This window comes from Crinia signifera, chromosome 2 (assembly GCF_055691185.1).
Source record: "Crinia signifera chromosome 2, ASM5569118v1, whole genome shotgun sequence".
NCBI classification, from domain to species: Eukaryota; Metazoa; Chordata; class Amphibia; order Anura; family Myobatrachidae; genus Crinia; species Crinia signifera.
Genome location: NC_139218.1, coordinates 356,976,152 through 357,112,626, shown reverse-complemented (window position 1 = coordinate 357,112,626; position 136,475 = coordinate 356,976,152). Strand labels below are relative to the sequence as shown.

The 136,475-nt window shown below is 45.9% G+C and overlaps 2 protein-coding genes across 5 annotated transcripts; one reads left to right on the top strand and one right to left on the bottom strand.

Moving 5' to 3' along the window:
- The first annotated feature begins 18,474 nt into the window (after positions 1-18,474).
- On the top strand, positions 18,475-109,632 carry LOC146057955 (cilia- and flagella-associated protein 337-like). Of its 4 annotated transcripts, none has more exons than XM_083169837.1 (24): positions 18,475-18,641; positions 25,211-25,293; positions 26,482-26,574; positions 29,460-29,505; positions 30,856-30,902; positions 31,529-31,649; positions 33,012-33,081; positions 36,385-36,601; positions 37,399-37,504; positions 61,913-62,064; positions 63,486-63,977; positions 66,301-66,403; positions 68,592-68,698; positions 79,256-79,338; positions 80,093-80,144; positions 81,330-81,375; positions 81,943-82,002; positions 82,934-83,096; positions 85,606-85,698; positions 85,780-85,838; positions 86,541-86,682; positions 86,877-86,916; positions 98,651-98,739; positions 108,927-109,632. In XM_083169837.1, exons 1-24 carry the CDS (start codon positions 18,513-18,515, stop codon positions 109,007-109,009), a joined length of 2,676 nt encoding a protein of 891 aa, XP_083025963.1. In that variant the 5' UTR covers positions 18,475-18,512; the 3' UTR covers positions 109,010-109,632. The 4 variants fall into 4 exon arrangements, with proteins under 4 accessions (XP_083025963.1, XP_083025962.1, XP_083025961.1 ...); XM_083169836.1 differs by having other exon boundaries at positions 36,364-36,601; positions 63,501-63,977; XM_083169835.1 differs by having other exon boundaries at positions 36,364-36,601.
- A 3,311-nt stretch (positions 109,633-112,943) lies between these two features.
- Positions 112,944-131,228, bottom strand: HSPH1 (heat shock protein family H (Hsp110) member 1). Its single transcript, XM_083169839.1, has 18 exons — positions 130,938-131,228; positions 127,161-127,218; positions 126,525-126,665; positions 126,304-126,426; positions 126,091-126,190; positions 125,183-125,316; positions 124,848-125,092; positions 124,536-124,764; positions 123,397-123,503; positions 121,130-121,263; positions 119,054-119,262; positions 118,705-118,827; positions 117,542-117,679; positions 116,230-116,355; positions 116,021-116,128; positions 114,719-114,838; positions 114,085-114,246; positions 112,944-113,804 (listed from the first exon to the last, which is right to left on the bottom strand). Exons 1-18 carry the CDS (start codon positions 131,042-131,044, stop codon positions 113,622-113,624), a joined length of 2,547 nt encoding a protein of 848 aa, XP_083025965.1. The 5' UTR covers positions 131,045-131,228; the 3' UTR covers positions 112,944-113,621.
- Between the last annotated feature and the right edge of the window lie 5,247 nt (positions 131,229-136,475).

The window sequence follows — 136,475 nt, the reverse complement described above, 5'->3', positions numbered from 1 at the left end:
CAGATGAGCAGCTTTCCCAGCGATGATGCGGGAGAGTGCAGCAGCACTCACCGCTCATCACTGGGCTGTACACACAGGGTGGCTTTCCGCTCAAAGTCGCCCAGTGTGTATGGGCCTTTAGTATGATGCTTGCTTGTTAATTTATCTCATGCTTGATTACTTTTTAAGTCTCCTCTCCGGGAGAACCCCGGAGAGGAGTCCGTCAGCAGAAATTCTAGGGATGGGGCTTTATCTCTCTCCACTTCATTTCCCTCAAAGGCTTAGTAAATAGACCGCTTTATGACTAGTTAGTTACCAGTGGCAGCTTATACCTTTTGGCAGGAGGGGGGCTGCCGCTGGCCGCAATGCAGGCACACACACCCCCCGCGCTGCAGCCGCTGTCGCCGCTCCTCCTGGTCCGCACCTCAGGAGCTGCGTTCCCAGCACCTGTACTATGATGACAGACGCAAGGACAGGCTCATGTGCAGTACCGACCTCTGTACTGCGCATGCAGCCAGCTTCTATGGGCTGCTTCGGCAACAGCCCATAGAAGGGGAATCACGGTCCTGGCGCCTGTATAATACAGATGACAGGCATGTGGACTGGCGCATTCGCAGTAATGACGTAGGTACTGCGCCTGCACAATCCCCAGGTTTTAGGGGCTTATGCATGGCAGCCCGTAGAGAGGTGTCATGGAGGGAGGGAACATCTCCCAATGGGACTGCCTTGGTGACTGGCAGGTCGGACTTCCAATAGGAAGTCACTGCCAGTCACAGTGAAGCCAGTGCAGTCTCACTGACTGCATCTGGCTTCACTACAGTGGCGGATTTTGCTTGAGGGGGCTGCAGCCCATAGGTAAAAACCGCCACTGCTAGTTACTGTAACTTTATAAGTCTTATTTAAAGTATTCCTACTCAACCCCTGGGTGGATTTGCTCATACTGCAAGACTTCCTGTAACTGCACCCAGTGTCTGGCAGCTGCTGCTGTTTGAGCCAGAAAACATTAATTTCATGTTATTTCTAAACACTCCCTAGAACAGCTACAATTGGTTTTATTCTCTGTTTCATCTAAGATTGAGTAATATACTGGCATGTATACAAAATGTAGAAACTGCCCAGCTCTGGAATACTGGTAGTCTATATGTTCTTGGAAAAATACGTCTCTTGTCATATTAGTGTGAATGGGAGAGTCATAATTCTTCATTTTTTATTAACATATTCCGTTAATACAGATTGCCTCTGCTGTAGGCATGTTGGCACTTGTAGTCCCACAACACACAAAGAATGGAGAACCACAGATTTCCCAAGCCTTAAATGCCTGGGACTGCAACAATTAATCTGAAAGACTTAATCATTTTTAATGTTAGTATTATAATTAGAGATGAGCGTTTTGGATTCCTGAGAATCTGATGCTGTCTGAACATGGGGATTCCTGCCACAATCGGATCCCCTTGCACACGGACCACTGTCTGCTGGCCATATATAACACCACTGTGCATACTGTGACTGCATGTGTGTATGGTACTGTGTCTGCCTTCTGTACAGCCACTGTGTATACAGTAGAGATGAGAGGTTCGGATTCCACGGAAAGCTCAGAACATAGCCGGCCCGAGCGCCCGCGAGTGGCGCTCGCGAGTTTCCGGCTTTGTTCGGAATCCTGATCGTGGCCGAACGTGGGAAGCTGGCGTCAGATTCTCGTGAGACGAGTCTATAAAAGCTTGGCATCCCGAGAATTCGGTGTCATTTCACAGTCACGCTTCCTGGTGCACACAGCTCTGCTGTTCACGGCGGTGGCGGCCTTCTGGGGCTGTACACTGGGGTGTTTGAAAGTTTAAACTATGGGTGTTGTGCAGACTGCAGAGGGGTGCTGTCTGTGCAGTGCAGAGTCAGACAGAGGGGTGTTGTGTGCCACAGTGCATGCAGAGTCAGGCTGCAGAGGGGTTTGGCACTGGGGTGTGTAACATAACTTGAACTTGTACTTGTCATCATCAATCACTCAGAGTCATTAGTGTGCAGAGGGGTGCTGTGCAATGCAGACAGAGGGGTGTTGTGCAGTGCAGAGTAGACAGAGGGGTGTGGTGTGCAGTGCATGCAGACTGCAGAGGGGTTTGGCACTGGGGTGTTCAACTTAAACTTGAACTTGTACTTGTTGTCATCATCAATCACTCAGTCATCATTACAATTACATTAGTGTGCAGAGGGGTTTGATTGTTCTGCATCCACGGTCCACGCAGTGCTATCCAAGGGCCGTCTATAAAAATGAAGTACAATACAAAAATAAATGGTACTTGTTTCCTAGAACGGCGCCCACTAAGCAATTTGCTTAGTGGGCTATTCTGCGTAGGGAAATCGCATCGCATGGGACATTTTAGGGCCATGCGATGTGCGATGCGATACGATTTTCCTATGTAATTTATTCACTGCTCTCTCAGCCCCGGGCCATTGCATCGCATTGCATCGCATCTGCCGCAAAATCTCATGCAATCGCATGCGATTTTATAGGGTGCCATGACATTAGGTATACAATAATATGATTGTATGTCCCAAAAATAGATTTAACGCACCCCCCACTATCCACACCACCCCGAAGCGCGGCGAGCGCAGCGATCCCCGTGAGGGGCGGCGGAACGCGTCCTCCGACTTTTTCATTACCCCACTATCCACGTCGGTGTGGAGTTGATTTTATATAGTGTGGCGAGCGCAGCGAGCCATTGAGCCTGAAGCGTGGCGAGCGCAGCGAGCCCCGCGAGGGGACGTGGAATACATGTAAAGTAATCCGCGTGCGCTCGCCACGCTTCGGGCTCGGATGCGATATAGTGGGGTACAATGAGAGAAAAGGAATTACATGAAAAAAATCGCATCGCATGCCGCTATAATGGCGCATGCGACGCGAATTCCCTACGGTGCCGTAGTACCAAATACATTTTGCTGTTCTTTATTTGTTTGCTGTATACCGTAACTGCACCTCAATAGTATTATACACCACAAGTTGAGTGTATGATTTTTTTCTGCCTCTATGGTCCACACAGTGTTATCCAAGGGCCGTCCATAGAAAAGAACCAGTCATTTCAGCCACGGGACAATTCCATCTTGCATCACCATTCATTTATCCCACTGCAGGGAAGCAGATATGTAACAAACTACCATCTGTTTGTGCCGAGGCTCTGTCGCCTAATATATAATATTAATAATCAGCCAGCTTGCTGCAGACCTTGGCCTAAATTGAATGAAAACAACATTGTGAGTGGTCAAAATTGTCTGGAAAGGGCTGGAAATTAATGTTATTGAGGTTAATATTACTCGGGACAAAAAAAACGCAAAAATTACGTGATTTAAAAGTTTTTTGACCAATTTTTAGAAAAATCCAAATCTTTTTACCGCCGTTCGACAAAGCCAAATCCAAATCCAAATCTCGGCGACGAATCCAAATCTAAATCTTCGGACCTGATGCTCATCCCTAGTATACAGTGCTGTGACTGCCTTCTGGACCCCTCTGTGTATACAGTGCTGTGACTCACTTCTGGACCCCTCGAGGTATATAGTGCTGTGACTCCCTTCTGGACCCCTCTATGTATATAGTGCTTTAACTGCTTTCTGTACCGCTCTGTGTGTACAGTGCTATGACTGCCTTCTGGACCCCACTGTGTATACAGTGCTGTGACTGCCTTTTGGACCCCTCTGTGTATACAGTGTTGCCTTCTGGACCCCTCTGTGTATACAGTGCTGTGACTGCCTTCTGGACCCCTGTGTATACAGTGCTGTGACTGCCTTCTGGACCCCTCTGTGTATACAGTGCTGTGACTGCCTTCTGGACCCCCCTGTGTATACAGTGCTATGACTGCCTTCTGGACCCCTCTGTGTATACAGTGCTGTGACTGCCTTCTGGACCCCTCTGTGTATACAGTGCTGTGACTGCCTTCTGGACCCATCTGTGTATACAGTGCATGCGCAATGGTGACTAGTGACAGAAAATGCATATGCAAATGCATATGTTATCTCACAGTTTAACTGACAGGAAGTGGAAACCCACCATTTTCTGGGAGTGTCATCCAGCACACAGCACACTCCTTTTGTTGGATTTTGTTTGAGGCTACTAGCCTTAAAAAGTAAATATGGCTTTGGTTTATAATTCCTTATTTCCACAGCTTGAACGACAGCTGACCTTGGACCAATTGGTCAAGTTGAAGAAAGCATTTAAGGTATGTGTTTCTTTATTCTGTTACAATGGTGACATTAGTCTGTGCAAGTTAAGTCAGGTAATGCTGTTTTGAATTTAGGGGAGTATTTAATCTGTGGCGATATCTCTCCCAGTAGGAAATATCGCCACTTTTCGCCAATTCTCAGCTGGATTTTACATTCGACCTATTCCATCTAAGTGCTGATTTTTTAACTCTTGGAAAAATGAGCTCTGTCGGAAAACCCATGGAAAGGCGAAGAAGTCACCAATCCACCTGTTTTAGTCAAAACTTGGCCATTTTTGACTATTTTCCGCAGAAAAGCCGGCTGAAAATGACTGCATTTAATGGGCTCGTCTGTGCTGGTTTATTTATAAGCATAATCTAGTGTAGGCCAAAGGATTTCCCTCATCCTGTAATGTATTGCATACCTCCCAACAAAATGCTCTGTTCCTGGACTTCAGTTGGAGATGTGTGGCTTAAGGTGCCCATACACGGTGTGATAGCACTGTGTGATGCGTTGTGCGCTCCCGCGGGCATCGCATCGCACAGTACAAAACGTATATGTGCTGCACATACTTTTTGTACTGCCTTCTGATCGCATCTTACGCAAATCGCAAAACTTATGCAATGCGATGCGATCCAGCCCATAACGGGTGCGATAATCGCACCGCGTATGGGCACCTTTAGTACAGTCCAAAATTCACATAGGTGAGCTACACCAACTGCCAGTTAATCCCAGCCTGTGGTGTTGGGCAGAGTATGGGGTGGCAGTTGGTGAGGCTCCCCTATGTGAATTATGGACTGTGCTACAGCACCGCAGAGCATTTTGTATGGTATTGTTTGACACTACACATCCCAGCATGCCTTGCTACAGTTTTAGCAACAACATCCCATACTAATAACATACCTGTGGCAGAGCATGATGGGATGAGTAGTTCAACAGCAACTGGAGAGCTATATGTTGCTTTCCCCAGTACTAGTACATTCTTCAAATGTCATTAAAGTGCACCAAAGCTATATAGAAATAATAATACGCTATATATATATATATATATATATATATATATATATATACCAATGGTAGCTTGTTTAAAGGATGAGAATGGCACCATGTCAGGTTCTGCCTCACACATAACACTGCCTGTAAGTAGCTTAGGGCGTGAGGCCTGCTATAGGATAGCTGCCGCCCACGCAGACTGAAATCCCGCCCTGTGCAAGCTACAGATAACTCGGGAATGGATCACTCATCTGCAAATCCATTCGCAACTCTCTCACCACTGAATGATTTTTCCAGTCTGGGTAAGTGTGTGTAACTCTGACCCTTCCACAACTCTGCCACAGAGACAGGCTGACCGAGGCCGGAGCTGACATCGCACCCTCCCTAAAAACACCTGGGCACGCCTGCATTATTCCTGACACTCTCAGAAAATGGCTGGTTACAAATCTAAAAAAACTTCAGCTTCCTTTCCATCCGACAGCGCGGTGATGGCAAATAGTTTCATCGCGGTATTTTGTTGCCGTTTGCCATCGCGTGTGTTTGCAAACCAACTTCTCAGGTCTAAAAATTGGGGGATTGGGAAAGTTTATGGCAGAAGCCAAAAGAGTTTCTTAATCCAATACCTGGCACTTTAAATGTTTTATCAAAATTAATAATTTCTTGGGGTGGTAACAAATAGCTGCAGCAATGTGATCACGAGTTGCCGTTACTCACGAAAAAAGGACAAACCAAAGAATTTTTAGAAACACATTGCGCTGCGGGCATAAAAATGAACCCAAGAGGGATAGTTGCTGTGCATAAGGATACCGGACACACTGATCAAAAAAAAACAAAAAACGTTTTTATATATATTCAAATTCAATAAAATATAAACATCACATTTATATCAATAACAATGCAAAAAGGTACATTTAAAAAGTCACATCCAATTCAAAGAATCAATATGAAGATATTTTCAGCTATTTAAATGCATATACTCCCACTTAATGCCTTTAGTAAGTTAGGCCGCCTGGATAAATTGGGATAAAAAAGAGCTGAAGTCCCTTTCCTGCTGAATTAGCATGTCGGCAAACATGCAATGCACACTTCAAGCAGCAGTTGAGAAGGGGTTAATAAGCGAGAAAAGCAGTTAGTAAGCTTGGTAAAGTGTTCTCTCTCCCAATGGTTGTTATATTGTATCTCATTTCCTGAGACAAAATAAGAGCTGTAGAGGCTGTGTCCCAAATTATATGGCAGCGTATTTGAAAGTGGCTGTTTGTAGTGCAATAGCGCCAGGCACTCTTCTGAGTTAGGGGTGCCGGAGAATCATCTCCTCAGCAACCGGATCAGATGATTGGCTGATGGGCGTATAGTGGCAATCATTGTGGAAGCCACTCGCTGGAAGAAGTTCAGCCGCTTTGTAAGGAGACGGTCTTCCGGGAAGCCAGTAAGCTGGTGCTCACTTGTAATCAGAGTCGTTGCGGCAGACAAGGCTATTTGGCGGGTGGGGAGTTACTGCATAGTAGCCGGAGATTCCGGATGTGACGTCAGAACGGAAGTCGTCAACGCGTTTCATAACCACGGAAACTGGAAACTTTCTCAAGACATCCTGTGACTTGCTCTGGAGGCTCTATTTAAAGGCCCAATCCATCTGATAATTGTTTAATTAATTGGTTTAAAGAGCCGGTGTATTATTTCAATAATATGAACAATCACATGCAAGTTAAGGTGCGTACACACGGGGGAGATATATTGCTCAGACTCTCCTTTTCATCAGCGACCAGAGATAGTCGCTGATGAAAAGAAACCTCGGCCGGGCGGAGCCGCAGAGGTAGCAAGCTCCTGCGACCAGCGATTATTATGGGGCTGGAAACGGGAGCGTGCACCCCCATCACTGGCAACCAGCGACCATATTCCCAGCGATTTCAGCCCCTATCGCAGCCGTGTGTACATGGCTTAATAGTTAAAAACATACAAATATAGATCAGTGAGTACGGTGCAACTATGGATACATTTAATATGAGCATCTCTATTATTGATTTTATTTATATTTTGAAATTAGATGATTTTTAAATTTTAGACTAAATATTGGGAATTGGTAATGACTCATTTCATAACATAAAGGGTGACATTCTATGGAATGAGAGTTGTGTTTTTTGGCGAATTTTACTCCAAAAAATGGCTAATTCGCATTTTTCCGTGAAATCGCATATTTAATCTGATGCGAAAACGTCCCTAAATCGCATATTTTTTGCGATAAGTCATGCGTACTGAAAGTGCGGTAAAAAATTGCACTTTTATCGCATCCAGATGTTTTCCAATAGAAAAGTATACAATTCGCTTATTTAATGGAATGGGATTTCGCAAATCGCACTTTTAAGGTGTCTAATAATCGCCATTTTTTCAGACCAGGTTCTGATATGCGAGTTGGCCAGAACCCTGCACAGATCATTGAGATCTGTGCATGGTTCTGCGGTAAAAAATGTGTTTTTTTTTAGAAAAAAATTGCGTGGGGTCCCCCCTCCTGAGCATAACCAGCCCCGGGCTCATTGAGCCAGACCTGGTTCAAAAAATACGGGGGACAAAAAGTGTAGGGGTTCCCCGTATTTTGAAACCAGCACCGGGCTCCAACAGCCCGCAGTGTCATGCCACAGCCGGGGGACACTTTTTACATAAGGTCCCCCGGCCGTACCATGAGCACCGTGGCTGGTCAGCCTTGGACGGGGTACCTGGAGGAGTGGGGATCCCCCCAATAAAGGGGTCCCCCCCCAAGGCTTCACCCATCCAGGGCTGAAGCCCGGGGCTGTCACCAGCGTCCCTGGCCAGTGGACGCCGGCCTGATGGTGTAAAATCTTTCAATCCTAACATTGCTTTATACAGGAGAACTACAGGTCCCAGCAGACCTCCCCCGCAGGCTGGGACTTGGAGAACCACAAGTCCCAGCATGCGGGGCATTAATGGGCCCGCTGGGACTTGTAGTCCACCTGTAAAAAGAATGTTAAAAGAAAACACACACACAGAAAAGTAAAACTTTATTACATACAAACACACCTCACTTTTACAACCACATACTCACCGATCCAGGATCCAGCGCTGGTCTCCCTTCTGCTGCAGAGCCGGCTACCCCCGCACTGACAGCGGGGACAACCGGCTGTCTCCGATGCAGCTAACAGCTTCTGTCGCGTTGTCCCAGCGCGACACAGGCTGGATCCATGGAGCCCATCAAGCCCAGCAAGCGGCTCCAATAGATCCCTATTACAGTATATAACCATAGATTGAGTATACATCCATAGAAAATATCTCAAATTATTTCACAATGGTGAAATAAAGGGAGGAGCAAAGAATTGAAGATCATTTATATATTAAATAAAAATAGTAATAGTAACACTAACCGAAAAAAGAAGAAAATATATAAAAAGTTATATAATAATATGATAAATCAGGGAAAATAGAAGCTTATGTCCCTTGATTCTCTTCATAGCTCACATAAAATGCTAAAGTCTATAAGGTGCTCAGTTTACAACAAGGCAGCAAACCTTAAAGTTGGAATTAGCGGAAAGGTTCTAGATAGTACTAAATATCAATCTATACATGTAAAGTCAAGAGCTTCATTCAGCCCTTGTGGGTTAAGTGTTTCTAATTTAAAAATCCATGCGGTTTTCACAATTTTCTAAAACGGTCACCCCCTCTTTTAGTAGTCGTTATATGTTCAATGCCCATAACTGAAAGGCCAGTTTCAGAGAACATCGTAATAACATCCTACAAAAAATCTCCGCACCATAGCATCTCTCGACATTTCAACTCTTTTCATGATAGCAACCCAGATATTTATGTCTAAATTGATGTGTTTTAGGATCTGGGAAGGACTGGACAAAAGTCTCTGAACCTGGATGATTTTAAATTGGCTGTGAAGAAAAGCACAGGACTCCTGGGCTCTGTGAGTAGGGGTTATACCTTTTATCTGAGGTGTCTGACCGCTCTGGTAATGATGTACAGCCACTTTCAGTTGTTGTTACTGACTTGCAAGTCAGTCACGAAGGGTCGTGATGCTCTAAACCCAAAATGCAGTAAAAACCCCGTTATCAGGGTTTTTACCGCATTTTGTGTGCACTAAACCCCTTCCATTGGGGCAGCACTGCGGAGGGATTTGTCAGCTTTTCTGCAGCGCTGTCAGAGGGATCCGTCACAGATCCCTCCCAACATGCCCCGTGGCTGTCACTCTGTACATGCGCAGACCTGAAAGTCCAGGGACGTTGCTGCATCGGAAAGGACAGCTCTTATTGTAATGCCTTACTAGTCACATATTCTAGCCTATGCACTCTCTGACATCACCCTGACCCCCGCCAAACATGATTTCGCTGATAATATAGTCCAGGGTTGCCGACCCTCCCGGAATTACCGTGAGTCTCCCGAAAATCGGGTCCCCCTCCCGGCCCCCCGGAAGGGTGGGCAACCCTCCCGGAATCAGGACCCCCACTGAGCCCCACGATTGCGGCATTTAAATGCCGCAATCCGCGGGTCTCAGAGGAGGGGGCGGAGCTAAAACGACACACTCGTGTCATTTTAGCCCCGCCCCCTCCGAGGAGATCAGCAATTTCGGGTATGTTCCGAAATGGGGGCGGGGCTTAATGACGTCACAGTCAAGCCCCGCCCCCCCGAACGGGTAATGAAAGTCTCCTCTCCGGGCTTCTCCCGGAGAGGAGCATTTCAAAGTCGGCAACCCTGATATAGTCACAAGTCTACAAAAGAGCATCATGTTGTATAATATGGGTATAATGAAGTTATGTCTGGCAGGGAATATCTAACTGTCTACAATACCTGCTGCGATTCCTTCTGTCCTGCCCACAGCCAGATCCCCCATATGCTGCCAATGTACCAATATCCCGGTGCTCCCGCCATTCTGAGATGGTGGTAGTCCATTATAGCCTACAGGCTACTTACCACAGCTCCGGCCAGATGGCGCTGACGTGTGGTCATCCAGGGGTCAGCGCTGATTGTGCATGCACAGACCCCTCCCCCGGCACCTGGCAGAGCGCAGCGCATTCTGTCCCTGCATGTTAAATGCCACTGATAGAATCACATATTGCAATGCAACGCTGGACAGTAAGACCCCGCCCCTAAAGCTACCCAATGACCCATCTGAATGGACTTTCCCAATGTATAATACTGTACATCAGAATATTTACTTAGCAAGGATTATTAACCAGAGGTACAGTTTGTATTATAGTTGGAAAAGTGTTAGCAGGAACGCATTTAGAACAAGTAGATGCTGTAAGATTTTCAAGAAGAACGTTTAATGATGAACATATAACTTGGATGACATGCTGCACTCTGCTTGCTGCATCACCAGCTACTGCATAACAACCAGGAAGAGAAAACAGGAAGTACCTGAAAAACTTTATCAACAACTATCAGACATACACTGACAATATCTATCTATAAGCACAGTTGAGAACAGTGGTTGCTATAATAAACATACAGAAGTCTAACACCCCCACTCAACTACTGCTTCTCAAACAAGTCCCATTCTAGATCTGATATCCTCAAACTTTGGCCTTGGTACTGGCTTTGTCATAATATCAGCTAACATATTGTCAGTCTCACAATATTCAAGAAGAATTACATTTTGCTCCACAAGATCACGTAGATAATGATGCTTCACATCAATATGTTTGGTTCTAGCATTTATCTTTTCACTGTTTGCAAGTTTTATACATCCCTGATTGTCCTCAAACAATATCGTTGGTTTTGCTACTGACTCTCCAAAATCCTGTAGTAACTGACGTAACCAAACAACTTCTTGACTGGCATAAGCTGCTGAGATGTATTCCGCTTCTGTTGATGATAAGGCAACTGACATTTGCTTTTTGCTGGACCATGATATTAGGCTGTCTCCAACCTTGAACAAGTAGCCACTTGTTGACTTACGATCCTTGTAATCACCTGCCCAATCTGAATCCACATATCCTGTCAATTCAAGATTTCCTTTTTCTGACAATGTCAGGTTCAAGTCCTGTGTGTGTTTAAGGTACTGCATGACTCTCTTGATTGCATTCCAATCTCTTTGACGAGGTTTACTCACACGCCTACAAAGATGAGACATGGCAACTGAAATATCTGGCCTTGTAGTGGTTGCCACATATATAAGTGCCCCCACTGCTTGTCTGTATTGTTCATTATTGGGCAAGAGATCATCTTCTCCTTCCAGTTTGAGATAAGCTGCGTCCATTGGCGTAGTCACACCTTTAGCCTCTGACATTTTAAACTGATTGAGAATTTTAGTAATTTTAGCAGATTGATTGAGCAGAAAACTTCCATCTTCTTTCCGCTGTATCTGGATTCCTAGATAGTATGTCACCTCTCCCAGATCTTTAGTTTCAAAGTGTGAATTCAGAACTTCACTTAACTTTTTGATTTCTTCATTTTCTTCATGGGCAATAATCAAATCATCCACATACAAGAGTAGATACATCCACTTCCCATCTTCAAACTTGGAGTATAGGCATGAGTCTGCCTTACTTCTTGTGAACATTTCGTTTAGTAAAACTTCATTTATTTTACTATTCCATGCTCTTGCTGATTGTTTGAGACCATAGAGAGATTTTTGTAATTTGCAGACAAGATGCTCTTTGCCCACTGGCGTAACTACAGCACCGCAGCCCCCGCGGTCGCGGGGAGGCGCTGGGTAAGTGCGGGCGCCGGGGGGCTGCGGTGCTATCGTAATGCCCCATCCCCCGCAGCGTTACCTATATTCGCTGCGGCGGTCCCGGCTCCCCTGGCTTCATTCTGCTATTTGCGACGGGCTACCATAAAATGTCCGCCCCCATATAGCAGCCAGTTCTTTGAAACTGTCTGCTGTATGGGGGCGGCCATTTTGTGATGGTCCGTGTTTCATATCAGAATGAAGCCAGAATGGGAGCCGGGACCAGCGCAGCGAATACAGGTAAGTATGCGGGGGATGGGGGGTTGGGGGGGCCTCGGCGTCCGGAGTGGGGGTGAGGGTGAGGGGGGGGGGGGCGCGTGTTTTATTATCGGCGGGGGGGCGCCAAAATTATAGTTACGCTGCTGTCTTTGCCCTCTACTATATAACCTTCAGGCTGAGCCATGTACAATTCTTCTTCAATATCACCATTGAGAAAAGCAGTTTTAATGTCAAAATGCCTTACTTCCATATTTCTTAAAGCAGCTATGGCCATCAAGGTTCTGAAAGTACTCTGTTTCGCAACTGGTGCAAAAGTTGCATCATAATCTTCACCATATTTTTGAGTATAGCCCTTTGCTACTAATCTTGCTTTAAATCTGTGGACTTTACCTTCAGAGTCATATTTGGTTTTAAAAACCAATTTACATCCAACTGCATGTTTTCCTACAGGTAACTCTGTAAGTTCCCATGTCTGGAGCTGTTTAAGAGATTCCATTTCTTCATCAGCTGCTTTAATCCATTTTTCCTTTTTATTAGTGGGCAGTTTTTGCATGTCTTTCCAGGATTCTGGTTCAGGTTCTGGTGCTGTTCGTGCAAGATAAGATAGTCGCTTTGGTGGAATATTCTTATTACACCTTGTAGAACTCCTGACTGGAGGTAGAGGTAATCTTTCCTCTTCAGCAGTAACAGGATCACTTATAGCAACTTCAATATCATTTTCTTCTACTGACGGTGGTTGTTCTTCAAGCTGCACTGCCTGTGTCATTTCTTCAAATGTAAGATACACTGAGTTTTCATCAATTATAACGCTTCTACTTATTGTCACCTTGTTGGTTTCTTTATGTAGAATTCTGTATCCCTTTTGAGACTCACTGTAACCTACGAGCACTCCTTCCTCTGCTCGAGCATCCCATTTTGAGCGCTTTTCCTTTGGAACATGTACAAATGCTTTACTTCCAAATATTTTAATATGATGCAGGTCAGGCTTCTTTCCATTCCATAGTTCATATGGAGTCTTTTCAGTTGTTTTACCTAATAAACGATTTTGCAGATAACAGGCTGTCATGATTGCTTCTCCCCAGTAAGTTGCTGGCAAATCTGCATCAAAGAGCATGCTCCGCCCACTTTCACATAGTGTCCGATTCATTCTTTCAGCGACACCATTTTGCTCTGGATTATATGGTACCGTAGTCTGGAATGTAACTCCATGTCTTTTCAGAATGGTTTGTGTTTTGCCACTCTTGTATTCTGTGCCATTATCTGCACGCATTATTTTTGGAAATCTTCCGAACTTGTTGTTTACTTGGGCAAGATATTCTTCAAGTTTTTCTGAGACTTCATCCTTACTTTGCAGCAGGTAAAGAGTTGTGAATTTGGAGTAATCATCAATGAATGTAAGAAAATATCTTTTCTGTCCTGAGGTCATATTTTTCATTGGTCCACATACATCTGTGTGAATTATATCCAGACAATTCTCAGCTCTACTATTACTTGCTTTTGGAAAAGGTTTTCTTGTCATTTTCCCTTTTAGGCAGCTGGTACACTTCATCATTTGTGTGCAAGGATCAATTTTGATACCATTTGCATGCTGTTCTTGGGCTAGTTTTCTTATTGCTTCTGGATTTCTGTGCCCTAGACGACGGTGCCATACATGGATGCAGTTAATATGCTCCTGCTTAGCGGTATTAACAACTTCTCTGCACTTTAACTGATATAGCTCATCTTTGATAGTTCCTTCTGCAAGAATGTGGCTTCCATTTGTAATAATACACTTGTCACCTTTAAATGTCACAATATGTCCTTGCTTGGCGAGCTTTTTCACTGATAGCAGGTTAGTGTCAAGATTGGGCACATACAGTACATTCTTCATAAATATTTTTCTGGTAAATGTTGGAGAGACTGGACAGTAAAGATAACCTTCCCCTATCCCTCCTGAAACCATGTAATGTCCATTAGCTGTAGCTATTCTTTCTGAATTACTTTGGTCCAACTGAGTGAAGAAATTTTTATCATTAGTCATATGACTTGTAGCTCCTGAGTCAATGCACCACGCATTTATCACTGAGGTACCGCTGTTACTATGAAAGGCAAATTCAGCATTAGAAGTGTTTCCTGGCTCCTTTATAGCACTGTTTGCTTTTTGCTTAGCATCTTGTTTCTTTAACTGATCCATTCTGGCTTTCCAAACTCTGCAGTCTGCCTTTATGTGACCAGGTCTCTTACATACAAAACATTCACGTGTTTCATGTCTCTGAGTGGATTTCTTAAAACAGTTCTGCACCTTTAATGCCGATTCTGCTAAGGATCCTTCATCCTTATTTGTGCTCTCAGTCTTGCGCTTATATTCATCCACAAGTTTGCCTTTCACATACTCTAATGTAAGTTCATCGTCTGGTCTGGCATCTAGCGCAGTTACAAGTGTCTCATAACTATCTGGGAGACCACTGAGTAGCAGGGCTGCTATATGAAAGTCTTTTATTTCTTCTCCTATGCAACGCAGACGCTCTACCATCTCTAGAATACATCTTATATAATCCTGCATGTCCTGGCCTTTAAGCAGTTTAGTCTGATACAGCTTTCTGATTAAATATAGCTTATTGCTTAAATTTGCTCTCTCATGTACTTTCTGCAGCACATCCCACATATCTTTTGCACTGTCACAGTTACATATATGCACGATCTGATCATCATCTATACTGAGAGAGATTGTACTCTGGGCTTTCTGATCTTTCTCAGTCCATTCCTCTGTGACAGGGTGAGGTTTAGGTTCTTGTATGCATTTCCACGTACCTTCTCTTATAAGCAGCATCTTTACTTTGAATTTCCATGTCTGGTAGTTCTGGTTAGTCAGATTCATCACTGTGAATTTGGCTGAGGCACTGTTAATGGCAGCCATGTCTCTTCTGGGTTCTGCCTTTCTGTTTGAGTGCTTTTGACTCTTGTTACTTCTCTTTCTGCAGTCCTGGGCCCATAACCTGTTAGCAGGAACGCATTTAGAACAAGTAGATGCTGTAAGATTTTCAAGAAGAACGTTTAATGATGAACATATAACTTGGATGACATGCTGCACTCTGCTTGCTGCATCACCAGCTACTGCATAACAACCAGGAAGAGAAAACAGGAAGTACCTGAAAAACTTTATCAACAACTATCAGACATAGGGCGAGATGTACTAAAGGGAAAATGCGGTAAAACCCCCGTTTTACCGCATTTTCCTATGTACTAAAACCCGTTCGCAGCGGTTTCGCAGGGCAGGGTATCGCCACCTTTGGGTGGCGATACCCTATAGAAGCCTATGGGCTTCTTTTCGCCACCCGCCGCGTCGCCGCAACCCCGCCGCCTCGCCGACCCCCCCTTTCCCCCCTCCCTTGGGCTTACCTTCTTGCAGGTCCTCCTGGACCCCGGAAGGTAAGCCCTTCCTCCCCCTAGCAACGCAGCCGGACGTCCTTCCGGCTGCAGGGGGAGGAGGAAGCGCCGGGGACAGCTTGCTTAGCTGTCCCCGGCGTGAAAGCTGCAGAAGCCGGCTGGGAGGTGACGGAGCCCCCCCGCAGACCACAGTACAGGTATCGCGGGGGGGCTCCGTCACCGCATCGCGATGCCAGCCGCATATGTTAGTACATATGCGGCGGCATCGCGGCGGGGGGGGGGGCGCGAAGGGCGGCGATGTATTTTAATACATCCCGCCCATACACTGACAATATCTATCTATAAGCACAGGTGAGAACAGTGGTTGCTATAATAAACATACAGAAGTCTAACAAAAAGCTTTATCACTGTATAAACAGCTTTTCCCTGTCTAATAAGCCAATGCCTACCTGCTGGGGAAGACTATCTTCCGGCCAAGGTTATATGGCCAAAGTACGGGGAAGTCTATTTAGCAAGCACCACCGCAGTCCTCCCTTCTCTGTCATAATCTACGGTGACAATAGCAGCGGTATCAGACATGTATGTTATCATTCTATGATACTACCATACAAACGCTCTCTGGACACTGCTGATAGCACTGCTAGAGCACAGGCAGTGGGGTATTTATATGGGTTCAGGGTGTGTGCTGGACACTGGGCACAGTACACCCTGCACCCATATAGCTATACATCCTCTTCGCTGTGTCCAGAGTCCTGTATTGACTGGCAGCCCAGAAGATATTACAGGGAACATGGCAGGATTATGGGCAGTAGTGAAGACCCCAGGAATAAGGCACCGGTATCATGTTCCCAGAGACCTACATATTTACAGTAGACTGGCACAAAACCAGAGTCTACTGCTTTGCCAGAGAGGAGGGGGGCATACAGGGTCTGCACATGCACCCTCTCCTCTCCTGCAACGCCCTTGGGTAATGTGTAGTGCAACAGCAAACCAGCATCACACTCCGAGGCAGAACTCTGGGAGGCAATGGAGTCACCTGCCGCCGGGCTCCTGCTCCCAAGGGGGCACCTCTCCTCCCCCTGGAAGTTTAAATCAGTGATTTAAAAGCCAACAATATTGCTTCTGTTGCTGAGTTCTGAAATATATATGTGTTATCTATCTATCTATCTATCTATCTATCTATCTATCTATCTATCTATCTATCTATCTATCCATCTATCTATCTATCAGAAATATATATTTTATATAAGGTTGTATAGGGTTGTATGTGTGTGTGTGTGGGGGGGGGGGGCACCAATATATATCTTGCCTCCGGGCAACTGGAACAAACTTACGCCACTGATCACACTGCCTGCTACAGGTAGATGTGATCAAATGCTAAAAGCAGAGACCTCAACACAGTTATGTACTGTACTGGGTGCAGAAAGGTAGTGCTGTGGCTGTGCGCAGGGTGATTGACACTGGCCCGCTGGGAGGGAGGGCCGCTGACATTATCAGCAGCCTACTTCTCCCCACGGTCAATGCTGCACTGGCTTACTCAGCACTAAATCCAGAGGGTGGCATTTACCTGATCACTGGGCTCCAAAAACTCGCAGCCCAGCGACCAGGTCTGAATCAGGCCCAATGTGTTTAGTGTGTATGCACCTTAAGTGACTGGTATGCGGTATTCATACTGTATATTGCTTCTGGCCACCGATTGGCTGCCTCCCTTTTTAAGTGCCAGATGCGTCCTGGATGAAATGACTCTACAGAAAAGGCTTGGTGCTATGTGTGCCCACTATATAAAGGCAAATATGTTTTGTTTTTTTTCCCTTTACAGAGTGATGGAGAAATAGAAAAACTATTTCTGAGGATAGATTTCTCAGACACTGGAAAAATTGACTGGGTTCGTATTATCTGTGTACAACAAAAAAAATAAAAATATATATATATATACTGTATGTATATATATATATATATATATATATATATATATATATACATATATATATATATATATATGACAGATTAAGCATCAATCTAAACCAACTAAAGATATAATAATGATTTATTATGGGCCTTATTCAGCATAAGGAATATTTAAACAACCAATTGGCTTATGGAATAAAACATGATGCAGTGCAAGTGGTGCAAATGTATTTATATTTTGCGTGCCTGGAAAATACTGGCTGCTTTTGCATGTAGCGAAGAAATACCCAATGCGTTGCCATGATTTTGACAGGGTGCAAATGGCCCTTTTTTTCACTATCAGCTGAAGGGGTGTAGGCCCTCATTCTGTAGTTCATTCGGAGAGGGCCTCATTCGTCCCCTTTCTGATTTTTGAGGCTCTGCGCATGATCATGGTATATTGGTATGTTATTCGCATGTGCAGATCCTCTTTACGAACGGCTTTGGCGACTTGCATAGCCGCCGAGCAGCTCGCAAGGATCAGGTTGGCCGGGGGACGGCCGGCTGCGGGGACTGGGGTTGCCCATGGGAACGCCCAGCATGTTATGGGCATCCACATGAAAATGTTGGGCGTTCTCATGGTGGTTAGTTGGGAGGATGCCTGGCGGGGAGGGGGGGGGGGGCGGTCAGCTGGCTAACATTGCAGGACGTCAGCCGGCCACCGTGTCTTCATCCTGCGGCCACAAATAAAAGTCAGTTTCCACTCACTTTTGTTTGTGATGGCAGGAGAAATCATTCGATGGTCGGCACATGTTAAAGAGGGGAATCATCGCGGCCGTAATGTTAAGGTGCACTTGTATGTAGATGAAGGCCGGAAAGTGCGTGCGGACGGAGTTGCGGGCTATACAGTTGCGCAAACAGAGGTGTGCCTGATTTCTTGCGGATATTGTGCATAGGGGATAGCTGTGGTGCAAGTACCTACTGATGATTATGAAACCATCCATATGAATAGGGGTTGCCTTACCCCAGAGATGGGTAGAACTCTGCGTATTGCGAATATACACAACGACTCACAGAAGGACTCACCGCCCGGCTGTTGCTCTGTGCTTTATTTCAGGCTCAGTTCTGCACTTTTATGCATTTAAGTTGTGTTGAGCTCAGAGACAAGAACATCGGTTTCTGTTTGCCTGCGACCACCCAGGAGATGGCATCTGGATGTAACGTGGTGCGTGTTTTGCCCATGGAAGACGAGACTTTAATAACTGTCAGGGAAGACGGACACGTCTACTTTTGGTCAACGCAGCTGAAACTTAAACGTGATAAGGCGATCTTTGTAAGTCCTATGGTTTGCTCTTATTATCTCAGATATAGGAATGTAAACAGTTGGTAAGGTTAGTGAACAGTTGGTAAGGTTAGTGAACAGTTGGTAAGGTTAGTATTTGGTGCTGCTCTGTTTAGCCAGTGTATCCAGCAGTTGCCTTGTGCCCGTAATTTGTCATCTAGGGCAGGTTACACATTATAAACCTGCACTGGACCTGGTTCCTCATCTTCAGTTTTGCTGTGTGCGTGTCCTCCATTAAAATAGGTGATGAACCTGCAGCCAATCAGATCATAAGCAGAGATGAGTGAATCAATTCATCATTGACAATTTAAGTTGCTCATCAATTTGCCAATCAATGGTTTCCGTCCACTAGAGGGCGGCATTACCAAGTGTGACATGTCGGAATTCTTTTTACAAGGAACTTCCAGCTCTCAGGCACTCGGGTAAACATACTATAGTGTGGGTTTACAAAAGTGGAGGTGTTGCCCACAGCAGCCAATCATGTACCATGTATATTTATCCAAAATTGTATTGGTTGCTTTTGGCAATACCTCCTTGGTTTTGGGTCCACTCTATTTGTTAAAACATGTGGACCAAATGAACACACAATGGGGTAAATTTACTACAATGAGAAATCTATTTCACATATGATGTTGCTATGGGCAACCAATCAGCTACTATCTGTTATCTTCTAGAAGGTGCTATATAATTAAGAAGTAGATTCTATGGGGCGGTTTCTATCTGATTTGCGCAAACTCAGTAGAGAATTTTTCAGGAGCAAGATGTGGACGCCATGATCTTGGAGACCTGCGCATTAGGGCGGAGTGAAAAAACTGAAATTGAGAAATTCAAAATCGGCTAGTGTGGGAAAGTTGTGACTTGACCTGAATAAGTAACGTGCAAAAGCTTTTTGATCTGAGTCAACATCTTCTGTTCTGGCAAGAGGCCTGAAGTTTCACTTTTTTGGTGAAAATGACGAAACCTATGAAGATGCTCCGATCTAGTTAAAATTATGTCAGGATGTCTTAGAGGGGTTCATTAATATACCTTAGCATAGTAAAAGAGAGTACGAGCTTGTCCTAGTGCAAAGTGAATGACTTTGGTGGGAGAAAAAATCCCTAATAATTGACCCATTTTCATGGTCACAATTGTGAATATTGTGTGTTTTCTCCTGAACGTGTTTATAATAGAAGAAGCACAAATACTCTAAATGGAATTTCATTGACACTGTGTGAAATATAACACTGCATAATAGCCCTTAATCAGACCTGATCGCAGTACAAATTTGTTCTCAAAATGGGCAAAACAAATGCTGCATTGCAGGTGGGGCAGATGTAATGTGCTGAGAGAGTTAAATTTGGTTGGGGTGTGTTGAAACTGAAATCTAAATTGCAGCAGGTATTTACCCTGCACAGAAACAAAATAACTCAACACAAATCTAAAGGTGGCCATACATCTACAGATCGATTGTCAGATCTGGCTGGTTGGAACAAATACCTGGTAATATCTGAATGACAGTTTTTGGCAGTTTTCCAGCATTTCAAAGCAAAGTGCTCTCATCTTTTACCAGTATTTTGTTCCAAACAGACAGATCGGACAATAAATCTGTAGATGTATGGCCACATTAACTCCCTCTGCACATGTTACATCTGCCCCACCTGCAGCTGCATTACAGTATATAATTATGCCAAAGATAAGCCAATATATTAACAGTTAAATACATTAAAGTGCATTATGCTGTAATAAGTATTGCTGATCAATCCTGCCTAGCAGGGCTGTCTTTTTGTATGGGCTTAATGGGCACTTGCCCAGGGGCCCCCGGCGTATAAGGGCTGTATGTTGATAGCTGAGGATCCCCTTTTTCCAGGGATACCAGAATTTAGAAAATCGGCCCTGGGGAACTGCAGATATCCAACTTCAAAGCAGCAGTCCACATCCGACCTGTTAATTACAATTTCCAGTCATATTTCTCAGGTTCTCTCTGACACTAGCGGCTTGTCTCTATCATGCCCAGAACCAGAGATATCAGCCTTCAAGCAGCCGGTCCCTGCTCCAGCTCCAAACGTCTGGTGTAGTTTTATATTTTTGTCAATGGATTGCTCTGGCTCCTGATCTCTGATACCCAAGTTCCCAGCACCTCCTGAAAATTGTGGGACTCTAGGTTTTTATACTAGGCTAAGAAATCTATTTCCAGATAATGGCGATATCTGCAGTCAAACAAGCTGCCCTTCCACCGGAAAATGACGAATATTAAGCCCACTCCATTATCCAACCGTCCCCTGTGTATAAAACACCCCCTACCTCCCTGGAAGTCATTTACAAGGGACCCTTCATACAGCTCAGTGCCCCCTTCCACAGGTTAGTGTTCTCCCTCCTACCACCTGTGCAGTAAAGGAGTAATTAGCAGAAGTTACTGCTCCGGGTCCTACATGTTGAATGGAAGATAGAGCACCCCCTGCCACCCGTGGGACATCAAAGCAGCTGCTGATACCACCCCCCACCCCTAGGAGGGGAGAATGGGTAAGGGCCCCAGTGCATTGCTTTGCCCAGGTGCCCACACTGCTGTTAAGACGGCCCTGCTGCCTAGAAATGAACACAGTGATTGGCATATATGTACTGCTGGACACCACTCATAGAATGATTAACCTGTTATTTTTTGAATCAATGTTCTTGTTTTTTCCCCCTAAACATTAGATGTATTTGTTTATTTATTTATTTACAGTTTCTTATATAGCTCAGCAGATTCCTTTACGCTTTACAATAGTAGACAGTGATAAAACAAACTGGGTAATGACAGACAGACTTGGGGGTTAGAGGGCCCTGCTGCAAGCTTACAATTTATTACATCATAATACACTTCAACGTATTTAACAGTTAATATATTGGCTTATCTTTGGCATAATTATATGCTGTAATGCAGCCCAATCATGTTCCCAGTATAGGGGATGCAACACTGTTTTTCTGTCAATAAACAGAAGTGATATGTAAAATGATACATTAGACAATTTACACTTACTTGTAATACTTATTGTAACAGTTACTGTTTTTCAATAACAGACTGCAACAGTTATTTCTTATTTATATACACAGGATTGTCTATCTTTGTATATGCACTGCAAAGAGAGCAGCATAAATCCAATTTTATGTATTTCAGTGACACTGTGAAATATAACACTGCATAATGGCCCTTAATCAGACCTGATCGCAGTACAAATTTGTTCTCAAAATGGGTAAAAAAATGCTGGACTGCAGGTGGGGCAGATGTAACATGTGCAGAGAGATTTAAGGTGGCCATACATCTACAGATTTATTGTCCGATCTGTCTGGTTAGAACAAAAAGATGGTAAAAGATGAGAGCAAATGACAGTTGACCATTTGCTTTGATATGCTGAAAAACTGTCATTCAGATATTACCAGCTGTTTGTTCTAACCGGCCCAATCTGACAATCGATCTGTAGATGTATGGCCACCTTTAGATTTGTGTGAGTTATTTTGTTTCTGTGCAAGGTAAATACCGGCTGCATTATTTTTACACTGTAATTTAGATTTCAGTTTCAACACACCCCACCCAAATTTAACTCTCTCAGCACGTTACATCTGCCCCACCTGCAATGCAGCATTTGTTTTGCCCATTTTGAGAACAAATTTGTACTGGGATCAGGTCTGATTAAGGGCTATTATGCAGTGTTATATTTCACACAGTGTCACCGAAATTCCATTTAGAGTATTTGTGCTTCTTCTATTATAAACACGTTCAGGAGAAAACACACAATATTCACAATTGTGACCATGAAAATGGGTCAATTATTAGGGATTTTTTCTCCCACCAAAGTCATTCACTTTGCACTAGGACAATCTCGTACTCTCTTTTACTATGCTAAAGTATATTAATGAACCACTCTAAGACATCCTGACATAATTTTAACTAGATCAGAGCATCTTCATAGTTTTCATCATTTTCACCAAAAAAGTGAAACTTCAGGCCTCTTGCCAGAACAGAAGATGTTGACTCAGATCAAAATGCTTTTGCACGTTTCTTATTCAAGTCAAGTCACAACTTTCCCACACTAGCCGATTTTGAATTTCTCAATTTCAGTTTTTTCACTCCGCCCTACTGCGCATGCACAGTAGACTCTTGCTTAATACAGTACATATGGGCAAATAAAGGGAGTAGATAGACCAGTCGTCCTAAACTGCAGTTCTCAAGCACACCAACAGTCCAGGTTTTATGGATATCAAGGCTTAAGCACAGGTGACTTAATTTGTTACTCAGTCAGCTTGATAATACCATCTGTGAATAAGCATGGATAAAGCCTGACTTTTGGCAGAGGCATAGCTAGGGCGGAGCCAGCGGAACACCAGCTCCGGGCGCCGACATGTCACCTGGAGCCGTAGCTCTGGCGTCGGCTCCCCTGCCCTGCTAGTGACGCGGCGCCAGGCATCATTGTTGGTCTCACGAGAGCTGATACCCAGAAGCCGCGATCTGGACACTACAGGTGGAGCCGGGCAGACGCGCATAGCACAACATGGGACACTGTGGCTGCAGCACCTCCCGGCACACAGCACATGGGGCATCGTGAGACGAGAAGGGAGGAGGAACTCCCTGAGAGGATCGGCGCGCACAGTGCAGGCGGGCAAACAACAAGGAGCCGGAGCCAGTGATTTTAATCTCCTCATCGCTGACAGGGTAAGAAGCAGGTTAGTGGGACGCCGCTTCCTGCTTAAACCCTATCATATGCAGGTTTGTGCAAGACATTACGGACTCAGCCCTGGGACATTACCACACACACTTGCTAAGGGACATAAACCCCATCCGGGCTTATGGTATAAAGGGATCCCCTGATGCCCTCATTCCCTGAGGGGCTCTTAGCAGGTGTAAGCACAAGGGCACACATGAGCAAAAACATTTATATTTGGAAGTTGTTTATGAATTTTCATCAATAAACACCCTTGCATTTATTTCATCAACCTCTCACTCATTCTTGCATATATAGAGAACCACAATCAGCTCACACCACTATCCTGCATTTATTTCTAGTACAGCAGACCATTACAGAGGCAGCACTTGAGCCCACTCTTCTCTTACCACTTATGACCAACAGGGGGTTGGGACACCCCTGTGGCTAAGCAGTGCCTAAAAACACACCCACTAGGTGAGTGCAGTACATCTACCTCCTTTAACCCCCACCCTGCTCGCCCGCTCCCCGCTGTGCCCGGCATCAAGTCAGTGGGGATAGTTAAAGGGCCAGATTCTCTAAGCTTCAAAAGTGATAAAATCCAGAGTGATAAACAGCCAACCAATCAGCTCCTACCTTCCATGTCCCAGACTGTGTTTGAAAAATGTCAGGGAGGAGCTAATTGGCTGGCTGTTTATCACTTTCTATTTTATCACTTTTGAAGTTTAGAGAATCTGGGGGAGATTCTCTAAGAATCTCCGCCCCCCTTCGCCGCCCATCGCATTTATAATTATCGCATATGTTGTAACATATGCGATAATTAAGGCAAAGGACAGCTCTTGCGATAAGAGCTGTCCTTTGCGGTGAGAGTCGCCGGGTCCCAGCAGGTCCCGGCGGCTCCCCCCTCCCTCACACACCAGGCGCTGCTGCTGCTGCGCCGGGCTCTCCTCCTCCCTGCACCCGGAAGAGGATCAGTGCAGGGAGGAGGTCACAGGTCCGGGCAGCACAGCTCTGTGCTGCCCGGACACAGGTGAGGGGGCGATGCGGGGCGGCGGGGGGTCGGCGCGGGGCGGCGGAGGGTTGTGGTAGAAGCCCATTGACTTCTATGGAGCATCACAAGATTTTTCTGGCGATGCCCCCCGCCGCGGTAACCCGGTGGGGGATGCTTACAGCATTCCAAAATGCGGTAAAAACCCTGATAACAGGGTTTTTACCGCATTTTTCGCTTAGAGAATCTCCCCCAGTGGCCCCAAACCCGGTGAGCACTCTCACTGCGCATGTGCGGGTTTGGGACGTTGGAGGCAGGGATGCGGCGCCATGACGTCACAACGTCATCAACGTTATGGTGCCACATCCTTGCCTCCAGTGTCCCAAACCCGCGCATACGTGATGTGAGAGCGCTCGCCGGGTTTTAACTTTCCCCACTGACTGATGCCGGGCACAGTGGGCATCAACGTCATGGCGCCGCATCCCTGGCACCGGAGTCCCTATCCAGGGGTCATGGGGTGAGCGGCTGGAGGCTGTACAGCGTGGGGAGGGTAGGATAGTGGGCTGGGGATTCTTCCTTTGCTCCCAGCTCACTATTACAGCAGCCGGGGGTGGGGTCCTATTATTATTATTATTATTATTATACAGGGGAGCAGCCTGTGGTTTCCTTTTATTATACAAGGGGAGGGGGCGCGAAAAATGCCCTTGCTCCGGGCACCGTGGAACCTAGCTACACCACTGACTTTTGGTGTGCCTTGAGGACCACGGGTTACGACCACTGGTTTAGACTATAGTGTATGTTTGGTAGAGATAAGCTTTTCCGATGATGCCCCCAGGAAGCCTTAGGTGATAAAGCAATTCTTATATTTCAGTCTTATTGCTATGGGATTTGTCATACTAAAACTGTTTATGTTTTAGGTAAACAATGTGAAAAGAAGAACAGCATGCGTCCAGGACTTTACCATATTGACCCAGTATAATAAATTAGTCCTGGCCACTGGGTATGTAAAACTACCTTTTATTTAAATGAATATACTGTTTCATACCTCCCAACATGACCCTCTCCAGGAGGGACACAATGCTCTGTTCCTGGACTTCCCTCTTAATTATTAATTGCCATCACCTGTGGTGAAACACCTTTCTCATCAATTACTCTGTTCAAAACAGGTGATGGCAATCATAAATTAAGAGGAAAGTCCAGGAATAGAGCAGGGTTGCTTACCCTCGCTGCGCTCGCCACGCTTCGGGTTCACGTTTATAGTGTGTGTGGGGGGGGGGGGGGGTGGCATGGGGGTGCATTTAACATTGTAAGCACCGTAAGCGCCATATACAATGTCATACAATTTTAAAATTGTATGACATTGTACAACATCGCGCGATATCGCATCGCATACCATCGCATGCCTTTTGGTATGCGATGCGATGGGCGCCGCTATAATACACAAGTACCAAATCTTTGGAAAGAGATAAAAGTGGAATCGGTGCCCAAAACCCAAAGGGCACTCCTATCACTGTTACCGCACATCTCGTATCACTGGCATGTATTTGGCACAGATGACACTGAGTTGAACAATGGCATCAAACTGCAGCGGTATTGCATTGTAGAGAGAATCTATATAAGACAATATGAACTAATACTGTATCTTGCTAGTAGAACTTTTCAATTTAGTAATAAAACTGCAATTCTGGTTAATGAATTCCTATATGTGGGGATATTGGCAGATATTTAGTAAAGCTAATATAAAGAGTTGGTGCTGCCTATAGCAATTGATTACACCAAGGGTTCTCAATCTCGGTCCTCAGGACCCCACACAGTTCATGTTTTCCAGGTCACGCGACAGGTGCACAGGCGCACTCATTACTCACTGACACATTTTAAAAGATCCACAGGTGGAGCTAATTATTTCACTTGTGATTCTGTGAGGACACCTGCAAAACATGCACTGTGTGGGGTCCTGAGGACCAAGTTTGAGAACCTGTGGATTACACAATTGGTTTATTATTTCTAAATAGTAGTACTAAAATTATAATATTTAATTGGTTGGTATAAAAACCATAATCTTTACTATTTTGCATAATTTCTGAATAAATGTCCCCATTTAATCCTCAGATTGATTTATGTAGTAGTGATGTATTCATCTTCCAAAATGCTGAATAAATATCTACATTGCTTATTTTCTTGTGTTTAGGGATCGGGAGATACACATATATACTATAAAGACCCTGGAACCATATTGCCGGATCATTGCACTGCAATCCACTCCCTTAAAATTGGACTACTGGTAAAGTATGACTATAGACATTACAGGGGGGGAGTCATTTATAATCAGAACAAACGCCCCTCATAACTGCATATTTGCCTACCCTCCTGCATTCTGCAGGAGACTCTATGAAATAGCAGCAATCTCCCTGACTCCCTGAAGAGTCTAGCAAATCTCCTAATTTCACCTTACCCACATTATGCAATTGTTATTTTTTTTGTGGGGGAAAAAAATGGTCAAGCAAAAGGAGACGCTGATGATGCTGCAGATGGAACCGGAAGTGATGTCAAGATTCCTCTCCATGGCATCAGGTGACTTCTCCCACCACTGGGAGATTTCTTCCTCCTCTTCCACTACTACCAATATTGTTTTCAAGTACCCCCCAACCAGTCTGTAGCCCTAGAAGAATGTTACAGCTGAAAGGCAGGAGAGCTGCTTGCTAATGGCATCTCTCTCTAATCAAGCCTAAACTGTATATATTATATATGTAAGGTTGAAAGGATGGGGAGGGTGGAGTGTAGTGGAGATTCAGTATATGTGTAAGGTTGGAAGGATGGGGAGGGGGGAGTGTAGTGGAGATACAGTATACAGTATATGTGTAAGGTTGGAAGGATGGGGAGGGGGGAGTGTAGTGGAGATACATTATATGTGGAAGGATGGGAAGGGGGGAGTGTAGTGGAGATATAGTATATGTGTAAGGTTGGAAGGATGGGGAGGGGGAGTGTAGTGGAGATACAATATATGTGTAAGGTTGGAAGGAGGGGGAGTGTAGTGGAGATATAGTATATGTGTAAGGTTGGAAGGATGGGGAGGGGGGAGTGTAGTGGAGATACAATATATGTGTAAGGTTGGAAGGATGGGGAGGGGGGAGTGTAGTGGAGATACAGTATATGTGTAAGGATGGGGAGGGGGGAGTGTAGTGGAGATACAATATATGTGTAAGGTTGGAAGGATGGGGAGGGGGGAGTGTAGTGGAGATATAGTATATGTGTAATGTTGGAAGGATGGGGAGGGGGGAGTGTAGTGGAGATACAATATATGTGTAAGGATGGGGAGGGAGGAGTGTAGTGGAGATACAGTATATGTGTGTTTCACCCATTAACTACATTGTGTGCTGTGTTTTAAATGTTTAATATAATTTTGAAGTAAAGTTAACACAAATGCTGAACGTAGTTTTCCAGTTATATATAAGTGACGCACAAAAATGTTAATTTCCTTCCAAAGTTGCACAGCCAAATTCTTTTGCCGCACACAGCCTTCGTAACATTAGAGGGAACATTACCCGGGCCATCTCTCTCATGCAGAGCTCCACACTGAGATGGGGGCATCTAGTGGCTCCTGCCAGTACTGCAGTTAGCAGTAACCCCGGAGACTCCTCCGACACTTACCCTTCCCCACGTGCAGGTGGGTGCTTCTTGTTGCCGACGCCGCTGTCTGTCAGACAGTGTCACAGGCAGCAACAGCCGACAGGGGCAGGGTGCAGAGCAGGGAGAGCGCCTCTGCTGGCTGGCGCCTCCCTGCTTTGCATTGCATCCCTTGCTGAGCGTGTTCTGCCGGCCCTGTGTATATCCTCCCACATCCCAAAAATATATGGGTAGGTTATTTGGCTCCTAACAAAAATTAGCCCTTGAATTAATGAGTGTGCATGTACATGTGGTGGGGAATATAGATTGTAAGCTCCGCTGGGGCAGGGAATGTTTAAATATTCTCTGTAAAGCGCTGCGGAATATGTGTGCGCTATATAAGAAACTGTTAATAAATAAGGTTAGAAGGATGACGAGGGGGAAGTGTAGTGGAGATACAGTATATGTGTAAGGTTGAAAGGATGGTGGGGAGTGTAGTGGAGATACAGTATATGTGTATGGTTGGAAGGATGGGGAGCATAGTGGAGATACAGTTTACAGTATATATGTAGGCTGATCTTCCTTGCAAGACGCTCATCATCTGCTGATCCGCTCTGCCAGTCCCTCCATTGGTTGCCTGTATCTCTCTACTTATCACAAAACATCTCCCATCTCAACCACTCCTCTCTGCACAAGATCTGCATCTCTCTTCTGCACGGGTCACTAGCTCCCATTCACTATTACAGGACTTTCATTAGGCTGCTCCCATCCTATGGAATGCCCTTCCACGCACAATAAGACTCTCCAATAGCCTCCAAACTTTCAAGCGTTCCCTGAAAACTCACCTCTTCAGGCAAGCCTATCATATTTAAGTTCTACACGCATAACCCACTGAGGCACTTATGTATTATATAGCTTCCCTTCTGGACCTACAAGCTATGCTATTACTGGTGCCTGTCCTTGTGTTTCCCCCTATATCCCTATAGATTGTAAGCTTGCAGCAGGGCCCTCCTACCTCCAAGCAGGGGCGTAACTAGATATTCATAGGCCCCATAGCAAAAGTTTTGAAGGGCCCCCTATTTAGCAACTGATGGTCTTAAATGTGTGTAAAACATTTCTTAAACAGTAAAAATGGGCCCCCTTCAGCTCTGGCCCCCATAGCAGCTGCACCCCTTGCACCTATGGTAGTTACGCCTTTGCCTCCAAGTCTGTCTGTGGTTACCCAGTTTTATCACTGTCTACTATTGTAAAGCGCAACGGAATCTGCTGCGCTATATAAGAAACTGTTAATAAATAAATAAATATGTAAGGTTGAAAGGATGGGTGTGTTATTTGTTTATTGAGTTATTTTTATGATTTTGCTGAAGATCTGAATATATTTCAGGTCTCATTTTTTGCAGACGTTCAGTGTATTTTAATATGTTTGCAAACTTTCTGCCACTACTATGTATACCTCTTATGTCTAACACATACAGCTGTTCTGATGCAGTTGTCATCCCTATTTCTCTTATTTATGGTTCTTAAAGTAGCTTCCAACATGTAATTCCTTTTTTCTCTTTCTAGTGTAATAGACAAGGATACATGTGTGATTCTATATGGAGATGAAAAGGTAAGCTGAGGCCGTGCCAGGACTTTCTATCAAACATAGTTATCTCTAGATACTGTATTTTACAGGAACTCCATTTTGTTAAAAGAAAAAAACAGATGTTTTTTGCCTTTTACATTCGCTATGCAGCTGAGAACATTGTACTGCTCTGTGGCTCCCTGCTTGCTGTAGTGTTGTCTCTGGGGTTCTGCATTGGGTGGCCCAACTAAGCTGCCTGATTAATTGATGTATTTTTTTTTTATTAATATTTTTGTGCACAGCGAAAAAGGGGTTGAGTCAAAGATTCGAACGGGGGGGGGGGGGGGGGGGGAGCTGTAAACACTCAGTCTGTTGCTTGATGGGGTCCCACCAGTGTAACAACTTGACATCCCCTGCCCAAAAAGATTCTGCGTGTCCCCCATAAAAAACATAATTATTATTTACCTAAATTCTCATTGCCGGGAGTTACATGCTTGTTTCCTGGAGTTTCTTATTCATTGCCAGTGTTTTTTTGTTACCAGTGGGGTACATGCTCATTGTTAGGGAGTTACATTCTTGCTGCCAGTGAGTTTTCTTCGCTATTGCCGGTTGCATGCTCATTGCCGGGGGTTACATGCTCATTGCCAGAGGCAACATATATATATTCCAGGGGCGATATACATACAGCATTGCTACCTGTGAGCTGTAACTTCCGAGTAGCATTATACGCTACCCAGTAGAACCTCTAGTATCTGTCCAGTAGGACCTCTAGCATCTGTCTCTTCCAAGTCAGTGGGACATTTTCAGCAGATTCCATAAGGATGGCCAGTCCCATTGGAATCTGCAAAGACCATGCGCCCCACAGTGCCGGCTCCCTCACAGCTTTACAGAATTGTAGGGTAGATGTACAAAGCTGAAGCAGTGAACAGAGTGGTGAAGTGAGCCAGTGGAGTAGTTGCTCATGGCAACCAATCAGCTGCTCTGTATAATTTTTTAGAATGCACTTGATAAGTTACTTTAACCCTTTTAGTAGTAGGTTTCCCTGGGGCAAGACAAACTTTTTTCTGCCCCAGAAATAAGCAACACTGAAGGGGCTGCCACTGCTCTTTTGCGGCACCATTTGCTTTCCTTGGGCTGCGGCTGGTTTCCGGCGTTAGGCACAGCATGGGGGCGTTTGGGCACTCGTGGCAATCGTCGACATCAGTGATGCTGCCTAATGGTGGTGCGCCAGTGAAAATTTCCGGACATACCACCAAAGGGGTTCAAGCTGACTGTTTGCCCCATGTGCAAATTCTCCACTGGTTCACTTCATCCACTCTACTGTAAGCCGCACATTAGCTACAGAGACTGCTGATCAGCATTATCATTCTCGTTTGTCTGTGCTCTTTATTACAGGGATGTGTGAATATTCTTAATTTCCAGTCATTAGGAGAAACATTAAGGTAAACAAAATATCTGACAAATATTCCAACCAGGTTAAAGGTACATTATTGGGCAGCTGCCGCCCAATATTACAACCATATGGGCAGCGGCGGCTGGAAGCTTGTAGCGCTGCTCCATTTGCTGGGCAGCGAGCAGGAAGCTGATTTTGAAAAGACTGGCCGCATGCTGATTGGCTGAATTCTCTCAGCCAATCAGCATCCGGACAGTCTTTTAAAAATCAGCAGCGATTTCCGCCCAGCAATTAGCGCAGAGCTACAACCTCCCAGCCACCACTGCCCGGACCCTGCTGAACAGACCCGCTGTATGTGGTGGTGGTGGTGGGGGGGACCCGGGCTAATGTTCTGCCCAGGGGCCCCCGCCAATGTTAAGACGGCCATGGGCCTGTCCATTCTTTACATATCTGACTGAGCTTGAAGTTTTACTACATGGCAATAAAATTGCTAGTTTTATTTTATGTGGCTTTTGGCTAAACCAATTTGTCAGCCTCCCTGAAATATTTATTAATCATACAGCTAGTGCTCAGTTTGGGATATGTGCCTAAGTTCAGATAGAAAGGGGTTGCACCATGTATTAAAGTTGACCTATTATTTGAATTACAGTATACTCTATAAACTTTTATATTTAGAATGTGGAACAAGATGCCCAGACCAGATGGTGTAATGCCTACTATTACTATAAACAACGCTGCTCACTGCCCAAATGTATCTTTCATCCGCTGGAAAGTCCATGGAGATTTGGTAACACACGTGAGTGCTCACTGACACTATATTACGCACAAAATTAAGAATACATCTTATAGATTTCTAAGAAATAGCATTTTACACCTGAGCTGCACCTCATTTTCTAAAAAACTACAAGCAATGTTCCAGGTAAAGCTGGGCGGGTTCAGTGTTCTGTAAACCAAACCCAGCCAAATTTGACACATCCCAATTAGTTCCAAGCACAGACTCTGGTTTTCCTGCCAAATCCAAAATGCGGCTAAGTGTCGTCTTCCTGGAGTTGGATTACACTTTTTGTGGATTTGATAAAAGTCCCTCCCACAGGGATTCAGGCATCATTTACCATAACAATAATGCCTATTATGGAAGCCATGGCCAAACACAGTCAGATATCTTCTTCTGTAACTAATAAAAGTGACACCTTTATAACACACAAATCAGTGACCCTCCCCCAAAAAATTAAGGGGAAAGTCAATTGGGCCCCAATTTTGGAGTACCTGATGCAAACTTAAGGTGGCCACCGGAGTCCCAGAAAAATTGGTGCAGGGTTTTCAATGCTGAAAGCCCTGTGGCATTGAAATAAAAAAAAATCACCCGTCCAATGGTCTATGCCGCACCCTTTGATTTCTATTGATGCTCATGTTATCTACAGTATATGTCAGTCTGATATTTCTGACACATAAGGGTGGATCCGCACCACTTTTCTGGTGCATTAGTGCTGGTCTTGTTTTTGCATAGACAGACATTTTTATTGGTTTTGCTTTTATCCATTATTAACTTGCAACATGTTTTTAAACAGAATTAACTGCTATGTGTGTGTGTGCCACTGCTCTGTTGCTTAATTTGGCCAGCCATTGGCCAATACTGGGCAACAATATTGTGACCTATGAGCTAGTTGAAATTGAATGGAAATTAATATCATTGAGGTTAATGATACTTTAGGAAAAAAAACAGGCCCAAATTATATGATATTTAGCTGTTTTTCATAATTTAAAAGAGATACGTGCTAGGGCGGTTTTACTAAAACTGTGACCTGGGGTTGGTGGTCTTGCCTTTTCTCAGAATTCCATTAAGAAGTTGCAGTTGCACACTGCCATATATCTGTGAGTGTCTGTTCCACATTGCTCAATTCTCTGCCACTTTAGCAGGAATACTGTATGATGGAGCAGTCTCCTTTATCTAATTGATACATAAGACTTTTCCACATTGCTGAGTAATACTGTTATGATGTACAGTAATTGTATGTTTCTCAGTAAGCAAACCCCAGTTTATAGCGTCACATTAGATGGCTAAATGAGGCTTACATGGAATTCTTAAATAAGTGTTTTCATTTTTCATTTTTGTAACCTTTGCAAAATGGGTTGTTAAATAAATGTCTGTTTCTTTCAGATAAGATACAACGATTCTATCAAAGCAGTATTTTCTGCTTCCAGAGATGAAAGCACAGCCTTAGTTATAGGTATGTTTTACCACTACTTTCATTATTGTAAAGGTGCCCATACACTAGTAAGATTTATCTTCAGATCTGGCTGGTTGGAACAAAAACATGGTTATAGATGAGTGACAGTTTGTCAGTTTTCCAGCATTTCCAAGCAAATGGTCAACTGTCATTTGCTCTCATCCATAACCAGTGTTCCCTCTAAGCTGTGCGCACTAATTTTAATTTCCTTCCAAAGTTGCACAGCCAAAATCTTATGCCGCACACAGACTTCGTAAAATTAGAGGGAACATTGTCCATAACCATGTTTTTGTTCCAACCAGCCAGATCTGAAGATAAATCTGCGTGTGTATGGCCACCTTAAAGTATGGAAATTACAAATTCTTGCTAGGGATTAAGAGAAGTTTTGAAAACCTGTATTGGGAAATATGTGTCGCACTCCACCTTTGGCGGCAGAATTACTTGCATTTCCCTGGTACAAAGGGCCTTATTCTAGTTCACTCTTTCTGACAAATTCCTTCTTAGATCAGTAGCGCACGCAGGGGGGGTTTCCGAGTACCCAGAAACCCCCCCCCCAAGAAGTCTAAGGGCCCTAGGCTGAAAGCTGAGGGTCCCCTCTTTCCATGGGTACAAGAATGTTAAAAATCGACCCTTGGGAACCGGAGATATCTGACTTCAAAACAGTGGTCCCCATCCAAGCCTGTTAATTGCTCTTCCCAGTCAGATCTTTCAGGTTCTGTCTGACTTAGAGTTTTTCTGAGGGTATATTCCAAAAGCTGGGACTCTCCCCCTTTGATGGGCACTAGTAGCTTGTCTCTACTGTTTCTAGAACCAGAGATATCAGCCTTCCAGCAGCTGGTTACTGCTCCAGCTCCACACACCTGGTATGTAGTTTTATATACTTGTTGGCAGATTGCTCTGCCTCCTGAACACTGATCCCCTAGACCCCAGTACCATTTGGTAGGTGGGATTCTCTAGTTTTCAATTCCATTAAAATCAAAGAAATCTATTTCCGAGAACTGGAGATATCTGCAGTCAAGCAAGCTGTCCTCCCACCAGAAATTATGAATAATAAGCCCACTCCACTATACACCCTCCTCTGCATATTAAACATCCTCTACCACCCTGGAAGTTATTTATCAGGGCCCCTTCATTCAGCCCAATACCCTCATCTCCCACCATCTGTGCAGTAAAGGGGTAATTAGTGGAAATTACTGATCCAGGCCCTACATGCTGAGCGGTTGATATAATACCCCCTACCACCTGTGGGACATCAAAGCTTCCCCTACCGCTGGAGGTTCGGTAGGGGCCCCAATACATTGCTATGCCCAGGGGCCTACACTGCTGATGATGCCCCTGTATGTATGTGTATATATATATATATATATATATATATTTGTTTTTATTATTTATATACATTTGGTCTATCTATAATACTTTAACTGACCCGGCATATACTGGGTCACCTAAGTGTCCATTTCCGTGCTTTGCTCCGCCCCTCTGGAAACCCCCTTCTGAAAATCCTGCGTTTGCCACTGTTAGATGGACAAAACCATGTGCACTGCAGGGGGGCAGATGTAACATGTGCAGAGAGAATTAGATTTGGGTGAGTTATTTTGTTTCTGTGCAGGGTAATTACTGGCTGCTTTATTTTTACACTGCAATATAGATCTCACTTTGAAGTAAAACCCCACCCAAATCTAATTCTCTCTGCACATGTTACATCTGCCCCACCTGCAGTGCTCATGGTTTTGTCCATCTAAGAAGGATTTTGTCAAAAAGAGTGAACTAGAATAACCCCCAATGTGTCTGTAAGTACTATACACGGAATCAGTAGCGGAACTATGTACATATGGGCCCCATAGCAAAATTTTGTAAAGGCCCCTATTGACCAACTTATGCTGAAAAATGTATATAGCACATGATACTTTGACAGGCAAAGTGGGCCCCTCTCAGCTCTGGGCCCCATAGCAGCTGCACCCCCTGCACCTATGGTAGTTACGCCCTTGCACGGAATAACCGCTATCATTTGTGTTCTGTTCGTTACTCCTCCCTCATTTCTGCTTCCTATTCAAACTCCATTCCTGTTATACCCCAACTACACCAAAGAACAGAACTGTTATAATTGTCAGCGCAGCTCTGGTTATATACTTTATATTCAGTTGAATGCAAAATTTCCAAATATAGGACGTGATTTGGCAAGAAGGGGGTGTGTCCGTGTAAACAACCGTGGATTATCGAGATCCGGCCGTGACTGTGACAATTCACGGCCGTTCTCTGCAAAACAGTTCTGACGATCTGCCTCTTCAATGCTGTCGGGCAAGACAGCATTGAATAGGTGCCCGTCGCTATTTCTCATTTTGGAAATGAATACCCCCCTTTGTGAATATCTCTCACAGAGGTATTGGCATTCATAGGGTTAAACTTGTTAGTGCAAGTGTAGAGGCTAATAATGATGGTTCCGGTGGCCAGTGTAAAATCAGTGGGCAGCACAGGTTTCTGCTTTCACGGGCATGAACTCAGGCATTAGATCATCGGTTCTCAAACTGTGGGTCCTGACCCCAAAGTGGGTCCCAACCTTCTCACCATGGGGTAGAGAGTCTGAAAAATCTGTCTGTTATTTTAGACTACTCACATCATGTTATGCATCCACCATGGTGCATGTGCTGTCTGCTGACTATGCATGTGATGTGATGACCTTCTATTTTTATTGTCTGATGGGGTCCCAGAGCAAAATAGTTTGAGGACCCCTGCATTAGATGAAGGGACTTACACATTAGCATAAGATAGAAGGTTTGACTTCTGCAGCTACAGTTATGTACTTGCCAGAACCAGTCCCACAGTCCGTTATGGACTTTCCACAGAACGCAATCTCCGCAGCTGACGAGTTTATCACTGGGTGTGAAATGACGTGTTTCGCTGCTAAATTCTATTTGCACAAAATGAATCTAACTTTTTCCAGAGGAGCCAATATTTGTATTCCATGCCAGTACAGTATATAAAGGCTCCGGATACCAACTGGCAATTCAACCATTCCTACCCAAGGCCTCTAATCCTAGATGTAGATTCTAATCTAAATGGAAAAAATATTCATTCATTCATTCATACAGCATGGCCCTCGTTTACAATGTTCTCCCTCATCTGTACATGCAGGATGATGGAGGATATCGGTAACGACCCGTGGGACAATTATCAATGTTATACGTATGCTTCGCTTCTGTTCTCCAGAAAACTAGACTTGTCATATCCACTCTTGATTCTCCAATTAGTTTTGTCAAGGTCAGATTTCCATCTGTTGTTAAGGTTGTGCTGTTGGAAAAACAGGTGTGGAGCAGCAGATGTGGGACTTCAAACCCCTCACTAAGGTTCTAAGACGAGGACAGTTTACCAATGGGGAACCGCAGATGAGAGCGAGCAGAGACCAGAAAGTATTCCGGGTGCCTAAAGGGGTGAAGACATTTGCTTTCTGCAAGAAAACTGATATTGTGGTGACCGGTGGATTAGAGCGCTTCATCCGGATGTGGAATATTCATGTTTCTGGGTAAGATTACTTTATTTATAATATACCAATACTTTTTAAAATGTATTTTTTAGCCACCTGATTGGTATTAGGCTCTGATTCAGTGCCAAAGTCTTTGCTATCTTTTGCCAATGTTCCATCTTCTCTAATACCACTTTCAGACCGCAAATGCAGATTTGCACAGGGATTTTGAAACGGTTCAGTCCCGGTGCGGCCCTGCATGTGCGGTCTGTTCACATTGCATCAGCGAACTTGCAATATTGCCGGTTCACTGACATCATCCGGGGTGTGTGCGGCGGAGCGTCATCAGGGGGCGGGGAGGAGGCAGCGCTTAGAGCTGGCGCTGCTCCAAGTACTGCCTCCTCCATAGTGTGAATGGGAAATGGGTCGCTCGACCCGATTAACCCCATCACACCGCAAAGCAGCACAGCAATGAACCGGTAAGAACTGTTCTTTTTAACCTCCTGGTATTGCCTTGTTGTTACCGATTTGCTGTAACCGGTAACCCCTTTCACATCGCACCAATTACCGGGTCAAACCGGCATGAACCCGTAATTATGTGCAATGTGAAAGGCGCAGAATGCTGGTAGGGTAGTAATGTTGTTTAATGCAATACTACTGTGTTGGTATTGCAACGGTAAGCCTGATGGTCACACCTACCAATCTTGGAGGATGCTGTGGGAGGGGGGTTTCATTTACAAGTATTATTTTTTTTTTATTCGACATTATTAAACTCCAAATGACTGACAAGTCTAGCTTTATTCCCTAATTAATATAGTCTATATAATATCTAATTTGTTCTCGTTCTCCATATCTAGACAGGCAAGCAGCATACTACGTGGTCACACTGCGCCAATATTTTGTCTTGAGATATCTTCTGAAGATAATCTGATCTTTTCCGTTGACATTAAGAATACGGCGAAGGTAAAATAATCTATGTATGATCAGCTGGATGGAAATAGTAATTTGCCAGTACATATTTACTTATAACGACATTCACAAGCGATTGCTATGCATGTCTTCTCTTTTAAGAGACCTATATATTAGGGCAATGGTTCCCAACCTCGGTCTTCAAGTACCCCAACAGTTAAGGTTTTCCAAGTCTCCCAGCAGAAGCGCTGTGTATCACCAACAATAAATCCACATGTGACCTGGAAAATGTGAACTGTTGAGGGTACTTGAAGAACGAGGTATGGGAACCACAATGTTAGGGCATTACCTACTAGAAAAACAATATACAGATATAGTTGCTGCGCTATCGCCACTCAATGGGGAAATTTACTAAAGGAAATTCGTAAAAAAAAATAGATGTATTCGTATCCAGAAATACCAAAGGTCGTGTATCTGATATAGGTGTCTCACATGAGAATGTTCCATGCAAAGGTAAAAGAAAGTGTATTGATTAGGAGAACGGTGTGAAAGTGGGGAATACAAAAGAGGGGGAGAGGATTCCCAATAGGATATCGTACCCTCACTCACACAAAGTGCAATGTGTACAGGCTCATCGAGGTATCTTTAACGATTCTGGATCACCTCAGTGTCGGTGGGAAATAGAAGAAAAGAGTAGTCGGTGCATACCGTACTCACATGTATACAATCGGGAATATTCCTATCAAGGTATCTTTTTTTGTTCAGATCCTGAAGATATTAGTGGGGTCAGGGGTTGTCTCCCCAATACTGAGAGAGCGGTATATGGCCATCCACCGCTAGGCCAGGTAGTCACAGGATGCAAAACAAGTAGTGGCACAGTCCCTCTCCACCGACACGTTTCGAGAGTCTGGCTGTCTTTTTTCAGCCTTGGTGCTGGTCGGGGGGGGGGGGGGGGGGGGGAGGAGGGAGAGGAGGACCCCACGCCGTTTTTTTTTACATTTTTTACACACTGCAGCTTGCATGGATCTGACTACAAATTTGTATTAGCGGCTGTATATACGACCACTAATACGAATGAATATGACATCGGGGAGTACAAAGCAGTTGTATTTGACTGTCTCGTAAATTCCACTCCGGAATACAAATTTGCATACGGCTAAAACAGCCGTATGCAGTCGTAGTCATTCGTATTAAAAATATGAAAACGAACAATCGTATTCTTATTCTTAGTAAATTTCCGCCAATGTGTTTCTATGAGCCGCGTGAGTGAATTAAACACATGCGCATGGTGACAGGATTGCGCAAATCATAACGAATGTCACACATGGCGATTGGCATGGCAACGTTGAGCATGGCTACATCTGCATATATAATTTTCGGTACTTGTTTCCTAGCACGGCGCCCATGGCATACCATAGCATACCATATTTAGTGGTGTGCAATGCGTGCGATGCGATATTCCCGTTAAATTAACAGGAGTGCTTGTACAATGAAATATAGCATAGCATCGCATGCCAGCAAATGACATGCGATGCGATGCGATTTTTAATTGTACAACCACCCTTATGGGTGCTTACAATGTTAAATGCACCCCCATTGTTAACGCCACCCCCACTATCAACGCCAACCCGAAGCGTGGCCAGCACAGTGAGCCCGCGAGGGGCAGCTGTACGCAAGGGGAGGCGGTACGCGTCCTCTTACCTTTTCATACCCCCACTATCCACATCGGCGTGGAGTTGATTTTAGATAGTGTGGCAAGCACAGCGAGCCACCGAGCCCGAAGCGTGGCGAGCCCCGCGAGGGGACGCGGAATACATGTAAAGTAATCCTTGTCCCCTCGCGGGGCTGCGCTCGCTCCATGACGTGGACAGTGGGGGTATGAAAAGGTCGGAGGACACATACCGCCGCCCCTCACGGGCTCGCTGCGCTCGCCATGCTTTGGGTTGTCGTTGATAGTGGGGGTGGTGTTGACAATGGGGGTGCATGTAACATTGTAAGCACCCATCAGGGTGCGTGTACAATTAGAAATCGAATCGCATCGCGTGCCGCTATGTTGCATGCAATGCAATAAGATGCACTTCGATCAAAATCGGGGGCGCCGTGCTTGGAAACAAGTACCTAATTTTCAAATCCTTCTTGCTTCATGCTATTTCATTTTAATTGGCATAATAGACATATATAATGATTGTAGAGTGCTCAGACCAAATGTAATATAAGAATTACATAATCCTTATATTACCAATACATTTATTGAACAATAGTGAAATGTGAAGGTAGCCATACACTACTGTGAGAAGTCACAGCAGTGGGTGGCCATCTGATCCCCATTGCACAGCCTGGGACCTTCCTGGGCAGCAGGATGTCATGTGATACATTGCTTGCGCTCCTTTGACATATTATATATCGCATGTGATACTGTTCCCAGTCGCTGGGAGGCGGTCCGACCATGCGGCGGATCGGATGGGATTTCAAACACATGTCAATTTACACACAGTTTTTCAGCCCGAACCATCGGAATCCAGATAAATTATACCATATCGCATATGTGTATGGGGGCCTTAATACTGAAATAGGGTTTATGATAAGTGGTATGTTTAGTCACTGAAGAAAGGTTTTGTTCCCATTCTTAGAATAGAAAGGTTCCATGTTCCCTCTAGTGGAGGGTTTTGGCTTTGCAGTTTCCTACATATTTAGGTTACATTTTACATTTCTTCATTGTGCTTCTTACAAATTAATGTATAGCTCTAGTTCTGTACAAATAAATAATGAACTGCATATTAGATGATTTGCACCAGTAAGAAAATGTACACATTGCAGCAGGAATAAGAAATGAGTGACCAGGATAATTGCTGCATTAACTTTTACAGTACTTCAGGGTTGCCGACCCTCCCGGAATTTGCGGGAGTCTCCCGAAAATCGGGTCCTTCCTCCCGGCCCCCGGAAGGGTGGGCAACCCTCCCGGAATCAGGGGGACCCCCACTGAGCCCCCCGATCGCGGCATTTATATGCCGCAATCCGCGGGTCTCAGGGGAGGGGGCGGAGCTAAAACGGCACAATCGTGACGTTTTAGCCCCGCCCCCTCCATGGATATCAGTTAATTCAGCTATTTACCTAATGGGGGCGGGGCTTAATGATGTCACAGTTAAGCCCCGCCCCCAAAACGCGTAATGCAAGCTTCCTCTCCGGGCTTCTCCCGGAGAGGAGTTTTTGAAAGTCGGCAACCCTGCAGTACTTGCAGTTGCATGCAGAGGCGTAGCTAGGGTGGCTCCGATGGAGCTCATGCTCCAGGCGCCAAGTGTTTGCAGGGCGCCCCCTGCTGTGTCCTCCCAGGTAGCTCTGCAATACTGACCATATTGGCCCTTATTCTGATCGGTGCGGATATTCCCGCATTCTTACGGTGCGGTCCGCACGCCACGGTGTTTTTCCGCATGCGGCCATCGTCCGTAGAAACGCCCACGTGTCCTCCGCATTCGGACGGACTCACTCTTTAAGAACAGGGCGTGTTTACGGACGACATACAAATCATGCGTGTGCGGGAGAAACACTCCGATTCGTCACGGTATGCTCGGAAATACCGCATCCGAACGGGAGCCAAGCGGTGCTACCGCACGTAAGCGGAGGATTTCCGCCAAACAACCCACTATGAAGTATCTTCTGCAATACATCACATGACCCACTTATTCAATTACCTACCCTCATAAAAAACAGCTTATTTGTAATTGGAATCAATTAGATTCCAATATATCCTTACAAGCATGCCTAACACATGCATAGCACACATTAACCCTTACAGCAATGTAAGTGCAATGGTTTCAATTAAAGCACTGACAAGCGTCCTATTAGTGAGTAATGAGTAAAGGAGTAGATTCTATTGGGTTCAGGTGTTAATGGTTGTAGTCATTAGGCGTACGTTCGCCTACCGCATGAACGAGTGGTGTCCGCAAAGCAATAGTACACTTGTGGACACCGCACATTTCTGCCCTTTTTTCATCGCGTGCATTCGGAGTGGTTTCCGAATGTACGCCCCCCAACATAAGTGTACTCCCCCGTGTCCGCCCATGTTTCCGCCCCGTTTTGCCCACTTTGAAACTACGCCCATGTGTCATTCCGCATGACGCCCATAATACGCCCCTATTTCCCGACTGATAGCGGCGAACAGTTTTGGACGGGATTTGGCCGAACTGGTACCGAGTCAAGGCGTGGCACATGCGCGTAGCGTTCTCCACGCATGCGCAGACGTCATAAAGACGCGATCCGTAAGTACGCGGTAAAGTCCGCATCAATCAGAATAAGGGCCATTGTGAGGACTCCTGTCCACGCTCTCAGCACCGCGCTCGGGTCTTTGAATTGCCCGCACCTCCTGCCAGTGAGCTCCGTGTGCCGGAGCAGGGCATGTCTGTTGCAGCTCCATAGGAGAAGGGGGATGGAGACGCCATCAAATCGCGCACGCCGGCCGTGTGGAAGCGGCAGTGTGCACACCGCGGGACCCCAGTGTACCTCTGGCAGCTTGAAGTGGCAGTTTCAGGCTTCTGAGTGACAGACACCGCGGGACCCCAGCTACATACTGGCAGCGGGAAGCGGCAACGAGGGACCGATCCTACAATGTGGGACCATACCAGGACCCGGTCCTCTTGGTGACCACAGATACTCAGAGGTAACACCAGGGGTTCTGTGCACTGCAGGGAGTCGAGACGCCAGCTCCCTGCACCACAGTTCCCCTATATACAGCCACTCATCATCCTGACTGTCTGGATAATTTATTTTTGCCCCATTATTCCCCCCTTTATCCATTGCCATGTGTACAGGTATATTGACATTGCAGCAACAACTTTTGGTTTTATAACAATTGTATGCCATTATTCACTTTGTGTGTGCAAACATTTGAATAAATGCTATAATCTGACCACATTTATCTTTTTATCCTCTTTATATATTGACCACTACACGTCATCTAGTAGCCCACATATATTGGGCATTTACACATAAATAGTATATTTACATTACACATACATTTAGTGCCTGAGCGCAGGTCACCTGTTATTGTATTATATCCACTTTTTCTGAGCTTGGACAACTCGACCCAGCAGCTCATCAGGGGTTAAGCGCCAAACACTATTTTCACCTGTATACATAGGTGAGGAGCCCCCTGTGCTGCTGCCTCTACCCCTGACACATGTATGAGAGGCTCCTACTCCTGACACATGTATGAGAGGCTCCTTCCCCTGACACATGTATGAGAGGCTCCTACCCCTGACACATGTATGAGAGGCTCCTACCCCTGACACATGTATGAGAGGCTTCCACCCATGACACATGTATGCTCCTACCCCTACCATCTGCGACCTCCTCGTGTGTGCATGTGCCTCCCCCATCCATGGCTGGTGGCTGCCATTAAAAGTGGTAAAGACCAACAGGAACAAGAATCATGGCAGGTAAGCACAAGTTACACACACACACACACACACACACACGTGAGATGTGTCATTACAGTGTGTCATATTGTGTAAGGGGTACTATGGTGAGTGGCATATAGTGTAAGGTGCATTATGGAGGGGGGGGTGGTAAGTGGCACTTAGTGTCCAGAGTATAACAGGCATTACAGTGTGTGGTATAATGTTAGGCCATGCCCCCTTTTTGCCGTGCAAAAGGCCCGCCTGCTACAAATCGGGGGGGGGGGGGGGGGGGGCGCGAAACATGCCCTTGCTCCGGGCACCGTGGCACCTAGCTACACCACTGGTTGCATGGGCTGTTTTGGGTTTAGTAAACCTGATAAAAACCTACTATCCTAACCTAACCTGCTCCACTATGACAGAAATACTCAGAAAACTGCTGGTTTTTTTTTTTTTTTTTTCAAAAAAGATTTGTTGGAAAAACTTTTGAATAAGACTGTAGAAGCCAGCTTGTCTGGCCGTAAACTCACCTGGCTATTGGCAGGAATCCTTAGCTCGCACACTGGATCTGGGCTCGGGGGGTTCGGCTTGTCTTGATTGACAGGTGGCTGATTTGAATGATGGTCCAGGATAGGCTGTTTTGAAGTTAGAGGTGGGGATTGATGGGATGATGATCCTGCTTCCAGAAGATTCTGCCTCTTTCTTCAGGAATCGTTGGACTGTTGAGTACAGACAATTATTAGCCTGTTTTAGAGATCTATTATTTCTGTATATTCTTCTCTCCCTATTTCTTTCCCTTCTCACTCTATTTCTTTCTACTCTTACTTCTAAGCTATATTTCCATACTTTAATATCTTCCCTGCTTTCTATAATTCTCCTATAAGTGATTTTTCCTTCCAATATGTCAGCTAGGCCTAAGCGCGCTGCGGGGGCTCCCGCTAGGTATGTGGCGCTAGGCGAAACTGCGGGTGAATCTGTGAGGGCAAGAGCTAGGCCTCCCTGCAGAGGTGATGAGCGGGGACTATCCCCCTCTCCTCGCCGGAGGGCTGCCGGCACGCGGGCGGGATCGCCCTCTCCGGCGGTCAGCAGTGCAAACCATCCGCCCGGCAGATCAGGGCGTCGTGGCGGGGCTGCCGGAGGTTCAGGACTTCATCCGGCAAGCCCCACGGAAGTCGCGCACACGGGGGCGAGCGGCGGGGACAAGGGCGTCAGAGCCGGCGCCCGTCCCTGCCGGGTCTCAAGGCAGCCGCGTCACTCGGCGGAGCTCAGGCGCTAGGCCTGAAGCGTCCGCCGCATCAAGAGGAATGAGGGATGCGGGTGCCGGGAGTCACTCCGGACCCGCATCCTCAGTAAACCAAGTCAAAAAAGTGCGGGCACAGCGCAGCGGTCGGGGGACCGGAGCGCGCCCAAAAACCAATAAGGGGGGTGCAGTGCCTATGAGCACTGAGAGTGTTAGGGCTGCCAGGGAAAAAAGTAGCCGCAGGGGTGATGCTGCTGACAATGCAGAGGGTGTTGCAGGCACTTCTCAGTCTGGAGCGCCCTCTGCTGCAAGAAGTAGAAATGGCAGCAGGACCCAAGCTAGAGGGAGGAAAAGGAATGAGGGGGCAGCGCCATCTGGTGGAATTAGGATTGATAGCAACCCCAGGGGACAATTCATTAATGACATGAGACATAAGCTCACTGAGGCTGAATTTGCCATGCTCAAATCAGCTATAGGTATGTGGCAGTCTAATAGTGAGGACTCCGGTGAATCCGGGTACTCAAGCAGTGAGTCAGGTGAAGTGGGTTCTTTAAATAGCGAATCTGGTTACCAAGAGCAAGGGCCCTTGCCTGGGCCAAATGAGGGAGATGGGGGTAGTGATCGGGACCGACAAAGTGATTTACACTTGAATTCGGTAGAGGGGTTCCGAAATTCTAACGCTAGATCGAGACGCACAGCACGGAGAAGGCTAGTCGCAGAAAAAGCTAAAGAGGCCCATAGGGTCCCACAAGGGTCTAGGCTGCAGCCGGGTCGCTCCTATGCTGATGCGGTTAGGGGGAGTAATACAGCTACTAACACGGTATCATTGGATGCATCGGCGCTTACATCCATATGCGCTGCAGTAGTGTCGGCAGTGGCTCCTTTGTTAACCACCGGTCCAGGTGGACAAGGGAACACTGCTCCTACGGCGACTGTGGAGTCAGTATCTGACATCATAGCTAAAGCCATAGCTCCAACTATTACTGCGGCGCGAGGGGGAAACGCCGTTTCCTCAGCGGAAGGGGCATCGCCTAATGTTTCAACTGTTATGGGGGTTGTTACTGAACCTCTATTGACAGGTCAAGGATCAACGCAGCAAGCTATGGAAGGAACATCATCAAGTCGTGGAAGGGGTAAGAGTGGAAGAAGGAGAGCAGCATCATCTGATACTGGTGAGTCCACAAATGATCCTGATTGGACAAAAGAGGATAATGCTGGGTCTAACAGTGATGGGTCAGGGGGCTCATCTTCAGGGAAAAAATCTAAGCGTAAAAGGTCTGCCAAGTCTCGTAAGAGACGGCGCAGACATGAAACTTCAGATTCCTCGTTGGCATCGATGTCTTCCGAAGGTAATTCATCTTCGGACGGCGGCGTGCGCAGGCACAAGCGAAAGAGGCGTCGAGAGTATAGGTCCCATAGCTCAGGCTCCTCTAATGTATCGGTGGAGTCCGACACTGTGCAGTGTGCAAACACCGCTGTTAAGCGTGGTTTGCGCCCTAGGGCTAGGGACATGATCAGAAAAGGGCGTTATGTAGACATCTTTGCTTTAACAAGCAAAGATAGGCGGGTCCTCTTGTTGGCTAGGAAGAAAGGACCCTCCAATGAGGATGCCTTTCGTACCTATAATAACTGGGTGAGAGGCATACTTATTTTTGCGGCCTGTTACCTAGAAACCCATCCAGATGAATACGTGAACCTGGTGAGATACCAGTTTCAGATTCATAAACTCTACACTTCGTATGTGGGTTCAGGCTGGCGGACCTATGACGAAGAGTTTAGGAGGAAGCAGCAAGGCCGAGAGGTGTTTGATTTCGGTAAGAAAGACGTAGAGTTATATGTCGAAGTTACCGAATCAGCTACGCCTCTCAAGGCTGCTGAGAATAAGGGATGGTTTAGACAGTACGGAAGTAGGCCTTATAATAGCAATAATAAGGGAGGTAATAGTAAGCCTGGCCATGGTAAGTGCTACGCATTTAATAATGGCCAGTGCAACCTGGGAAACCGGTGTCGTTTTCGGCACCTTTGTCTCAGATGCGGAGGCCCACATGCAATCAAGGATTGCACAAAACCACCAACTGGAGGGGGAAGTGGGGCTCAGTCCACGACAAAGCAAAGCCGCGGCCCAGCGGCACCTGTCGTTGGATAGAGCCCCAACTCCAATATCATTAGTCAGGATGTTACCATGGCTGGAACGGTATCCGGATAGAGATGGAGCAAAATTTTTACAGTCCGGATTTTCAGAGGGTTTTCAATTACCTGTTTCCGCCCCAATTAATACGGGAGCTAGGGGAAATTTACGTTCTGCCATGGAATATCCTGACATAATATTGCAAAAAGTTGAGGCCGAGGTTAAACTAGGTCGCATGGCAGGCCCATTTTCAACACCACCAGTTGAGGGACTAATTTTGTCCCCTATTGGGGTGGTTCCCAAGAAGGTTAAAGGGAAGTTTAGGCTGATTCAGCAGCTTTCATGTCCAAGAGGGTCGTCTGTCAATGACGCCATTGATGACGATTTATGCACTGTCAATTATTTTTTATTTGAGGACGCTATAGAAATTATTCGAAAGCTTGGTCCTAGTGCCCTCATGTGCAAGTTGGATGTTGAATCAGCTTTTAGACTGTTACCATTGAATAAAGACGCATTTCAATACATGGGATTTAAATTGAATGGGGGTTTTTACATAGATAAATGTTTGCCCATGGGTTGCTCTATTTCATGTGCTTATTTTGAGCATTTTAGCACATTTTTACAGTGGTGCCTACAGGAGGTGACGGGAGCTGACAGTATTACTCATTATTTGGATGACTTTCTTCTAGTGGGTCCTCCAAATTCTGACTTTAAGTTATTAGAAGCAGTGCTTGATTTATTTAGGGATTTCGGTGTTCCTGTGGCAGGGGAAAAAACCGAGGGACCTACTACGAACCTGGTGTACCTTGGAATAGAAATTGATTCCGAGCTGGGCCTGTGTAAACTTCCTCTAGATAAGGTACGTCGCCTACATGACGAAATACTTTATGCCATGGCGGCGGCTAAGTTAACACTTAGACAGGCCCAATCCCTATTGGGCCTGTTTAATTTCGCATGTAGAGTTATACCCATGGGCAAAATATTTTGTAGGAAACTTCAGCGAGCAACTGTGGGCATTCGCAAACCCCACCATTTTCTCCGTCTATCTTCAGAAATGAGGAGGGTTTTGAAAATGTGGGAAATGTTTCTGGATAATTTTAACGGCATTTGCATATGGCAAGCTCCGGCCGTTGCGAATGCGGAGTTGGAATTATATACAGATGCTGCAGGATCTTCCGGATTCGGCGCATTCTATGCAGGTCGTTGGTGCGCGGATGGCCCGAGTCTTGGGCACGAGACGGCTTGACTAGAAATATGCTATTATTGGAAATATTTCCAATAATGGTCGCCTTACAGCTCTGGGGCGCGGAATTGAGTAACAGGGAAGTTGTCTTTTGGTGCGATAACCTAGGGGTCGTACAAGCCATTAGCCACCTAAAGTCAACTTCTCTCCCAGTTTTGCGCATCTTAGCTCGGATAGTGATGCTGTGCTTGGCAAACAACATTACGTTGCGAGCCAAGCACGTCCCAGGCGTGCTTAACGAAGTAGCGGATGCACTGTCTCGTTTTGAATGGGTAAGATTTAGGCAACTTGTGCCTTTAGCCCAGAAATATGGTGAGCAGTGTCCATCTTTTTTATGGCAGGTGCCTCTGGAGGGGTAGAGGAGCTGGCCCTGCGATCGTTAGCGCCGGCGACTTTCAGAGCGTATCTGGCCTCATGGGAGCGCTGGAGCGAGTTTGTTCTTGAACGGGGTGGCACAGGTAAGAGCTCTAAGCGGCTTATTATTGCCTTTGTATGGAGCCGGTACTTGGAGGGTAAGTCCCGAAGTTTCGTGGGACGCTCTCTGGCAGGTATCTCATTCTTTTTGAGTCTTGGTGGGAAGAGAGACATTACCAAGTCTTTCATCCTTTCCAGGATGCTAAAGGGATGGGCCAGAACCAGGCCGGTTTTTCCCCACAGGCGCCGGCCGATTGATGCCGGTCTGTTGTGTCGAATCTCGAAGTCTTTAAGAGTAATTTGCTCAACCGATTACGAGGTTCGACTTTTTAGACTTGCCTTTGTCATGGCTTTCCATGGGGCGTTCAGAGTAGGCGAACTGGTGTCCGCAACCAGGGCATCTCCCTCGCCTATGCTGTTCAGCCACGTCGACGTGCACCACGACGGTTTATGGTGCAAGATACAGCGCTCAAAGACTGATGTAACAGGCAGGGGTCAGTGGGTCCATTTGGGTCGGAGTGGCGACCGCCGGATCTGTCCGGTGGCGGCGGCTCTGGCTTATGTGGAGTTGCGGCCCCAATTGCCCGGGGCCTGGCTGATGCACATCGACGGGTCGCCCCTTACTAACTTTCAGTTTAGGTCGGTTTTCAGGCGCTGTATATTGCATCAGGGTCTTTCTCCAGCCGACTTTGGGACACACTCTTTCCGTATCGGCGCCGCTTCGGCGGGTTGGTCTCAGGTCGACATACGAGCACTTGGAAGATGGCGGTCTGGTGCATTTAGGCGATACATCAGACCGACATAGTCCAGTGAGCCCATTTGAGGAGTAGCCGCTCGCCCAAACGCGCTTTAGTGTTTGGGGGGCCTTGAGGAATTTTTTGTGTTACCACCAGTCTTAAATTAGGCTCTAGCCAACTGGTGGACGATTTGTGTTTTTTGCCTCAAGTCAAATCGGGTGACCCCCCCCCCCCCCCCACACCCACTTTTCCATTAAATGATGAGCGGAAAATGAGAATAGATTATCAATAATTTAAGTGGGTCAAAAAATAACTAGTTTTAAATAGATCACCCATATCACAGTCATATTAGTTATTACCAATTTAATATAGAAATCAAAAATCACCTTTAAGGGAATTCCCGGGCGCGTTATTTTCCCAATGTCTGCTTATATCAATATTTCTAACGGTATTTTATTATTTTGAATTACAGGTCAACGATTGGACACCAATATGATTTGGATGGTGGGGCATTCATTTATTTATTGGTTGTCCTTGTCCCAGGTAACCACGGATACTGAGCGTTTCCCTGAGACGCGATTTATCCGTTGGCTGGGGCGTAGGGGTATGAGGTGGCCCGCTTTGAGGGGTCTTCTGGAGGAGTCGGTTAGGTCGTTTGGTTACCCGCTTTTTGTCATCATTCACCTGGGGGGCAACGACCTCACGCATAATTCCGGTCTCAATATACGATTTGAGATTAGGAATTTAATGCTGGATTTGATCAGAGAATGGCGATTTTGCCGGTTCTTTTGGTCAGAGATTATTCCTAGAAGGGTTTGGAGGGATGCACTTAATCCGGGTGCCATTGATTTGGTACGGAGGCGGATTAATTCAGTTGTCGGCAGGGCTATAGTAGTGGAGGGCGGAGTGGTCGTCAGGCACGAGGCCATATCCTTTAGAAACGAGACCCTGTATAGGCCGGATGGGGTGCATCTCTCTATAGTCGGCATGGACTTGTTCTTTCAGAATTTGATAGACGCCTTGAGAAGATTAGAGGGTTAGTTGAGGGAGATTTTGTCATTAGGTTGGTGGCGGGTCAGTTCAACTGATTGAACTGATGTGGCGGAAAGAACGGTAGTTTAAATTAGAGCCGTATTTACATTTAGCTGGTGGTTGATGTCGAGATGTGGGCATCACCGATCCAGGTGGGCCCAAATCTGGACCTTAACAATCATTTACTTCGGATAGGGTAAATTGTTGCGGACATTTGTAGGTTAGGGCAGGTGGCCCAATTTTTTCTGACTCGGGCAGAGTGGTGAGCTCTGCCTTAGTGATATGCGAGGTCAGGGGCAGAGGCAGAAGGTCAACCCCCTGACCTTAAGGGCAAGTGGCCCCTTTGAAAAGTCCGCTTCGAAATTGTGCCGTTGTCATGGACGCTGGCAGGTGGCCGGTCCTAGGCAATTAAGGGCAGGAGGCCCTTGGATCCGGAGTTTATTATTTTTATTACTTTGTTATTTTTACCAGCGATGTGATTTATTTTGCATGCCGTTCTTTGCCCGCCACCTTAGTTAGAGCAGGGACATAAATTTTAGTTAGATTCAAATAGGCCGCCCCTGCTCAAAATAAATAAGCCATCCCCTTTAAGCCCAATTCAGTTGTAAGCGTCCTTATTTCTTAGATAAGTGGTGTGAGTGTGGATGAATGCCTATGTCTGTGTGGAGTTTAAGACTGTAGAAGCCAGCTTGTCTGGCCGAAAACAGCATAAACTCACCTGGCTATTGGCAGGAATCCTTAGCTCGCACACTGGATCTGGGCTCGGGGGGTTCGGCTTGTCTTGATTGACGGGTGGCTGATTTGAATGATGGTCCAGGATACGCTGTTTTGAAGTTAGAGGTGGGGATTGATGGGATGATGATCCTGCTTCCAGAAGATTCTGCCTCTTGCTTCAGGAATCGTTGCCCTCCCTCCCGCCCCAATTGTTAGTTAGAATTTGCTTTAAGAAGTCGTTCGCAAGTTATCCGTTTAGTTGTTGTCGGCTTATTTGGTTTGGCGGAAAGAACGGTAGTTTAAATTAGAGCCGTATTTACATTTAGCTGGTGGTTGATGTCGAGATGTGGGCATCACCGATCCAGGTGGGCCCACATCTGGACCTTAACAATCATTTACTTTGGATAGGGTAAATTGTTGCGGACATTTGTAGGTTAGGGCAGGTGGCCCAATTTTTTCTGACTCGGGCAGAGTGGTGAGCTCTGCCTTAGTGATATGCGAGGTCAGGGGCAGAGGCAGAAGGTCAACCCCCTGACCTTAAGGGCAAGTGGCCCCTTTGAAAAGTCCGCTTCGAAATTGTGCCGTTGTCATGGACGCTGGCAGGTGGCCGGTCCTAGGCAATTAAGGGCAGGAGGCCCTTGGATCCGGAGTTTATTATTTTTATTACTTTGTTATTTTTACCAGCGATGTGATTTATTTTGCATGCCGTTCTTTGCCCGCCACCTTAGCAGGGACATAAATTTTAGTTAGATTCAAATAGTCCGCCCCTGCTCAAAATAAATAAGCCGTCCTCTTTAAGCCCAATTCAGTTGTAAGCGTTCTTATTTCTTAGATAAGTGGTGTGAGTGTGGATGAATGCCTATGTCTGTGTGGAGTTTAACTGCTCCTCAGAAGGGGGATTATATAAGTAGACGGACTCTATCAAGAATATAAAACAAATCTCAAACTTCTGCAGTATTAATAGCAGCTTAAAAAGCAGAGCTAGCACTATTTAGTTTTTATTATAACTTTACTGCAGAGAGATGTACAGTACACTGCTAGAGTAAGCTCCATATACACTGTACATTTTATGCACTCTTTAAAAAGTAGGCAAGATAGTTAGATTTGGGGAGCACTCTTCCTCTACATGTCCCAGGTGCTCGACTGGGGTGGGTACTTTCTGGCATCTGTTATGGGAATGCCCGCTGGTTAGGGAATTTTGGCTTAGGGTGCGACAAGCTTTGGACTCCACTGGCATTGACTCTGTTTTATTAACACCAAAACTATGGGGGTTATTCTCGTTCACTCCTTCTGGCAAATTCCTTATGAGATGGACAAAACCATGTGCACTGCGGGGGGGGGGGGGGGGCAGATCTAAAATATGTAGAGAGAATTAGATTTGGGTGAGTTATTTTGTTTCTGTGCAGGGTAAATACTGGCTGCTTTATTTTAACACTGCAATATAAATCTCACTATGAAGTAAAACCCCACCCAAATCTAATTCTCTCTGCACAAGAACCATCTGCCCCACTTGATATGAACTGCGCATGCGCTAGATGTTGACGTGATGCCGCCGGCGTCATCGAGATAAGAGAACAGCCTCTGTAAGGGGCGGGGTAATTGTATTCACTGGCGCTCTATGCATTCCCCTGCTCTCCTGGCACTGTCCCCACTGTCCCAACAACTTCTCCTTCCTTGCCCGGCCACTCTCCCCAGACTCCCCTCTCAGGCAGTGGCGGGCTGGGCTGGGGGGGCAGTGTACCGAATGCCACCTGGGCCAGTGCGATGTCACAGTCCCGGAGCTGTCTTCTTTCGCTTCTTGCAGCTGGGAGACAGAGAGAGCTATGTAGCTGCACTGCGAGTGCCGCTGATGTCATGCGGCAGAGAAGGAACCATGACATGATCCACCGGCACATTAAGCCTTAACAGGCTTGAGGAAGCCCCAGCCCGGCCACCTGACTGCCACTACTGCAGAAACAGGAGGAGGAGCCTACAGCCTTACAGACCCACCAGGGATATATCGTGACCCAGCACATTAGACAGTGAGGGTCTTTTCAGGCGCCGGGAATGCAAAGGGGTGGGAAGGGGGCGGAGCCACAAGGGCGGCTACGTGTTGGGGGCGTGGCCATTTGCGTCATTTGACCCGCAGAACCTCCCCCCCCCCGCCAAGGGGGGGTCGCGGGTACCGGCGGGGGGGTCGCGGGAGCCAGGTGGTTTTGCGGGAGGGTTGCCCCTCTTTCCGGGAGCCGGGAGGGTAGGCAACCCTGGGCTGCATGCTTTTCAAAATACTGTAGGGGACCCCTGGAGATGCAAGGCCCGCCCCCTGGCGACGCAAGGCCTGCCCCCTGGCTTTTCTATTTCTCCCTGAAATGATTTATCAAAAGTAGGCAACCCTGCACTAGCTAAGCATACAGAGTGTCTAGCATTTGAAGGCGGATGTGCACTAAGGCAGCAATGTGAAGAATGATATGCTACATCACGTGATTGGAATTGTAGTTAACACATTTTATGTTTATTGGGTTGATGTTAATGTTTGGGTATAGTTCTGGGGGGGGGGGGGGCGAAATAAAAAATGAAGGCTCTAATGTATGTAAGGGATACGGTCGTATTGTCGACACCACTTAGGTCGACAGTCATTAGGTCAACACCGTTGGGTCAAGGTCGACATGGGTTCGGTCGACAGGTGTCAAGGTCGACATGGGACAAGGTCAACATGGGTTTAGGTGGACACAGCATTAGGTCGACAGGTCGGAGGGTCGACATGTTTTTTTTACTGTTTTTTGACCTGACATGTGGCGGTATTTTATGCCCTACCATCCACTAGGGCATGGTGGGAGAATGAAATAGTGTGCCGAGCATCGCGAGTGTAGCGATCAATGCGAGGGGCTGCGGTAGACTTTCAACGTTGTCCATGTCGACTGTATCGACATTTGGGCAAAAAAAAAAAACAGTACAAAAAACCATGTCGACCGAACCCATGTCGACCTAACGCTGTGTCGACCTTAACCCATGTTGACATTGTCCCTTGTTGACCCTGACACCTGTCGACCTTCACCCATGTTGACCGAGACACCTGTCGACCTTGCCACCTGTCGACCCAATGGTGTCGACCTAATGATTGTCGAGCTAAGTGGTGTCGACAATACGATCCACACCCGTATGTTCTCCTGCAGATATTCTTGCATAGATCATAGAATATTGTGACGGTATTTATTGGATATATTTTATTATATCGTTTGCTGAGTTTGAAAATACATACACTCCAATACAGGGTTGCCGAATTTTAAATGCTCCTCTCCGGGAGAAGCCCGGAGAAGAGACTTTCCTTACCCGATCGGGGGCGGGGCTTGACCGTGACATCATTAAGCCACGCCCCCATTACGGGTAATAGGAGAAATGACTGATCTCCATGGAGGGGGCGGGGCTAAAATGACACGATTGTGCCATTTTAGCTCTGCCCCCTCCTCTGAGACCCGCGGATTGCGGCATTTACATGCCACGATTCGGGGGGCTCAGGGGGGTCCCCCAGATTCCGGGAGGGTTGCCCACCCTTCCGGGGGGCCGGGAGGGGGACCCGATTTTCGGGAGACTCCCGAGAATTCCGGGAGGGTCGGCAACCCTGCTCCAATAACCAGGGGCAACAGAAATCTTGGGGCCCGGTACACGGATATCTCTGGGGCCCCCCTAACCACGCCCCCTTGAGCAGAATATTTTTAGTATACTGCATATTGAATGTGTTTTTTATTATTAAAAAATACACAATTAATAATCATTAATACTGGAGGGGTGTCTGGGTAAGTACCCTTATAGGAATCCAGGCAGGTGCCTTTATAAACCATTTCTAGGCACTGCACTGCCACAACTATGCTTACAGCCGTCAGAACTTAGGGGCCCCTCACAAGCTTGGGGCCCGGTACAGGTGTCCCCTTTGACCCCCCCTGTCGCCTGCCAATAACATGTGATGTATTGACAACGCTGTACCACAATTATTCATGTTAATAAAAAACAACTTAGATGGCCTCATCCCAGGGTATGAAGACAGCTTTGGGGGTTCCATGGTGTGATTTGTGTTACATTGTGTATTCTTGGGAACACACCTTATAGTTCTGTAAAATGCACTTGTACAGGGAGGGCAGGGCCATGATTGTGTGATTGTATGGGTTCTGTGTTCACATAGCTAAAATGTGATCGCCTCTGCCTGATTGACAAGCAAGGAGGGACAGGGGCGGCCACGGAAATGGGGGCGTCACCCCTATTTTCCGGGAGTGGTCAGGCACAGTTACCTTGGCCTTGTAAGCCGCTCTTGCAAAGACTGTAGAAGCCAGCTTGTCTGGCTGAAAACAGCATAAACTCACCTGGCTATTGGCAGGAATCCTCAGCTCACACACTTGATCTGGGCCCGGGGGTGCGGCTTATCTTGATTGACGGGTTGGCTGATTTGAATGATGGTTCAGGATAGGCTGGTTGAGGTCAGAGGTGGAGATTGATGGGGTGATGTTCTTGCTTCCAGAAGATTCTGTCTCTTGCTTCAGGAAACGTTGAAGAGGACTGTTGAGTACAACATTTCTTAATTACAACTAAATTTGTGATTATATATCCCCCTTTTTTCTTTCTCTCCTAATCTTTCTTCTCTTACACTATCAACTAATAAAGCTTAATCTCTTTTCCCTTCATTTCTTTTCCCTATTATCTTTCTTTCTATTCCTAACTTATTAAATGGCAGCGAGGCCTAAAAGATCAGTGGGGGCTCCCACTAGATATGCTGGGGCTGTTTTAGTCAGGCCCAGGAACAGGCCTCCAGCGCGCGGTGAAGAGAGGGGCTTATCCCCATCACCAGCGCGGAGAACGGGGGCTGAGGCGGATGCTGCAGCCCCCATGGATTATTCACAGTTAATCGCCCCTGCAGGGGTGCCGCGGGCTGTGGCTGCGCCCGCCCGCTTGAGTACTGCGGGCGGGCGGCGAGGGAGATGCAGGAGGATGGCGCCGTCCGACAGCGGTGCTCGGGCGGGCGGACGCCAGCGGGGTAGGCCGCAAGTTGCTGATTCGCCCGCCCGGGTAGCGCAAGCGGGCGGGCGGCAGAGGGGGAGAGCAGGGTATGGAAGGAGCAGGAGTGCGGATGCACCTCCTGCCGCGCGAGGCTCCGGCGGCGGGCGGTTAGCTAGGCCCGCTCCGGAGCGCGCAAGGGGGAGGGCAGCGGGGACGCAGGCGACAGAGCCTGCTTCTCCCCCTCCCAAGACAGCAGCCAGCCGGGTTACTAGGCGGAGCGCAGGCACTAGGCTTGACGCTGCCGCCTCATCATCAGAAATAAGGGGTGCGGGGGCCGAGTGTCACTCCGGTCCCCCACCCTTAGTTAAAAAAGGTAAAAAAGGTAGAAAGGCAGGACAGGGAAGGGCAGCGCGCCCTAGTTATAATAAAGATGGCCCTGTGCATATAAGCACTGAGGGTTGTGTGAGGCAGGCCAGGGGAAGAAATAGCAGGGGTGTTACTTACAGCAGCGCAGAGTGTGTGGCAGGCACTTCTATGCCTGGAGCGCCCTCTGCTGTAAGAAGAGGTAATGGCAGGAGGTCTCAGGGACAAGGGAAGAATAGAAATGGTAGGGCAGCGCCATCTGGTGGTATTAGTAATGTTAGCAACCCCAAGGGACAATTTATTGAGGGCATGAGGCATAAGCTAACTGAAGCCGAATTCGCAATGTTTAAATCGGCGGTAGCTACGTGGCAGGATAATAGCGAGGATTCAGCTGAATCCGTATCCCCATGCAGTGAATCAGATGAAGTGGATTCGCAGAGCAGCGAATCCGGTGTGCAAGAGCAAGCCCCCTTTGCTGGTTCAAACGAAGAAGGCGGGGTTAGTGAAGGGGACCAGCAAAGTGATTCAGAAGTGAATCCGGAAGAGGGGGTTAGGAAATCTAATGCCAGATCTAGACGGACAGCGAGGAGAAGGTTGGTCGCGGAGAAAACAAGGGATACCAATGTGGCGCCACAAGGGGCCAGGACGCAACCGGGTCGCTCATATGCGGACGCGGTTGCAGGGAGAAACACAGAAGGTAACACCGTGTCATTAGACACATCGGCGCTTACATCTATATGGGCAGCGGTGGTGTCGGCAGTGGCTCCTCTGTTAACCACCGGGACAGGTGGGCAGGGGGGAACTGCCCCTTCGGCAACTTTGGAGTCAGTATCTGACCTCATAGCCAAAGCGATAGCTCCGACTATTACTGCGGCGCGAGGGGGAAATGTCATTTCCTCTGCTGAAAGGGTTTCGCCGAATGTTCCACCTGTGATGGGGGTTGTTAACGAACCTCTATTGACAGGTCAAGATTCCAGGGAACAAGTCATGGAAGGCCCATCGTCGAGTCGAGGAGGCGGTGACCGTAGAAGAAGAAGGGCAGCATCATCTGATACTGGTGAGTCCACGAATGATCCTGACTGGACAAATGAGGATAATGCAGGGTCTAGCAGTGGTGGGTCAGAGGATTCTTCTGTAGAGAAGAAAGCTAAGCGGAAAAGATCTGCAAAGGCTCGGAAGAGACGGCGCAGAAATGAAACCTCGGACTCCTCGTTGGCATCGACGTCTTCCGAGGATAAGTCATCCTCGGACGGCGTCACGAGGAGACGCAGGCGGAAGAGGCGTAGAGAATATAGGTCCCATAGCTCGGGATCCTCTAATGTATCGGTCGAGTCCGATGCGGTGCATATGCGCAAACACCGCTGTTAAGCGGGGTTTGCGTCCTAGGGCAAGGGATAGGATCAGAAAAGGGCGCTACGTAGATATCTTTGCTTTAACAAGCAAGGATAGGCGGGCCCTTCTAGCCGCAAGGAAGAAAGGACCCGCTAGCGAGGATGCCTTTCGCACTTATAATAACTGGGTAAGAGGCATACTTATTTTTGCGGCCTGTTATTTAGAGGCACATCCAGATGAATATGCGAACCTGGTGAGATACCAGTTTCTTATTCATAAACCCTACACCTCTTACGTCGGTCCTGGTTGGCGGATTTATGACGAAGAGTTTAGGAGGAAGCAGCACGGCCGGGAGGTGTATGATTTTGGTAAAAAAGACGTACAGTTATATGGCGAAGTTGCCGAATCAGCTACACCTATTAGGGCTGCTGAGAATTAAGGGGTGGGTAAGAAAGTATGGGAGTAGGCCTTACAATAACATTAATAAGGGAGGTAATACTAAGCCTGGCCATGGTAAGTGCTACTCATTTAATAATGGGCAGTGCAGCCGGGGAAACAGGTGTCGTTTTCGGCACCTTTGTCTCAGTTGCGGAGGTCCACACGCAATCAAGGATTGCACAAAACCACCAACTGGCCCAAAATGTTGAAGCAGAGGTAAAACTAGGTCGCATGGCAGGCCCGTTTTCAACACCACCAGTTGAGGGACTAATTTTGTCCCCTATTGGGGTGGTTCCCAAAAAAGTTAAAGGGAAGTTCAGGCTGATTCAGCATATTTCTTGTCCTAGAGGGTCGTCTGTCAATGACGCCATCAATGACGATTTGTGCACAGTTAATTATTGTTTATTTGAGGATGCTATAGACATCATTAGGAAAATTGGTCCTGGTGCCCTCATGTGCAAATTGGATGTTGAATCAGCTTTTAGACTATTACCTTTGCATAAGAACGCATTTCAGTACATGGGATTTAAATTGAATGGGGGTTTTTACATAGATAAATGTTTGCCCATGGGTTGCTCCATTTCATGTGCTTATTTTGAGCGCTTTAGCACATTTTTGCAGTGGTGCCTGCAGGAAGTGTCGGGAGTTGACAGCATTACTCATTATTTGGATGACTTTCTTTTAAGTGGGTCCTCCAAGTTCTGACCTGTGCCTTAGGTTACTAGAAGCAGCGCTTGATTTATTTAGAGATTTCGGGGTTCCCGCGGCAGGGGAAAAAACAGAGGGACCTACTACTGATTTGGTGTACCTCGGAATTGAAATTGATTCTGAGCTAGGTCTGTGTAAACTTCCACTAGATAGAGTACGCCGGTTACATGACGAAATAACTTATGCCATCGCGGCTGCTAAGTTATCATTTAGACAGGCTCAATCTCTATTGGGCCTGTTTAATTTCGCATGTCGAGTTATACCCTTGGGCAAAATATTTTGTAGAAAACTGCAGCGAGCGACCGTCGGGATTCGCAAACCCCACCATTTTCTACGTCTATCTTCAGAAATGAAGGGGGATCTGAAAGTGTGGGAAATGTTTCTGGATAATTTCAACGGCATATGCATATGGCAAGCTCCAGCCGTTGCAAATGCGGAGTTGGAATTATATACAGATGCTGCAGGATCTTCCGGATTCGGCGCATTTTATGCGGGACGTTGGTGCGCAGAGGCTTGGCCCGAATCTTGGGCATGAGACGGCATGACCAAGAATATGCTATTATTGGAAATATTTCCAATAAGGGTCGCCTTAGAGCTCTGGGGCGCAGAATTGGGAAGCAGGGAGGTTGTTTTTTGGTGTGATAACTTAGGGGTGGTCCAATCCATTACACAATCTAAGGTCAACCTCCCTTCCAGTTTTGCGTATTTTAGCACGGATGGTGATGATGTGCTTGGCGAACAACATTACGTTGCGAGTCAAGCACGTCCCAGGCGTACTTAATGAAGTAGCGTATGCATTGTCCCGTTTCGAATGGGTAAGATTCAGGCAACTGGTGCCGGTAGCCCAGAAGTATGGTGAACCATGTCCATCCTTTTTATGGCAGGTGCCTCTGGAGGGGTAGAGGAGCTGGCCCTGCGGTCGCTAGCGCCAGCTACATTTAGAGCTTATTTGGCCTCATGGGAGCGCTGGAGCGAGTTCATGCTTGAACAGGGTGGCACAGGTAAGAGCGCTAAGCGTCTTATTAATGCCTATGTATGGAACCTGTACACGGAGGGTAAGTCCAGAAGTTTTGTTGGACGCTCTCTGGCAGGCATATCATTCTTTTTGCGTCTTGGTGGGAAGAGAGACATCACCAAGTCTTTCTTGCTTTCCAGGAGGCTAAAGGGATCGGCCAGAGCCAGGCCGGTTTTGCCCGACAGGCGACGGACGATTGTTGCCGGCTTGTTGCGTCGAATCTCGAGGTCCCTAAGAGTAATTTGCTCAAACGATTACGAGGTTCGACTTTTCAGGCTGGCCTTTGCCATGGCTTTCCATGGGCGTTCAGAGTAGGCGAATGGGTGTCCGCAACCAGGGCATCTCCCTCGCCTATGCTGTTCGGCCACGTCGACGTACACCACGACGGTTTATGGTGCAAGATTCAGCGCTCAAAGACCGATGTAGTGGGCAGGGGGCAGTGGGTCCATTTGGGTCGGAGTGGCGACCGCCGGATCTGTCCGGTGGCGGCGGCTCTGGCTTACGTGGAGTTGCGGCCCCAATTGCCCGGGGCCTGGCTGATGCACATCGACGGGTCCCCACTTACTAACTTCCAGTTCAGGTCGGTTTTCAGGCGCTGTATATTGCATCAGGGTCTTTCTCCAGCCGACTTTGGGACACACTCTTTTCGTATCGGCGCCGCTTCGGCAGCCGCTGCGGCGGGTTGGTCTCAGGTCGACATACGAGCACTCGGAAGATGGCGGTCTGGTGCATTTAAGCGATACATCAGGCCGACATAGTCCAGTGAGCCCATTTGAGGAGTAGCCGCTCGCCCAAACACGCTTTAGTGTTTGAGGGGCCTTGAGGAATTTTTTGTGTTATCACCAGTCTTAAATTAGGCTCTAGCCAACTGGTGGAAGATTTGTGTTTTTTGCCTCAAGTCAAATCGGGTGACCCACCCCCCCCCCCCCCTCCCACCATAGAATAAGGAACAACAGGTAGGGATTATACATAATTCAAGTGGGTCAAATAATCAAATTAGTCTTAAATAGATCACCTAAATCACATTCCTATTAGTTTTCAACATTTTAATATAGAACTGCAAAATCACCTTTAAGGGAATCTCACGGGCCCCCCTTTAAAATTTTGCCAGATGTTTGCCATTATTTCAAATTTTCTAACGGTATATATCATTTCAACTTACAGGTCAACGCTTGGACACAAATATGATTTGGATGGTGGGACATTCCTTTATTTATTGGTTGTCCTTGTCCCAGGTAACCACGGATACGGAACGTTTCCCTGAGACGCGATTTATCCGTTGGCTGGGGCGTAGAGGTATGAGGTGGTCCGCGTTGAGGGGTCTCTTGGATGAGTCAGTTAGGGCGTTTGGATACCCAATTTTTGTCATCATCCACTTGGGGGGCAACGACCTCACGCATAATTCCGGTCTCAATATTCGATTGGAGATTAGGAATTTATTGCTGGACCTGATCAGAGAATGGAGATTTTGCCGTTTCTTCTGGTCAGAGATTATATCTAGGAGGGTTTGGAGAGAGGCACTCAATCCGGGCGCCATTGATTTGGTACGTAGGCGGATCAATTCCGTAGTCGGCAGGGCCATAGTAACGGAGGGCGGAGTGGTCGTCAGGCACGAGGCCATATCCTTTAGAAACGAGACCCTGTACAGGCCGGATGGGGTGCACCTCTCTTTAGTCGGGATGGATTTGTTTTTTCAGAATTTAATAGACGCATTGAGAAGTTTAGAGTTTTAGTTGAGGGATTATTTGGAATTAGGTTGGTGGCGGGTCAGTTCAAGTTGAACTGATATGGCGGAAAGAACGGTAGTTAAATTAGAGCTGTATTTACACTTAGCTGGTGGTTGATGTCGAGATGTGGGCATCACCGATCCAGGTGGGCCCGCAGCTGGACCTTAACGATCATCTACTTCGGATAGCGAAAATTCTTGCGGACATTTGTAGTTTAGGGCAGGTGGCCCAATTTTCTGATGACTCGGGCAGAGTGGTGAGCTCTGCCTTAGATATATTTGCGAGGGCAGGGGCAGAAGCAGAAGGTCAACCCCCTGACCCTAAGGGCAATTGGCCCCCTTTTGAAAAGTCCGCTTCATAATTGAGCCGTTGTCTTGGACGCTGGCAGTTGGCCGGTCCTTGGCAATTAAGGGCAGGTGGCCCTTAGATCCGGAGTTTGTTATTTTTATTACTTTGTTATTTTCCAGCAATGTTATTTATTCTTGCATGCCGTTCTTTGCCCGCCACCTTAGTTAGAGCAGGGACATAAATTTTAGTTAGATTCAAATAGGCCGCCCCTGCTCAAAATAAATAAGCCGTCCCCTTTAAGCCCATTCAGTTGTACGCGTCTTTATTTCTTAGATAAGTGGTGTGAGTGTGGATGAATGCCTATGTCTGTGTGGAGTTTAAAGGCATTCTGAGTAAGTTTGGAGTTACTCATGCTGCAGTCGCAGGGAGGCCTTGTGACCTATGGTCGCGACATTACTCTTACACTGCGACCACAAATGCAGGCAGAAGGTGGTGTGCACCTCACCCTGCATATGCATTACTAGTATCGCATATGATAAGCTGGCTGAATCAGGCCCTGTGTAAGATCTCAATAACATTTTCAGATGTATAATTATATAATTTACTGATCGTTTATACAAAAGAAATACCATATTTGGGTGTCTGTGTAACAGGCATTATTGACAGAAGTACAGACTCACATAGGAACTGTGTAAACAAATTGCATTTTTACCTCTCATTTCTTTCAGATTTGGGATATGAAAACTAACACCTGTTTATTCAGCACCTGGTCAAAAATAAGTCGAATCAGCGGAGAACTCCATGCCTGCCAGTATGTCCCTTACCTCAAAGCGCTTTGTATGGTCACCGATTCTATGATCCTTCTGAAACTCCAGTCACAGTAAGGCATACTCCTTTGCATGGCCTGTTAATATTGATAACATAAAAAAAGAAGGGAAGTGGAGCGCTAAATGTTGAAAATTAAAAAATGGTACCTTTTACCTATTTAAAAAACGATCAATTGGGTATCACAAAATATAACAATATTTATTATACACCTGATAAAATAACTGATAGGTTATTGACCAATACACTTAGATAAATGTAATAATTATAAACATATTTGAGAATGAAATAAAGAATTTAAAGATAAAAAATTCAAAGATAAAAATTGGACCGGGCAATATACTTATCCCACTTGTATGTAATTCTGGGGGTTATTCTAGTTCATTCTTTCTGACAAAATCCTTCTTAGATGGGCAAAACCATGTGCACTGCAGGGGGGGCAGATGTAACTTGTGCAGAGAGAATTAGATTTGGGTGGGGTTTTTCTTCAAAGTGAGATCTATATTGCAGTGTAAAATCATGCAGTCAGTATTTTCCCTGCACAGAAACAAAAAAACTCACCCAAATCTAATTCTCTCTGCACATGTTACATCTGCCCCCCTGCAGTGCACATGGTTTTGTCCATCTAAGAAGGATTTTGTCAGAAAGAATGAACTAGAATAAACCCCTCTGAGTAGACCTGTCCTCCTTAGTTCTTTACTGGGGATTGAAGTAGTGGGTATCCAATATCCATAAACCATGCTGGGAGAGTTTGCCGCTGTGTTATGATGTTAATGTCTTCCAATTGAGTGACAGACTCACAGACTGGTGGTAGGCATCCCAAGAAGTAAGATGGTGGTGGTGTCCCGAAATTCTCTTCCAGTAGGGGAGGCAAATGTCTCAAACAGATAGCAACAACTTTGCAAGCCGTAGTAAGGGAGTGTTCGTATGTTATGCTCCAAGGTCTAATATAAGTAAGGACAATATAAGTAATATCTGAGGATACAGAGACTTACTTATATTGGACCTTGGAGCATAACATACGAACACTCCCTTACTACGGCTTGCAAAGTTGTTGCTATATGTTTGAGACATTTGCCTCCCATACTGGAAGAGAATTTCGGGCATGTGGATTGGGGGACAAAGAAGGACATATGGACGGACACGACCCCCATATGGGAGGCATAGATGGAAAGATGAAAGAGGGCAGGTTTAAATGGATGGAGGACATAGATGGATGAACAGAGCATCATATCATATGGGGTCACAGACTGAAAGATGGATGTGCACCATATGGCGGGGACTAATGGAAAGGGGGTATAGACCAACAGACAGAGCTACTTACCGGAGGACAGATGGGATAGAATAAAGACGGGACAGATCACCAAATGTGGGGAAAGATGGATGGGACAACGACAATATAGACGGATGGGTGTGCAGGAGGCGACAGACAGACAGAAGTGTGTCTGTGTGTGGGTGGTTGCTCACTATCATCAGGTCTGTTATCTCCAGGCAGGCTCCGGACTGCAGCTCAAGGGCAGAATCTGTGCAGCAGCAGCTCCAGGCAGCAGCAGCTCCTCCCTTCCCATCCACGGAGCGACTCCAGGCCAGGTTCCTACCAGCAGCAGCAGCACCTCCTCCCTCCCCCTCCACAGAGCAACTCCAGGCCAGGTTCCAGGCCAGCAGCAGCTGCATCTCCTCCCCATCCACAGAGCGGCTCCAGGAGAGAATCCGAGCAAGCAGCAGTGGCATCTCCTCCCTACCCATTCACGGAGTGTCCTCAGGGCATGGTCGGTCCTGCAGCAGCGGAATCTCCTCCCTCCCCTCTACGGAACACCTCCAGGGCAGGGTCAGGAGCAGCCACCTCCTTCCACTCCTGCATGCAGTGGCTCCAGGCAACGGCAGTTCCTCCCTCCCCTCCACGTTTACTACAGACCTCTGGGGCAACTGCAGCAGCAGTTTGGCATCGCCTGCCTCCCTCCCACTCAGGTAGTAATATGCAAAACCCGAACTCGCACATCATAGCACTACTTATTACAAGAAACAAATAAAAAAGGGTGCAGGAGCCACTTGACACTTGCTAAAATGTTCCCGAGGAATTGGTATGAAATCCCGACGGTCAAAATCCCGAATGGCTCATAATACCGACAAGGACAAAATCCCGACATTTAAAATCCCGATAAGGACAAAATCCCGACATTTAAAATCCCGACAGGGCCAAAATACCGACATATAGAATGTACAGGTGAAACAGTCAACATGATTTTCCGTCGCGAGGTCGACATGGGTTTTTTCACTGTTTTTTTACGCGAATGTCGACATGGACACAGTTGGAAGTGAACCGCAGCCCCTCGCTTCGCTCGCTTCGCTCGCAATGCTTTGGGCACACTATTTTATTCTCCCACAACGCCATAGGGGATGGTAGGGCATGAAATACCGCCTGTTGCGACCTGTCGACAGAAAGTCATGTTGACTGTTTCACCTGTACATTCTATATGTCGGTATTTTGGCCCTGTTGGGATCTTAAATGTCGGTATTTTGTCCTTGTCGGATTTTAAATGTCGGGATCTTGTCCTTGTCGGTATTTTGTCCTTGTCGGTATTATGACCCATTCAGGATATTGACCATCGGGATTTTGACTGCATCCCGTTCCCGAATGTGCTAGACACCTGTTGGCGTTGTAGCTAGGAAACAGGTTCCCTATTACATATTTGGTGGGAGTGTCGTTCACTCTGGCCTTTTTGGGATAAAGTTATTTCCATCTCCCTTCAGAGCCCACTTTCTGGCTTCTGAATCAGGTGGCGGGCTCCCTGACCACCTACAAAAAATCCCTATTAAAGTTCCTACATATTGCCGCAAAAACGGTTATCCCTGTATGTTGGCGGTGAACTGCCCCTATTGTGAAGGAGTGGTTTAGTAGAATAGACATGTATATTACTATGGAAGAGATGCGGGTGACACCAGAAAGCCAACAGGGATATACGACTACTTGGTTTCCCTGGCTCGACTTCAAGTGCTCTCCAACATACCTGATGTATATAACTTGAAAATGAGTCCTATATTACCGGTCCTGCATCTAGACGTTGTATGTTTAATGAAGGATTGAGGAAAATCTTCAATTTGTGGGTTTTGGGTACATAGGAAGGCTACACAAACCCCCTCCCCTCTCTTGTCTCTTTATCTTTCTTTTCTACTTTCTCCCTTGTTTTATCTTTCTGTTATTTGTTTACATATTACAATTTTACTGTTTAAGCAGGATTTGTTATGTGTTCAGCAGAGTATCTGACTGGATTCCCTGGGTCATTACTACAGGTCCTAACATCCTTTCTATTTGCGGTATACTACTTTTGTACTATAGCTGAGACCTAATTTACTGGGGGCGGGATGTATTAAGATACATCGCCGCCCCTCACCATGCCCCTGCCGCGATGCCAGTGCAGGGAGGGGGGTAGGCATCTGTGGCAGGCGGCAATAGAAGCCCATAGGCTTCTATAGGGTATTGCCACCCAAAGGTGGCGATACCCTGCCCTGCGGAGACGCGGCTTCCGGGTGTTTGTACATATGGAAATGCAGTAAACTGGGTGTTTTACCACATTTTCGGCTTAGTACATCCTGCCCTAAATCTTTTACCTCTGAGGTAATACCTCTTATGTATTATATAGCTTCCCTTCTGGTCCTACAAGCTATGCTATTACTGGTGCCTGTCCTTGTGTTTCCCTCCTATATCCCTATAGATTGTAAGCTTGCAGCAGGGCTCTCTAACCCCCAAATCTGTCTGTTGATCACTGTCTACTGTAAAGCGCAACGGAATCTGCTGCGCTATAGAAGAAACTGTAAATAAATAATAAATATTACCTGCTTGTTTGTTTACAATGTTTATTATGTGAAAATCTGAATAAATATTTATTGGGAAAAAAAGGGGTGCAGGGGATTGCCTGCTGGGTCCTTGGGCCCCCCAAAACATCCAGGCCCCATAGCAGCTGCATCCCATGCACCCTCTCTAGTTAGGCCACTGGGCAGATGTACAGTGCATCCAGAAAGTATTCACAGCGCTGTACTTTTCTACATTTTGTTATGTTACAGCCTTATTCAAAAATGGAATAAATTCATTTTTCCCCTCACAATTCTGCACACAATACCCCATAATGTTTTGGAGATGGGTTATGGTTCTGTGTACAGTATAACCTAAATCACGTGGTGGCAATTATCACCAGAAAGCTGTATACCGAAGGATAAGGAGTATGGTAAGGCCGCTGTATTTGATCAGTGCTATGTAACTTGAGATAACGTGAATACTGTGTTTTGTTGTAAGGCCTGTAGCACAGCCCAACCACATCTCTTCTCATGGGGAACCAGTCCTTTGCTGCAAATACAATAAGACCTTCAGCCATGTCGTAACCTGCTCAGAAGGATCGGTAAGTTCCTTAAGACCAGTGGTGTCAAACTCATAGTCCTCCAGCTGTTGTGGAACTACACGTCCCAGCATGCCCTGCCACAGATTTTATATAATGGATTGCTAAAACTGTGGTAGGGCATGCTGGGACATGTAGTTCCACAACAGCTGGAGGGCCATGAGTTTGACCCCACTGCTTAAGACTATATTCTGTTCAACGGATTAGGCCAATTTCCCATTTGGTTAATTAGTATTATGCACTGATATATTAATTTTTATGCCACCAATGTGCCTGGAAAAAAAAGAGAGAACCATGTATGGGCCATGTTGAGACCAGAATTATATTCTACATATCTGAGAACTAGGATTTGATTGGTTGCTATTTTTTTTTTTTATAGCTGCACTATACTTTTTTAGCAGTTTTAGTAAATCTACCACTTGATTGCTAAATGCATTACTTTATCTTTCATAGTCTCAGCAGCAAATCCTTCATTGCTTTCTGGCACGGTTCTATGTCTTTGTTGCCATTGAATATGACGTTATCACAGAGCAGCTCTGTGTCATATCCAAGAGCATAAAGATAAACATCTCGGGGCCCAAGGTCTTGCTAAAGAGAACAGAAGAAAATTGGGAATGAGTAAAAGATGCAGGGTAGCAGGTACTTGTTTCCTATCTGGGCGCCCACGATTGAAATCGCGGGCATCGGGGGTAAAATCGGGGCCATCGCGGGCATCGCGGCCGATAAAAAATCGGGTGCGATGTGCCAGACGCGATGCCCGCGATTTTCCCATAGAGAACAATGTTAAATGCCTCAATTTACCCGCGATGACCGCGATTCACCATAGGAAACAATGTTAAATGGATCAATTTCCCCAAATGATCATAGGGAACAATGGGAAATGGGGCAAAAACACCCCTGAACATAAAAATGTCCCCCCAAAAGTAGTTGACGCCACCCCGCCATCAACGTGAACCCGAAGCGTGGCGAGCGCAGCGAGCCCGCGAGGGGCGGCGGTACGCGTCCTCCGACCTTTTCATGCCCTACTATCCACTAGGGCGTGGAGTGAGAATAGAATAGTGTGGCGAGCGCAGCGAGCCACCGAGCCCGAAGCGTGGCGAGCGCACGCGGATACCTTCACAGGTAAACGCGTCCATGGACACCTGGGAAGCCCGCGAGGGGACGCGTATAACTGTGAAGGTATCCGCGTCCCCTCGCGGGGCTCGCTGCGCTCGCCACGCTTCGGGCTCGGTGGCTCGCTGCGCTCGCCACACTATTCTATTCTCACTCCACGCCCTAGTGGATAGTAGGGCATGAAAAGGTCGGAGGACGCGTACCGCCGCCCCTCGCGGGCTCGCTGCGCTCGCCACGCTTCGGGTTGGCGTGGATCGTGGGGTGGCGTTAAAAATTTGGGGGGACATTTAAGGGTTAATTGTGCCTATTTGGGCTCTGTAGCCCATTTAACATTGATTCCTATGGCCACATCGGGTCCATTGAGGCATTTAACAGTAAAATCGCGTCGGTCGGGCCATTTAACATTGATTCCTATGGGAAATCGGGTGCATCGCGTCGTGGTGATCGCGGGTACATTTATGGCCGGCCGCGACGCGACCGACGCGATTTCCATGTTTAACATGGGTTTCAATGGGAAATCGCGGGCATCGCGTCGGTCGCGTCGCGGCCAGACATAAATGTACCCGCGATCACCACGACGGGCGCCCAGATAGGAAACAAGTACCGGGTAGCATAAACAAAACGGAATAATTAAAGCCATCCATCCACTAAACAAAGCTGCCCACATTAAGCTCTGTCAGATATAGGGGTTTATTCTAGTTCATTCTTTCTGACAAAATCCTTCTTAGATGGACAAAACCATGTGCACTGCAGGGGGGGCAGATGTAACTTGTGCAGATAGAATTAGATTTGGGTGAGTTATTTTGTTTCTGTGCAGGGAAAATACTGACTGCTTTATTTTACACTGCAATATAGATCTCACTTTGAAGAAAAACCCCACCCAAATCTAATTCTCTCTGCACAAGTTACATCTGCCCCACCCGCAGTGCACATGGTTTTGTCCATCTAAGAAGGATTTTGCCAGAAAGAATGAACTAGAATAACCCCCATATAGTCACATAGGTATAATTAGAATATGTAATTCTACTTCAAGATTACAAATATATAAATATTTGTAAAATTACTTTTGTGTCTGCAGGTTATAAAGGTCTGGGATTTTGATACAGGAAAGCAAGTGCTGGAAATTAACAAGGCCCATCAAGATGCTGCGATAACTTGCATGGCCTTTGATGATAGCGGAAGAAGGTATGTCATTGCTGGGGGAACGTCATTACAGGGGGAGGGGGGGGGATTCTTCTCTTATAAAACCAAGCTGTCCACTATTCCTTCCATATTCCAATTTTAGATCTGAAATCTACATCTCTTGCTGACTTATTGGATGACAATTAATAGGATGAAAGTGAGACATTTGGTAGAAAATGTCCAGTTGTTTTTAAAGTGACAATCATTTACACTGCAAATTTAAACATTTTTTTTTTTTTCATTGCAAATGATTGCCGCTTTAAAAAAACTGGAGATTTCTTGCCAAATATCTCACTTTATGAATCGCTCATCCTATAAAATTTCCCCCATAGTCTTAGATGTCAGCTTGGCTCCTATCTGTCATCTATCTTATTGTTAATTGTAGTTCTTTGTTGTATTGCAGGGGGCATTGGTAATATTAAATGAGCGCACCAAAACCCATGTCACACACATTGCACCCTAACTGGTCAGTCAGCTCCTAACTTTCATTTACAAACCCAGTCTGTACCTTGACAGTAAGGAGCTGATTGGCCTTTGATGAAGTACCAGCCACTTTGGGCGGTATGCTCTAAGAAATACCGCCCCCCCCCTCCGCCGGGCTTCGCATTGCTAATGATCAAATATGCTCCAACATATGCGGTCATTAACGCAAGGGACAGCTCTTGCGATAAGAGCTGTCCCTTGCGATGCAGCGCCGGCGCTGGACTTTTGGGTCTGAGATCCCGGAGTCCGTCTGCGCATGCGCAGAGCACGGCGCCGGCCGCATGGCATGCTGGGAGGGATCTGTGATGGATCCCTCACACAGCGCTGCGGTAAGAAGCCCATAGGCTTCTGCAGGGAATCGCCAGCTTTTGCTGGCGATTCCTTCTGCAGTGCTGCCACTGTGGAAGGGGGTTACTGCATACAGAAATGTGGTAAAAACCCAGATAACAGGGTTTTTACCGCATTTCTGCTTTAGAGAATCACGCCCTTTATCAGTTCCCAGAGCTTAATAAATCTGCCCCACTGTTTTATATTTAAAAATCAGTGTTTAACTCGGTTGTGAGATGTTGTATATGTTTATTTGGATCCATTATCACATTAATATTGTTTGCTTTTAACACAGCACAAAACTTTACCACACCAGACAGCCAACAATACAAACAAAATACAAAGCACACACAGACAGAAAACACAGATGACATTAATGATGCTTTCAGGCCGCATAACTGGCTTTGACCCTGTATTTGAAAACGTTTCCAAACAACAAATGTGTTTAAGATACCCCCCCCCCCCCCCAATGTGTTTAAGAACCCCCCCCTTGCAGCCGGTACCTCCTAAATTGCGGATCCCGGGGCAGTATGGAAGGATGCGCTTATAAGGGGGGGTTCTTAAACACATTGGGGGGGGGGTGTTAACCCGTGCGCGCGGGGGGGGGGGGGGGCGGGGGTCTCCAGTGCTATGAATATTTAATGAGCGCTCATTAAATATTCACTGTGCTAAATACCGTTTTCAGACCCGATTTTGATGCCAAAATACCGGATCTGAAACGGGTAGGACCCTCCATTTTAACCGTTTTACAAAACCGGCTTTTGTAAAACGGTAAAGTGGTTCTGCACCTTTCAGACCGCACAGATTACCGTTTTAAAACGGTTAAAAATTGGCAAAATACCAGTTTTTAAGTGCGGTCTGAAAGGGGCATAAGGGAATGCAGATGTGAGAGCTTAAAGCTGATAACTATGGGGCAGATGTATATGGGAGCAGAAGTGTCCCATGGCAACCAATCAGCACTGAAGTAACATCTATAATTTGCATAATATTAAATTATACAGAGCAGCTGATTGGTTGCCATGGACCACTTCTCATATTTACCTTCAGTTCAATGGCAAGAACTAACAGTAATATTATTACCAGTTTAAAGATATCATTATGTCTTGACTGAATTTTTATTTCATACAAATGTACAAACCTCAGAGGGCTCCCAAATAAGGGGTTACAGTCATTTGCTGAGAGATTTATTTTACCCCAAAGCCCAAAAGAGTTACAAAAACAAGACTTCTATGTAGTGCTAAGAGAGACAGTGATATCTAAAATACAATGGGCAGTATCCATTGTATGCACCAGTTTACTGCACAGTAATGGGGCCTACAAACTGGGTAATTTCAGGGCATTTTCTCTCACAAGATCGCTTAGAAAATGCCCTACATCGCTCCATGTGCCATAGTGATAGCAATGCGCGGCCCCACGTGTTGCTGTCGCCTGGCGATTAATATATCCAGCATGCTGGATAAATCTTGTAATATAGCCAGTGTCAGGGCCAGTGTTTTCACAGGAGAACACTGACCCTGACCGATTGCTCAGCAGACAGCACTGACACATTGCTGTGTGCTGAGAGATCTACAGATAGCGCAGGGCTTGTCTTTGCTGGGGATGGCGGAGGACTCGCCACCCGCCATCCCCCGCCCCGCGCCATCTGTATGTCGGAAGGGGACGCGCGTGCACGAGGTGCACGCGCGTCCCGTTCCGACGGAGCTTTTGCCCGGGTCCCCGCCGGCTTCCCCGGGTCCCCGCCGGTCCACACCGCCCCCCCGCAGCCCCCCGCAGCCCTGCCCGTCTCCCTGAAGCTGGAGACGGGCAGGACTGCACCCGCCGCGCCGCCTCGCCGCCCGGCTATTGAGACGCTCGTGCGTGGGAGACGCACGAGCGTCTCATTCAGCCAGAGCGCCAGATTGCTGGCGGATCGCCAGGGACACGGTCCTGGCGCTCCGCCAGCAATAACAAGCCCTGCTCCATCTGTAGCATCGCTCAGAACGCTCATCACATCTCCCTGTGTGTAGGCCCCATATAAATGGGCTGTTTAGCCCAATAGTACTATCGGCTATCCAATTACAGCCTGTTTTACTGTACAGTAAATTATCTGTTATCCAGCAATAACAAATGGGATCAGAGGTAAGTTGCCAGAACCGTGAGTTATCGACCAAAAATACCTGGATCTCTGATGTTTATTAGGGATTCTGCTTTGCCTGCCTGAAGCATGCCAAGCAGAAGAATACCCCTCCCAACTTCTTTAGCAGTGAATAGCGACACTCAGGTGGCAGAGCCACACGTGCGCATATGAAAAGGGGCGTGACCGATGCTAATGAGGGTGAAGCATATGCAAATGAGCCGCCATTGGGCCATGCCCCTGTTTTTAACCCTCTGCAACGCTGAATAGAAAACGTGCGCATCATGCTTGTGCCTCCCCCACGCCGCGGGACACTGCCGGCCCCGGGCGGGATGTGGGACCGTCCCAAAAAAACGGGCCGCTCCAGCGAAAAACGGAACAGTTGGGAGGTATACCCATAAGCACTGGCATATGTATCTAATTGGACAGGCCTCACGATTAATATGCTGCATCTAATAGGATCCGCCCTATGTGTAGGAAACTCAGTGATTACATTTGCTAACGAGAGTGTTATAAAGGTCAAAGTGCACAGAACCACAATGATTATGACTAGATAATATAATTGTACTGTAGATAGGATGATGCACTATACACTGTACAATATACATGGCCGACAGCTCTGATTGACACAGAATGATCCTGTTCCCTTACACAATGGTATCAAAGGGTAAATTTGTCCAGTATCAGATCACAAAAATAGCTTCAGTGTCAGAAGTCACAGGGATAATGATGCTGACAGTCTCATGGTAGGGGAACAAAGCTAGCAGCACTGATTATCAGAATCCCCTGTGTCTGTCCTATATACTGTCCAAGTGTAGGCGGCAGCAATGTCTCTCAGGAATATCCTAAATGTAAAGACCCAATCTACAGTTCTAGAATCAGAATGTGGGAATGGATATTTCCACAGTACTGTAAGTTCATATTTGTTTATTTCTTTTCAGGGTGATTCCCAGAGAGGAATAGCAGGTGGATGGACATAGGGGTGGCATACCTGCCAACTTTTTCAATTGAAGACTAGGGACACTTGCGTGGCAGCGCCCGAAAAGGGGACGTGGTGTATGCAAATGAGGTGGCAGCTTATGCAAATTAGGGCGTGCTCCCGTTTTCGGCCACTGCGCCGCTGAATAGACGCTGTGCGCATGCGCACAGCGTCTATTCTGTCAGATTGGGGGGGGACTCCCAACTTGACCCCCCCCCCGCCACAGAGGGACACCGCCAGCCAAACGAGGCACGTGGGTACGTCCCCAAAAACCGGGACGATCCCGCGTTAAGCGGGACAGTTGGAAGGTAGGTGGGGATTGGCTAATTGTGCAAATAGGCCCAGCCTCTCATAGGGTACAAGCAGCATTTGGGGACTTTATGCATAGGGTGTGCCAAAAATATGCAATTAGCATAGAACAGCATCATTGGACCACATCCCTCACTGGGAAAATGCAACAATTGGGGACTAGAGGAGCCTCTGTCCATGCATGAGGAGAATAGTACATGCAGGGGATGTGTCATTCCTTATTAAAGCACATAGTGATGATAAGACATTATAATTACCGGGTCTGGAAGTTTATATGCCCATATAACTGGAAGACCCATTTAAGGTGTCCCCACACCCATGAGTTTGAAGAAACTCAGGGAGCCCGAGGTGTGCTCCAACTACCAGTGCAGTGACTTATGCTGCCCATACATATGTGAGATATCGAATGCAATCATTCGATTTCGGCCACATCTAGCCGATAAATCGAATGATTGTATGAATTTTTAAGCTGACATTCGACGCGATGCGCAGGCACGCCGTCGAATGTCGCATCGATAGATATTATGAGCTGCACATAATATTTATCGAATTGCATGAGCAAACGCATGTGGTTTTTAACCACATGCGATTGTTCGAATGCAATCAGCAGCGGGTACGGGAGCGGGGCGGGGAAGGGTACCAGAGCGCTGGTGGGGAGCCGGTACCTTAATGCTGGGGACCGTAGGGACTCAGCAGCAGCAGGGGAGGCATGGCGGTTGTGTAGCGTGGAGCTTTTAGGCGGCGGCTGCCTGAATGTGAGACCGTTGATTGGCTGAGAGAGCACTCTCTCAGTGGCCTCAGCCAATCAGAGGGCCGTCCCAGTGTTTCAAAGTCAACTGCTGCCGCTGACAAGTCCCGCTGCCTGAAAGCTCCACCGCTATGGTCCCCAGCTCCGGTCCCGGCTACACAGCCGACACACCACCCCTCCAGCACCCGATGTCCATCGCAAGATGGCATGCGACATTAGGTGCTGCACTGGGCACCACTTGATGCGATCAGATGCGATGGGACATCGCATTGCGATGTCCCATCGCATCTGATCGCACATATGTATGGGCAGCATAAGTCGTGCATAGGGGGGAAGTGCGATTGATGGACCCTCTCCTAAAGGAGAAGGGCCCCGTTACTCCCCTAACCCCTCTCAGCCATAAGGCCGAAGAGGGGGAAAAAGGGATGGATGGGTCCTCTTTGCAGAAGCTTAGAGAGACCCTCTTTCCTCAACCCCTGGAAGGGTTAGGATGGTGGGTCCTCCGCACCCGAAGGTTGGAGAGACCCGCAGTAGGCTTCTCTCCGCCTTGTGGCTCGGGTCGCCCTTGAGGGACCGAAGCTCTCCAAAAAGGGTGAGGACGAGAGCCACGGTACATTGGGGAGTGGATGGCCCATAAGGGTTAACCACACAACCCAAAAATAAGTGACAAAACGACAAAAAACAGAAAACGTGAATAGTGACGAATGTGAGAGGAAAATAAATAAATAATGAGACCCCAGCGAGAAGGCCGGGGTGGGGGTGTGAAAAATTGTCCTACCCCATCCAAAAGGACGAGGTAAGGACGTGCACCTAGAGGGGAAGTGCGCAGTTCTAGTACAATACTAGTGCATGGTGATTTTTGGGATCACCCATGCATGTTCAGCACCCCCAAGTTTCCCCGGGGGCACAGTGCAGCCTTGGACTCCATGCAGCCGGCCAGTCAGCATCCGGAATGGATATTCCACTGAGCTTTTCGATAACTCCCTTAGGGGTTGAGGCCCCTTTGGAAGAGCAATCTACTCAGTTTTAGTGTTTCTCACATCCCAAGGTTAAGGTACTAAGCTGGGCTTTTCGCGGTCTCCCCATCAGAGGCTACAAACCTCTGGAATGTGAGCCATCTACTCAGTCCCAGCCTTTCTCCGCTCCTTGGGACACCCATTACATACCTCCCAACATGACCCTCTCCAGGAGGGACACAATGCTCTGCTCCGGGACTTTCCTCTTAATGTATGATTGCCATCACCTGTGGAGAAACACCTTTCTTATTAGTAAACCTGTTCAAAAACAGGTGATGGTAATCATACATTAGGAAAGTCAGCAGAACAATGTGCCCCTCCTGGCATTGGTCATGTTGGGAGGTATGCCATTCTCTTCTGTAATAAGAAGGAGCTGGCAAAACTGTTAATAGTAATAAGAAGTGAATGTAATAATACATATCTGATTATGCACATGACACCTAAGGGCCATACTAATCTCGATTTAGGGCCTCATCACTATTCCTCTACATTACATTGTATATCATTGGTATACAGTGTCCAAGGTTAGGTTCTGCGCATGTTTCTTCCCCTAGTTTGCCAGTCCTATATATATATATATATATATATATATATATATATATATACACACATATACAGTCCAGAATGTCCGGCACACAGCTGTTTGTATGGCAACGGCTCCAGTGCTCATCCAAATAAGTAACATATATATCCAAAGGTGGATGTCACTCGGAAGATAAATGAACAAGCAGACAACTGTCTTAAAGCCAACGTTTCAGGGCTGGGGCCCTTTTATCAAGACTTGAAAATGACATGTGAAACATACATATATATAGACCAGACAAAACTTACAGTTACGTTAGGGTTACCACCCGTCCGGGATTACTCCGGACAGTCCGGTAATTAAGACCGGCGTCCGGAGTCCGGGCGGGTGGCTTTCCCGGACTATACATAGTCCGGGAATAACCCGCCCGCCGCCGCCGCCGCCCCCTCGTCTCCCCGCTCCCCCGCTGCCCTGCTCCCGTCCCCTCACGTCTCCCCCGCTGTGTATGCGGGAGAGACGTGCTGCTGCGGTGCTGCATATGCTGCTGGACCGCTAGCCAATGGCCGCTCGCGGTCCAGCAGCCACCAGTTGATTGGCTGCTGGACCGCGAACGGCCATTGGCTAGCGGTCCAGCAGCGGGAGTTAGAAATGTTAAAATCATACAGCACAGCAGCACGTCTCTCCCGCGAATACAGCGGGGGAGACGTGAGGGGACGGGCAGGCAGGCACAGGCACACTGACAAGCCTGTCTGCCTCCCGCAGGCGGGGGAGGGGGTTTCTATCCCCCTTGGCAACGAGCACACTGGCACAGATCAATCCCCCTCGGCAACGAGCACACTGGCACAGATCAATCCCCCTCGGCAACGAGCACACTGGCACAGATCAATCCCCCTCGGCAACGAGCACAGAGGCACAGATCAATCCCCCTCGGCAACGAGCACACTGGCACAGATCAATCCCCCTCGGCAATGAGCACACTGGCACAGATCTATCCCCCTCGGCAACGAGCAGAGGCACAGATCTATCCCCCTCGGCAACGAGCACAGAGGCACAGATCTATCCCCCTCGGCAACGAGCAAATTCAGTCCACCTTGGCATCGGCATGAAGCCCCTGGCATTGAGCATATAGGTAAGTGGCACTTATGTGTCAAATGTGTATGGTGTGTTATACAGTATGTCATGGGCATTGCTTAGTGTTATATAGTATGACATGGGCATTGCTTAGTGTTATATAGTATGACATGGGCATTGCGGTGTTATATAGTATGACATGGGCATTGCGGTGCTATATAGTATGTCAAGGGCATTGCGTAGTGTTATATAGTATGTAATGGGCATTGCAGTGTTATATAGTATGTAATGGGCATTGCAGTGTTATATAGTATGTAATGGGCATTGCGGTGTTATATAGTATGTCATGGGCATTGCGGTGCTATATAGTATGTCAAGGGCATTGCGTAGTGTTATATAGTATGTAATGGGCATTGCAGTGTTATATAGTATGTAATGGGCATTGCGGTGTTATATAGTATATCATGGGCATTACGGTGTGTTATATAGTATGTAATGGGCATTGCAGTGTTATATAGTATGTAATGGGCATTACGGTGTGTTATATAGTATGTAATGGGCATTACGGTGTGTTATATAGTATGTCATGGGCATCATGTGTGGGCTTATGAGTAATCGGAATTACAAAGTTCATTAAAACGTGCAATGGGCATTACGGTGTGTGGCATAAAATGTAATGGCCATTATGGCATGTGGTATACTATATAATGGGTGTGCGGTGTGTCAGCATTATGACAAAAATTTTGCTGCGCGCCTTCGGCGCGCACTGTCCATGTTTTCCATCCTGTGCAAAAATTTGGTTGAGTCCTGGCATAATGTGTAATGGCCATTGCAGTACATGGAATAATACATCGTGATTGGCATCACGATGTGTGGCATAACTTGTAATGGCCATTATGGCATGTGGTATACTATATAATGGGTGTGCGGTGTGTCGGCATTATGTCAAAAATTTGCTGCGCGCCTTCGGCGCGCACTGTCCATGTTGTCCATCCTTTGCAAAAAAATTGTTGAGTCCTGGCATAATGTGTAATGGCCATTGCAGTACATGGCATAACACGTAATTGGCATCACGATGTGTGGCATAACTTGTAATGGCCATTATGGCATGTGGTATACTATATAATGGGTTTGCGGTGTGTCGGGATTATGTCAAAAATTTGACGCGCGCCTTCGGCGCGCACTGTCCATGTTGTCCATCCTGTGCAAAAATTCTGTTGAGTCCTGGCATAATGTGTAATGGCCATTGCGGTATATGGCATAACACGGAATTAGCATCACAATGTGTGGCATAACTTGTAATGGCCATTAATGTATGTGATATAACATGTAACTGGAATTATGGTATGCAAAATCAAGAATGAAATGGAAGCAAAGGTTTAAAAAAAAATCAACATAAGGCGGGTCTGGGGGTGGGGCTGGGATGGGTCAGTGGGTGTGTCAAGGGGCGGGCCAATGTCCGGGAATCTCTCAACAAAAAGGTGGTAACCCTAAGTTACGTGCGCCCTCCACCAGCCTCGCATCCGGCAGGGGTCCAGTGACGTCATCTGTGTGCAACTACAGTGACGAATAGGTACCTCCCCGGGGGGCGTGGCTACACCGAGGCTTCTAGTAACCATGGCGCCAGCTGTTGTATACTCAAGATACAGTACGTGCATCCCGGTTCTCTGTGGCGCAGGCTAGGAGCTGTCCTTTGTAGTGCTGACGGCCGGAACCCCTTAGAGATGCATAAGCGGCTTGGTCAGAGAGCCTGTGTGAAAACATAAAAGAAACACCATGAATAAATGATCCAATACAATGCAGCAAACTTGTCTGTAATCTACGGGGAGTGTCAAGCAGGCTGTGAAACACAGGAGGGGACTACAGTGACTGTACATTATAATCAGCCCGTGCTGAGAGCAACAATGGTAATGATTACAGCCTTGCGGTCGTTGCCAGGGGTTACAGAGCTAAGGACAGTCAATAAAGTTCACCTTCAATAAAGTTCAGGAAGGATCATGGTGTAAGGATGATAACACTGCAAGAAGGAAACACCACTATTCCGTGTGTTCCTGTGCGTGGGACCGTAAAGGCTGGTCGTTGCCAGGGGTTACGGAGCTAAAAAAGACAGTCAGTGAAGTTCACATTCAATAAAGTTCAGGAAGGATCATGGTGTAAGGATGATAGCCCTGCAAGAAGGAAACACCACTATTCCATGTGTTCCTGTGCGTGGGGCCGTGAAGGCTGGTAATGCGTGGGGCCTGATTCACAGGAACTTTATTGAAGGTGAACTTTATTGACTGTCCTTAGCTCTGTAACCCCTGGCAACGACCGCAAGGCTGTAATCATTACCATTGTTGCTCTCAGCACGGGCTGATTATAATGTACAGTCACTGTAGTCCCCTCCTGTGTTTCACAGCCTGCTTGACACTCCCCGTAGATTACAGACAAGTTTGCTGCATTGTATTGGATCATTTATTCATGGTGTTTCTTTTATGTTTTCACACAGGCTCTCTGACCAAGCCGCTTATGCATCTCTAAGGGGTTCCGGCCGTCAGCACTACAAAGGACAGCTCCTAGCCTGCGCCACAGAGAACCGGGATGCACGTACTGTATCGTAAGTATACAACAGCTGGCGCCATGGTTACTAGAAGCCTCAGTGTAGCCACGCCCCCCCGGGGAGGTACCTATTCGTCACTGTAGTTGCACACAGATGACGTCACCGGACCCCTGCCGGAGGCGAGGCTGGTGGAGGGCGCACGTAACTGTAAGTTTTGTCTGGTCTATATATATGTATGTTTCACATGTCATTTTCAAGTCTTGATAAAAGGGCCCCAGCCCTGAAACGTTGGCTTTATAGTTTATAGTTCAATGACCAATATGGAAATCACCTCACTGTAGTATGAGACTCACTCCCGTGTAGTGCTGTAACGCAGCTATGCTGTTCGCTGTGCCACTATGCTGTCCAGTTTGTTTGTGTAACATTTCTTTGCATGTTTGTGTATTACGCAGGCTGATTACTGGTGGAAGAGACGGCTGCCTGAGAATATGGAATTACAACCTTGGCCTCTGTATACATACTCTTAAAAAAGGAGGCAAGTTGCCAAATCTATTATTATTATTGACCTGCTCACCGCACAATATCAGCCTGATTCAGGCTGGCTCAAAAGTGAATTTGGCACTGTTCCAATGGTAAGGGGGTTCTGCACATGTGCAGACCCCCTGTGTGAATGCCTTTGGCGAGTATTACAATCGCCAAGGCATTCGCAATGGTTAGGGGTCGGAGGGGAGCGGAGAGGGTGCAACATCAAGGGATTGCCCAGCGTTTTATGGGCGTGGAGGGAGGCTGATATCACATGTCGTCAGCACCCACCCACCCCCAATTCAGCGTTCCGTTCAAACTGACTTTCATCTGCGAGCGGCAGAAAAATCATTCAATGATTTGAAATCCCGGCATTTTGGGGGCCAAATCCTGGGATCCTGATGATCCTGGGATTGGCCACCCTAATTGCAGCTGTTTAGGGGAAGGGAAGAGGCCAGGAATCTCAGTGGTTTCAAAGAGATTTCCTGGCCACTGCGGCGGCCAGCTTGCACGTCACCATGGGTGTTAGAAGCTGCCTATGGTTAGTGACGGAACCAATGTCAGATCACTACTGTAGCAGGAGGCGTCGGCTTGTAATAGACTCCTCCTGCTGCATTACCTTACAGCGCTATCACTACTGCTTCCAAGGAGGCAGCACTGGTATCACATCCAACCACATCTGAATGTCCCTTGTTGTGCAGACAGAAGCTGCAGAAATGACTTCTCATTTGTCAATTAGTAAAGAATAATATACTTCTTATTTTCAGACGGCTCAGCTGAGATCTGTGACTGCACTTATATGGACATAAAAAGAAACAAGTAAGATCATTGTTATCTTAGGCAGTTACCGAAGCTTGTATGTGACCAAATAAGTTGACTTCTGCCAAATACTATTCCAACAAGGACTCAAATATAGCAATGGCTTTTATATACAATAGCCACTAGTTCGGCACTCACATATTCAATGTGTATTATGCCGGTGCCCTCTGTGAAATTACCACCATCAAGGTATACAAATATATAATCCAATTTGGAGGCACTCCAGACAATAAGGTGGTCTTAAAGCAGTATCAAAGCCAATGTTTAGGAAAATTTAATGTGTCATCATCAAGTATGTACCCTATTGACTATAAATATATATTATTTCAAAACGGTGGCTTTAATACTGCTTTAAGACCACCTTATTGTCCACAGTGCCGCCAAATTGGACTATATATTGCCCTGGTAATGAGCATGTAAATCCCTGGCAACAAGCATGTAATCAACCTGACAGTGGGCATGTAACTCACTGGCAATGAGCATGTAACCCACTGGTAACAACTAGAAAAACCACTGGCAATGAATAAGAAACCCCTGGAAACAAGCATGTATCCCCTGGCTATGAGCATGAAAATCCTAGCAATGAGCATGTAACCCCTGGCAATGAGCATGTAACCCCTTGAAACAAGCATGTAACCCCTAGCAATGAGCATGTAACCCCTGGCTAAGAGCATGAAACTCCTAGCAATGAGCATGTCACCCCTAGCAATGCCCCGAATTGGACTATATATTGCCCTGGCAATGAGCATGTAGGTGACAAAACCTTTTTTTGGCAAGGGGCACAAAATTTCTGGGTGCCCCACTATCATTTTTGGGTGTATAATGAATATATGCCCAGAGTCCAATGCTCTTTATAATACTGCTTCTTTTTCAATGTCCTCGTCAATTATCCTTTATATAGATAAACATTTGTAGAAGTACATGTAGAGCATTTCTCTCCAATTATACCAGCTCTCCTGTGTCAGCTCCGTCTGCTGAACTCCGATAGAGATTCCTAACAAACCTCGTTATAGAGCTGTGCTCCTGCTTCAGCTAATACGCATCGGTGGGAAATGTCGGTGCCACCGATAGATGGAAATCCTTCTCGTTAGCCTATATAAATATTCATATGGCTCATGCTGTCAGCATAGAAATGCAGAAGAACGCTGCCCCATAATAATCTGGTGCATGTTTATTTTTATTCAGGTACACTATTGCTGTTGGCTGGGACAGACGGATAAATCTGTATTATGTGAGTATCCTGCAGCATCTTACACAAGTCTGTACTAGATGTGGTTTATGGGATAACACAGCTGTATAAGTAGGTATATGGGACGGTGCAACGTATATACAGTAGTCTTGGATTTACACCTTTCAGCTGGAGGTGATCCTGGAAGCCTCTCACACCTATATCTGGCACACAGGTGCATTGAATACAAATACAAATGCAGTGCCATTAATGATCATATCTGACTACTCAAAAGATGCATTATAATTGTCAAATATTAATATTCCATGTGTGTGGAGAACAGTAATTGATTGGCAACCAAGATTTAGTAGTAGGAGTGGGTGTGTCTGAAACACCACAGGGGTTGGGTAGAGTCTGTGGTGCGAGTGATACTGGATGCCTGTCTGTATTACAGAAGTGGGCTGTGCAGTGTTACTGCTGGACAGATTCTGTCAACACTGAGGCATGTACACGTGAAATCTACTGACTCAGAGACAAGCATAGTGCCTGCCCCTCTGGGCATTACCCATGACATCATTAACATTAACTACTTTTAAATTTGTAACAGAATATTTTTTTTCCATTTCCCAGGATTCTAACAGTAATACACAACACTTTCAAGAGCCAAAACCACATTGGGATGATGATAAGGTAAGTCAGTTTTTTTTTTTGGGGGGGGGGGGGGGGGTATAATAAGTCCTAGTTCGGCCATAAAAGTTTTTTAGCATCTGGCCTGTCTGGGAGAACGTCTGCTGCTCCACATGTATAGATGAAAAACACTGCACAATAAAAAATAAAATACACTGGCCCCCATAGGAAAAAAAACACACGCACATTGTTCCTCTTAGGAAACAAAGAACATGGCCACCGACAAACATTGGCACATACAGGCATTGGCCTCCACAGCAAAAAAAAAACACTTTGTTGAAGAAAAAAAAAACACACAGTACATCACAATGCATAAATAAAGCACATTGACACCACTATTAAAACACATTGGCCCCCACAGGAAAAAAGTTTTTAACATTATAAGGGACATGTTTTACTGTCACCACAGGCTGCATATTCTAGCCCACCGCTAATCATAGTAATAAAGTATTCCAAGTATTCCCAGCAATAAACTAATCCTAATACAATAGTACTAAATGGGCAATACAAAAAGTGGATACAATAAAAAGGAAAATAACAAAGTTGTCTTCCAATATGTGATCAGGGCAAATAAATAGCAGCAGCATCTCCAACCACTCAGAAGGCAAGGTGTGCAAGTCAGTCTAGAAGCGAAAAATGCATGATCAATAATACAGATCTGGCTTACCCCCACATTATGGAGACAACCCGCACCTTCTCGGTGCCTGTATGTCAAGGGCCTTCTCCCCTGCTATTTAATCATGCTTGGACAACCGACACTTTCCTCCAGCCTTTTCCTGTGATATGGCAAATCTGGTAAGTGTAGGCAACAACTAGCTCTTCACCGTTATGATATACGGCAGTACTCATCACTTCTCAAGCTCAGGGAACAGGCCCGGGACTTGGTGATGATAGAAAATAGCATGAGATATCAATGTACCTTCTCCTTCTGTAGACCCGAGGCCACCGTGAAGACATTCTCTGCATAGCACAACAACCACCTAATCTCCTTGCCAGCCTAAGTTATGATGGAGAAATTATTATCTGGAATGTGAACTCAGGCACAATACAATCCAAGATAGACACATCCCATCATTTTGAGTCTGCAGGAATAAAATGTAAGTGTCTTCTAATATATATCAAAATGGCATTTTATCTAATGCGGGGTCTCATGTGCAGCCCCCCAATACCTGCTGGTGGCATCTTGCCAGTATTGTCTTCGGACAGATGGTGCATGCAGAGCAGATAGCGGATAGATACATTGCTTCTGTGCCAGCAATGTCTAGTGTTTCCTCTAAGCTTCTTTTGCAGGTTGCTGCACCCTGCCCGCTTTTAAAACCTCAAAATGCACCCTGCCCTTTTTGTGTGTGGCACTGTGCCCTGTACGCTGCTCCCACCATGCTAACATGACGCTGAGAACTTTCGGTGTGTGCCATCATGTGTAATGGGTATTACGTGTATGCCATCATGTGTAATGGCCATTATGGTGTGTGGTATAATGTGGAAGAGGCATTACAGTGTGTGCCATAATGTGTACATTACAACAGAAAATGTAATGGGCGTAGTCATACTGTCCCATTTTTCGCAGGACCATCCCGTTTTTTTGGACGGTTCCGCGCCCCTCCCTGGGCCTGCAGTGTCCCGCGGGGGGCAGTTGGGAGTCCCCCCAGCCTAGTGAATAAACGCTGTTGCAGATGGTGGAAAAACAGGGCGTGACCTAATCGTGACTAATTTGCATATGTCACGCCCTCATTAGCATAGGCCACGCACCCTTATCGGATGCACGCGCGGCTCTGCTGGGCGAGTGTCCCTACTTCCCATCAACAGAAGTTGGGAGGTATGGCATAGCAGAGTATGACAAAGTTTAATGGGCGTAATCCTAGCGCAGTGTGCAGTTTTTTTATATGTTTTTTTCTAATGTAAATTAGTATATAAAATGTGCCCTCTTGATTGAAAAAAGTGCCCTGCCCGATGGTCAACACCGTGCCCTAAAAAATCCTTGAGTTAACACTAGCCATCTTTCTGAAGACATCGCTGGAAAGATTCACCACAGTGGCACTGCATAGCACATTGGAAGAGTTAGTTCTGAGTGCAGGGTGTGCAACATCTGCAATAATATAAATACTATATACTCTAATATAGGGAAGGGCCCAAGGTTATGTGGAGCTCTGAGAAGCTCTATCCTCTTGAGAGTCATGGGGGTACATTTACTAAGATGGAAGTTCCAGTTTAGTCCAAGCTTGGTTAAAGACATATACATAATACATAACTAGGACTGACTGCTCTCCCCCATCACAGACAGTGAGTACAATGTCACAGCTACAGTAGTGTGCGCCTAACAGCCCATACACACTAGTTAGTAGATTATCTTTCCAATCCAGAGGCGTAACTAATAATTGTGCGCCCCCCTGCCGAAAATGCAGGGGGGCGCCCCCCCCTAAAAATAAATAAAAACAAGCAGCGGGGAGCCGTGGCGTGCAGGGGGGGGGGGGGGGGTTGAGGGGAGAGAGCGTGTGTGTGTGTGTGTGTGTGTGTATGTGTGTGTTTGTGTGCGTGTGTATTTTACCTTGGGCCGCATCCGTCCGCGCCGGGTCCCGGCTCTCCCGGCTACTGCTGCTAACGAAAGTGACACTTGGAAAATAGCTGCCCCCAAACAGCAGACGAAAAACTGTCTGCGGTATGGGGGCAGCCATTTTCCAAGTGTCACTTTTTGTATCAGTGAGAGCAGCGCTGCGGCAATAGCCGGGAGAGCTGGGACCCGGACGGTGCACACAGGCAGCCAGACAGTGACTGTCGTCCCGCAGCCCCCCCCGGCGCCCACATACCCTCAGTGCCTCCCCGCCACGGCGGGGGCTGCAGGACGATAGTTACGCCTCTGTTCCAATCTGGCTGGTTGGAATGAAAATCTGGAAATTTCTGGGAACAAATTACAATGAACCGTTTGCTCCCGAACACTGGGAAATGGACAAAAGCAGTCATCTGCATAAAGGCCCATACACACTACGAGATATTGGCATCAATCTCATTCTGAAAGGGGCTTCTGAACGATATTGATGGCAATATCTTCTACTTTGCATGCCTAATATATTTAACAATGCGCCCCCCTGCATTGTGTTGGCATCTTTCGGACACGCAGGTCAATCGGCCAATATTGCTCATGCCATTTGCACCCATCGTTCAGTGTGGATGCACAAAACATTTCATGGTCAACTCAAGGGAAATTGTTCACCAATATCTTTCGTGTTTCATATCTTTTAGTGTGTATGGGCCTTAAATTGAATAATTTGTTCGTAGGACCGATTTGTGTCTGTTTTCCATGTTTAGGAGCAAATGGTCAATTGTTATTTGCTCCCAAAAATGTCCAGATTTTCATTCCAACCAGCCAGATTGGAAAGATAATTTTCTAGTGTGTATGGGCCTTTACTTAGAATCAGGCCAAGCGAGTTGCCCCTAAAGCAGATGTTGGCTCTATAATAGAATAGCTTTGTTACAGCTTGCTGTAGTGGCATAACAATGATTAATTATTTGCTTCTAATATTGCTGCGACTACAAGTACTGACCAGAAGCTGTATATTGCTGTACAGTACTAGTCAGTGGTCTAACATTAGGAAATGTTTTCTGCCACAGCAACAGAGAACACTATCAGCAAGATCATGTATCTGGCAAAGCGGACAATGAATCTACATGTTGCCGCGTCTCTGGTCTCCAATGGGCCGCTAGGTAAGGTATTACACAATTCAAGGGATTGCAATACCAATCTGCTCTTATGGTGAAGTAAAACACAGTTTTTATGTTTTAAAGGCACAGTCAATTTTTGGAGTGTATTCAACGGAGGAACACTTAAAGCGAGTTTTAAACCAGTAAGTGTCCGTCTTACACGTTTTGCTTACTACTGTTTCAGCCCACACATTGTTGCCACAACTGTGCTGTGTGCACTTTAATCACTATAATAGAAATGTATTTTTTAAATGATCAAATAATTCTAAAAGTATTGCTTAACCCCTTCCCGACATTTGACGTACATTTACGTCATGGTCGGGATGTACTTCCCGACACATGGCATAAATGTACGTCATGACTTGTAACTGTCACCGCGTCTAGAGACGCGGTGACAGAGGGACGATGTCTGCTGTCCCTAACAGCCCAGGGCTCTTCCGGCACTCAACGTCCAGGGATGGGGAAGCTTGTGGTGACCCCACTCTCTCAGTGACCCAATGCATAATAAGTCTCTCCTAGCTGTGGCATCACCCTGCTGGCTGTTGGAGCCTGGTGTTGGTTCCAAAATATGGGGGACCCCTACATTCCCATCCCCCCCCATATTTTTGAAACTAGGACAGGTCCAAGAGCCCGGTGCTGATTTTTGAAATACAGGAGGACCTGTCTATAGGGGGCCTTTTAGAAAGAGCTTTCTGAAAGATATCTCTCACTTTATCTTCTAGTGTGTATGGGGCTTAATAGTCGGATTAATATCACCACTAATATCCCCATTTTCTAAGTCAGCCATTAGTTCTACAGGTCTGAATAAAGCCCTAATACAGTATATGTTTCTTTTCTTCCTTTAGTCCAAGATTGGGACCCACATCAGTAGCCTTGCAGTGAATAGTACTAACACACTGCTATATATGGCAGATGACATGGGCTACATCTACGTCTATGATATTACAGACTATGCTGTACACGGGCCAGAAAAAGATCCACCAAAGTGTAAGTGGACATGTTTATTCCGCATAATGCTGTATTGGGTCACATGTCAGGTATGGAACATGAAATAACCCGTAATGCTGTTTATTGGACATAACTTGATGATTTATTATTATTATTACTACTAACCTATAACATGAATGACCTAGAACACACATACATGTTACATACTATGTCCAAATGTTTTCTTTCTGTAGGCATTGGTCAGTGGAAGGCTCATACAGACAGCATCACAATGTGAGTAACATTTGTTGTACTTCTTACATACATATATATTGTTAGGGTAAGATAGATTTTATGTGAATAACCTGCAGGGCTGCTCTGGTCTGAGCCTGGTGGCTGGGGCACTGAAGGGGGTGATTTGAGGGGCTGCCTCGTTCTGAGCCTGGTGGCTGGGGCACTGAAGGGGGTGATTTGCGGGGCTGCCCCGGTCTGAGCCTGATGGCTGGGGCACTGAAGGGGGTGATTTGCGGGGCTGCCCTGGTCTGAGCCTGATGGCTGGAGCACTGAAGGGGGTGAAACGTTGTGTCCTTGGTCCTGTAGGAGGGTCAGGAGCCAATATATGGGGAAATTTACTAAAGGTAGGTTCTATACTATACGCAGGTCTGATTTCATTCGATTCCGATTGATCGGGCTCATATATTGTATGAAATCAGATTCCTGTGCGGATCAGACTGGATCCTGTAGATCATACGTGCAGCAAGTATGATGTATCGGAATCGGATCATCGGTGGCCCTAAAAAGCATGCAAAATGTATCGCACCCGATTCCCCTTGAACTCCTACAGTAGCTCCCCGGAAGTTCTTTTGCATGCGATTTTCTGCATGTAAAAAATTTCACAGAAAGTGTAAAGTCAAAAGGAGCCCTCCCGGGGAGCTCAAGGGAAAACAGGTCCGACTTGTCAGTCATACAAGTCAGACCTGTGATTGGAGGCCTTAAGATGGGAGTTCTATTGAAGATGGGGGGAAGTGGGATGTAATAGGATGAGAGATTCAGAAAGTGAGAGATTTGGTAAGAAATCTCGTTTTTTTTTTTTACAGCGGCAATCATTTACACTGCAAAACCAGTTTGATTTTGCAGTGTAAATGATTGCCGCTTTAAAAAACTGGAGATTTCTTACCAAATCTCTCACTTTCTGAATCTCTCATCCTATTAAATTTCACCCGGGATGTTGCCCATAGCAACCAGACAGATTCTATCTATTATCTTCTAGAACAGGGGTGTCAAACTCAAATTCATCAGGGGCCGCATCAGCAGTTTGGTCACCCTGAAAGGGCCAGTTATATCTGTAGGTCCCCCTGTATAATTATAATGCCATGACACCACAGGCTGCTCCCCCTGTATAATATAAAATGAATGCCATGACACCACAGGCTGTTCCCCCTGTATAATAATAATGCCATGACACCACAGACTGCTCCCCCTGTATAATATAATAAAAGTAATGCCATGACACATAAATGATTATAAAGGAGGAGCAGCCTGTGGTGTCATGGCATTATTATTATTATACACGGGGACACTTTAGGAAACAGCAGATATATAAAGGGATTTTTGTAAGAACTTACCGTTCGAATCCCTTTCTCTGATATGGTCCTGGTGACACAGCTCAACACTGGGATGTAGGAGGGTCCGAAGGAGCCAGGCACCTATCCTAAAGTTTTAGAGGGTAGGCTCCTCCCCTACTGCATCCCTGGACTCTTCAGTTCAATCTTTCAAAGCCACTGGAATACATAACTCAGTACAAACGCCTGCACATATTATATGCACATTTTATAACAGAAAACTGTTAACTTTTAACCATTTTAACATGAACATCATGAAACTTCTGGCATACTTACTGAGCGTAAGGGAGGGATCGCTGTGTCACCAGGACCATATCAGAGAAAGGGATTCGAACGGTAAGTTCTTACAAAAATCCCTTTTTCTCTTTCAATGGTCCTGGTGACACAGCTCAACACTGGGACGTTCCAGAGCCGGTCCTTTGGGAGGGTACGCTCAGGTCTGCAGCTCCCAGCACTGCTCGCCCGAATGATGCGTCCTCCGACGCGAACTCATGGAATCTATAGAATTTGGCAAATGTGTGAACAGATGACCAAGTGGCAGCTCTGCAAACCTGCTCAGCTGTGGCCCCATGTCGAACCGCCCAAGAGGTGGCAACTGACCTGGTGGTATGCGCATTTATTTTGGCCGGTACTGGTCTACCCACTTTGGTGTATGCAAAGGCTATCACAGACCGCAACCACCTAGCAATAGTCTGCTTAGATGCAGGCCAACCAATTTTGTGTACGTCGTACAATACCAACAATGTGTCAGTCTTCCTCACACTCTTCACTCTGTCCACATATATGCGTAAGGCACGCACAACATCCAAAGTTCTCAACTTGTCCCTTTTCTTAGAACCCTCTGGGGGTTGAAACACAGGTAGAACTATCTCCTGATTTAAATGGAAGGTAGATACCACCTTCGGTAAAAACTGAGGCACTGTTCTTAAAACAGCCCTGTCATCATGAAAAATTAAGAAGGGAGATTTACATGACAAAGCTCCCAATTCTGAAACTCTTTTAGCAGATGCTACTGCTAACAAAAACACTAGCTTCCACGTGAGAAACTTAAAGTCAGCCGACCTTAAAGGTTCAAAAGGTGCCTTTTGAAGGCATTCCAAAACCAGTGATAGATCCCAAGGTGCTACTGGTTGCTTGTATGGAGGTTTCAACCTGGATACTCCTTGTAAAAAGGTTTGAATTTCCGGCAAAATGGCTATCTTTTTCTGGAAATAGATGGACAAGGCCGAAATCTGCACCTTCAGTGACTGAAGACTTAGGCCCGATGAAAAACCATCTTGTAAAAATTCCATCATTCTTGATAGCTTAAAATGAGATGTATGAGCCTTTCTTCTCTCACACCATCGAATGTAAGTCTTCCAGACTCTATAATAATTTGCCGAAGATACAGCTTTTCTGGCTTTTATCATCGTCTGTACTACTGCCTCAGAAAACCCTTTTCTTTTCAAAATGGTGGTTTCAATAGCCAGGCCGTCAAAATCAATCGATCTGAATCCAGGTGATTGAATGGGCCTTGTCTTAGAAGGTCTGGTCTCAGAGGTAGACGCCATGAGTCCACAGACAACCTCTGAAGCCTCGAGTACCAGGATCTCCTTGGCCAATCTGGGGCCACTAAGATCACTGGAACCTTCTGCCCCTGTATTTTCTTCAGAAGTCTCGGTAACATTGGTACTGGTGGGAATGCATAAAGGAGATCTCCCTGCCAGTGAATAGTCATGGCATCCACTGCCTCCGCTAGTGGATCCCTTGTTCTGGCATAGAACCTGGGCACTTGACGGTTGATCCTGGATGCCATCAGGTCCACATCCGGAGTTCCCCACATCGAAGTGATTTGTTGAAACACCTGAGGGTGTAAGCTCCATTCCCCTTCCTTGAGCTCCTCCCTGCTCAGGAAGTCGGCTTCTATATTCTCTATTCCTGGGATGAATATAGCCGATACAGCTGGAACATTCTGTTCCGCCCATAGGAAGATTCTGGATACCTCCCACATGGCCAATCTGCTGCGTGTACCTCCCTGGTGATTCAGATACGCCACAGCTGTGGCATTGTCGGTCTGAATCCTCAAAGGGAGGTTCTGTAACCTGTCTCCCGCCAAGGAAATCACTTTCCAGACAGCTCTCAGCTCCAAGATGTTGATTGGTAACGCTGATTCCTCTGCCGTCCACAGGCCCTGAAGCCTGAGATCCAGGACTATTGCCCCCCAGCCCCTGAGATTGGCGTCGGTAGTTACTATCAACCAGTCCCAGGTCTGTAATGACCGACCCCACTGAAGGGAATCTACTTCTGTCCACCATTTCAAGGATTCTCGGGTGTCCGAAGACAGCACTATCATCTCGGATTTCATGGTCAAAGTGTTTCCTGACCAGGCTGACAAAATGTTCCATTGGAACCTCCGAGAGTGGAACCTGGCAAATTGAAGCGTCTCGAATGACGCCACCATCTACCCCAGGAGCTTGAGGCACCTCCATACTGAAATGCTCTGAGCCCTGAGAATCTCCTGGACTAGGGTGACCAGATCCCTGGCCTTTACCTCCGGGAGGAATACCCGATGAAGATGGGTGTCCAGTATGACTCCCAAGAACTGGAGCCTTTGTGACGGTACCAACTGAGATTTTTGCAAATTTAAAATCCAGCCGTGAGCCTGCAAAAAACTGATGGCCTCTGCCAAGTGACTCTGCAGCATGGCTGCTGACTCTGCTTTGAACAGGAGATCGTCCAAATAGGGTATTACTGTGATTCCCCTGAGCCTGAGCACCGCCGCCATTACTGACATTATCTTTGTGAATACCCTTGGCGCGGTTGCTAGCCCAAAGGGTAACGCCCGGAATTGTAAATGCAGGTCTCCTATGGCAAACCTCAACAAGGTCTGATGCTCCGGGTGTATAGGAACGTGCAAATATGCGTCCTGGACATCCATGGACGCCAAAAATTCTCCCTGGTCCAGACTCAGGAGTACTGACCGTAGGGACTCCATTTTGAAATGGTCTACCCATAAATGAACATTTAGGGATTTCAAATTTAGTATTGGTCTGAAAGACCCGTCTGGTTTGGGCACCAGGAACAGCGTGGAGTAAAAGCCTTTCTTCCACTCTGCCCTGGGGACTGGTGTAACCACCCCTTTTTCCAAAAGGGAGTGAGCTGCTCTCACAAGAGCTGTACGCAGCCGTGCCTCCTTTGGTAAGGATGTGGGGATGAACCTCTTCGGAGGCGGCCCTCTGCAAGGGATTTTGTAACCCTGTGTTATAATATCTAACACCCAGGCATCCTGGCCTAGAGAAGCCCAAGCGTCCCTGAAGAGTGTGAGACGCCCCCCCACTTTTGTCACTGTCGGGCGAAGCCCCTGACAGTCATGCAGAGGGTTTATCCTCTCCTTTTGTGGCAGGCTTCTTGTGAAAAGAGCCAAATTTTGACTTTTGTGTCTTGCCTCTAGAGGACTGAAACCTTCCCCTGAAAGACTGTCCTCGAAAGGACGCACCACCTCTAGGGGAGGGCCGAAAGGACGGCTTAAAAGCAGAAAATCTGGACGTCTGCTTTGCTGAGGAGGCCGGCAGGAATGTACTTTTGCCGCCCGTGGCCTGTTTTATAATCTCCTCTAATTCGGTACCAAAGAGTACCTTTCCTTTGAAGGCTAATGTTTCCAGAGCCTTCTTGGACTCATTGTCTGCTTCCCAGGCTTTAAGCCAAAGCACTCTCCTGGCATTAATGGAGACTGTGGACACTCTGGTTGCCATTTTAATAGCTTCCTCCTCTGCTTCCACTGCATATTCTGCCGCTGCCTTAATCTTTTCTGCAAGCAGTAATGCTCCAGGGTCAGCCTGCAGCATGGTGCATAATTCACCAGCCCACTCTATCATGGCCTTAGAGACCCAGGCTGAAGCAATAAGGGGCCGTAAGGTAAACCCCACTCCTTCAAAGATAGCTTTGAGGTTTCCCTCCAGCTTTTTATCCACAGAATCTTTAAAAGCTGCACCGCCCTGTACTGGCAATACAGTAGCCTTGGACAAACGTGCCACTGAAGCGTCCACAACTGGGACCTTTTCCCAGAGCTCCGCATGAGACTCTGGCATGGGGTACAGACTAAGGAATCGCTTAGGCATCTGAAGCCTCTTATCAGGAGTTTTCCAAGCCCCTTCTAACAATTCCTGTAACCCCTCATCTGAAGGAAAAGTAACAGCCTCCTTCCGCTGTCGCTTAAAAACACCTTTAACAGGAGTCTTATCCTCCACAGACAGCTTTAAAGCCTGCTTCACAGCTACAATGAGATCCTCTATACCAGCAGCAGAGTTCTCTTCCAAATCATCACCCTGATCCCAGGGGATGTCAGTATACTCTCCTTCCTCTTCATCTACCACAGTAGTTAAAGCATAAGACCTTCTAGGGGTCCCTGCCACATCATCCATTTTGTCCAGCATTTCACTGAACCTGTTGATCCCTTTAGCAGTATCCTGCATCACCTGAATCAGTGCAGGATCTGCCTGGGTAAGAGGCAAGGAGCCGGACGACTGCTGAGATGATGGCATAGGTCTCTGTGATTCTACCAGCCCATCACTCTGCCTGTCCAAAAGCTGCACCAAAGCGTTTACTGACCTGCCTAGGGCCCTGGCCCACGCAGGTTCCATCTGCTCTGCCCTATGGGGTTCACTGCCCATGGGTCTCACATCAGCGCAAGTAATACATAAGCCCCCCTTGGCCATCTGCTCAGGGACAAACTTTTGTGTGCAAACATTGCACGCGCTCAGTGCACTGAGGGCTCCCTCCCCCAAAACCACAGCCTGATGCTCAGACATGATGCAAGTGATAAATGTATATCTATCAGTATACACAGTGCAAACAATGTACAAGCGTTTATACAGAGGCAATGCACCCAGTCACTTATCTGTCTGTTGGTTTCAACTGCGGGGAAGCGATGCCCAGGAAATCCAAGTCACTCTGCCAGGATCAGTAAGCCAGCTCAGCTCCGCTGCAAGCGTTCTGAAAGGCGCCAAAGTCAGAGTGAAGGAAGAGACCACAGGTCCCTGCTGCTGCGGGGTCCGTGACCTTTTGGCGCCAACCACCCCCAGCCAGCCGCTCCTTAGGTAGGATTTCCTAGTTCCAGTGTCTCCCCCTCAACTGGGGATCACTTGGAACATGCCTGTCACAACGCTGCTGCCTCTCATCTAGGAGCTCAGCGTGTAAGCTCCGCATAAAATGGCCGCCGCCATCACGGAGCGCCTGTCCCCCATGATCCCCACCTAAATGTGGAGCCGGTTTCAGGGTACTCCGGAGCCCAGGCAGCCTTTTAGAAAAGGCTATCAGCGCTGCACAGGGAGACCAGACAGTGTCTCCCCTGTGCACAGTGAGCTGACAGGACGCGCTTCTGTCAGCTCCTGCTGTGCTAGCAGTGTGAGGATTCACTATGAGAATCCTCACACTGTGCCTACCTAGCTAGGGTAAAAGTTAATAAAACAATAAAAATCCCCTAACTACTCTAATTCTTCGGCTGCTCCTGCAGCCCTTTAGAATAGCACCCACTCCAGTGGGCACCTAACACGAACTGAAGAGTCCAGGGATGCAGTAGGGGAGGAGCCTACCCTCTAAAACTTTAGGATAGGTGCCTGGCTCCTTCGGACCCTCCTACATCCCAGTGTTGAGCTGTGTCACCAGGACCATTGAAAGAGAAATATATTTTTTTTTTATTGTGAGTGTGATCCTCATCCTCACTTACTGTTTCTCCGTCTGTCCTGCAGCTGCTGCGGCTTCCAGCTTTTCTTCACTGCTTGCTGCGGCCACACTGTCCCCGACTCCCGGTCCAGCTTCCCTGCCTGCTCCTACTTCTCTACAGACGCATGGGTGGGCGGCGTCATCGTCATGATGTCCCCACCCAGTGTCTGTCACTGCCGGGCATCAGAGGGAACAGGCAGCCGGGCCCTCCTCCACGTAGCCGTGGAGGCCGGCGGCCATGTTTCTGTAGCCGCATACATATGTGCCTACAGGAACATGGCCGCCGACAGTGGAGGAACAGGTAAGGCGGACGTGGACGCGGCCCGCAGCACTCCTGTTTTAGATACACTGCCCCTGCGTGCTATCTCCTCGCGCGGGCCACATGACGAGGTCTGGCGGGCCGGATTTGGCCCGCGGGCCTTGTGTTTGACACCCGTGTTCTAGAAGGTGCTAAATAAATAGAACTAAAATTAATAGAACTCACATATTAGTACATCAACCCCATAGACTTTGCTAGGAATAAATCTGCTTTTCTAAAATTAATTCCCAAAATGTTTGCTGCGCTGAAACCTTCCTGGATAGGTTTGCGATCTTTAATGCTTATGATTAGTTCTGCATGATGTCATATTAAGGGAATTATCTCAAAATGATATTAATAGTCCCTAAGTACTTGGAAGAGTTCCCAGGTTTGTGTTTCCTGTCAGCATAATCTAGTTAGCGATCTGTTGTAAACACTTCCTACCAGGCACGCATCTGCAAATAACAGCACATGCAGTTGTTCTAGGGAAAAGATGGCATTCTGTGTAACCTCTTGATTAGATTTCTGGATTGGGAATTCGCCTGCAAATCCATTAGCAAGCCGCACACTATTGAATGATTCTCCCAATGTGCACAGTCTGTGCGTAGCCTGGGACTTACTCAGCGGCTGCGATGGAAACAGGCCGATCGTGGCTGGAGCTGACATCACATTCCCTCCCTCCAAATGTCTGGGCACATCTACATTTTCCCTGACATTCCCATAAAATGGGCCACTTGACACCCCCAAATGCCGGCTTCATGCCAATCTTCGGAACGGGCAGAGATTAAAAAAAGTAGCAGGCTTTCATCTCAGGATGGCCTTGCGCATATGTAATATGGGCCAAAGACATGCACAGTCTATTGATAATCACACGGCCTGCGAATTAGAAGCCATGCAATCAGGTCTGAATTAGGCTCAGTATTACAATCAGTGGCTTTGCTTCTCCTTACCTGTCTGACCAGGGGGTCTGCAGATCTCTCCTGCTAATCTCCTGGTGACTGATGGATAACATTACCGGGAGGCAGGGCTTAGGTCAGGCGTCAGTGGCTGTAGGGCTTAGGTTCCAGGGGTGGGGCTTAACTCTAAATCTGCTGAACAAGCTGGCTTCTATGGACTGCACCAGCTGCAGCCCATAGAGGGCAGATAGGACTGATATTACAGCAGGGTAGTGGCTTCACATTGGAAGCGTTCTCTGCTATCAAAGATGGACTGGCAGACTCAGGGGAAGAAAACAACCCCCATGCCCCGGGACTGCCTCCTTTCTTACTCGGGGGCATATGGATTAAGTCTTGTAAAGTGATAAAGTTGAAGGTGATAACACACCAGCTTAACAACTCTTAACTGTCATTTTTCAAACACATCTGATTGGCTGGTGTGTTATAACCTTCCATATCACCGCTTTATCACTTTACCAGGCTTAATACATCTGCCCCACTATTAGTATTTGCTATGCTGTGGCTGTCCATCCCTCAGATACCATAAATGGTTGTACAAACTTGCACCACCTTTTAATCAACCATAAAGCTTTTTATATGGAAAGAATACAGCCAAATCGCAAGATTTTGTCTAGTTCCCACCATCCCCTTTTCCTGAGTCTAAAGGTGACTATGGTCACTATTCTCTCACCAGGATGTATGTATTGCATGTGATCCTGTTCCCCGCCACTGGGAGGGGGTCCAGGTTGGATGTGCAGGCAGGACCAACCTAAGACTCTGATGCACAAGGGCCACGCATCGGATTGGATCCAATGTCAAACACATGCAATTTTTACCACACAAATTTTTCAAGTGGAGACCCTATAGCGCTTGTAACAAAAAATATATACACAGTACTTCCCTTTTAAGATCTTATAGGACAAATGGATGGAACAGAAGATCCTTGTAGTCAATTTTTCATTGATGATGATTCATGCAAAACAATAGAAACAGAGGGATCATGTAATTGATAATCTGTCCATACAATAAGTGGGTTAATACACCCGTGCAGGTAAGCGGGATTCTGTGCAGCTGTTTTTCCTCCACCGATAAATGGAATATGTAGGTGAGCGTACCCAGACTCACATCAAAGATGTGGCAGTTAAACACATCAAGGTATCTTTTAGTTTGCGTACCCCAACTCACACTGTGTGGATGTAGTATTCGCACATAAAGGTATCTTTAAATGGGGAAGATAAACGATGTAACCAAAGGGGATGCGTACCCCAACTCACTGAAAAAAAAGCTGTGCCATTCACATCAATGTATCTTTCAGACCACTCGGTAAATGGATCATAAAAACTTTAATGTCTTCCACATCCAGAAGTACATATCATACAAGGTAAAATGAAATAAAAACAAAGTAATCACTGTGACTGCCGGGTAGAAGGAAAGATGGTGAAATGTGGAATTCTACAACCTGGGGGGTCTTCCGGATGATCCACCAGGCAGAGTCTTCAACCAAGGTCCCGAGCTAGATGGCAGCAGTCAGCAAGCAATCACCTTCCTCTGATCACACAACGCGTTTCGATCCGCTCTGGGATCTTTTTCAAGTGTACAGAGGTGTAACTAACATGGGGTTTATATACCCAAGGTACAGGAAGAAGGGAAACTTCCTGTTCCTGTATTCCATAAAATGTTCAAACTTTAAAAAATACAAAATACATATATATCCAATAGTGGCGCCTTAGCGCTTAATACCTGGACAGATCTATGATCAAATATCCTTGAGAGGTGGTTAGGGAATAAACCAATAAGTTAAATAATGCAAGACGCGACACCGGAAGTTATGTGCGTTCCATTGCACTTACTTCCGCGTGTCATCCAGCCCGGTCATAGAACGGAGCTGTCGCGCGTCATAATGGAGCGCCGCAGCGCTCAATTGAAGCGTCCGGCGTCCAAGTGAATAGAACGTCAATGCGGTGCGTTCCAAAGCCCCCGCTTCCGCGTTCCAAGCACCAGATAGTGCAGCGCGTCATACTGGTGCGCTGTGGTGCTTGTAGATGACATATGCGTTCCAGCGCTCCGGACATTAAAGTGCATATGTATGCGTGTCAGCGCATCTTGGGCATAAAATCAAGGATGGATGATCATGATATATATAAATAACATGTGGTCATGTACAGCAGATTATGAACTTACAATAGGATAAAATATTTACAATGGTGGCACAAGAAAAAAACAACGTAATTAGCAGCAATAATACAGTGTGCACAGCAGTACAATACATAAATATTAAATAGCATAGCTAATGTGGTCCGTTTTCCTCCAGGCATTTCATAAGATACACTAAAAAGAAAGAGAGAAAAAGTGCCTCAGAATATACATACAGTAAAACATGTCATAGGAACCATTTTAATTCAAAGTCACTATTGTGACCACCTGTTGACAAAGTTTTAAATTTAAAAATGTATTCCATTTCTGCTTTGGCCAATTTGCTTGCCACATCCTTATCTTTTAGATCTGTAGAGACAGTTTTTAGACCAAAGAATCCAGAAATATATGTCGGGGAACAATTATGTACTGCTTTAAAATGGGCAGACAATGCATGCGCTTCAACTCCTTTTTTTATATTGCGCAATTTTTACAGATTTCACCAAATTTCTTAGACTGATCCGTCAGAATCGGGTGATATCTGCCCCAATCGCATAAGTGTATGGGGGCCTTAAGCTTGATAGAGATAGTTAGCTAAGATAGATAGATGGATATGAGTGCCAGGTCTGTGAGCCGACGCAATCCCTGAAGATTAAGGGCCAGATGAACTAAGCTTCAAAAGTGATAAAATGGAGAGTGATAAACAACCAACCAATCAGCTCCTGCCTGACATTTTTCACACACAGTCTGTGACATGGCAGGTAGATGCTGTTTGGCTGTTTTTTTTATAACTCTCCATTTTATCACTTTTGCAGCTTAGTGCATCTGGCCCATAGTGTGTAGATTCAAAGTGACTGTAATTTAAATTAAAAGACAAAAAAATATTGGTTTTGCCACTTAAATTATTTTTAATTTAAATCTACAGCCTTCATTATGGAGATACTATTATAGTTTGCAGAACTAGCATACTATTATATATAATCATACTTCATTAACAGAGCATTATGATGGCGGCCTAGGCGCTATACAGCTCGGCGGGTATGTGTTCCAGTGTGATAACTGTACTGTCTCTACTTATATTGACACCACCTGGCTGCTGCAACGACCAATGGCACCGCTGATGGTTGCCTAGGCGCTGCGCAGCTCGGCAGGCATGTGACCCCTGCATGTAATGTCAATGTAATGTATGTAATGTCGTCGTCCCCCCCCCCCCCCCCCCCCCCGTTTCATCCCTGCTTGATGCTGCACTGTAATCCACCATAAAATCCTAGGGTGCACAAGCACACATGGCCAATAAAGTTGATTATATTCTATTAACAATATATCAACCCAATCTTTAGGCTGGAGGTTATAGAGGACAAAGAAGTGGTCTTGACGGCATCTGTAGACTGTGCAGTGAGGCTCTGGAGCATCAATGGAGAATTTATAGGTTAGTGATGGTTTTTCTTGTCACACTTACCGTGTATGTTGTAGATTGGCTAGTAATATAGCCAGGGCGAATTTAGGGGTCAGGCCACCCCTAGGCACTAGTTTGGAGGGGGGTGGGATTGAGATCTGCACACAAAAGAAGAATTTAGGTTACCCTATAGAATCAGGGTGTTCACCGCTATATTGTTTTCTACTAGCGGGGGGTGCTATCCTGTCGACTAAATGAGGTAATTTTAGTGAAAAAGAGAAAGAAGAGTAGTCATGGATGCACACCACATATATTTTGTATTTATTAGGTCTTAATGGGTAATATTTATGGGTTTTTATATCTTATGTGGGGAATCCTTTTAATCTTTATTGTGAATTGGATTCTGGATATGCCCACAGTAGTTTGGCGAAATACAAGAGGTTAAAATTACTTACATACAACAAATACAAACATTTAGTGATGAAGATAGGAATGGGTGTACAACATTTTTGTCCCCCCCCCCCCCTATTTTAATGTAATCATATATGTATATACATTGTTATTTATATATTTCATTAAAATTTAACTCTAGCCCACCTTAATATTTTTTTAAGCACTCTGGGCTGCTCACTGTACAGATGACCCGGAGGGAGGCACTTATTAGTACAGTGATTAGCAGTGTCTCCGTCAGTCTCTCTCACACTGTGACTGACTGAGTGCAGGGAGGATCTGCGCGCCGCTCAGCTGCCAATAGACTGTGTGTGTGTAGAGTAGCCAATGGGCGGGCGCCGGCAGCAGTGAGCCTGAGCCATTTCCGGATACACAGGGGGATTGTCGGACCCAGCCACTAAGCGGTGATGTAATGTGCATGGCAGAGTGGGTGGGCAGTGGCGGTTGACGAGCAGCGCTGCCGCCAACATATGATAATTCATGTCTGCGGCGGCGGCGGTGGCGCTCCTCACTCGCCGCTGCCCACCCGCTGTGCCATGCTGCTATTTACCAGAATGACAGCCTGCCTGCCGCCCTTAAATGGTGCCGCCCTGAGGCCGGTGCCTCACGGGCCTAGGCACAAATCCGGCCCTGAATATAGCATTGACAGGAGTGCTACTACAATTATCTGCTAAGGTGCCCTCTTACACAAAACACATAGGTGGTTATTCAATGTGTGACAATATTTTAACAGTCAGAAATCCCGACACACACATATTCGATCAGCGTGTTTTTCACGTGTTTTTCATCTGTCAGATCGTTTCTGACAGTCAGACACTGAAGAACGATTATCGAAATGGTCGGTACTTACGACTATAAAAAATGTTCCGACAGTCGGAAAAAAGATTGCATACCTTATGCAGGATTTTGGATTACCGTGGGTATGCTCTCTATACCTGTGGTATATAACTATAAAAAGACTGGTTGTGGGGTTTTCAGCACAGAAAATCCTGTGGTCTTCAGTTGCCTCTTGGGCTCCCAATGGCCTCCCCTTCATCTCAAACAAGAGGGGGAGGGGGCTTCTGAGAATCTCCGGGGATGTTGGAAAGCCAAGGGCACAAGAAATGCTGTGAGGCAGAAGGGCTGCTGGGAAATGTAGTTCTCTTAGCGACTGGCTTCAGAGGGATTACACTCATACAGATGACACACATTGGGAGAGGCACACACATACCCCTTTCACACTGCGAAAAAATCCGGGTCAGCGGCATGTCAGACCCAGATCTGCGGCGGTATAAATGGGGTCAAGCCGTGTCCATTTACACAGGTCCTCCACCTAGGTCCTGACCTGGGTAGAACATGGTTAGGACCCGTGTAGAGGCCGGTGTAAATGGTTCCGCTGCGGGTTGAGGCACCAGCAGCGGGATCCGTGCATGGCGTGCAGCGCTTGGAAAGCTGTCCCGGTATAAATGGGGTCAAGCCGTGTCCATTTACACAGGTCCTCCACCTAGGTCCTGACCTGGGTAGAACATGGTTAGGACCCGTGTAGAGGCCGGTGTAAATGGTTCCGCTGCGGGTTGAGGCACCAGCAGCGGGATCCGTGCATGGCGTGCAGCGCTTGGAAAGCTGTCCCGGTATAAATGGGGTCAAGCCGTGTCCATTTACACAGGTCCTCCACCTAGGTCTTGACCTGGGTAGAACATGGTTAGGACCCGTGTAGAGGCCGGTGTAAATGGTTCCGCTGCGGGTTGAGGCACCAGCAGCGGGATCCGTGCATGGCGTGCAGCGCTTGGAAAGCTGTCCCGGTATAAATGGGGTCAAGCCGTGTCCATTTACACAGGTCCTCCACCTAGGTCCTGACCTGGGTAGAACATGGTTAGGACCCGTGTAGAGGCCGGTGTAAATGGTTCCGCTGCGGTTGAGGCACCAGCAGCGGGATCCATGCATGGCGTGCAGCGCTGGGAAAGCTGTCCCGGCTGCTGTGGGCCACAGCTGCTTCTGTAACTCGCAGCCAGTGGCGGGGTCCTTGCGGCTGATGGGAACTAGTGGTGCTTCCCATCCACTGCAGAGACCCCGCGGCTGCAGGGGGGGGGGGGTGTTAAAGCAGCAGCCGCGGCCAGCATCCCCTCTGCCCCCCCCTCAGCAGCCGCAGACACCCCCCTCTTTTTGCAGCATCTGGGGACAGCTTCCCCCCTCAGCAGCCGTGGACAGCTCCCCCCTTCACACATAAGAACAAATTACTGGGTTGAAAATTTCTAGCCGGTAATTTGCTGAATAACAGAGGTATTTCTTCTGTGTTAAAGGGTCATCCTTATGGCAAATCCTGGGTCTCTTTACGACCAGGGTTGATCCTTTCACACAGAAAAAGACCTATGTAATTCACGAAATTAATGGGTAGAACGGCTTCACCCATCTCATCAAGATCTGGCAATGTGGTCTTCAGATAATGCAGACACATTATTTATCACATTGATGTCTAGAAGATTATTGGCAGGCATGTCGGTACTTTGGGATTGGTTGATTTCAACATATTTCTGGCAAGCCCTAAATCTTAATTTGGCAGGTCATTTGTGTCAGTATTGGACACTAACACTGCTACATAAAGTGGGATTTGTGGAAAATTCTTTATTGGAATTAATCTACTTTACAAGTTGTACAGACTCTTGCCATCATTATTCCAATTTAGAGACTGGTTTTATAGACCAATATGAATATTATTAAACTTTTTAAAGGTGACATTGACTATGTCGCTGATTATTGTTTTTACATATTTGTGTATAATTAAAAATGTATTTTTTAGCTAGTAGTTTGCACTCTCTTATTAAATAATTGATCTTGCTGAAGTAATATTTCCAGGTTACTAATTAGAAGCAGCAGATCAGTGGAGCAATAACTTTCTAATTGAGATATATTAAGCAATTGTGCCCGATATTGTGTGTTTTTCCAAATACAAATTTACAAATAAAATACTGCTGTAACTGTACCATGACCATTTTTAAATAGGTCTATCATTGCGTATCTGCCTAGTTTAAGGCACTGGACCAGTTATTATTTATTAACAGTTTCTTATATGGCGCATACATATTCCGCAGCGCTTTACAGAGTATAGTTGAACATTCCTCAGTTCCTGCCCAAGTGGAGCTTACAATCTATATTCCCTACCGCATGTACACGCACACACACAGACATTCTAGGGTTAATTTTGTTGGAAGCCAATTGGCCTACCAGTATATTTGTGGATGAACATTCAGGAATTAGTACAGTACGTGTAATTACCAACTGCACTGATCAGGAACTAGCACAGTGCCTGTAACCTTAAAATTCACTCATCTGATCAGGAACTAGCACAGTATCTATAATCTCCAACTGCACTGATCAGGAACTAGCACAGTATCTATAATCTCCAACTGCACTGATCAGGAACTAGCACAGTATCTATAATCTCCAACTGCACTGATCAGGAACTAGCACAGTATATAATCTCCAACTGCACTGATCAGGAACTAGCACAGTATATAATCTCCAACTGCACTGATCAGGAACTAGCACAGTATATAATCTCCAACTGCACTATCAGGAACTAGCACAGTATATAATCTCCAACTGCACTGATCAGGAACTAGCACAATGTCTGTAATCACTAACTGCATTGATTGGATCAGGACAGTGTCTATTGGAAGATTGTCCCGGGTCCAACGGTCCGGGTCTTGACCAGGGTACGGTCGTGGGTCCAGGGGCAGTGTGAGCGGGTATCCCGGGGAAACACGCCCAGCGCCACCCCGGCCCTGCCTCTGGATTATGTTACAGTTTTATGCCGGGTCAGGCAGCTAGGTGTGAAAGCACTTGCAAGCCCAGTCACACCCAGCTTGCAATCGCTTTCCAGTGTGAAAGGGGTACAAGTCCATCTACCCTGTTTTGTGTGCATATTTTTGGGGGGTCGGAAGGAATTTGAGGATTATACCCCTTTTCTATTGATGAGCCTTAATATATTATATTTAATTACATTAATTTAATGCATTTTATGAAAATCAATTTATTAACAATGCATTACCCCATACTAGCTAACCTTTCCCTTCCTGGAGCTCAGCTATATTATCCATGCAACTATTTTTATTTGAATTGAACAGCTTTATTTATCTGTACATAGCAAAGTTCCCAACTACAGATGGTAACACAAACCCAGCCTTACTGTCTCCGTTTTTTTTCATGCTCTTCCAGGTACAATTGGCCAGGCAGACCCCCTGGATGCTCCAGAAAAATGTTCTGGGCCAAGGGAGGAAAAGAGTCGAATTATACTCACCGATAATTCCTTTTTCTTCCTAGAGATCCCATGGCAGCCATAACACTGGGATGTTCCCTTCCCCCATAGAATTTGACAGGATCATTTTTCTCTAGGACCGCCCACCTTGGGTATAATAGCCTCCTCTTCCTCCTCCATGTCTTTTCATGTCTCCGAAATATAAGTCCTGGAGAAAAACATATAACACAGGGAGGGAAAAACCAGTGGCTGCCATGGGATCTCTAGGAAGAAAAAGGAATTATCGGTGAGTATAATTCGACTCTTTCTTCTACGATCCCCATGGCAGCCATAACACTGGGACATACCCAAGAAAACACACGGGAGGGCTGAATGCTGCATGAATTTTTTTTTTTATATATATATATATAGAAGTCAATCGCCCAAAAGAACTTCCTGTAACACATGCGTCCCAAAGTGGGCAGAAGAAACGTTAAGTGAATAATGGTTTGAGAAAGTATGGATAGATGACCATGTTGCTGCTTTACAAATCTCAGCTGTTGACGCCTTCGCCTTATTTGCCCAAGAAGTAGACACTGCCCGGGTAGAGTGTGCCTGTACAATGGAAGGTGGCACCTTGCCCTCTTTCTTGTAAGCGAATAAGATGGTTTCTCTAATCCAACGAGATATGGTCTGCTTCACTGGAGCTTTGCCCTTTTTTATTCCTTCTGGAATTACAAACAGGTGCTTTGTCAGCCTGAAGGCCTTAGTTCTTCCAAGGTACAGCATTATCCCTCTAACCAGGTCCAATGTGTGCCAGACCTCTTCATCTCTATTTTTTGGCTGAGGGTAGAAATCAGGCAAAGTTATCTCCTGATTCAGGTGAAAGGTTGACACCACTTTAGGAATGAAGTCTGGATGTGTCCGTAACACTACCCTATCAGGGAATATTATCAAATATGGTTCTTCCATCCATAGAGCTTGAAGCTCACTGACCCGCCGGGCCGAGGTCACAGCTACCAGGAATACAACCTTCCAGGTTAGAAATTTTAGTGGACAATCTTCCAGGGGTTCAAATGGATCTTTTGTCAACACTGTCAGCAGTAGATTTAGGTCCCAGGGTGCCACAATTGATTTAATCGGCGGTCTGATTCTCTTCATCGCCCTGCCGAATCTTTTGACAATTCTCTCTTCTGCTAGAGGTCTGTCTAATAACACACTTAATGCTGAAATCTGTGCTTTAATCGTTGCTGTGGCTAGTCCCATCTGGAACCCTTCAAATAAGAACTGTAACACTTGATCAGTAGGAATATTCATAATGTCACCTTTAAACTGTCCCCAGCTGATAAACCTATACCAGGTTTTATAATAAGCCTCCGAAGAAACTTTCTTCCTGGCTCTCAGCATCATCTCAGTCACTTGTGGTGATAAATTGTGCCTCTTTAGAATCTGCCGCTTAATTTCCATGCCTCGAGTTGTAAAGTCGCCGGCTCTGGGTGTAGCATAGGCCCCTGATTTAGGAAGTCTGGCCTGTTTGGTAATTGCCAAGGACCTTGTATCGCCATCCTCAAGACATTCGAGAACCAGGCTCTTCTCGGCCAATGTGGAAGTATTATCAGTACTAGTACTTGGTCTTCCCTGATCTTTTTCAGTACCTTGGTTATCATTGGGAATGGAGGGAACAGGTACCCTAGCTTGAACTCCCATCTGGTTGAGAACGTGTCTAATGTCCTCGCCTGCGGATGATAATACTTTGCATAGAATTTGCTCACCTTCCTGTTCGAATAGGTGGCCATCAGATCCACTTCCGGAGTCCCAAAGATCTTCGTTATCTGGAGAAACACTTCGCTGTTCAGCTCCCATTCTCCTGGTAAAATAGTCTTGCGACTTAGATAGTCTGCTATTACGTTCTTTTTGCCTGGTATATATACCGCAGAGATTGACTTTAGGTTCTCCTCCGACCACGCCATGATTTTTTCTGACATTCTCATCAATTTCAGACTCCTGGTCCCCCCTTGATGGTTTATGTGCGCAACTACCGTCACATTGTCGGACATAATTCTTAGATGTGTGTCTCGGATCTTGGGCTTTAACTGACACATAGCCTCCCAGACTGCTTGCAGCTCTCTGGTATTGGAAGAGTTTCTTGTTTCTTCCTTGGACCATATTCCTTGGACCGAAATCTTTCCGAGATGACCTCCCCATCCTAATAGACTGGCGTCCGTCGTCAGAACCAGAAACTGTGGGTTTTCTAAACTTGAGCTCTTGTTCTCCAAGTCCTGAATCCACCATTTCAGAGACTGTTTCACTTGGCTCGATAACTTCATCATATGATAATCTTTCAGGCCTTTTTTCAGCAATGGCAGTAAGAACCACTGAAGTTGTCTCGAATTCCATTGAGCCCACGGTATCACTTTTATGCAGGAGACCATCATTCCTAATAACTGTACTCCTTTTATTAAGGGAATCTTCTTTTCTTGCAAGATTTATTGAATTAAATTCTTCATCTTCATGCACCTCTCGAGTGATAGAGCTACAGAATACTTTCTGGTATCTACCCTGACCCCCAAAAAAATAATATTTTTGGTTGGTATTAACTGACTTTTGTCCTTGTTTATTACCCATCCGTGGTTTTGCAGGGTTCTCATGATCAAACTCAGACTTTGCTTCACCTCTTCTGCTGAGTTCCCAGCTACTAAGAAGTCGTCCAAGTATGGCCATGTTTGGACCTTCATTTTTCTCAGCTCCGCCACCAGCGTAATCAGTACTTTGGTGAAGACTCTCTGGGAAGTTCTCAACCCGAACGGGAGACACGTGAATTGAAAATGCTGACCGGCCACGTAAAACCTCAGGAATCTTCTGTGTTCTATACAAATCGGGATGTGGTAATACGCATCCTTGAGGTCGATCGATGCTAGGTATTCGTCTGGTCTTATCCCGGCTACTATGGACGGAAGACATTCCATACGAAATTTTATCTTCTTGATAAAGCAATTCAGGTCTCTGAGATCCAAGATTGTTCTGAAACCTCCATTGTTCTTCTCCACCAGAAACAGATTGGAGTAGAACCCCTTTCTGTGATAAATTTCGGGCACTATTTTGATCGCTTTCTGTTCCAGTAGTTGATTTATCTTGGTGTATAAAGCTGACCTTTTTTCTCTCTCTGAAGGTATTCTGGATATCAGAAATCTGTTTTGCCACGGAATTTCCAAGAATTCGATATGATAACCCTGTTGGATTATCCTCAGCACCCATTTGTCGGTTATGGTACCATTGATCCTTGAATTGGAGAAGTCTGGCTCCTATCACTGTCTCTTGCATATAGTCATGATCTTCCTCCTTTGTCAGGCTGGAAACGCCCACGAAAGGGCTGACGAAACGCTTGCCGCGAAGTATTAGCTCCGCCTCTCCTATAGTAGGGCCTACCAGGCCTGTAGCTTCTGGAATCTCTATAAGACTGTTTAGCCGTACTTGGATAAGGAAAACGATTTATTCTGTCCTGTGGGAGACGTACAGATTTCCCTCCTGACAATTTTTGTATCATTGTGTCCAGGTTTGAACCGAATAGGAACTTTCCTTCAAACTGTAAAGTAGTCAATTTGTTCTTAGAGTTTGCGTCAGCGCTCCAGGGTTTCAGCCACAAGGCTCTCCTTGCTGTTACACCTGCGGCCATAGTTTTTGCCGCAAAAGCAACCGAATCCAGCGAGGCTTCGCATAGGTAATCTATGGACTTCTGCATAATGTCCAGACTTTTCAACACATAGTGTTTGGAAATTCTTTCCTCTATGTCTGTCTGCAGGTTGGATGCCCACAATCTCAGCGCCCTAGATACTGACGCTACTGCCACAGTAGATTTAAGTGATCCAGCAGATGCTGTATGAACCTTTCTTAACCCATTCTCAATCTTCCTATCCATTGAGTCTTTAAACGCTGCTGCGTCCTCTACCGGGATTGTAGATTTTGAGGTAAGTTCCGCTACAGCAGCATCTACCTTGGGGATAGAGCACCATCCCAGAAACTCGTCATCCTTATATGGATACATTTTCTCAATTCGGTTTCCAAGGGTCAATTTTTTATCCATGTTTGTCCACTCCTTGGAAATGGTCTCCCTGACCATTTTGTGAACTGGGAAAGTTCTCCCCTTCTTCTCTCTATCCTCAAATAAGGTTTTTTTTGCCTCCGATGTTCCCGGTTCTTCTTTATAATTCATTGCTTTATAGATATTTTTCAGCACATTTTCAACTAGCTCCAGATTAAAAGATCTCACATCTTCTAATTCCCCTTCATCTGTGGAATCCTTTCTGGCACCTTCTATTTCTTCAGCTGATCCTTCCTCCTGGCTAAACTCCGCCTGGGCTCTGGATCTTTTCTGTGACTGCGCAAACTCCTGCTTCGACACAAAAGACTCTCTCATCCAATCCAGAAGTTCTCTAAGGACATCTGATTTCTTTTCTTTCTTCTCCATTCTATCTTGGCCTGCCTCACAGTCTCCACATAGGGATTTCTTCTGGGCAGAAGCAAAAGATTTATCACATGACATACAGTTGGTCTGTATAAATTTCTTTTTGGCTGTTCTTTTCTTTGGTATAACAGATACTTCCTCATTCTGTTCTGCAGACACACTACAAAAGAAAAAGTACTAAGTACTAATCTGTAGATACACTATAAATAAAAAACAACTAATGCCCAAAAACCAAGGGCTTACCTCTGAGGGGCATTATCCGGCTTATGGGGAGAAGGCACATCCATGATGCAAACCGCAGTCACACAGCCAAACACTGGAAAACACAGTGTAAAGCATGCTGTCCCATAGCGTCTTTAAATATGGCGCCTAACCCATAGTTCCCTGGTTCACCTTAATTCCGGATGACCGAGTGGAACCAACATGCTTCTCCTTGTTTCCGCGGGGAAGCATTTACCGCCCGTCCTCCGGCGTCTCAGGCGGAAGTGACGCACGCGCACACTTCCGCCCCATCTGCCTAATGTGTTTGGAGCATACAGACGCGGCTTCCAGCCGGTCCGCATCTACTCCACGTGGAGCCATGCACACAGCCCTGCTGCTGCTCTGCGCTTTCTCAAGATATTTCAGGTACTCACACCTTGGCTCCAACGTAGGACTCCCGGTATTACACTTATATCCGACGGTATATTAGGCAGGGATTATGCACTAACATAACTAAAGCTAGTTAGGCATCTCTTCTCCCCGGGGAGCCACCCCTTCAGCTCCATGCTGCGTGAGGTAACCCTGATTGAAACAAACATAACAGCCTACTCTGTCCTAACTCTAACGGAGACAGGAAAAAAGACATGGAGGAGGAGGAAGAGGAGGCTATTATACCCAAGGTGGGCGGTCCTAGAGAAAAAATATCCTGTCTAATTCTATGGGGGAAGGGAACATCCCAGTGTTATGGCTGCCATGGGGATCGTAGAAGAAATATAGATTCCTTGTCACAGTTCATATTAAAAAGAACCTCTGCAAAAATATCTTGTAAATTTTATAGCTGAGTCTCACAAACCCAGTGGTTCTGTCTCACAGATTATTTTCATGCTCTTCCAGGTACATTTGGCCAGGCAGATCCCTGGATGCTCCAGAAAATAGAACTGAGCATGCCGAGGACCCCAGTTGAAAAAACTTTTTAAGAACACAAAACACCATCAGCCAAAAGGTGGAGTATCCGAAACCGTATCCCCAGCAAGTAACTGCCAAACAGTGGCACATTTCTGATTAAGTTCACCGAAAGAAAAAAACAAAAAAACTGTTTTCACATAATTTTATTCATTGCATTAAACAATTTATTTAAAAAGTTGTTATGATAATCTGAGGTAACACTTGCTCTGACTGGCAGGTCTGCAAGATGTTGATTACAGCCTGAATTGTGCTTCTATGGCTGAGGTGCATGGACTAGAAAATGCAACCTTGTAGACAGACTACACATAGGGTTTGTGACCTAGCCACTATAATGCGAATCTATAACCAAGGTATTGCTGCTGGTTCTGCAACCTAACTGCCTATGCAAGACAGTGGCAAGGCTAGACCCATATCTCCAGCATCTGCTGTGAGACAAATCAGATACACAAATAAGACACGTTAGCATGCGGTTATGCCCTAACCGCCTCCGTGATTCTGTGGCTCCACAAGACCTATGGATATAGCTGGCGCAGTGACAGTACCAATGGCGGATTGTAATGAAAGGTGTGACTTCATCCACAATGTGTGGGGACGCCACTGGTACTCACAACACCCTTGGACAGAAGCTGGACACAGACAAGATTTCACAAACTGGATACAATGGTTCTCAGGCACAGGCAGGATTTCACAGGATAAAAGGTAGGTATGCTCACTGGAATACTCATACACAGGCTGGAGCAATCCAGGACACAACTGCTGCACTGAGGTCCGAGATCCACAGGCTGGAGGACATAACCAGTAGCTAGGAATAGAACCATGCACTAGGCATCTCTTACATCAGTTGGTAATCACCAGATACCAGGAATATCACAGAAGTATCACAGGAATATTACCAGCAGGGTTGAGTAGTCAGAGCAATGACGAAATACCAAGTAGCGGCCAATGACAAAAGCAAAGCTATTTTCTTAATTTGATGGTTGACCTTGGAGGGTTGAACACAAATCCTTGAAATGGGGCTGTGCGATAAAAGCGAATGGTATATGCGACAGCAGGATGTGATCTGTGGGTTTATTTCAGTAGTGGTAAATCTGAAAATCCAGCTTCACATAGGAAAATAGCCATCCAGGGCATGAGCACTTTCGGTGCAGCAGATGTACACCTGCTGCAACGAGATCCAGAAGTTTGCAAAAGGGTCACACTATGGGTCTAATTAGAGGATTCGCAATACAGTTGATTATCGAAGGACTGTGCACGGGCAGTGTTGACATTGCTCATAAGCAGCAGAATTTTGCAAATACATATCTGTATGCATAGCAGTCGTAGTGTGATTGACTTGAAGCCAAAGTTTATGGGTGGAAACCTGGCATTTTCTGGATGTGTTTGTGAAACCACAGGAGTACCCAGGCATATTTTGAGTGGGACACTGACGTCAGCAATGACCACTTCCTGCCTGGTTATTTAGGAGATTAGTGTAAAGTCCTGTACACATGCATCGATTTTTCCCGATTTTCGATTCAATTTTGCTTATAGAAGTAAAATCGAATAGAATCCTAAAAGAAATCGAATGGTTTTTGTGTCACTTTCTATTCGATGCACTCTCCCGTTTTCACAAAATCGAACAGAAAAATCTACAGTTCAGCCAAGGAAATATCGAATTCAATCTAGTAAATCGAATGTGTACAATGTACCATGAATGTATATCGAATTCGATATCTAATGCAAAAATACAGATCTAATGCCAAATTGAATGGAAAGATCTAATGCCAGATCTAATAGAAAATCAAATCTAACATCGAATCAAAAGCAAATCAATGTGTGTGTACAGGGCTATTGGGGCAGATGTATTAAGCCTGGCAAAGAGATAAACTGGAGAAAAAGTGGTAGGAGTTAACGCACCAGCCAATCAGCAGTGTTTGAAATATGACAGTTGGAAGTTGATTGGCTGGTGCGTTATCTCCTACCACTTTTTCTCCACTTTATCTCCAGTTTATCTCTTCGCCAGGTTTAATACATCTACCCCTTAGTCCACATTTCAGTCTTGTCAGTGGATGAAAAAACTGTTCTTGGAGGGAGGTATTTAATGTATTTAAAAATGTCTGCTACTTAAAATAGCATAGCAAGCCACTGGGCTTCTAAACATGTTTCAGCCAGCTTAAAGTAAATTTAAAAAAATGAAAAATTAAATTACTCTTTCCTAAGTCCCCCCCCCCCCCAAACTTAATCCAGTGGACCTTCCAGGAATCGGGAAATGGGTCTCCCAAGTCCTCTCTCCCGAGGCACGTATAACTACTTTTGTGACCAACTTAAATCCTCCTCCAATAGATATACAAACTTTTACATAGGGCGGATCTATCTTCCAAACAATGACATTTAACGGGCCTTTCAGACACTGCCGGATACTCTTAATATCTGGCTGCTGAAGAAGGCATCATGCATTGATTTAGGGAGTGCTATCACATTCAACGGTTCTGAAAGGAACTGAGGGGTAGATTTATTAAGCTCGGTGAAGTGATAAAGTGTCTGAACTTTATTACCAGCCAGTCAGCTCCTACCTGTCATTTTTCAAACCAAGCCTGTAGTTAAGAGCCGATTGGCCGGTGATAAAAATCAGACACTTTATCACGTCACCGGGCTTAATAAATCTGCCTGAGTGATAATGTGCCTGGTACTTTATCACTGAACAATCAGCTCCGAACTGTCCCTTTTTAAACCCAGCCTGTAACAGTCAAGAGCTGATTGGCCGGTGATAAAACAACAGGCACTTTATCACTTCTCCTCCCTTATCATTGCTTCATACATCTACCCCTAACTCTCTATGGCACTGGGGTCTTGGGTATACCATTTCACTGCACTGCATTCTAGGTACCTTGTGGATATTTGGTAGATCAACCTGATATCCCCAAGGTGGACAAGAAGCTGAAATGGCTAGACCAGGGGTTCCCAATCTTTTTTTAATCACGGCACCCTAGAGTATAAGAATTTTTTTCGCGGCACCCCTAGGCCAAATTTATTTTAATTAGATTGGATTTATATGCTATTCTTAGGGTCAGTTATGTGGAAAAGGGCAGGAATTGCTTCTGTTTGTACACATTTTATGATTGGCAGCCACCAGCACTGGTTTTGCTTATAAATAATTAACCATTAATCATTTTAGTTGGTCCTGGACTACCAACCCAGGGCACCCCTGAATGTGTCCCGAGGCACCCCGGGGAGCCACGGCGCACAGTTTGGGAACCACTGGGCTAGACTACTAATATTACACAACCGCAGCTCTATTATAGATATGGTGACTTCTAGATTGTTTTTTTTTTTTTTTTTTTTTACCATGGATTGGCTTGAGACCACTTTAATTATAGAATCTCTAACACCTGCATTATTTAGTTGCTGGGATAAACACATACTATCCACCACACTGAAAGTCCATTGCTGCTTTTTTAGAAAAAAGTTACTTCTGATAGTGATTGGATGCTCGGAATCCTATTTCGCTCTGATCTTTTCATTCCAATGTCCCCTACTGCATTTTATTCTCCATATAGGTCTCATCTTACTGTCCTCTCCACTTATTATCCTTGGCACTGATCATCTACATGGATTAATCAACAACTTGTGGATTTAAATTAGGCACTAATGCTGCTTCTTGTTTACTCCATTCTTTTTATGTATTTGTTATGTTTTTGTGATATAATTGGAATATTCTCAACAAATACTTTCTTTTCTATTCATCTTGCGCAACAATGGGCAGCACATAGCCAATGAGAAGGATGCAGCATACACTGAAAGCCAGCATCACATAGCCAATGAGAAGGATGCAGCATACACTGAAAGCCAGCATCACATAGCCAATGAGAAGGATGCAGCATACACTGAAAGCCAGCATCACATAGCCAATGAGATGAGATTACAACAAAAAGACAGGACGTTAAATAAGTGGCGGACAATTTAAAGTGGAGAACTTTTTTTTGTTTATAAAAGTCCTTTGAAGGCTCCACGACAGTGACAATACGATGACGCACAAATCTTTCACTTTGCAGCATTTTCTAAATTAACAAAAAAAAGAAAACCCAACGCATTTATGTGAACTGCTCTCTGTGCCAACATTTACGTAACTATCTTCTAGCTTCTCACATTCAACTCCTAAGAATAGTGTGAAATAAAAAGAGTTTCCAGTAATGAGCTGAGAAGCCATGTTACACATTTGCTAGATCCATATGGCATGGAGGAACAGAGAAATGAAAGTTCCTTTCAAGTTCTTGCAGCACCACCTGTAAAAAAACCACATGAATGCAGTTGTCTCAGTGCAGTGACAGAAGCCCAATACAAAGTCCACAATTCCACAGGAATTTCTTTTAGTCTTCCCCAAGTTAACAAGGCAAGTGTTATCTACTGTGCCATATAGTGTACGGTGGAAAAAAAAAAGACAACAATTAAAAAGAACAAACAAAACTAAAATTCTAAACCGGTCTTAATAAATAGTCCTATTACAATAGTATTTGGTCAAGTCTTGCAAAAATTGGATAAAAAGAAAAAAAAATCTTAATTTACAAGTTGCACATGTAAATAAAATCCAGGAACAGATTCCAGTGAGTCCCTGTAACAGGAAAATACAGTAGCAATCAGGCCTCTTTAGTCAAAGTCCATGTTATTCGGATGACAGTCTCCATTTTGCTGAGGAGGGGTAGTTTTATTCTTTTCAACCTTGCCGTCTTCATTATTATGGTTCACGCCGTTTACGGGTTTATCAGATTTGGGTGACTCCACCTTTGGCTTCGGCTGTGTGACTATACGGTGGCAGCTACTTTCCAATGCCTAAATAGAGAATAAAGAACAGGATGGGTGATTTTGTTCTCCCTCAGCCAGACACATTTAAATGAGAATAAGTAATGTGCTGAAAATGAAGCATTAAGATCCACACACAGACACCCCACCACAAGAGACATTCGTCAGGAGTAGGACTCCATGACAATCATGCACGGGAATATAAAACAAACCGGAGATTAGGAAAAGCAGAGCCTAGAAGGGCTGCTCAGCCCCCCCATTACTGCGGAGGAGCAGAAGCGGTTCATGGCTGTAATAGGACAGTACTCACATCACGCTGTGCTTTGATCTCATGTACATATACTGCTGGGTTCTGATCCAGCCGCTGCTTTGCTTGAGCATTGATTGAGTTATTCATCCACTCCATGGTTTCCCGGACACATTTCTCCACCTTCTTCATGTTATCCATGCTGATATGTTGATAGGTTTCACTCTGACATAGAACAGTTTAAGAATAATTAAGTGCAAATGCTTTCATGTAGACTAAACAAAGCCCCCCCCCCACACCCACACACACACAGACGTACAGTATACGGTCACTAGACAGACAAGCATTGGGTCGACAGTCAAAAGGTCGACATGGGGGTTTCACCTTTTTTTTGAGCGGACATGTGCCGACAGGCTGTATTTCATGACCTACCATCCACCAGCGCATGGTGGAAGATAATAGTGTGCCAAAAGCAGCGAACCATGCAAAGGGATGCACTTCACCATTTCAGTATCCATGTTGACTGTCGAAATTCCAGACAGAACAAAAAAGTTGAAAAACATTTTGACTGTTGACCTAACACCATTTCGATGTTGTGGTGTCAACCTAATGCTTGTCGGCCAAATCGATGTCTAGCCAATCATCGATACCCAACTATACTTTGAATCAGACTCCATATAATAGATCTGGCAGGTACCTGGCTGTTGTACTCTTCTACAATTTTAGCATAGTGCTGCAGCCTCTGGCCAAGTGCCTCAAACATTTTTGGACGCTCTGCCGCCTCTCTGTAACGTTCATGGACAGGAGTTCCCAGTTTCTAGGAGGAAAATAATAAGAAACTTAATTATCCAACCACAGTACAGGTGAGGCCGATATAAAGTTTGTTGACGACGCAAGTTACTGTTAGATCAATGGGGCCCAAATTATGAGGAGGGATAACATAGATTAATCTTAAAGTGTAAAAGGAAATCTGTCTTTGCTGATTTTTTACTCCGGATGGCAGTAAAATGATTATATCCGTGTCATTTCCAGACACTGACCGACTAGATGTAGATCAGCTAGCTTATAAGTAACTATATTTTTGCTACTACAGCCTTCCTTAAAAGACTGGACCCAGTTCCTGACAATGTCCTGCTTGTGACCCTTGATGCTGGCAGGTTGTACACAATATTCCCCTTGAATTGGAGATGGAGGCTTTTAGAATGCCCAACAAGTGACAGATGAAACAATTGAACTTGCTTGAGAAAAAGCTGCTGCATTATAGTACTTAAAATACAGATACAGACTCCTCTGCAATTAAGTGTCACAGCAAACTGATCTAGAAAATCATTTCACAGCTCAGATGTTTTATTAATGATCCCATACAGATTGTCAGATGGTGGTGGCTGGAACAAGCTATTACTTCAAAGAGTTTATGTCTGCTGCGGTACCACGTGGCTTGAATGTAGAAGACTACAACCATGGTTGCCCCACCTGCTTGTTCATAGATGTATACTACCAGTGCCAACCAGCTGTGATATATTATAGGCTTGTGGCTAGCATGTTACCATAAACTCTCATTGAAATACTTTCGGTGTTACATTGTTACAATTTCTACTCTGGCGTTACTCCTCACAGATATGTGACTATTATTGGTTATGATGAATTGCATTCTGGGGGTCATATCATATTCTGCTTTAGAACCTCCAAAATAACACTCAACTAGCACCAAAAGGTAGTATATATGTGTAGCACTGTGTTTGGCAAGTGCTTAATAATAATAATAATAATAATAATATACTGTAATGTTATTATCTTGTGACACACTTTCGATCAGGGTGGGTATTCTGTACAGATTACAATCTTGCATCTACTAGTTTACACACACACACACTTTTTTCGGAACACGGCAATAGTTTTACACATTAATTATAAATTGGACACACAGAGCTCGAGACAATGGTAAGACTTCCAGCAAAACTTTAATCACTTATCCCCAGTGGTGGAAAGATGCCTGTACCTTCAGCTCTCCCAGCTTATCTACATACACCTGCCGTCGCTCATCCTCCCCATCCTCATATAGCCAGTTCTCAGTCTCCGTTAGCAACGCTGAAAGTCGACTGAGGTCCTGTGTACAAGAACAAAAGATATGTAAGATGTTCAATTAGGACAGAACCAACACTTAGTGCAAGCTGCAGAGCCCTCACTGGGAGCAGAACGTGAGCTCACCTCTTCACAGATAAATTTGCTGTAGGGTCCCGAGAGCTTCTCTCTGTACTCATACACATATTCCTCTACAGCATTCTTGGCGTCATTTCTCTCCTTCTCCAGTTTGTCCTGGAGAATCATTTTTCCCTGCAAATTGAACAGCAAGTTTTACAAACTTTACATATAGATGAAAAGTTTTTACTAAACACATAAAAATGTATATAGCCGTAATGTAGATAACGTCTCAAAGCAGTTTTATTATGGCTTCTTTATCAGGACATATCCTGATGAAGAAGCCATAAAAAAAAAAAAAAAAAAGTATTGACTTGATAGACCACATTACTCCTGAACAGAAAGTGAAATCAAAATTATCCATTTCAAACCTGCTGGATAGCGAGGGAGCTGTGGATCCAGAGATTCGAGGTAGTAGCAGTTAGGAACTAAGTGGCAGATTTATTAACCTCGGTGAAGTGATAGTGTCTGGTTTTTATCACTGTCCAATCAGCTCCTAACTGAAGTTACAGGCTTGGTTTGAAAAACGACAAGTAGGAGCTGATTGGCCGGTGATAAAAAAACAGTCTCTTTATCACTTCACCAAGCTTAATAAATCTACCCCTAAGGGCGGTATTCAATCCCAGACGCCATTTCCTCCTGGGGAAATAGCAGCCATCGCCTAGTCAATGCTGCCGTTAAAGACAGCATTAAGGCAGATTCTGACAAAACATCCGATTTTAAAATAAGTTGCATCTGTTTCGTCGGATCCGGCCGTTTTTGGATGATTTGCAAACTTTCCAAACAAAAGCGGCTCTGATTCCCGACAGTCGGAATCCAGGATTGGAATACCCCCTAAACCGGCAATTTGAGGTTCTATTAACTAGTCATTCATAATTAGCTGCAGATTGATCCCAGCTAAATAGGCGAACGGGTAAACTTGCTATGCAGCACGAAATAAAGCTGCCGCATCTTTATTGGGTTCTGCAGCTAGATGTAAACTTTATAGTATTAAAACTTTTGACCTTAGTAGTCCACCAGTTTTAACCTATCTAAAGTATTGCATCTGCCACACACACATTGAAATAAGACAGCCAATGTGAGCTCATTTCCTGTGCACAGTGCACTTTACAGCAGCCTTAAAGTTAAGAATCAGATTGTTGGAAATCAGCATTTTACAGTAATTATCTGTTATTCGTTATGCCAAATGTTTGGAGTTTAAGCTCTACCTACATTATTGATGATCCATGTGGATAAACATCTTCTGCCTCTATTCCCTATAGGTCTTGCGTCTCACTCACCACTTGACTATAAGAAACCGCGCTTTCAGCCTCCCACTCACCTCATTCTCAATGTACATATTGAGCAGATCTTTCCCTAGCTGCCAAACAAAGCTGCTCTCAATGGGCACTTCAATATTCTTCACTTTGATCTTGGGCTTCTTGGCTTCAGGCGGTTTGTCACTTTTCTTTTCAGATCCCTAAATAGGGTAAAAGATCAATTTGAGATCTTTCACAGATGATCAAAAGCTCACAGCAAAATGGTTATTTGCAGGCAAAACAATCTACAAAATGTGAGCGTATGATAAAATCTTATAGGAACACAAAGCCATTAACTGGAGCTTTCAGCCGGTACTGTGTGTTGGACTACAATTTCAAGCATGCCCTCCCAGTACAAACATCCAAAGTTAAGCAACAGTGTAGATGAGGACATAAAAGCATTTCAATGAAGCAACGTATATAAAAAAAGGGACAATCAAAGCCACTAGCCAAAGCTTATATTTAGGTAATCTGCACCAATGGTAAGCTTTGCTATTAACAGCAAGGTCTTCATCCTCCCCCCGAGGCACACGCAGGGACATTTGTCTTATGCAAAACAGATAAAAGTTATGATAGAAGATTTTGTTAATAAAAGTTTAGTTTAGACAGTCCTCACTGACCCCATGTTCTGGCCATGCTGATGTGAGATTTGGGTATTCCTGAAAGGAATGTCAGGTACGATCAATTTTTTTTTTTTTTTTTTTTTTTTTTACAATGCCCAATGTAACACTGGCTAATGGATACCAAGGCTCAGTATAGCAACACTGTACATCAGTAAGCAGCACTCAGTAAGGAGTTGGATGTCAGATTACAGACCTGGCAGCACGGATGGTGTAATGGTTAGCGTTAATGCTAAACAGCACTGAGGCCATGGGTTCGATTCCCACCATGGCCCTAACTGTACAGAGTTTGTATATTCTCCCCGTGCTTGCGTGGGTTTCCTCCGGGTACTCCGGATTCCTCCCACATTCCAAAAATATACTGGTACGTTAATTGTCTCACACAAAAAAAAACCCTAGAAAATCTGTGTGAGCATTTGCATGTGGTAGGGAATATAGACTCTACACTCCACTGGGGCAGGGACTGATGTGAATGTTCAAATATTCTCTGCAAAGCGCTGCAGACTATGTGTGCGCTATATAAATAACTGGTAATAAATAACACAGAAAGAACAGGAAGCACTCACTCTCTCAGTTTCGGTTGTTTTGAGTTCCTCACTGGTGGGCTCGGGTGGAGGAGGAGAATGCTGCCCATCAGTTTGTACCTGGGGCTGTGATCCAGCATCATGGCTTTCTTGCTGGACAGGCCTCTGAAAGAAAAACCCAGGCACAAACAGATGCATTATATGGGCTGGTCTGACAAATAGCCAATACCACAAACTGCTGAGGAGTAAGAGGTCTGTGACATCATTTTATACACCTCGCATATACCAACACAATTTCCTATACATTGACTAAAAATGACAAGATTGTACCAATAGAATCAGCTTACTGTATATCCTGACCTAAATAATTCACTACAGTCAGTTTACTTACATCATGCTCTATAGGTTCTGGAGCTCCTTCATTTCTCATCTCCACCCCACTTTCCAGAGACTGATCATTGTTTTCTTCCACCTCCATCTTCTCTACCACAGAGGCCGTGGAGACACTGAAGATCCCATGCGTATTGACGCGGACCTTCACTTTCACCTTAGATTTCTCTCCATCTTTAGATGCAGAAATGTTCTGAACAACAAATTGGCCTATTAAAAAACAAAACAAAAGGGTGTTTAGCCTAATAACTAGATACAGTACTTTTCTTCACAGGGTCATGTGAGAGCAGTCCAGCTGCCATGTTTTTTCTACAGCGTCTTATTTTAAGAATGAAAAAAAAAAAAAATATTATACCTAAATATACACACACACTGATTTAGCATTTTCAATTTAAATCAAGTTATAAATTAATTGGCGATGTTAACGTATACCGAGGTTCGCAGAATTTAAATATGCCATTAACAAGTAAGACAATTGCTGTAATAAAATAAAGCTACACAGCGTTATTACTAGGCAGAAGCTATAAAAGCAGTGTTCTCCTCAGTGCTGTTTTTTCGGGCGCTCCGCCCGACAAGGTGCACCATGCTGCCCAGGCAGATTGGTGCGCTTGACCGGGCAGAGTGGACAAGCCAGGAGACAGGTCCGCAGTGTTACTAAGATGTGCTCAGCACCTGTCTCCAGAGCGTCAGCATCAGCCTGCTTGTTCCTCCACGCTCTCCATTCCTTAAGGTGGGCGGTCCCCATGCGCAGTAACACTTCGAGTGACAGGGTCAGTGAGTGCGCCTTCTCATTAAGTGCGTTTCACGCTGTGCTGAGGTGACTCAGGGTAAGATTTATTAAGCTTGGTGAAGTGATAAAGTGTCTGATTTTACCCCCTGCCAATTAGCTCCTACCTGTCATTTTTCAAACCAAGCCTGTAACTTCAGTTAGGAGCTGACTGGCCGGTGATAAAAACCAGACACTTTATCACTTCACCGAGCTTAATAAATCTGCCCCTGAGATCGATCTGCTTGCACGGAGAGGACGCCGCTTTAACCCCACAGCAGAAGCATCCTGGGTGCTGACAGCTATCCCCGCCGGATGGAGCTGCAAATCACCGCCTAACAGTGTTCCTGTATGTAGCGCCAAAGCACTAGCCCCGCTGTTGCCCTCACAGACCACAGCGCTAAGTCTGCACGGCTGTGCAGACTTCTACTGCAGAGAGACCTCCATACTGCCAATCCAGCTACAAGATATGATACGTACCTGCACAATACACTGTGTACACCTGCCTGTTATATACTACTATATTGCATACCAGCACGTAATCCCTTGTCTAACAACACCACAAGCACCGCTATATATTCTGCCAACACGTGGCCATTTCCAAACGTGTGCTGGCTCAGTCACGATCCTATCAGCGCTCGTGGTCCTGCAGCTAAGGAGCGGCAGTGGTGGCTCCTGATTGGCTTGCGAGACTGCACAAGCTTTAAATAGCCCCTGACCTGCCGGTTGGGTTGTCCACCACACTGCCTGGCTCCCTCTCTTACCGCGGCTCCATTTCTCAGGCACGATGTCTCCCATCTCACCTAGCCAGGGCTACCTCCATCTGGCGCCATGTCTCCCATCTCACCTGGCCAGAGCTCCTTCTCCCTGGTGCAGTGTGTCCCATCTCACTTGGCCGAGACTCCCTCCCTCCGTCACGGTGAGGGGGTAATCTCCCATGGCAAAGAGCCTGCAACCCCTGGTATCATGCATGTAGTTGAAAGCACTTATGTGGCATAATGTGTAATGGGCATTATGGCATGTAATGAGTGTGTGACGTGTAGTAGACATTACAGTGTAAAATTTGAGGATTTTTTTTTTACTGAAATGAGTGCCAATAGGCGGTGCTAAACATGCCCCTCTGACAGTGCAGTGCCCCACTTTTTTATTGCATAGACCCCCACCCGGCTACTTCTTGATGCCACCCAGCTGGAAACATTTTCTGGGGCGAACACTGAAAAGGTAACTTGTGTACAAGGAGGGATCATGGCAATAGACACTGTAGTAATATGCACCCCTAAATCTGTGCCACTGCAATGAAGGACACCTTACCAATTTTAGGTTCTGGATACGGGATGGTAGCAGGATCAGAATAAAAGGCTTCCAGCTGAAATGGGTTTTTCCGGTAGAAGGTGAGGACTTTAGAGAATGGAGCTGCGTGGTTTCTGTTGAAGACTTCATGGATCCTAGACAAGGAGCAGGTTAAAATATTTTACTTAATATTAAAATGCAAAGTATCACTAGTGTGAGCCTGTGGGCCGAATAGAATAGCTTGCACTTTGCTGGAGCCGGCATGATTCTGGAGTCATTAGATATAAAGCGTCAATTACTTTAAAGGGCAAATTCAGTTTGGTCGTTAAACTAATTGCTGCACTTTAAATCTAATGACTATTACAGGTGTCAAAAAAGGGATTTATGGCTTAACTGTAAAATCTTTTACTACAAGTCCATAGGTCACACATTCTTTAAACCGTAGGGTACAGGGTGATGAGCTGAGCAGCCTCGGATACCTCTGCCCATTCCCAGCCTCTGGACATCAGTTAGGATGACAAGCCCAAGTGTGAACACACAAGGTAGGAAACAAGCGAGTGAACAGCATGGCAACACAACCCCACATGCCAGGTGTGTCAGTCTTCCGTTGACTTGAGGAAATTGGCAAAAATCCCTGCTTGCTTCTCTTTCATGGGGAGAGAGACTTTAAACCATAAGATGCCCCAAAGCTTGCTCCCTAAGGGATGAGACACTTCAGAGCTGCACTAAGGACCCATTGCCCAAATGCAACATCCACAGAGGCAAAGATTGCCTGACCCCTGGAGCGCCACCACAGCTCCTGGGTGTTACAGAAGCTCTGGCAGAGATCACTGACCCTTTCATTAGCGCTCCAGCCACTGGTGCTGGGTGACGGGAGCAGTGGCTCAGACGGCATCCGGACAAGGGATCTAAAGCAAAAAGATAGAACACCATTAGGTCGACAAGCAAAAAGGTCGACATGGGGTTTTCACAATTTTTTGAGCCGACAGGCGGTATTTCATTCCCCACCATCCACTAGGGCGTGGAGGGAGAATAAAATAGTGTGCCGAGTGTAGCGAGGCACTGTGCCCGAAGCATTGCGAGCGCTGTGAGGGGATGCGGTGCACCTCAAACTGTGTCCATGTCGACAAATCGGGTAAAAAAAAAAAAATGAAAATCCCATGTCGACCTAATGGTGTTCTATCTTTTTGCTTTAGATCCCTTGTCCCAGTTCCGCTCAGACTAAGATAAAGTGAAAGAAAAATAGAAAAATAAAGGAAGTGTGTTTGTGAGAGGGTGGAGAGGGGGGGCACACGCAAACCAACACAACCGAGGCATAGGAGGGGAAGGAGCCAGAAAGTTTGGTGCCCGGCTTATCTCGCTACCCTACATCCCATGGTCTAAAGCAGGCATATCCAAACTGTGGCCCTCCAGCTGTTGTGAAACCACATCCCAGCATGCCTTGCCAAAATTTTAGCATGCCCTAATACACTGGTTCCCAAACTGTGTGCCTAGGCACCCTGGGGTGACTCAGGACACTTGCAGAGGTGCCTTGGGTTGATGGACCAGGATCAATTCATATTATTTATGGTCAATGTACCAGGCAAAACTAGTTCTTGTGGCTGCCAATCATAATATATGTGGACAAATAGAAGCAAATCCTGTCCCTCACCAGATAACTGTCACATATAAACACAATGCACTTAATTGAATATATTTTTTCTGAATTGCTCAATAAGAAGCATTTGGCCTAGGGGTGCCTTGAAAATATTTTGATGCTCTAGGGCGCCGTGATTCAAAAAAGTTTGGGAACCCCTGCCCTAATAACAAAACTGTTGCAAGGCATGATGGGACTTGTAGTTTCACAACAGCTGGAGGGCCATAGTTTGGACATGCATGGTCTAAAGCATGCGTCCCTAATGGAATGTAGAAAGCTTATTTAGAAGTAATGCTTGATAGCTATTCCCTGTGTCTGGGACACAGTTGAGGGGGACCAATGATACAATTCACATCGGTAGTCCTGGCCATGGAGACACAGATCACAATAACCTACCCTGCACTTGCTGTTGGATCTCACCGATGAGGGAGCCCTAAGTTAGTCAGCAATGTTGTACTATTATGGGCAGAACATAGAAATCGGTTACAGTTTGCACCGCCTAGCCGGTCCTGTGGCTATAGTTGTCCATTAAACCTTAAACACTTTGGCAATACAGTTCTACAATGAAACAACATTGCTTCACATTAAACTAATGGAGGTTGCAGATTTTAGCATTAAATATAATTACAGCATCATGTTTATAAGGACCTACCCTTCAGCCTCATCAGCCTCTGTGCTCCATCTCAGTGAGATAGGGTAAGGGACCACGTCTGTGACTGAAAACTCTCGCACTTTGAAGGCCGGTGATAGAATGGCGCACTGCACAGAAAAGACACAACGTAAAACTCTCCTACATAATTATCAGAATTGCGGTTAGGACAATAATGAAACACTCAGTATATCTTCTGGGCTGCCAGGGACTAGTTTCCTCTTTGAAAGCGACCAAAAGACAGCTATAACACAGGCCACAACTCAAAGAGTGTGTGTATGTGTAGGTGTGCGTGCTCATAAACCTCATGCAAATGTTAAACGTACAGCATCACTACAGTTTGATGCAAAAACGGCTCTGACAGAATACGCCGTTCATGATAAATTCTGAACAATACATAGTCGGCAGAAGTGCGTGATATTATATGAGAGAGTTTCAAATGTAGTCACCTTTAACAATGACTTATTTGCCCAACAGTATGTATATATATATATATATATATATATATATATATATATATATATATATATATATATATATATATATATATATATATATATATATATATATATATATATATATATATATATATAAATAATAATTTTAGTTTAGCATGAATAGCTTTTACTGTTACAGGTAATTGGATATAAATGAATCCATTTATAGGAGACGTATGTAGTGTTCCCGCTAGGCTGTTTTAGCGGGGCGCTGCACTCTGCCCGATTTTTAAAGGGCAAAATGCACCCTGCCCCTCTGGCAGTGCCCCGCTAAAACAGCCTGCCTCCTACTCCTATGGTGGTACCGGGGCCGCAGTAGATAGCGGTGCCCGGCGCTTCCCCGGCAGTGAAGAGCCTTCGGGGCGGCCGGGCTCGCCCCTTTTCATCACGGCACGGCCCGGGCACGCCCCTTTTCATCACGGCCCGGGCACGCCCCTTTTGTGACGTCGGCGGGCCCGGTCCGCCCCCTTGACGCTGCCCCGTGCAGCGGCGCCCTGCCCGCCCCTGTTCCTAGAAAGAACACTAGTATGTATATATGTATCCAATAAAGTGTAGTCCTCCTGCATGCTCTGCTTAGTGATGCATCAAACCTGACACCCTCAGCAGGAGGATGAATGCAGTTCCTTATGAAGTCAATGCAGATACCTGGAGAGCACAGCCCCTCGCAACTGCTTCATCGGCATTTAAAGTGGTGCTGACATCTTTCCCAAAGAACTTGGCAATCCTTTCCTTCACAGCCGGGATACGAGTAGCTCCCCCAACAACCTCCACAGAACTGATGTCTTCTGCTCGAAGCTGAATCTGCTCCATTAATGAGCGCAATGGGGCATCGATTCTTTGTAGAAGGTCAGCACAAAGCGTTTCAAACTGTGACCTGTAAGAGACCACATCAGATAACGTGGACATGCTCCAGGCTCATTACAGAAACACTGTGTTTGGCTAAGACATAGCGCTCACCTGTTCATACGTCCCGACACATCTAGATCATTCATGAAGCACTCAATATTCAGAGGGATATCGGTGCTGTTGCTGCTCATTAGTTTTTTCAGCTTCTCACACTCCTGGTACAGACGAAGAAGAGCTCGGATTTTGGACGTTACATCCAGTTTGTATTTGGTCTTAAACTCTCCACAAAAGTATTCAACCAATTTCTCATCAAAGTTCCTTCCTCCCAAATATGGGTCAAAGGCCGTTCCTAAAACCTACAGAAGAGTATTTGGATTAATTTCTAGATTAGACCATAATTTTAGACACAGGTATACATTGATGCTCAGGAGTTGCAATGGTTGTACCTTTAATTTGCCTTTGTTGAAGGCACATGCGGAGATTTGAAAAGACGAGTGTCCCATGTCAACGAAAACCACTATCTTGGGTTTCTCTTCTGGAGCTGGGAGGTCTTGCTTATAAATCCCATAGTTCAATGCAACTTAAAATAAAAATAATTAGAGGTTATTAAATAAAAATCACTGGCTTTATGAAAGTTGCAGTTTAATGTGCAATAAAACTTTGAATAGAATAACAAAAGAATAAGAAGTACAATGCTGGTGTCACACCTCTGGCTTATACACCATACATTCTCAGACAGTCCTCAAGGCATCCGAATAATCCAAGGGTTTTTTGAATCCATGTTTGGCCCGTAGCGATAGAATCAGAACTACAGTCAATTTGCTTTAACCATTTGTACTGAGACATTGATATACTTGGACTGTCGGTGTGCCTTAAGAACCACATTTGAGAACCATCTTTGTACAAGCATGAATATAAAAGGGTCAATATCATTATAAGAATAAATCTCAATAGGAGCACATATTATTTAAAATTAGGGTTACCCTATCTCCCTTAGGTGCTAGGGTTGAAGAAAGAGGGACCTTAACCTTCTCATATCTAGTGCCAAGCTAAATACTCTGGGATCGGAGCAGTTGCCATGGATACCCCATAGAGGATTAGTGCCAGTAGGGAGAAGGCAAGTAACCCAGGGGCACTTTAAATTGTAGTAAATATATAAAACATATGGATATCCAGACCCATTAATATTTGGATGTCTAGCAATGTCTGAGGGGAGCAGACCTCAAAGGGGATCACTTAGCAAACACCCCAAAATATTTTCTACCAGTTACCACCTGCAACTAATTTAGTCTACACAGAGAAAAAAATAAAAAATAAAAGGATGTGCACCCGTATTCATAACGCGTCAGTTTACCTGCAGTCATATCATTCATCAATTTCAGACAGTTCAACCCAACTATCTGAGCTGCATCCAGCAATGATCTCCTGTTTGCATCGGTGAAGAATGAGGGAACCTGCCAAACACATACCAGCCTAAGTACAATACATGACCAATGTCTTACATAGTACATCTTACATGCAACACGTAGGGCCAAATGCATGTGTGACAATGACAGACATCACTTACCGATATGACGCAGTCAGTCACCGGCTTCTTCAGGTTATACTCAGCAGTCTCCTTTAGTTTAGTCAAGAGCATGGCTGTTATCTGTTCTACACTAAACACGTGTCCTTCTTCCATGTACATCACCTGCACGTAATATACATAGAGTTTGGTAAGAATTCACGATAGAAATTTAAATTCTGAAAAGCAATAAATAAGAACACCTACAGATGATAAATCCATACCTTAACACCAACTCCGCCATTGTTGGTTGGAACCAGCTCATAGGCCAAATTATTCCTCTCCTTCTGAACAAAAGGATCACTAAACGATCGACCATGAAGCGTCTTGAAGTTGTATACGGTGTTGGTAGCGTTTGTTATTAGCTGTAGAAAGGCAAAAATTAGTTGAGGAAAAACAAAAAGGGAACGAGTTCCACTCAATTATTGTTTTTTGTAATGTACTTGGGTGGGAATCAACTGTCTTGTGGGAGCCCAAGTGAAATTTAACTATCCCACCTCCCAACATGTGCACACCCATTAGTACCAGGTTTAGCCATGGTACTAGGTGGCTAAAATAGTCTGAAGGCAGTTTGAGCACCCTAACCAGCACCCCCGAGCGGCCACACATGAAAACTGGGAGCTGAGGTGTGTGTGTGTGTGTGTGTGTGTGTGTGTGTGTGTGTGTGTGTGCACAAATGGAGCAACAACTGAATTGTGCCACCAGCCACCATCAAATTTCATCTATGGTGGTGTGTGGGGGGGGGGGGGGGGGGGGGGGGGGGGGGGGGGAATGAATTTTCCACTAGAAGACTGTAAAAAGAAATGCACACTTAGTCAGGAAATAATTTACCGTGTAGCAGGAGTTTGCATGAAGCGTACCTGATTCTTGGCTGCAACGCCGATTGTTCTGTTCTTTGTGCCAAAAGAAACCACAGCCCTAATTAGAACAATCAGACATGAAAGGAAAATAAAATAAACGGACGACAATAATAAAAAATAAACTATGTACAACATATCTGAAAACTACTAAGTCGTTTCTGAACGATATTGTGACCAATATCGCCCAGTGTGTATGGGCCTTTATTCACATCACAGACAGACTACTCGGATTAAAGATATGCAGCATGTCTATTTTCTGCATGCAAATGCAGCTATACCAGCATACGAAAGGCTATGTTCTGATGTTAGCCAGGAAACCACTAACCTAGCCTTTCCTCTGCAGATACAGCTGTACCCAGAATATATGGAATGCATACCATTGTAATCAGCAGAGTCTGCTCATGCAAGATGCATTTTTTTCGGAGGGAAAATATGCCCCAAAATACACACAGTATTAGTAAACGCACTACAGACTAGGCACGACTACAAATGCTATTAAATATGACTGGAGGGCACATCTGTTTATCACAATCCACATTTTTAATGCAGATGTTATTTTACACGTAAATTCGCAAAGTTATAATTAATGTTTTTACACAAATTTACTAACAATCTCTTGTCAAGAGACAGATTCCAATTAAGAGCCCATCCTGCTGATTAACTGGAAGCAGTTTTTACGGTACTCTTTACTTAGCACGGCGCCCATCGCATGCACTAAAAAAACGGGTGCGATGCGACCGACGCGATGCCCGCGATTTCCCATAGGGAACAATGTTAAATGTCCAATGGACGCGATTTTCCTGTTCAATGCCTCAATGGACCCGATTTTTCCATAGGAAACAATGTTAAATGGGCCACAGAGGCCAAATAGGCACCCTGAAGTGTGAAATGGGCCCCGCAATTGTTAACGCCACCCCACGATCAACGTGAACCCGAAGCGTGGCGAGCGCAGCGAGCCAGCGAGGGGCGGCGGTACGCGTCCTCCGACCTTTTCATACCCCCACTATCCACGTCGGCGTGGAGTTGAGAATAGAATAGCGTGGCGAGCGCAGCGAGCACCGAGCCCGAAGCGTGGCGAGCGCAGCGTGACCCGCGAGGGGACGCGGATACCTTCACAGGTAAACGCGTCCCTTCGCGGGCTTCACAGGTATCCGCGTCCGCTCGCCACGCTTCGGGCTCGGTGGCTCGCCACACTATTCTATTCTCAACTCCACGCCGACGCCCGCGATTTTTTTACCCCCGATGACCACGCTCAGAATCGTAAGTAAAGAGTACCGTTTTTACACTGCAGGCTGGGGCCAGGTTAACTATGCTAGCCAGATCTGCCAGCGCTTGCAGATGACAATATCACCAAGCAAAGCTGATCAACTTCTGTTCTGTCAGATAGCATGGGTCGCACCTTTACACTGCAACCTACTAAGGTTGGTCCCAGGTTTGAATCTTGTCGCAACCCGGTACACCCTTTCACACCGTCAGGGCCCATGTTGCCCCAACAATATCCCAGCTCTGGAGCTTGGTGTGAAAGGCATCTTAAGGCCCCCTTATACTAGTGCGATTTGGCCCGATTTCACCCAATTCCAACAGATCAGGCAGAGAAATTGGGACAAATCGCATGTTGACACCCGCATGGTCCTTTGCCCATTGGGTCGGAGGTTGGACATGCTGCACATAAGATAAACTGTATGTGCAGCTGTCAGCGATGCATAGCATCCGATTTCCCTTGAACTCCTCCTGTAGCTCCTAGGGAGTCCTTTTACATGCGATAAATCGGACTAATGTATGGGGCCTTTAGTCTTCAACCCCAGTCCTAACCTTTCACATTTTGCAGACCACCTAGCAGGAGCACAGGTGTATGACTAACTGTCCCATGTAAAAGATCCACAAGTGACCTGAAAAATATAAACTACAGTATTTGGGGTTCTAGCAAGCGGTTTTGAGAACCACTACCATAACTGTATAGAAGAACAGGATCGGTGCACCTTACTCTACCTTCCTGCCCTAACCGGACTCTCCACCTGGACTATATATTGCACATGTGTCACCAAGCACACACCTAGGAGCTTAAAGCTCCGTAAGAGTATAAGAAATGCATAGTTATTTGCAGTATTAACAGGTCACATCTCAGAAATGTGTAAAGCAAACCACAGCATGTACAATCACAGATGAAGTACTGCTCACATAATTATCCCACTTACACACAAATAACAGCCAGGTAAGAGTTAAGCTTCAGATCATTTCACTGTAACTAAAAATAAACTACTGAAAATAACATTATTCAACAGCAATCAATACTATGGCTCTGACAATATAGTCACTGGGCAGCTCACAAACCAGATACACAATCTGTGGAATGGGATCATTCGTCAGACTGCATTTAGGTCTACAGTCATTAGGTCGACCCCACTAGGTCGACTGGCAGGAAGGTCGACCAGACTTAAGGTCGACATGGGCCAAGGTCGACTTGACTTAAGGTCGAATTTGCATAAAGGTCGACATGAGGAAGGTCGACTGGTCATAAGGTCGACATGGGATTTTAACTGTTTTTTGATCCGAATGTCGACACAGTCGACATGGACACAGTTGGCAATGAGAATTGGACCCTCGCATCGCTCGCTTCGCTCGCAATGCTTCGGGCACGGTGCCTCGCTGCGCTCGGCACACTATTTTATTCTCCCACCACGCCCTAGTGGATGGTAGGGCATGAAATACCGCCTGTCGGCACATGTCGGCTCAAAAAACAGTGAAAAACCCACGTCGACCTTATGACCAGTCGACCTTCCTCATGTCGACCTTTATGCAATTTCGACCTTAAGTCATGTCGACCTTGGCCCATGTCGACCTTAAGTCAGGTCGACCTTCCTTCCAGTCGACCTAGTGGGGTCGACCTAATAACTGTAGACCTAAATGCAGTCTGACGAATGACCGCATCCCCAATCGGTACAGTAGTAAAAAATACATCAGAGAAAACAGACCTGTGCTATCTATGGCTTATATTTTACAATCATTAACATTTATCATAAGTGATCAACACACATACAGTTTCCAGGTAACATCAGTAGGCCATTACTGCAAGGAACATTAACCAACCATAAACACATTGCTGAGCATTTACTGTAGGAGGGACATGTCGCAGAGGGATTCTAGAAGATTCCAGATACTTCATTTTACATTACATTGATGGGAGTCTTGACGTCAGAAGATAAGGACCACACACTTACGGTGTATTGTGGAAAATATTTCACACCACAAGTCAGGCAGCATGTCCCAACAATATATTACATGCTTCAGGCAGTAACATTGTACATGTCAGAAAGTATGTTCTTGCATTATCACACATCAGTATGTTACTATACTAACTCACACCAGGCAGCAACATATACACATCAAGCAGTATCAAAGTATAATATTGTACGCCAGGCAGTATCCCGCATGTGAATCAGAAGGTTACTGCAAACATCATGTATCAGGCGGAAAGTTACTATAATATTACACACAAGGCCGCATTATACACACCAAGCAGCATCAAATACTATAATATTACACACCAGACAGTAACAGCATAAGGGGTAAATTAAAGGGTTTAAAAATGAAGTGATGTTGCCCATAGCAACCAATAAGATTATTATTTATTTTTAGAATCTTTAGTAAAAGTACCCCTACATACAAGTCAGTGTGTTGCTGTAATATCAGAAGTGTAATGTATATAACCACTGCAGCCAGGTAACATTTCACGGGCAGGAGGTGATGTATGACACGGAACACTACATTGCTACTTACGGAGTGCATCGGTCACTAAATTCATTGGCGATGGTCTCAATACCACCGGCTCTGGCGATAGCGACATGACAGTTCTGGAACCCGAGGTCGAACCCGACCACCGACATCGTGATGGCGAGCGGTGAGAGCGCTGATGTACTGATATCCCGGTGCTGGGAGCCCGTCTGACGGCGAGAGGGGGCGGATCCGCTTCATATAACTCCTGTGGAAGATTCCAGAAGATGCTGAAGCTTCTCCAAGCCGGCTCCACGTGCCGCTTCCGCTTCCGCGTTCTAGAGTCTTCTCGAGAGCTCGCTCAGGGCCGGCCAATGGGAGAGCGGCATAGGGTCGTGACGCAGCCGGTCTCCAGGGCAACGAGAATGCTGCGGTTACTAGGACACGGTGGTACCTGGGCAGCAGGGAGCTGTTTATCTGTGCAATGTATGAGCAAACGGTGGCACTGCAGCTGTGCAGCTGGTGTGGAACTAAATGTCTCCCAACATGAGCCATTCCTGCAGGGACACAGTGCTCTGCTCCTGGACTTAACTTACCACATGTGATTACAATCATACATTAAAAGGGAAGTCCAGGAACAGAGAATTTTGTCACTCCTGGAATGTGTCATGTTGGGAGATATGGAACCTCAAGACACATTATACCATCAGTTTCCACAACACTTGGGTAAATTGGAGAGCCACAGTTTACTCAAGCCAGGTCCTATTTAATAAAAGGCTAATGCTGCTCCTCACCTCTATGGGGTGTATTCAAGTGGCAACTAGATGGCGCCGTCGCCGAACAGAAAAATTCAAGTGTTGCGCCATTTTGTGCTGATATTATGGTTATGTTCTGTTATTTTGCCAGGCTGGTAACCAGTTTGTTATAAAGGAACAAAAATTATATACTGGGATATTCAATCTACTACTGTTCTGCTGGACACCGCTGTGATGCCCACTTCACACGTAACAGATAGGTATAGTAGCCCAGCATTGCATGTTTCCATGTGTACCTCTGCAAGTGACCTAGCATAGATAGAAGCAATTCAATTCCACTGTTAAGCCCCCATACACACTAGGTGACCCATGGCACCACTGATATCATTAACGATATCGTTGGTGCTGTGGGTGGACAATATAGTGCATACACATTGAATGATATTCTTCTGTTATGTCACCGGGACCCAGCTGAACATGCAGGTCATGGGCTACATGGAGGACCAGAGTCTCTGAAAGCATTAGAGACCCAGCGCCCTCCGAAGATGGTCGCCACAAGAAAGGGGACAACCGTTGTCGGTGCAGGCGTACTTCTAGCGCAGGGGTGTCAAACACAAGGCCCGCGAGCCAAATCCGGCCCGCCAGACCTCTTCATGTGGCCCGCGCAGCCGCCGCCAGCCTTCACCTTTTATTCTTGATTTTTTTTTTAAACAAGAAAGCCGCCTCTTCAGCGCATGCGTGGCAGCCTACAAGCCAGAGAACGTCTGCCCTCTAGCGCAGTGCCGCCGGTCGTCAACCCCTCCTCCGCTCCCACCTGCTGTATAGGAGCCAGAGAGAGGAAAGAGCAGGTCCGTCGTGGTGAATGGTGCTGCTGTTGCTGTGCGCTCCAGGTCACTTACTGCTGAGTGTGCACTGCACAGTGACCGGGAGCACGCTGCCCCCCACTCCTGGATAGATAGTGCGAGGAGCGCTACTCACAGAAGGGAGGGGGAAATGCGCCTGTGTGAGAGCGCAGCTGTGTCCTTAGTGGTGGAGCAGCTCAGACTGGAGTGGACGCATCAGAGCGTGTAAGTGTCAAACTCTCTGCCTATGTGTGTGTGTGTGTGCACTGGCACATTGCAGCCCATCATTAATTGCTGTGTCCCATGATAATAAGCAGGACATATGCCCTAAGACTGAGTGCTGCCCCCCTGTGCAGGCAGCGTGTGCCCTAATGCACTGCAGTTCACAGCAATAGCAGGAGGGAAATGCTACTGCTGTGTATACAATAATTGAATGCAGTGACAATAATTTATGATAATAAAGAGTGGACACATAGTCCTACAGATACAACCGGCCCTATGAGGGTGACCAAACTGCTGATGAGGCCCCCGATGAATTTGAGTTTGACACCCCTGTTCTAGCGTGTCTTCTCAATGGCAGCAAAACATTATAATAGCAAAGCTATTATAATGGTGGATGGTGCCCAGGGAGGGTTACATGTAGGCAGGGGGATGGTGCCCAGGGAGGGTTACTTGTAGGCAGGGGGATGGTGCCCGGGGAGGGTTACATGTAGGCAGGAGGATGGTGCCCAGGGAGGGTTACTTGTAGGCAGAAGGATGGTGCGTCACGCAGCCGGCGGACCCTCCTGCACTGGAGATTCTGAAGGGCGATCCACTGAACAGCATACATGGTGATGGAGCATTTATTTGTATATGTGTGTGTATATATATATATATATATATATATATATATATATATATATATAGCGATCCAAATGACAGGCACATCTACAGCGCCGACGCTAGCTGTTACTCACTGGGTGCCTTCACTGACAGCAATTACAGCAGAGCAGGGGGGAAGCGCGGCACTCGCAGCTCAAGAAGTACACTGTACACCAAAGGTATTAGCTACTAATACCTTTGGTGTACAGCACGGGTGTCAAACTCAAGGCCCGCGGGCCGAATCCGGCCCGCCGGACCTCTTCAAGTGGCCCCCTGCCTCCGCCCACCCCCCCCCTCGCCGCTGCCCATCCGCCCCCGCTGCCCGCCCCCCCGCGCCTCTCCGTCCTTGCACACAGAATGTTCAGTGTCTGACAGGAAGCACAGCTCTGCGACTTCCTGGTGACGTGCAGAGCTGCTCTTCCTGTCAGACGCTGAACATTCTGTGCGCAGGTAAAGGCAGCAGTAACTGTGGGGTGGGTGGGCAAGCACATATTAACCCCTGGCAACGGACATTAACACCCCCTGGCAACGAGCAAGAACCCATGAAAACGGACATTAACCCCTGGGCAACGAGCTGAAACCCCTGTCAACGGACATTAACCCCTTGGCAACGAGCTGGAACCCCTGGTAATGGACATTAACCCCATGGCAATTAGCAAGAACCCCTGGCAACAGACATTAACCCCCCCTTGGCAACGAGCAAGAACCCCTGAAAATGTACATTAACCCCTTGGCAACGAGCTGGAATCCCTGGCAACAGACATTAACCCCTGGCAGCCACCACCAGCAAAAAGACAAATCATGCAGGAGACAGTTTGAAGAGCAGCTCTCCCTCTCCCTGTCCTGGTTGGACACAGGTAGGCAGCCTACTACTCACCATGATACTTGTAGTAGTACACATTCGGAAAGGGGACGTGGTAACGCCCTTTTTGCCCATGGCCACTCCCATTTGTTCATGGCCACGCCCCCTTTCTGAATGTGTACCGGCCCTTTGCGGGTGACCAATGTGCTGATGCGGCCCCCGATGAATTTGAGTTTGACACCCCTGGTGTACAGTGTACTTCTTGAGCTGCTAGTGCCGCGCTTCCCCCCCCTGCTCTGCTATATATATATATATATATATATATATCCCGTCCCGAAACATGTCGGCTTCTCAATTAAAGTTTTTTCTCTTGCAAAGAGAAGTCTTCAGAGTGCCGCTCATTTGAGGAATCTATATATATATATAAATATATATATATATATATATATATATATATATATAGAGAAAGCAGGAATTAGAGAGCGCTTGAGCCACCAGCTCAGACTTCCACCAATGGCAGTTAAATACAGTGCAATACAATTAGTAATCGTAAAACCAGAGTGTATTTTATAAAAAAATAAATTTTCTCAAGTATCACATCTGGAGATGGTATTTCTTTTGGAAACGTATAATCAACAACCCAACGCGTTTCGTCTTTACAAAGACTTCATCAGGGGTTTAACAATATTCATAATTATAACGCTTGTACCGGCGTGTAATTTCTTCAGTACTCCATAAGTCATAATATTCCCCTCATTGGGGTATCAAAGGAAACGCAAGCAATGGAGCGTAATTTCTTCCAAAAAAAGGGAGGGCTGGAATAACTTTCCCCTCAAAAGTGGAATACTTTTTGTATCAGAATGTCCCTGTGTAGGGCTTAAGAGTACAAAGTGTCAATCACCTTCTTCAACCAATCAATTAGGGCACGGACAAATGTTTAACTGATACATTGGTCCAATTTAAAACGGCTGTCCAATATAGTTTATCCAGTCCAACCAAGCGATTTTACATGTCTACTGATCCGCTGGTTTAAATGAATATGAGACAGTGTGGAGTGGAGAATCAATCACAGTTCAAATTCTGATCCGTGTGGAGCATATAGGGACAGAACGGTCCTTGTGGTCCCCCCGGATTCCATGAATGTAACCTCTTTATCTACGCTCTCACAATTTAAAATAAATACCCAACAAATTAAATACTTAGGGATAAATATACCCAGTAAACTATCCCAGTTATACAAGAAAAACTTTGACCCTATAATCACGGGGATTTTAAGACAGCTGGAGATGTGGAAATCCCTTCCATTGTCACTAATGGGGAGGGCGGCTGTTTTGCAGTCTATCATATTTCCAAAGCTATCCTATTGCATGCAGATGATCCCCATTAGACTGTCCAATTCTGACATAAAGAGGGTGACGTCAGCTTTTTTCAAATTCCTATGGGCAGAGAAGAAGCCTTAAATCTCTAGAGATAAACTGTTTTTCAGGAAGGCGGAGGGGGGCCTGGGGGTGCCTCATTTGGCGGCCTTCACCCAATCGGTGTTTATGAGGTACATAATTGATTGGATGAGGGGTACAGATCAATACACTCACAAGATACTAGATTCGGAGATGTTCCCTCTGTCAACGGCAGCATTGCTGCATGTTACAAGGTCATCCTTACCACCTTTGGCAATGCAGAATATAATGTTTGCAGACACATATCTGGTCTGGCGGGCTATCAATAAAAGGTTAGGCCGTAGAAGCGAGGTATCAAAATACGCTACTTTTTGGGGTAACCCCAGTTTTCTCCCGGGATCACTCAACTCCACATACCTACTGTGGGCTAACAAAGGAATCTCAGCTATCCGGGACGTGTTTGACCCTGGGGGACAGTTAATGACCTTCCAAGACTTGGTCGCTAAGTAGTCCATTGACAATAAAGACTTTTTTATGTACTTACAGATTAGGCACTACATACAGACCATGCCCCCCCCCCTATGGAAGCAGAAGGGGCCCAGGATCCCTTACATACCATCTTTGTATTAAGTTCAACTGGCCCATACCGACTTAAGTACTTATACCCGAGGTTATTGCCATCGGACCCTGAAACTAAATGGGAAGGGGTAGCGACTAAATGGAAATCTGATATACCCACGGTGACTTCTCAGGAAATTTTGACTAAACACCTAGAAAAGTCTATGAAAATCTTACAATCAGCTATGCTGCAGGAGGTACATTTAAAAACTCTGCACAGAGCCTATTTGTCCCAGGCACAGCGCAAGCATTTTGTTCCGGGGGAATTGGGCCTCTGTCTGAAATGCAGAGGCTCACAGTCTACCTTCTTCCACAGTATGTGGGAGTGC

Excerpts from the sequence above, each read along its gene's own strand:
- LOC146057955 (XM_083169835.1), top strand. The coding sequence starts at position 18,513 with ATGGCATCTGGATGTAACGTGGTGCGTGTTTTGCCCATGGAAGACGAG. Across the intron at positions 66,404-68,591 it reads TAACCTGCTCAGAAGGATCG|GTTATAAAGGTCTGGGATTT; the intron begins GTAAGTTCCTTA and ends TTGTGTCTGCAG. Across the intron at positions 85,699-85,779 it reads GGTCTCCAATGGGCCGCTAG|GCACAGTCAATTTTTGGAGT; the intron begins GTAAGGTATTAC and ends TATGTTTTAAAG.
- HSPH1 (XM_083169839.1), bottom strand. The coding sequence starts at position 131,044 with ATGTCGGTGGTCGGGTTCGACCTCGGGTTCCAGAACTGTCATGTCGCT. Across the intron at positions 126,191-126,303 it reads TGACTGACTGCGTCATATCG|GTTCCCTCATTCTTCACCGA; the intron begins GTAAGTGATGTC and ends TGTGTTTGGCAG. Across the intron at positions 118,828-119,053 it reads CAGAACCTATAGAGCATGAT|AGGCCTGTCCAGCAAGAAAG; the intron begins GTAAGTAAACTG and ends TTTTTCTTTCAG.